Source organism: Tripterygium wilfordii, chromosome 11, assembly GCF_013401445.1.
Source record: "Tripterygium wilfordii isolate XIE 37 chromosome 11, ASM1340144v1, whole genome shotgun sequence".
Lineage (NCBI taxonomy): Eukaryota > Viridiplantae > Streptophyta > Magnoliopsida > Celastrales > Celastraceae > Tripterygium > Tripterygium wilfordii.
The window spans coordinates 2129001-2250896 of NC_052242.1; the positions used below are offsets into that span (position 1 = coordinate 2129001).

A 121896-nucleotide genomic window follows, 5' to 3' on the forward strand; every position below is an offset into this window, starting at 1 on the left:
TTATGTGCGTCAGATTACAATGTAACGAGATCTACAACTAAGTCGAAAAAATGAAAACTTGTCTTTGGTAAGACTTCAGAGGAACCGCTACTAAATATATATAACAGATCTTACATGTATTAATTCTTAATTTGTCTTCCATTGGGACTTACTAAGAATGAATTATGAGTGAATATTTCTGAAGATAAATGCATTCACATTTGGATAGGGGTCATCATTTGGCCCGCGGGTCAAAGTCCAACCCGACTAGAAATTAGATTGGGCCTGAGTTTCATTTTTGGGATCGGGCCCGGCCCAAAGCCCTATACCTCGCCTAGCCCGACCCAAACCCAACATTATTTATTTATATATATACATACATACATATACATATATATATACGAGGAATTCTCCTATGTGGACCAAAAAGTGTGGACCAAGTTTGTGGACCAAAATCCAATGGTTGTAATCAATCACAACATAAGTGGGGGTCACACATTTATTATGGGACCCACCACATCTATGGTTGAAAAACAAGTCCACAAACTTGGTCCACACTTTTGGTCCACATAGGAGAATTCCTCATATATATACATACATATACATATATATATGTGTGTATATATGTATTATTGCAATGTATGTATATATATACACATAATACGTATATATTATATATACATATATATAATACATTTTCCTCAAATAATACATATATAAATATTATATAGTCAAAAATTCAGGCCGGACTTTGGCTCCCGGGCTTGGACCTCATTTTGAGAGCCAAACCCGACTAGAAACCCGATTCTCAAAGTAGGGCCCAGGCTTGGGCGGGCCTGGATCTCATATTTTCGGGTCGGCATCACATTTGGATATTTGGCTTGGTAAAAAGGCGTAGGATCAACTCTATGGAATATTTACAAAGAGAGAGACGAGAGACCAATCAATTATTCTCAGCTCTCAATAATTTAGACAAGGAAAAGAGAAAGAGACTAATGAATTTCTATGCGTCTATGGAGCAGAGGTAACTTTTATGAATAGTAAGATGGTCTTTGGTGGCTAGGACTAGGGAGACTATCATGTACAAGTCTATGACATTTTGTTTGCTTAATTTTCAAATTAGAAGGGCAGCTAGTAGGTAGGTAAGGTCAGGAATCGGGGTGTACTTGCACTGATTAATAGTAATAAAAAAATAGATGTTAGAAAAGAGTCGATATTGCTTTCTAGGAAGGCTCTTGAAAAGTGAAAACGATGACAAACACAACATGTCATTTATTAGTTTGAAATAGAATACAAATAACAAGGGATACTAATCTCTTCATTTCCAATAGTCTTCAAAGTTTAAACATGTGACATCTTAGAAATACCAGAACTAATAACTAATTAAGTTGAACATTTGTAAAATAATTTAACAATCACTGCAGCAACATAAAAGCAACTCTTGGTTGGCTGATAAGAAAATTTATTTCGACACCCATTCAAATAACCAAGTAACCAAAGATTTAGTCTGAGCATATAATGAGCAAAACCACGGGCTACCAACAAAATTGCTTGGAATTACAAGAAATTTTAACATCAAGAAAAACGCACAACATAGCAAATTCAACTACAGAGTAAATTTGCTAATTGACAAGACAACCAATATGAGGCTCTGGGTGCAACTTTATTTAGTAATCACATTTAGAATTTTATAACTTAAAGCATAATATAGGTCTAGCATTGACAAAGCTGTCAAGTCTAAATCATAACTCGTGAAACTTGGAACAATGATTTCATGCTTGAGACCTCGGCCATGAGTACTGAGTTCATCCATGAGTTCAATCCTAAGTTCAGCCTTGAGTTCTGCACGCTCTTTTACACACAACAATTTCTTCATCTCCGCAAATTCCTTACGCAATGGTTCAAATAGGTCATGGATTGTTGCTTCTGGACCTTTCATGCCAAGGATTGTACCTATACGCCAGTTGATATACAAATCCACGTGCCAGTGGTGGAGTTGGGATGGATTGTCACTGGGGTCGTACTTTCTATAATGATAGACAATTATATACCAAAATAACCTATTAAGAGGATAAATGATATTAGTTAAAATAACTCAAATAATCATAGTCATAAAAACAAACATATTATAATTTGACAAATAACAAATAAAATATTACATATATTAATTTTTTTTTAAAAAAAAATGAGTGGGGTCACTTGACCCCACTCCACCCGCCTATCTCCGCCACTACCACGTGCATTAACTGGAACCACGTCACAGATATCAAAAGTTATTTTCTGTTCTCTACATGAGTTATATAGCGTCCAACTAAAAGAATGCACATGAGATATAAGTTCCGCCCACAAGATATACTCAAATAATCCACTACCTTTTGTAATGTTACACCAACATGGATATTAGTGAATAATATGTTCTAACAAGTAACATAGACATTGTGTTTTGAAATGACTATTCAAACGAAATTATTTATAATTTTAATTGTAAAAACTCATTACACTGATACAATAAAATATTAAAATAAACTACAATCGAACACAGAATAAACGAAATAGATGCCAAAATTTTAAAACTATCGAACACTAAATAATAGAAATAGATGCCAAATGACGTAAACAAAATAAAACTTGATTTGACATCAAGATAAAAAGGGAAAATAAAAATAACTAGGCAAAGCAAGGTGATGATATGAATCCCCTCCTGCTGACCCCAAACACAAACAATAACCCATACAATCGCCACTCAATTAGAATAAAAGCAGAACAAATTTATCAACAATTGTAGTATCAAAAGTTAAAACCTCAACAACGAATGGGACATCATTTCCTCCAAGGAAGACACCTTCTTTTTTTTTTTTCTTCCTATTTATGGTTTTTGTTGAAGGGAGAAGAAGTAATTATATTACCATCATCAGGAGGTCCACAAAGAGAGATGATATCTCCGTGATGAATTTGAACAGGTTTGTCTTTGGTCAACCTTTTCCAATTGACATATGTAGCAAATGCACTGCAAAAAGGCCCGAAAACAACCAGCATATAAGAATAACAAAGTATGTAGTATTTATATGGACAAAATTTATGCGTAATATATCCAAACCTATAAAGCATAACTACCTAGTGTCGCACAAGAAGACAGCTGGATAAAGGGACCCGATATGCTCTTTTTCTTCACCATCAACTCTGGTAAGATATATTCCATAGTCGTTGTTGACCACCTTGTTTGGAATAGTTAGCCACCTCGTCAGTACTAGGCCAATGCAATGCTTAGCCATCTTCAAGTAAATACAGTGTCCCTGATTTGCACCCATTTATCAGCATAAAAATTAAAAACTAATATACAAAACATTAATAAATGTCCCAACAATGTGAAGCAGTCCCTGAACAAAGGAGAGAAAACAAAGATAATGGCCAAGGGTATGGTGAAACTATTAAATCAAGCAGATAAAGTTTCAACATTTCCTTGTAATTCAAGTCAAGCCATCAGACCTTCATTTTGGAGAATTAAATTACTAAAAAAGACACAGGTAAAACATTAACTCATATCATCCTCGGCCATAATAGACAAATATGAAGATAAAATAATGATAATCACAGGAGAGCTGAAGCTTCAATGAAGACCTGGCATCCACGGTCTTTCATGCCTCGAATTGCATTTTCGTTGATAGCGGTTAGTACACCCCAGATGGTGGGGTCATCGTAGGTTTGGCTGTTTCTAGCAAATGGCTGAGCTTTCTGTAGAATGTAGTCTTTTGGTGATATAACTTGTTGTTCAGAGGGCGTATAATGCTCTTTTGAATCAGACTTATGTGGTTTCAAGTCACTGCTTGTGTTTACATCAGACTTACTCGGTTTTGAGTCAAGCTCTTTTGCAACAGACTTACATGGTTTTGAGTCGAGCTCTTTTGCATCAGACTTACTTGGTTTTGAGTCAAGCTCTTTTGCATCAGACTTACAGGGTTTTGAGTCACTGCTTGTGTTTGCATCAGACTTACTCGGTTTTGAGTCAAGCTCTTTTGCAACAGACTTACATGGTTTTGAGTCTAGCTCTTTCGCATCAGACTTACTTGGTTTTGAGTCGAGCTCTTTTGCATCAGACTTACTCGGTTTTGAGTCACTGCTTGTGTTTGCATCATACTTACTCGGTCTTGAGTCGAGCTCTTTTGCAACAGACGTACTTGGTTTTGAGTCAAGCTCCTTTGCATCAGACTTATATGGTTCTGAGTCACTGCATGTGTCACCCATATTTCCTTTACCTCTGCTATCAATCGAGAAACAACAAATTACAAATCTGATACATCATAAAAACCTATTTCTGTGACTCAGATTCTGAAAATGATTAATAATGGAGATCAATATGATAACTTAGCCTGCCTGTATACAGCAGGCCAAAATGCTTCTAACTTCATAAAAATCCATTGGGATTGAGCGGATATTCACAAAGGCATGTACAATTGCTTTGTGGATGAACATCGATGTTCAATGTCAAAACTTAAACAATCTAGAGATCGTATCGGTGGTTCCAACAATCCATTGCAGATGAAGCAGTATGTGCAATGTCAAAACTTAAACAGTCAGGTATGGAAGATATCAAGAATTGGGCCCCAACAAATAAACAAACTAAAAACCAGCAACAAAAGCATACATTGCAACAATCATTCTGACCAAATACAAAGTTTCACAAACCCTTACTCTAGAAAAACAGAGATCAGAGAAATGGAGAGACAACAAAACAAATCTCTTCAGAACACAGTTTCATAAGAAAGCAAACAAAAATGAGAGAATTACTTACATGAGTCGATTCCAAAGCAGAAACGGAAAACAAGAGAGCCACATTTGATCTGATCTGCCGAGACTCCCAATTTGATATGATCGGCCAAACTGTTTCCTCTCCACTTAAATCGCTAACAAGCCTTGTTTAAGAGTTAGACAACTACCAGGACTCTCTCTCTACGTGGAGGCTTCCCCGCAGTTGCTTCTTGTGTTGGACATAAAATATTAAGCCCAACCCACATTGTCTTAGCACCCGGCCCATTAAGGTAGGCTTTGTGGAAGCAGATGATGCGGCCTCCTCTTTTGGTCCCTGGACTGGAAGTAGTCATTTCATTCCCAAAAGAGGGTTCGTAGGAGTCCCATCCCCCGACTAGCTAAATTCATCACCACAACCGTATCGGCGTATGTCTTCGGGAGACTGAATTTTCTTGCAGGGAACTTGGAACTTGGAAGGAGGATCACATGTGTTAAAACAGATGTCAAGGGTGTTAGAGTAGATATTCAGGATGTCAAGGAGAATAATCGGGACACACAAAGTTGACTGAAGATATGTTTGTCATGACGTTGATTTGTTCACTTAAGTAGAGATTTAGACTAGGAAATGTCCACATGTGTAGGCCATCATGGCCATCATTTTAGGCATTGATTAAGGCTAGAAGACAGACCTTACTTGTATATGTACCAGCACATAGACGAAGAAAAGTTTAACTTTTACAACACCAAAATCGTGTGTTTGTCCCGTTTTTACATGGTATCGGAGCGAGTTCGAGAACACACCACATAAACAAAACCAGCAACAAATCATCTTCTTCCATCACTACCAACAGCACCGATGGCCAAGAACAACGACGGCACTCCAGAAAAATCTGAGATGACCAAAGTTCAATCACACAAGTATGACAACCCAAGCAATCCTCTCTATCTCCATCACTCGGACCAACCTGGTCTTGTCCTAGTGAATCAAACACTGAATCAAGACAACTACTCTCTTTGGAGTCATGCGATGCTCATGGCTCTCATTGCAAAGAACAAGGATGGTTTCATTGATGAGACTGTGACTAAACCACCTGCAGAGTCCGTAGTGGAGATGAAACAATGGATTCGATGCAACCTTCTTGTCAAAGGATGGATCCTCAACACAATATCACCTGATATTGGACAAAGCGTCATGTATAATGAAGACGCGCACGATCTTTGGAATGAGTTGAAGGATTGACTTGGCCTTTCCAACAGTGTATACTTATTTCAAATTGAACAACAAATTCATGATTGCCTACAAGGTAACATGAGCATTGGTGAGTACTATACTAAATTGAATAGTTTATGGGATAAGCGAGATGCTCTATGTCCTGTGCCATCTTGCAGTGGAGATATTGCCAAGACGCTGCTGCGGTACCAACAAACACAACGTTCCATCAAGTTCCTCATGGGACTCAACGAGGTCTACGCAGCCGCACGTGGACAGATTTTACTCATGGAACCTTTACCTCCAGTCAACATAGTGTTTTCCCTCATTAACCAGGATGAAAAACAGCGAATTGTATCATCCCAAGTCTTGGGAAAGACACCGGAAGCAGTAGTCTTTGCTGCCAGGAATAGTTTCAGTTCGACTGAAAAGAGATTCTCGAAGCACAACAACAACGTGCGTTGCCACCGTTGCAATCTCGTAGGGCACACTGCTGAAGACTGTCGTGCACACCTCAAGTGTGAATATTGTGGTCACAAAGGACACACTGTTGATATTTGTCGAAAGTTGAAGCGAGCCAATAATCACGGTGATAGGAACAACCAATCCAATGTCAATTCCAATTTCCGCTCAAAGGCACATCATGTTGATTCCAAATCAGAAAGAACTGACACAACATCCACTCCTTACAATCTCACGGCAGAACAATATCATGATCTCATTGCCCTCACAAATCAAAACAAAATTGGAAGCATGGCAAGTCAGGTGAGTGCAGCCACCACCATGAGCAACATGTCAGGTAACAAAGTTTGTGCAAACAATTTTATTCTAGATACTCAATGGGTTTTTGACACAGGGGCCACCGATCACATGGTATGTTCACCGACCTTTCTGACCACCAAGACACCAGTCCTTAACCAACATGTACATCTACCCAACCATGCACTTGCTCTTGTAACACACATTGGGACCATCCGCCTTTCAGATACATTCGTTCTCTATAATGTGCTCTGTGTTCCTTCATTCAAACTGAATTTAATTTCTGTAGCCAAACTTGCTAAGACCTCCTTATGTTGTGCAACGTTTTGTGATACATCTTGTTTTGTTCAGGACCAACGATCGGGGAAGATGATTGGGATGGGAACTGAGCGCAATGGGCTTTACCATTTGGACGTTTCAAAGATATCTGGGTGTCAGTCTGTCTCCATAGCAAATTCAACCTCGTCCAATCTCTGGCATCAACGTTTAGGTCATTTGTCCAATAAAAGCCTACAGGCTATTTCCTTGTCTACCAAGAATATTGATTTTTGCTCTATTGATGATTGTGTTATTTGTCCCCTTGCCAAACAAACTCGTAAACCTTTTCATTTAAGTTCTATTAATACAAAAATACCATTCGAGTTAATTCATGTTGATATTTGGGGGGGCTATCACATTCCAACATTCAATGGAGAAAAATATTTCCTTACCATTGTTGACGATTTTTCTCGCTGCACATGAGTTTACCTTTTGCATGTCAATTTCTATGTGTTTGGTTCGCTCGTGGAACACGGGGTTTGATGCAATGTGTAGGGCTGCTTGGTTGTCACAATGCAGCCTAGCTGGTTGCGAATGTTTAATACCAAGGTCATGTAAAATGTATCGTACCCAAGTTATCTCACAGCATGCTGATGCCATAGAGCGATATTCCGCTTCTGCGCTTGATCGTAAAACCGTGTGTTGTTTCTTGGTTTTCCAAGAGATTAGTGAATGTCCAAGGAAGACACAATATCCCGTATTTGAGCGCCTTGTGTCACGACACCTTGCCCAATCTGAATCACAACAAGCATTAATCTGCATGAGATTGGTCACCGAATAGGGTGGTAAGTCGGTGTTGGAGAGATTTCTGACCTCTTTTTATGTATGTTCATTCTAATAATCGTGTATATATAGATGTCGTTGGACGGTCCGCCACATTTATAGCAAGTACCTGTGGGGGAGGAGGTCGTGGTGATGATAGTCTTCGGATTCTACATATTCAGGCAGCGAAATTTGACGAAATTCGGTGATGACCAGCTTTCCTTTCATAGATAACAAAGACGAAAGGGAAATAGGAAAGCGTTAAAATGAAGACACTGCATATTAACTATTTAATATTTAATATCCTAAACCCCAACTAAACAACCCCATCCTCACTTCAGAAACAAGCGAACCTGATCTGGACGATCCTTCGCTTCCTAATCTCCCACCACAGAGCCCGACCCAGCGCCCTCGAACCACCGGTGCAAGCTTTCCAAAGGAGGGGAATAGAGTCACTGTTTTGCATTTTCTGTGGCAGAGAACAACGCAAGAACCTGCCTCTAGAAGCCATCAACTTCAGGAATACTTTTTGGGGTGTCGTTGGCTATTTCAATCCCACAGACTTAGATGGATCGAACTTGCTTTGTTTTCCGTGTTCCTTATATTTATATTAATTTTGTTATGGGCTTGACGCACAACAATTGAAAATATGGATAATCGAGTGTTGCTGGTGTTGGAGAGTGTGCACTAAAGTCAATTATATGATGATTCTTTAGCACATTATATTATCATGGATATTTTATTAATAAAGTTATTTTTAGTTATTGCAATTATTTATATCTGTGTAGTATGAATTATTGTAATAATGTCCCTAGAATATAATGTATATTCTTAAATGTCCATAGCCAAATATTATTGTAAACAGGGATGACAATAATATGTAGAGGCTAATATGTGCTTGATTAATATATGATATTAAGTCAACATGTAGGTACATAAATTGGAGAATTTATGTACTGGATCGACCCACCATGAAATCATTACATGGATCGTGTTATGGATGTCATAAATAATTTCATAGTGATGATTGTGTTTTGTAGTCCTTCGACCTGAGATCACCATTGTTCCCGACATAAGAAATTGTTCATTTTGACACTATCAAACGTTGCCCTTAACAAGGTGGCTATAAAGGTGGTGATCAGGTGTATAAAAAATTATATAGATGGATGTGAGTGATCAAGATGGAATTTGTCCTTCTCATAACTCGGGATTGATATCTAAGTCCTCTTGATTGAATAGAGCTGATAAATGCATGACCATGCTCAAATGAGTTGATATAATGATATCAATGTCATTTGTTTCGATTAGCTTATTCAGGAACCATGAAACATTGATTGAGCTATACGAGGGTGACATATCCATGTCTCGTGTTCAATCAAGATATAGAAGATAAAAGGAATTTACAACACGGTAATGTAGTATCTGATTTTCGTCCGGCCAAAACAAAAAAATACAAAAAAAAAATGAGAAAAAAAAAAACACATTTGTTGTACCTATAAGCCCATAAATATTCCCTTTCTTGGATCCTTAAGCCCACAAATACTCATATCTTAGCTCAATTCATACCAACCCATGTTCAACATTTGTTGGCCCATTTCATAAAGAGCCAATTTGCTTGTGTCCACTACCATCTTGACCAATTTCTTGATTATCATTTGAAAGCCCACCACATGATTTGTCAAAACCATTACCATTTCCACCTATACATATGTACACATATATGTACATCTCTCTTGACATCATTCCATGCATCATCATCATTTTAGTGCAAACTGATGTGCAACAATCCTTTATGCAATGGTGGTGCCTCCATTTACATTCAATGGTGGTGACTCCATTTACATTCAATTGTGGTGAATCCACTTACTTAGTGTAAATTGGTTATTCAATGGTGGTGACTCCACTTATTTTGCCATGGTTGGCCATTCAATGGATGGATAGCTCCTAATTTCCTATAAATAGAGAGCTAGGGGAAAGAGGAAAAGAAAGGAAGGGAAAGACAACATTGAGGGGAACACAAGACAACATGGAAAGAAAAAACACAAGAAAACATTGAAGGGGAGGAGAAAAAGAAAAGAGAGAAAGAAAAGGGGAGAAACCTCTTGCTATCAAGTTCATCAATCATCAAGCCTTCTTGCTATTTGCTACAACAATTTTCTCCAATACAAGCCTCTACAAACAAGCCTCTGTCCGAGATTAGCAGACTGCCTTAAACTTTGAATTTTGATCTGAAATTTTGATATAGTGTTTATTAAGGTGTTGTGACATTGCATATAAAATTTCGTTGCATTTCGACATCATTTGATAGGTGAAATCGGAGTTGAAAAATCTGTGTGCAGTGTGTTGTTTGAAAATCTGTTTTGTGCAAATCTTGATTCTTTGATATTTTGTCATTTCAATTAAGGAAATCATAAGTTGATTCCCTTCATTTGAATTATGGGCTAATATTTATTTTTATATATTTTTATGATTTGTATATATTTTTTATCTTATTATTATTTGGCATGTATATCTTTGTAAATGTAAGTCATGTAATAGGATAGTGGAAAAATAGTGAAAATAGTGTAGAATAGTGTAATTTATATTTATGCATGTTTAAATTGATTAGTATGCATGTGTAGGGGTTTAGTTTTGTCAATCCATCAATTCAATAATCACATTTTTACCAACTTTTCATAAAAATAAATTAATGGATACTACATTAAAGTCAAATAGGAGGAGGACTTGATAAAATTCAGCTTTTGCCTAGACTTTAATTGTGTTATCTTCATTTAAACAAATGATAAATTAATTTATTAGATACTTAAATTAAAGTTCATTAGTAGGAGGACTTGATAACATTCAGCTCCTGCCTAGGCTTTAATTATGTTATCTCTTTAAATTAAAGTATTATTTGTATTCGTAAACACAATGATAAGGACTTGATAAAAATCAGCTTTTGCCTAGACTTTAATTGTGTTATCTTCATTTAAACAAATGATAAATTAATTTATTAGATACTTAAATTAAAGTTCATTAGGAGGAGGACTTGATAACATTCAGCTCCTGCCTAGGCTTTAATTATGTTATCTCTTTAAATTAAAGTATTATTTGTATTCGTAAACACAATAATAAATTAATGGATACTACATTAAAGTCAAATAGGAGGAGGACTTGATAACATTCAGCTCCTACCTAGGCTTTAATTATGTTATTCAACGTATTATTGGTATTCGTAAACACAATGATAAATTAATTTACTAGATACCTGAATTAAGGTTCTTTAGGAGGAGGACTTGATAAAATTCAGCTCCTGCCTAGACTTTAATTATGTTATCTTTTCAAATTAAAATATCATTTATCATCGTAAAGATAATGGTAACTTAATTAAAGTTCATTAGGAGGAGGACTTGATGACATTCAGCTCTTGCCTAGACTTTAATTATGTTGTTTTTTTAAAATAAAAAATATCATCCATATTTGACAAACAAATTTTTAAGAAAAAGCACATATATCAATCCAGGTAACCTTTTAGGGAGTTGTGAGGTGCCTAACACCTTCCTCACACTCAATAGACCCCCTTACCCATTTTTCTGATTCGTAGACCGCATTTTTAGTGTCCAATTACACCCACATCAATTGGTGGCGACTCTAAACAATTTTTTAAAAAACAAAACATTTTTCATCCCTTCATCATCGGTCCACGTCGTGACCCCGGTTACGACAAGTAACATTAGTCACGGTAAAGGTTGAGTCGAAACATTGACTTTCTCGTAATTTGGGTAGCAGTTATATGTTGCTAGACATCACTCACTGCTTGTAATTATAAAATAGGATTTTATAATTACTACCAACATTAAGGGAACCTACAGGGTCGCACACTAAGAATCATAAGCAATACAAAACGTAAAATTCATGAGATGAATTTCATATTTAATGTGAGCATTTTTCAATCCTAGTTGGACTAGGATATTTTGACTTTGGTATTAATAAATTTCTAGAAACCAAGAGAAGTATTTGAGTAGGACTCAAACATTTTTGGAATTCTATTTTATCTCATTTTCTTTATATATATATATGTTAACAAAGAGATATAATTGAAGTGTGGATTCCGTTTTCAATTATTATTATATATAGTCGACGAAAAAAAAGAAGAAAGATTATATGTTTTGTGAAAACATGTAAGTTATACGTGAGTTCTTCCAAGAACAGGCTGAGAGTCTTTCGAAAGGTGTTCTCCTATTTTGCTCACTGTACTGATTCAAGGTGTTGAATCGGATTTGAAGACGGCGGGTTCGTTTCGGTCTAGCAACCGGAGGGCTCGTGAGTTTCGTTCTTGGACGTGAGACGTACACGAAGATTGCATCGTTCGTGTGGATACCGTAGAGGCACAATCAGAAAGTTCGTGTTCGTTGTATGTTTCGACAGTACGAAAGGCGCTACACGGGTAACTATTCTAAACCTATAATCGAATATTGTTTTTAAACAGATCCTCGGATTAGGAATCGAAAATTTTTATTCTTCCGCTGCTTGATCGTTGTTTGATTCCTTTCAGCTGATGCTGTACTTAAAAAGATATATGCTTTTGATCGTGTCAACAATTGTTTTCTTGTTCTGTTCTTGTTCGTAGGAGTGCCAGCCCAACCTGACTGGCTAAATTCATCACCACAACCGTATCGGCTTATGTCTTCGGGAGACTAAATTTTCTTGCAGGGAACTTGGAACTTGGAAGGAGGATCACAGGAGCAAGGATTTGAGCTAGCTTGCTGTTGGGAGTGGGCATCACCGAATAGGGTGGTAAATCGGTGTTGGAGAGATTTCTGACCTCTTTGTATGTATGTTCATTCTAATAATCGTGTATATATAGATGTCGTTGGACGGTCCACCACATTTGAAGCAAGTACCGGTGGGGGAGGAGGTCGTGGTGATGATGGTCTTCGGATTCTACATATTCAGGTAGTGAAATTTGACGAAATTCGGTGATGACCAGCTTTCCTTTCATAGATAACAAAGACGAAAGGGAAATAGGAAAGCGTTAAAATGAAGACACTGCATATTAACTATTTAATATTTAATATCCTAAACCCTAACTAAACAACCCCATCCTCACTTCAGAAACAAGCGAACCTGATCCGGATGATCCTTCGCTTCCTAATCTCCCACCACAGAGCCCGACCATCAACTTCAGGAATACTTTTTGGGGTGTCGTTGGCTATTTCAATCCCTCATACTTAGATGGATCGAACTTGCTTTGTTTTCCGTGTTCCTTATATTTATATTAATTTTGTTATGGGCTTGACGCACAACGATTGAAACTATGGATAATCGAGTGTTGCTGGTGCTGTACTTAAAAAGATATATGCTTTTGATCGTGTCAACAATTGTTTTCTTGTTCTGTTCTAGTAATTTATGATAAAATAAAAATAAAAATCGAATCCTGAAATGAAATACGCACTTTATATTGAGCAAATCTGTAAAACAGATAAAAAAACATGTTTTAGCTATTCAATCCAGACATTATTTTCCTTCGATCACTATAATAACTAAGAAAATGAGAATAAAGGCATATGGGAAACAGCTTGTCAAAAAAAAAAGGCATATGAGAAACAAAAAGATTCATGAATATACTCCTAACGGTTCTACAATGAAATCACCTTTTTAAATTGATGTTACCCCTCACGTATTCATGTAACCTCGGGTTTATCTAGATTCATGAATGTGTATCCTTGGAGAAAAAGTGGTGGTCAAAATGTCAAGGTTGAAATGCTGAACACGAACATAAAGCATTACAAATGCTGAACACGAACATAAAGCATTACAAGAGCATAATCTATATATGCATACAAAAAAAAAAAACTATAATGAAAGGTATTTTAAAATTTTCAGCTGAAAAGAGAAGAAATAAAAACATAAAATCAAATAGAAATAAAAAGTGATGAATTTGTTAAATAATCCTTGTATTTCATGACCGACCTAGTGATGCAGCTACCAATCTGTTTTATATGGAATGGGATCTGTTTTATATGGAATGAGATCGCAAACAAGGGTCTTTTGACTCATGCTCACTAAAAAGGCCATATCTTTCAGCGCAAGTATTTGTTTTGGGCTGACAGCCCTGGTGCTATCGCTATGTTGATAGGCGATTTTTTTGGCCTAAAAAAAGGCCATTTAATGGGTTTTGGGGCACTTTTCATTAATTTGACGTTTTTAGGCGTGTTTTTAGAATTTCCCTGAATGTTTGCTTAATTAATTATTTTCATTATTTCTTATGCCACAACTAGGGTTTTGTTTTACTATTTAAGGTCTTGTAACCTTCTTTGAGAGACATCTTTTATATTGAATTTAAACTAAGAGAGTTTTCTCTTTTCTTACTTTTGTTCAATTTTTGGTGGATAGAGTTAGTAGAAAATGTGTCAATGTGTTTGTATCCTTGTATTGCTTGTTGTTTTACTGCACTTCGTCACCTAGACTTAAACACGAGGAGATGAATTGTGTCCCAAAATTCCAACGAAAATCCCCTTTTACTCAAATTTCACAAAATAATCACAACAAACGCAAGTGATAACATAAACACACACACATATATAATATATATATAAATAAATATCCTAGCATTGCAAGTCGTCTATACTTTGAACGAATTCAATATATGATTAGCAAATGCACTTTGAGCAATATTTGACCAATCGGCTAAGTATAAATCTATACGGCTTTGAAAATCGTTTTTGACTAATACGGTAATACCAAAACAAGTGACCTAAATAACGACATAAATTGATTAATTCGATCGAACAAAGTACCAAAACAAGTAAGCTATAAATTGATTAATTCGAACAAATAGCAAAATATATGAATCACGTATTCAAGAAGGGTAAAATAATGACAATCTCATGCAAATCCAATAATTAATGTTTGAAAACAATTTTGCACACAAAAGATTATAATCGAACAAATTTAAGCAGGTTAGAATATCACTATTGTGTAATAACTGAAAATATAAAAGAGTAGGTATAGAAAAATGCAAACAGTGATGTAGACTTTAGAGTGTTTCGAATACTTCAGCGAGACCTCCTACATCCACTATCTAAGGATTTTCAAGACAAACCTAAAAAAAATCTCACAATAACTCAAGTTTACCCAAAAAGAGTTACAAATTTAAGCTCAAGTTCCACTCCAGTGTAAAGAAGTTTTGAGGAAACTCTCACTTGTTTTCAATAGCTCACGGGTAGAGATATGAATGGAGTATGGGAGCTTTTTAGGACAAAAGAATCAGATTGAAACTTGGCTTTAATCTCACTGGAAGAGTAGTGATAAACTCGATGATTTCTTGATAAGTTGAGAGAAAAGAATACTACTTTCACAAGACACCTTTTCCCTTTCAAGTATCTGTACTTTCCTGTGCTTTTTGTAATATCAGCAAGCTTAGTGTTATTAAGAGAGAAGTATGACAACGAAGTAAAACATGAATATACAATCCATACAACTCCATTACTATTGAAACATGTATATATATATATATCCATGGTCATAGAGCATATAGAAGTTCAAAAGTAAAAGCATCTTACTTGCTAGATACATGAAAAAGTCTGACAAACTTGGGAGGAAGAAAACAGAACCCATGGAGACTGAGGCCAAACATGCATACCCATATCTTCATGAGCTGCTTCATAGAACCTCAGCTCGAGCTCCTCCAGCCTGCATTCATCATCCCACATTCCATCAAAGCTTTCATCATCATCATCATCATAATCGTCCATTTCACCAGCTATAAAGTCCCAGGAAAAGTAGATGGACACTGCATCCGAGTACTCCGAGCAATCATCCCACTCGTTGATCTCATAATAATCCACCACAAGAGGTCCCAAAACTTTCAATTTGGGAAACTTTTCTTTAAGGAACTTACCATCAAGTTTCACTTCCCAGCACCCTCTCAAATCCAACAATTCAAGCTCCTTGCAGCTTGAGAGGATCCTTAGTACACTTTCTGTAGTAGTAAGATTGTACGCCATTTCAAGGTGCCTAATCTTTGGCATTCTGGTGGCAATGGCAAGAGCCTCATCCTCTTGCGAAAGCTTGCCTGCTGAATCCAATGGGTGCATGTTTCGGCACAGCCCCACAAGCAATTTACAATGCTTTCCAATGGCCTCCAGAGCACGAGCGCCAATTTTATTACAATAGCTTACATCCAAGAAAGTTACAGTAGAGAGCTTCCCCACAATCTGTTCAACTATACAATCACTTATCTCACTTCTAGGCAGTTGCAACATATGAAGATATCCAGCACTTGCAAAATAAAGAAGGGAAAAAAAAAACACATCACAAACCACTAAATGAAGAAACCGAATAAAGGTAGAGTAACTGCTCAAATTGAATTCTGTCATTTAATAACGATACAGTGAGCATCAACATTAGGCTAGTACCATTGATCTTCCTCTCAATTCTCAATTAACACATATTTAAACATTCAGTTTATCTGCAAACTGTTTGAAGTAGTGAACTACTAATTTCCTGTCACACAGATCCACAGCAATTTTATAGATTGATATTAGTGCAATTTAAGAATGCATTCTTAAACTTACTGCTCAGCAATGAAGGAGAAAGTTGTATCATTGCGAAGGCTAGAAACACAAATTTTCCGGAGGGATCCACAGCTTCTTGTGACCAGCCTACGAACCATGCGATCGAGGTGATCAGGCTCGCATTGACAAAACCATTCCTCAATGTCTATCTCCTGCCAGCAATAAGGGCCAGACACTGCTTTGTTCCAAGACTTGCACACCCTGGGAATCACTGTTAGTTTCTGCCGAAACAAGAAGAAAGATAACACATTTAGTTGCTCATACAGATAGAACGTCCAAAATTCAGGTTTAACATAAGGAAAAAATAAGCATTAGTAATTTGAGAGGGCAAAATAGAGAAGAGAGAGCCAAAGATTAAGCACAGAAAAGAGCGTTGTAGATCTGCAAGCATAGAGAATAGTAATTTAAAGATCTGGAATCAAGAAATCAAAACTGAACAGAAGAACCAGAGAGCACAAATCACATGCAAGCACTGATGCTCATTATGCATCAAGATTGCTGGACAAAGTTGGAAGCTAAGCTTGATTTGCAGAGCTAAAAATAGCAAAAGAAGGAAGAAAATGAGATCTTAGCTCAAATAGAACAAGCAGAAGCTCATTTTCACCTAATTCAAACAAAAAGAGCCAAACTACACAGCCAAAGCAAACATGCAAACAATAATCGTTTCCATTTTCTGCTTTTCTTGCTCCATTTTCTTCGCATCCAAACAGAAAGCTGAGTGAAACAGAGAAGCCGGAAGAGGAAAATAAGAAAGCAAAATTAACATACGCGCAACAAAAGTTCCGATTTCTTTCAACAGAGTTTCCTTGCCTTTCCGTTCTTGCTTTTGCTTTTGGGATCTGGATTGGGCAGAGAGAGACTCGGTGGTTTATCCGAAGGAGAGAGAGAGCTAAAAGGAGGGAAGCTACAAAACTAGAGGCATCTGATCTAACCAGAAGAATCAAATGCAGAACAAGAACAAGAGTAAAAACAGCGAGAGGGAATGAGGGATTTTAAGTATGCGTGAAAAATCTCAAAAAAGAAACGGTATACGTACATTTCTTTAACAAAAATGACACAAATATCATGGATTTTGAGACTTCGAAATTTTTTTTTTGTACATATAATAATGGAAGAAAAATTATATAAGTTATAAAAATAATATCAAAAAATAATATGTGTTTATAATTTTTGGTATTCATAATTGTCCATAATCTAGGTGACATGTTAACTATAAATGACCCTTACACTTTTTTTCATACCACCTAGTTATGGTCTCTACATTTTCCTCGTACCACCTAATTCTGGACACATTATAAATGTATAAATTATGGACATATAATGCTTCTGAAAATAATATTGTTTGACATATCTATTAGATTATTGAATTTAAATTTTAAACTCTATAATTTTAAATGAATAGCAGAATTCTTAATCCAAATATTATGACAAAATAGAAGGTTAATGATATTTTATGTGATACAGTTCTTTTTTGTGGAAAAACAGAAGGAAGAGTCGGTGTAAATGTAAATGGGTATTGTTTGGGTTTCAAAATGAGAGGTTGAAAAATGACTCGGACGGTGGTGTCTGAGTGAATTTAGACTTTAGAGCATTATGATGGGTCAAATTGACGCACATATGTCATGTGTGTCAGATTACAATGTAACGAGATCTACAACTAAGTTGAAAAAATGAAAACTTGTCTTTTGTAAGACTTTAGAGGAACCGCTACTAAATATATATAACAGATTTTACATGTATTAATTCTTGATTTCTCTTCCATTAGGACTTACTAAGAATGAATTATGAGTGAATATTTTTGAAGACATTTGGATATTTGGCTTGGTAAAAAGGCATAGGATTGAATATTTACCAACCGTTCTGGTCCATTTATGGTTATTGCTTCTGTGTAAACCAATCAATTATTCTCAAGAAAAGAGACTAATGAATTTCTGTGCGTCTATGGAGTAGAGGACTAGAGGTAACTTTTATGAATAGTAAGATCATCTTTGGTGGTTGATTATAGGCCTCGGCATCGGGCCAGGCCAGCCCGGCCCTGGTTTAGTTCTTCGGGCCTCGAGCCGGGCTCGGGCATAACCAAACTGAGAATATGAGGCCCGGGCCCATAAAGCTCGGGCTTCAGGCAAGGGCCAGGCTCCCACGGCTCGTTACTATTCATCCTCTTTGAAAATTATAAAATTAAATTGTTCATCATAGGATTCGAACTTGAGACTTTTAGATAGGAGAGTAATGAATTGATCAACAAGCCAAAGTTACTTTTATGATATATTTGTTAACTAATTAAATTATTATCTTTACATACCTCCTGTTATATTTTTAAGATGAATCTTATTTGCACCCCATTTTTTGCTAAGTACACCCCATTCACCCTTTGAAAATACACTAGATTGGGGTGTACTTAGCAAAAAATGGGGTGCAAATAAGAGTCATCATTTTTAACACAATTAAATAATTTTAGTTTTTCTTAATGAGTATTGATTTTAAATTTTATATTATACACATCTATAGTTTTAAATAGTTTAATTTTATACTTATTTTATAAAATCTTAGTGTCCTAAGATTTTATCAACATTTATGAGTAGATGGTCATATTATGGCTTTAGGGTTAGTGCTTAGGTTTAGGGTTTAGGATTTAAGATCTTTAGGGTTTAGGGCATTTAGAGTTTAGGGTCTTTAGGGTTAAGGGTTTAGGGTTTTGGGGTTTAGAGTTTAGGGCCTTTAGGGTTTTGGAGATTAAATCCACGCGGAGCAGGTCGAGGCGGGGACAAATTGTCATCCCTGCTTACAATTGATTAATGCCATAATTATACTTTAATTTTTATACAATTGAATAATATTTTATAGAGGGTGAAATATATACGTATTATGTGTATATATATATACACATACATTGCAATAATATATATATATATACACATATATATTATATATTATATATCCATATATATATGTATGTATGTATGTATATATTACATATATATATGTATGTATGTATATATATGCGGACAATGCATGTATACAAATACACAGATAGTGTGCACTGTCTGTGCATGTGGGTGTATGTGTATATATATATATGTGTGTGTATATATATATATTCATATACATATTATATACATATAAAAATAAATAATTTCGGGTTTGAGTCTGGGTCGGGCTCTGGTCAGGCCAAAATTGGCCCGAGGTGTAGGGCTTCTGGCCGGGCCCGGTCCTTAAAATGGAGTCCAGACCCTCCCAAGGGGTCGGGCCGGGCTGCCCAGGCTCGGTCTACTTTCGGGCCGGTCCACAGGCCAAATGGTGAGCCCTAGCTGACTAGGGACACTATCATGTACAAGTCTCCAAAGATGGCATTTTGTTTGCTTGATTTCAAATTAGAAGGGCAGCTAGTAGGTTGGTAAGGTCAGGAATGGGGGTGTACTTGCACTGATGGATAGTAACAAAAAATAGATGTTAGAAAACCTAATGAAGATGGGTGTACTTGCATTGATGGATAGTAATAAAAAAAATTTGATGTTAGAAAACCTAATGAAGAGTCGATATTGCTTTATGAGGAAAGCTCTTGAAAACCATGACAAACACAACATGTCATTTATTAGGATAGATCAAGAATAACTAGTTTGAAATAGAATACAAATGACAAGTTGACAAGGGAGTTTTTGTAATCGACACCAAACAAGAGTGGGATACTAATCCCTTCATTTCCAATAGTCTTCAAAGTTTAAACATGTGACATATTAGAAATACCATAACTAAGTTGAGCATTTGTAAAATAATTTAGCAATCACTGCAACAACATAAAAGCAACTCTTGGCTGGCTTGTCGATGCGAAAATTTGTTTTGACACCCATTCAAATAACCCAGTAACTAAAAATTTAGGTTGAGCATATAATGAGCAAAACCACGGGCTACCAGCAAAATTTCTTGGAATTGCAAGTAATTTTAACATAAAAAGGAACGCACAATATAACAAATTCAGCTACGGAGTCAATTTGCTAATTGACAAGACAACCGATAAGAGGCACTGGGTGAAACTTTATTTAGTAATCACATTCAAAATTTTATAACTTAAAAAAGCATAATATAGGTCTAGCATTGATGGCAACTAGCATTGACAAAGCCGTCAAGTCTAAATCATAACTCGTGAAACTTGGAACAATGATTTCATGCTTGAGACCTCAGCCATGAGTACTGAGTTCAATCCTAAGTCCAACCTTGGGCTCAGCCATGAGTTCAGCCTTGAGTTTTACACGCTCTTTTACACACAACAATTTTTTCACCTCCGAAAATTCCTTACACAATGGTTCAAATTGGTCATGAATTGTTGCTTATGGACCTTCATGCCAAGGAGTGTACCTATACACCAATTGATATACAAATCCACGTGCATTAATTGGAACCATGTCATAGATATCAAAAGTTATTTTTTGTTCTCTACATGAGTTATATAGCGTCACACTAAGAGAAGGCGTATGAGATATGAGTTCCATCCACAAGATATACTCAAATAATCCACTACCTTTTGTAATGGATAATAGTGAATAATATGTTCTAACAAGTATCATGATTTTTTGGAATGAATTAGAAAATACCTATTTCCATCGGAGGTTGGCCCGTCTGAGTTTGGCTTGTCGTAGCAACTACTGGATCTAACCAAATAAAACAAAAACAAGAAGGAAAGAGAAGAAGAAACGAACAATAAGTAAATAGAGTATTGGGACTAAAGAAACAAACCAAAAAATGTGAAGAAGAAGAATAAGAAACAAAGACTTAAAAACCACAAAAATAAGTACCGAGAATAATAAGAAGAAGATTTGCTCCATAGGAGTTTCACATTCTCTTTATTCATTTACTTTCCTCTTCACATTGTCATACCTCATGGTTAGCACACCAAAAATAATAATCTTGCATTCTCTTTTAACTTTACAAATGACCATTGCAGTATAATACAACATAACTAAAATCAAGATGTAAGTAAAACACAACATATTTTGTATGGGTATGACCAAAATATTGAGGTGACAATCCCAACACACAACAACTAAAAGACAATACTCACCACCATATAGTTCTCAATTCTTTCTCTTTTGCTATTTAACGAATTATGATCCTTTCACATATGTTGGTAATCCTTTTTAAACTTACATAGAGCATCCACATTGCCTATACGTACATAGATATATCATGGAGCGGGTTTTTTTTTAAAATGTTATTTGGTGGATGGTAACCTCAACATGTCACTTATTTCCATATAAGGTTGCATAGCAAAAAATCGTGTAACCTTGTATGAGCATGAATGAAATATTGAGGCCACCATACCAACACGTTATATGTAAAATAAACTCTTTATCTCTTTCAATGAAAAACCCACTACAATGCTATGTAATTATTCCTTCTCTTATTTTTCTCTCTCTTCGTTTCTTGTTATTGCCATTCACTTCATCTTATTCTTCTATTTTTCTTTAGCGCAAGTCTTTCACGGAGTTGATGGAGCTCTTCAGTTACTGGTTCAGGCACCATAACCTCCGACAGCCCAAGGAGGTACGTGTTTTCTTATTCATAGTAGTCAAGAGTTTGATTTGTAGGAATCCCAAGCGCTTGCAAGTGACCATATTCTAAGAATTACTCAAAGTGATTGGGCATGCTTACTTTAAACCTACTTATGTTTAAAGCCTAGATAATTTTGTTATTTGAATGGATGTTATTTGAATATAATATGTATAGGAATCACATTATGTCCCAATATAGTAGCTAAATTATTACGGTTGTTAGCTAAATGGCCTGTAATCTAATGGAAATCAATGAATAATAATTTTAATTTTTTTGCTAGCATAAAGAAAATTAAGAATAAATAATTACCACATGTGGTAATATTAACTCCAAATGGCATTTCGATTCCCAACAGCACTGCGATAACTAGCAAAAGCCACAATGATATCTTGGTGAATATGTCATCTTCAAACTTACCTAGAGCATCCACATACATATATACATACATTATGGAGCGGGTTGCTTTATAAATGTTATGGTAAATGAAGGCACTATTCTGTGAGGGGTTACAGTATGGACAAGCTAGGTGCTGCAAGAAATATGGTTGAGGTAAGATTTACATTGGTGAACTGACTTTGAATAGGTATTTTTCTACCATATCAAGATTCAATTTTTTTATGTAATAAGATTTGTTGTTATGTGTGTATATTGTCTATAGAATGTTAAGGCTGATATCTTCTTATTCGATTTTCCTCCTGTTATGTTGAAGCTTGGAGCCGAGATACGGATATCTGTGAGAAATACTCATATATATGCATTTGTAGAACATGAAAATGATCTAGGAACTTCTAAGGACGTTGAAGGGAATCCAACAGAGGTCTACGGGCAAATGGGTCATGGTTCATCATATGGTTTTGGTGCCAAGCTTGGCCCAGTGCTAGCAGAGTATGTCGTTACTCATAGCACTGGGACTCATGCACTATTCTTCTGTTTGGGAGAGAGATTTTAGTGTGAACTGGACAGACCCGAGATACAAGTAGACAATTCCTTCGCCAAATGGTTTCAAGATGGAGACGTTTATGTGACCATCAGCAAACCGCAGATGCCAAAACAGAGCCATCAAAGAGATTTCTGGCAAAAAGGACTTCTTTCAACTTCACCAATGTTGGATGGATCAACATGACACTGGAACCTCTTACAAACGCAGTTCCTTTTTCAACTGAGCAAGAGTAGTTTCTATCTCATCAAGGTTTTCCTCAATGCTGCTCCCCTTGCCAGCTTTATCTTGAGAGTCACTTCCTCTTTCCTTTGTCCAAGAATCAAGGTTGTGTCTATTAGATCCTTCGTTGTTTTTATTTAATTCAGTGTCTGAATCTACTATGTTGAGCTCTTTGTCCAAAAAAACCACAGATTCTCCCCCAATTTCCTATCAAAAGTGACTTTACAAATGAGGGTTTTTCCTTCCAGATGGTTTTGAAACGTTTAAATATTCTCAAACACTTGATCACTTCAACTATAAGCCAGAGAGTTATGAAAAATTTCAAAAGAGATTTATGATTAATCAAAAGTATTGAGATGGTGTAGATGGTACAACTAGTGCGCAGATTATTACACTTCTTGGCGACGAAGACCCATTAGATCTAAGTATTGGGTTATTGACGGATCATGCTATGAAAAATTTGTTACGGATCAGCAGCTATTGAAGAACCTGTTAGGGCAGCGGATAATCACACCTGAGCAACAAAAATTTGTGGCCAAATTGCTGGGATTTGAGTTTGATATTGCCTATCGTCCGGGTAAGGATAATCGCGTTGCCGATGCATTGTCACGAAGGGAGGATGGGTCTTTGCTCTGTACAATTTCAGGGCCCAATTAGGAGGTTTGGCAAGAGTTACGTGATCAAACAAAAGACTGTTCCATGTGTATTGAAATTCGACAGCAACTAGTTAGTCAATCTGATGGGTATTTGGACTATGAAGACAAGGGTGGGTTACTTTATTATAACGATAGAGTATTGGTTCCTACCATGGGTGATCTCAAAACTAAGATTATTAGCCATTTTCATGATTCCGTGATTGGGGGTCATTCGAGAGTTTATCGGACATGGGTTCGTATAGCTAATGTTTTTTTTTTTTTGCTCAGTCTTAAAGAAGGATGTTCACAAGTATGTGTCCAGTTGTGACGTATGTCAACGAATTAAATCTGATTCTCGGCATCCCAGCGGCCTTTTGTAGCCTTTGCCAGTACTCGAAAGGGTTTGGGAAGACATATCCATGGATTTTATATAAGGTCTGCGACAATAAGAGCAACTTCTTCTGGATCTAACCAAACAAATAAGAGCAAAAGGAAAATAAGAGAAGAAACGTAAATGAAATATTAGAACTAAACAAAACAAACAACTCACCCATTGTTTTAGCCTTCGGCGGCAGTAGTGGCGCCGGAGGGATCCGTGGTGCCGGAAGTGAACCTCTGGGATCTTGTGGAGTTTGGTCTGAGATAAAACAAACAAACAACTTACCCATTGTTTTCGTATCCTAAGGAGACTAAGAGAAGAAACGTAAATGAAATATTAGGACTAAACAAAACAAGCAAACAACTCACCCATTGGTTTAGCCTCCGGTGGCAGTAGTGGTGCCGGAAGTAGGGATGTCAAAAATACCTATCGGGTACCCACATAACCCACCCCAATTCAGACGGGTATGCCCCGTCAATTAACGGGTTGGGTACGAGTACGAGTATTTTTATGGGGAAAATAAGCGGGCGGGTACAGAACGGGTTTATCGAAATCCAACCCGCCCCATACTTGTATATTATTAATTACGTATACATTACATATAATATTTATAACTTAATTATATATATTAGTTATAATAAAATATCTAATTCACCTCACCTTATCTTAGAAGTTTAGCCTATTCTACAATGTCTCAATTGAGCTATATCATGTTAGCTTTAGGTCTGAGCTCTTCTCAAGCAGCTTTATTTCATTTGATTACTCTCGCCTATTCAAAAGCTTTCTTTTTGTATGATTGTTATTTTAAAACTTTATTTCTCTTATTCATAGGTTTAATTTTTTTTCAATTAGAAAATACCTATTTCCATCGGAGGTTGGTCCGTCTGAGCTTGGCCTGTCGTAGCAACTACTGGATCTAACCAAATAAAACATGAACAAGAAGGGAAGAGAAGAAGAAACGAACAATAAGTAAATAGAGTATTGGGACTAAAGAAACAAACCAAAAAATGTGAAGAAGAAGAAATAAAGACTTAAAAACCACAAAAATAAGTACTGAGAAGAATAAGAAGAAGATTTACGCCATATTTAGCCTTTAAACAAAGAATGAGAAGAAGCCTAAAATCCAAAGACTTGGAAACCACAAAAATAAGCAGCATGAAGATGGATAAAATGAAGATTTGCGCCAGATTTCCAAAGACTTAAAAACCTCAAAAATAAGTAGCAAGAAGAAGAATAAGGAAAAGATTTGCGCTAGATTTCCCAAGACTTAAAAACCACAAAAATAAGTAGCAAGAAGAAGAAAAATAAGAAGATTTGCGCCAGATTTCCCAGACTTAAAAACCACAAAAATAAGTAGCAAGAAGAAGAAAAATAAGAAGATTTACGCCAGATTTCCAAGACTTAAAAACCACAAAAATAAGTAGCAAGAAGAAGAAGATTTGCGTCATATTTGGGCTTGGAGAGGAAGAAAAAGAAGTAATACCTATCGCACCTTGTCGGACATTTTCCATTTTGCAGAGACTGATGAGTGAAAGACTGAGTGAGTATGAATTTGGAAATTAAAAGTCTTTTCCCTTTTATAAACATTCGTTAAAAATCGAATTTCAAATGTGGAAGAACGGGAACGAGTATGTCGGAGAATGGAAGAACGACGTGATTTTAGGTCGCAAAGTCTTGATTTGGTCAAATGGGAATCGCTATAATGGGTAGTGGGAGAATGAAGTTCCTAAAGGAGATGGAGTTTTCACTTGTCTCGATGGCAGCTGCTATGTTGGCATCTGGAACAAGGACGTGAAGGTGCCGCTTTTACCAATAGCAGCTTTCACCTTTAGCAACAATGTAAAAAACAAATAAATGTCGTTATTCTCAACAATGGCATGATGCTATTTTCTCAAAAAATTTAAATAAGGCGTTATATGCCTAATTAATTTATACATGGATGTTATTATAAAAAAAAAAAAAAACACTCCATCTAGGCCCCAAAAGTTGGTAAGTGGCAACACTGTAATTTGAAAACAAATACTAATGAGGGTAGTTTTGGAAAGTTAAAATGTGCATGCATTGCTCTCTTTAACTAGGACAATCATTTAAATATGACGGATTACTGTCTCTTCAAATTGACAGGAAAATCTGTAACTCTATTTGGATCAAAATTATTCACTAAAAATTAGTATATTTTTAATTCTAAAATTTCTAAATATAGAAAAATTATTACCCGGTCGTAATTAAGTGACTAAAAAGTTACATTTAACACATTAGTTGGTGTCCAATCCTAGATCAATAATTTGCGTTTGAAGGAGAAAAACACAAAACAAATAAAACAAACTACAAAAATAAAAAATCATTCTTTTGTTTGTAGTTTTAAAAAGTTTACCTTTTAATGGAAAGTCAAACATTGCAGTGAAAAAGCACGTGATGAAAGAGACCAAGAATAAAGTACAAAACAAATCAAGCATAGTCAAAAAATAAACCCTTATTTCGTTTATAGTTTCATAAGTTATGGTGTTAATTCCGATGTTTACTTTTTAATGGGAAATCAAACATTGCAGTATAAAAAGCACATGATGGAACAGACCAAGAATGTATAATCCATTGACCAGTTTATGCTAAATGACTTTATGGTAATTACGGTGAAAGCATGTTTTGTTGTCCACACTTGTGCTATACGGCTTTGTCTTGGGTACTCTTGAAACTATTTGTGTTAGGTCTTGCAGCTTCACTGTCCTTGATTTACAGGAACTTTAGGTGTCTAATCTTCTCATTTCACATAATCATTTCATTACAACACCACATGTCAACAGTTAGCACGACAAGAAAAATAGCCATATGAATCCCATTACCGGTATTGAGAATCCTTAATCCTTATAAGAACAAAGAATCCCAACACCAATTAAAAGCTGGTATTTGGATTACAAATGGTTTGTGAAACTGTTCGGTGGGTGGAAGGCTGACGTTTTTGGGTGAGACCCAGTCGAACTCGTATGCAGAATTGAGGAAGTAGCGACGCGAAGAAGGAGTTGGTTCATCCTTGCGCGAGGAAGAAGGGGATTGATTATCGGGTATCTGTGTTTCTTTAGGTTTAAGTGGTTGTTTTAATCACACCAACGGCTGAGATTTGCAGCCCGTAAATAATAACATCAACGGGCTTGCATACTGGAGCTTATCTATTATCTATTACTTTTCTATTCTAAACTTGGAAGGATTGGGCTGATATGGTGACGAGTTCCATCTTTTCTTAATACTCGCGCGACTTTTCCTTCACTTTCTCGAGCGCAACGTCGTCGTTGCTAGCTAATTTCGGGGCACCCAAAACGACGTCGTTCTTCGACTCTCGAATTTTGTTCTGTTTGGGGTGCTCCGTGTTTCGTCGTCTTTGGCGAGTCCATAGCCCATTTTGTACACGCGCAAGTCTAGAGCCAAATTTGTTTCGACCTGTTCTGCGGTTCATGTATCTACTTTTCCTGCCTTTTCAGCGATCGTCACTTGCAGGTTTTCCTTCGGTTTTGTTGTGGGTTCATGTATCTACTTTTCCTGGCTTTTCAGCACTATTCGTTCTGTTTCTTTTTTCGATTGTTCTCCAGTTCTTTCTTCAGCTTACCGCGGGTGGTTTGGGTGTTTATCGGTGAGTTGGTGGGTTTAGGGGCTTTGGTGCTGTCTTTGCTTCAATTTCTTGGCCGTAGGTCTTGCTTTTTTGTAGCTTTATGTATTTGCAGACGATCTTGAGTGAAGAAAGTGAGAATGAAGAACAGACGTGCTTCGACTGCCTCAGGCGTCGAATCAGAGCCGATTTCTTTGATCAGCTCATCTCTTCCTATGCTATCTCTGATTCCACCCTCTCTTTCTCCTCCACCGCCGTCGTTCACGTGTACAAATACAGCAATACGGGTGCGCATATCTATTTCCATTATTTTCTATTTCGATTCAATTGCATTCTGTCGACTGTGTGTATGTCTCTTTGTTTAAACTGTGCAAATGTTGAGTTCGGGTTCCCGATTCATTGTGGTACAGATAGCTCACGATGGCCATGAATGCTTGAACAATTATGTGTAGGATCGTGTCTCTCTTCGTGGTGTTTGGTGGTCATACTTAGCCCAACAAGTTTTTCCCATTCTTCTTGGTCCCAGACAGGACATGTGTTGGGCAAGCCTAGCCCAGCCCACCATTAGGAGCCTGATTTTTTTCCTTGCGTGAGTTGAGATGAGAGCTAGAAGTGGGCCGTACCATAGAATAGAGACGGGCAAGTTTCCCTCTAACAAAAGACCATTTTGGTACGTATATAGATGCTTTGAGTGCTTTCTAGATAGGTGACAAAAGTTAAATAACATGCATGTGCAATTATTTCCATGGTTTGCTTTTCCACTGAAAAAGGGAAAAAGTTTTGTTGTGTTTAGGGGTCACCAAATGGTCTACACAGCTAGGGTCGGCCCAAACCCGATCAGAGCCCGAAAGGATGGGACCTGGGTTTTTATTTTCGTCTCAAGCCCGACTCAGGCCCGAATGATAAATCCAGACTTTGGGTCCAAGTTGGGCCGGCCTGACGTTAAACCCTAGTTTTGTCAGCTTGCAGCTTTTGTGGGTTATATATATATTGTGTGTGTATATGCACCTTTTAGAAAGATTTACTCATTACAATTAATTATACTAATTTGTTTCTTATCCTTTTTGTATTAAGATATTTTTAATAAGTTGAGTGTACGTCTTGTCCTCGTATATAAACATTGGGATCAATGGTAAAGGAAAATTTTATCTATACACCATAAAAATATTATCTTCACACAAATTTTTAAAATTTTCCAATTTATATAAATATCCTTGTATAAAATAATATATTAACCCTTAAACTAAAAATTTAAAATAAATAATTTCTACATATTTAATTTAAGAGAAACTTAGATGATAAATCTTACAATGCAACAAAAATTTCAACCTACAAGAATTTTATAGTTAACCGATAATTGAACTCCTCTCTCTCCACAGGCAGTTGTATTGTACCCATCTGGGGAATTCTCTGGTTGTAGGATTCTAGAGCGCGATACAGGATGAAATCTGCTGCTTTGGCCGCCAATGACAGAGTCACCAGAGGAAGCTTCCGTAGCACCTCCCAAAGGCAATTCATGCATTGGTAATCCCCAAATCACGACAGATCATACTCGATTTCTAGGATCGAGATCGCTAACTCATCAATGTCCGCTATCGGGGATTCACACGAGAAATCGATATCTTCGAAGGACAGTGCGCACCGGAGGTTGGAGTATGTGAGGCACGGGAGAGTTGTGACGGAGGATAGCCGTGTTGGTGTTGATTGCAAAACTAACTACTATCAGGAAATTCAAACATTCTGCTTCATATTTGATTATGAAACTAACTACTACCTCTACTAGTACAAGTTCTGGTGTCAATGGCGATTACAAGCTCAAAAGGTTCTAAGAAGAAGACTTTTCCAGATGCAAGAAGATTGGGGAAGAAGATGAGACATAACGATTTTTCTTTCTTAATTAGGAAAGATTTTTGACTTTTTAAAGCTTTTGATTTTATTTTTTGACGTGGCACATTTTATAAATGTGAAAAATGACATGTATATGTCACGTACCCACTCCGGTTGCCATGTAAGCAAAAACCGACACTATCCCACCGAAATTTGAAAATCTGGACAGAATTAGATAGTTTTTTCAAATATCATGGATATATTAGATAAAATTTAAACTTTAAGGACTGAAACGATAATTCAGTGAAACTTCAGGAACATAAAATATGGTTGTCGTATTTCTAATATTTTACACATTAAGGATGAATTGATCTTTTCACTATACTTTTGTGTGTGGACTTATAATTTTGTTTGGAATATGAGCTGTTTTTAGCCCATTCAGCTTAGCAAGCCCAATCAATGACATGGTGGCCTTCAGACAACGGCACAACTCCTTGCACCTCTTTCACCAGAAGCCCAAGCCCGCGATTCAATTTGTTTCGGCAGCCCAAACTCGTCCACATTGCGTTGGGATATAAACTAACCAAGTTGGAGGCTGTTTAGCATAGCAGAAACATCTTGTTTTTGTTTTTGTAAGGAAATTAATGACAAATTTTAAGGAATTAAATATATATCGTACTTTTTAAAAATATATCTATATATAGATATAGTTACAGTTTATAGAATAATTTTCCTATGCAAACTTAAATTGTTAACCAAACATTTCACATAAGATAATTCCGCACAGTATACTGTAGTGTAGTTTAGACTTGTACTCAGGTCGGATTTGGCTAAAGATATCAACTGACCTGAACTACTACAGGTTATCTTTATGTAACCCTTAACTGATCCTGAACAGGTTTGCGTTAAGGTTAGGTTTGGTCGGTCAGATTAGATGAATAAGGTTAGGTCAAAATGGGTTACCTATATAAACATTGCAAAATACAAATTGAAACCTACCAAATTGAGACTTAACAAGTCTCAGACATGGAAAATCTAAGCCTCAGACATTACAAATTGCGACTTAAATCAAGTCTCAGACCTGCCAACAAATTTTGTTAATTTTCTTTATTAGTTACTCTTAACATTACACGTGTATGTATATAATATATCATGTGAAGACACGTTGGACATTCTGATCTTGTCATTTTGTGCGTGATAAGCAAGATATATATATTGGAGTGTAAAAAATCCCACTATGGCACAACCCAGAGCCAGCCTCCCCACCATCTCAGCCCATTGGGCCGTGGCAGTTCCCAGCCCACCTTCCTGGAAAATGCTGGACAATTGGTTGAAGACTTGGGCAAGCTTATAAACTAGATACCAAGCCCCTCAACAATCGATGTGGGATTTTTATCCCTTTAACACATTTTTAACACTCCCCCGCACTCGTGGACTGGGTATCAAAGCCCAAGGCCCAACGAGTGGACTTTTTCATCGGGGACGAGCACACCTGCTCCGATACCACGTAGAAAATCCCACGATGGCACAATCCAGAGCCAGCCTCCCCACCATCTCGGCCCATTGGGCCGTGGCAGTTCCCAGCCCACCTTCCTGGAAAAGGCTGGACAATTGGTTGAAGACTTGGGCAAGCTTATAAACTAGATACCAAGCCCCTCAACAATCGATGTGAGATTTTTATCCCTTTAACACCTTTTTAACATGGAGAAGTGGAAACAACAAACTTTGTTTAATTATTCTACTAATCAGGAACTGATCACCATGTATTACCCTATATTATTGTTTAGTTAAACTTTGTTAATTATTCCACTAGTTTTCATGATTGGTTATAAACAAAATTAATAGAATTAGTGTTGGAGAAAATAAACTAATGAAAATAGTCAAAAAAATAAAATTCGAGGGGCCAGAGCCTTGCGAAAATTTTTCAAACAGAGTAGAGTAGCCTACCCTCCCTAACATAATTTCATGGCTCCACCCTTGTACCAGGGCTGACGGTGAATGGGTATTGCTGAGTAATGACTAATGAGACACGTGAGAGGGCTGTAAGTGCAAGTGACTAAGTGTAAACTATGTATAGAACGATGTAGTTTTAACTAAATAGAGGTCGGGTTGGGTGTTAAACGGATCGGTTTATACATGATACCATATCCAATCTGTTTGTATGCCGTCTGGGTTGCAGGCAAGGGTTGGCTTTTGTCGGGTTTTCGGTTTGGATTGGGTATGTGTCGGGTTTTGTACAGGCATAGTGTAATTAATCTAGTTTATATGTGTGTGTGTGTATATATATATATATATATATACAAAATAGTGAAAATAGGGATATAGTCTGGCGTAGGCACTGTGAAAGTGTGAATGCAAAAGCTATACCTCTCTCTCTAGACTCAATATCACATGACCTGATCACCTCCATATCTCCCACCCAATCCGAAGCTTCTTTACTAGCATTATGTCCTTGCTCTTGTTCCAACTCAAATTCAAAATACGTGCAAGCAAAATATCCATAATTCTACGCCTAAACATTTTTTCTTGTAATGCGAAATTTCAAATACATCTTTAAATTTTGAAGGCAAAGTTTTCTTGGTCAAGAATCAAGAATCAAGAATGCAAGCTTTTCCAGTTCTAATGACAAGAACATATATGCAAGAGGGTTTGTCTTTTATTGGGATTGGGTTTTGGACACACAAGGATGTATGTTCGAGAATTTAAGTTCTTTGGGGTAAACATTAAATATTCATATATGTCAAAAGCCTAAAACTCCATTTTCTTCTTTTCCTTTCCTTACTGTAGTCTTATACATGCAAAAAAATCTTGAGAACAGACAGTTTGATACATTTGGTAAGAAAGCATGACTACTTAGAATGTCCAAAATCGAAACCCAATTGTACTATTAACTTGTTTGGTTTGTTATGGCACCTCAACATGTCAGAATAAGCATTGGGATTCTATTTCACCTAAAAACAGGTCACCAAGTGAAAACCCAATGGGTTTGGTTTAACACATAAGTGGCATAGTCAATCCTGCCAAAAATACGTTTAGCCTTATCTTGCATGATTATAGCATAAAAGCTATATATGAAAGGTGGAGTTCAGAGAAAGATGCACAGAAGATTATTTACAACAAGTGTCTCTGCTCTATTGACTTAGAAAGTTTTCATTTTAATGGATATGAAGGAAAACATGAACTATGAAAGAAAAAAGCACAACATTTGAAGGGGAGTTTAAAGGGATATTTGTGCTTGCTTTTTGACAATGACCTTGAAAACCTAGCATGTACAGAGGTTACCCATATTCATGAAAAAGTGCCTTCTATATATCATATATGTATCAATAGTAGGCATTTAGTGCTCTTGATTTCTCTTCCTCTCTAAAAAACAATCTTTTGGATATTAATCATGATTGCTTTGCTCAAGTTCCAAAACCAACATAAACAAAAAAAAAAATCACCGTTCGTATTTTTAACACAAGGAAGTGGTTGTTGCATGGAGGCTTTTTTTTTTATTATTTCCGAAACGAAAACTTTTAAAAAATTTTAATACCAAAATAACATTTTTTTTTTACTAGATATGACAGAATGCGCTACCGTTATTAGCGCATTTAACCTAAAAACAAGGAATGCACTACTGGCAGCAGCATTTAAATTGGAATTTGTAATTGCACTACATTGTTTGAAATTTCAATTGTGTGTTTTTAAATATGATCCATATCAATTTTGTTTTACCATAAAAAAGATAGATAATGAATCACTTTTGATATTATCAATATTATCATATTATTATTATTATCAAATTCTGTTATTACTATATTATTTATAAGGTTAAAAGAAAGGAAAGAGGGTAGTTAATAGTTATCCGCCCAATTAAAGAAAAAAAAAGGAAAAATTAATATTCAAAACAAATGTGTGAATTTATAAAAATATTCACGCACAAAAAGTTATCGTTAATAGTTATCCGCCCAATTAAAGAAAAAAAAAGGAAAAATTAATATTCAAAACAAATGTGTGAATTTATAAAAATATTCACGCACAAAAAGTTAATTATTGTCATCAACATTGCATTGTTCTTTTATAATCTCAATCATTATTAAAAGTGGTCCATTATCTGAAACTTTTAATGATAAAACAATGTTGATATGTATGATATCTAAAAATACAACACAATGAAATAAGTTACTGCCAATTAGGGTGGCAAAAAATCAAGTGGACGTGGATTCAGGGTCAGGCAACCGCGCGTGTTTACGAAATATTTACATGTCTGAACACTAATTTGAATTTGATTTCAGACGTATTTAATTGATCAAATCCTTCTTAATTTAAATCTGTATAAGTAAATTAGACAACAACCTAATATGGGTTAATATCCGAAAAGGTAAATTGAACAAGATTTTTATGTTTGAATTCGGACTCCATTTTAAACAGGAGAACATTTGTGTTTGAACCCAAATCTTGAATATATAATTTATGTCCAATGTCGGAATAAAAATTGTGTTTTGTTATCCCTGCCGCCAATACCTTATTCCATGTAGGTGAAATGCATATCCCTAAAAAATTTAAAAATTATGTTATTTTGGTATTAAAAATTTTCAATAGTGTTTGTACCGAAACACACTCTTGTGCTGCTTGTGTACAACTTTGTTTTTGCTTTGTTGTTTTGTAGTTCTAATGTTTCGTCTACCTGTGGATAGAGAAAATGTCCTCCTGATGAGGGTTTGTATTGGTTTTTCTAATCGGCGTGACTATTGGTACCCATCTTTTTTGTTATATAAACCCCCATTAACATTGACAAATGACAATTGATTTGATTGACATTGATTAACAAAAAATAAGGATATGATATAAAATCTGACAATTTTCTTGTCTAAATTGTTGCTGACTACGACTACTCCCCCTTCTTATTGTCGACTTGGACTACTACCACTTTTTTCTTGATTTTCATTTTAAGATTTTTTTTATTTTTTTTATTTTTTACTTCTGAGTTATCTAATTCTCAAAAATTTAATGAATTATAAATGGAATATGTCCAATCATAACCACCAAGTAATGGGACTGTTTGGAAGAGGTTTTTTACTAGTATTTATACTACTTGCTAGTATAAATGTTAGTTACCATCCAAACACTATTTTTGTGCACATATGCCGAGACATTTTCATCAACATTTTATACTACTTTTACAATGCTACTTATATGAAGCATTTCCCTAGCATTTGCATGAGAATTGTTTATTTTGTCCCCATTAAATCTACTTATTCCCATTATACCCCTGTGATTGTCAATTATTAATTAATTATGTTAGATAAATTAATTATATTTATTTTATTTTAATTAATTATCTTTATTTTATAAATTAATTTTTATTTTTAAGTACATTTATATGTCTATATTACAACTAAAATGCATGTTACCCCTGCATGTAATTTATTCAATATGCTACATATCACAAATGTTAACAGTAAAAGTTCAACCAAACACCTACCCAACATTCAAGCAACATATCTGTTATTAAAATTATCCAGCATTTCTGCTACTTTACAAATGCTCTAGCAAACTAGCCCAACATTTCGATACTCAAACAAATGAGGTACATTATAACACTGTGATTTCAAGAGGAAATATAAATCGTCTACACTTAAATAAATGCTTCTAGTAGTTTTGTGTACGACATAACCCATGCAGCTGCGCAATCTTATATGTACCTAAACCATTAATGGGAGACATTGGGTAACGGTTTGTCAAGATAACTTGGATAAAGTGATTATTGTTAACGAAACCGATAGTGATATAAAAAATTATATTAAATTTTTTTTATCATTACATTTTATTTCATATGAGATTATATTTAAGGTGTATTTTTAATTGGCACCCCAATATTTAGTAAATACACCCAAAATTTTGTTGATATCTGTGCCGATACTGTCTTGGTCTGTTGCCTTTGTTTTATTTTTATAACCACAAGCATAAAAATGTTTCAATATACACATAAATTTTCATTTTTTATTTGCATTTTATGTTAATATAAATTTATTTTATTTTTATTACTACGAACATTCTTACCTACCAGCATTATCATCATATCACTATACCAAAATATCTGGACCACTCATCAAACACACACTCTCTCTCTTCTTCTTCTTGACTTCCCAAGAATAATAACATCACACGGGTTGGTCAAAAATTCCACTCACCCCGTGTGCCCACATTGGCCTTGGGTAGGGACCCAGATTGAATATATTTGGATTGATCAGAGAGCTAGGAATTATAATAGATAAGAAATGGGGCCACGTCTAGTCATTGTTGGTGTGTGAGTAGTGAAATACTTAATAATGTGATGTGACAGTACTAGGATTTTAGGTTAACAGTGAGATCAGTGCATTTCTGTCTCATTTTACATAAATTCAAATCATGAAGCTCCAATCCCGATAAAAGGAGTGTAGGAAGTAAAAATAGGGGGTGCGTATAGCAGGACCCTTTTCTAATACATTTGGTCTCTGACCATTTTTCAAAAAAGAAACACACTCTTGTTGCATGATAGTGGGACCTGCAAATCATACAACCCTGCCACTGCCAGTGAGAGAGAGCAGTATTCTCTCCCTTCATCCCACTCTCTCTTTCTCTCTCTCTCACTCACGCCGCCGATCCTGAATATTTGTCTGCATATCATTTAATGCAAAAGCGATTATGAGTATTCTCCACTACCCCAAGGTATCATCATTACTTATCACACACAAGTTTTTATATACGTTAAAAAATAACGTCACTCTACACCCACGTACTAGTCTGTTCAATAACCACCACCACCACCACCACAGTCTGAGTTTATTTACCAGAATATTCTTCATTCTAATTTATTTTAAAGCATTGCATTGACTTATGGATTGAATTTTAAATCTCCATATGTTCAATCATCAATATCGAATAATTGTAAAACATATATTTATTTATGTCTATATATATGCGTGTGCGCCGCTAGCATTAATCAATAATGTGCAGTAATCATCCAACATCCAAATCAATTCATCACTTTTATAATTTAATTCTATATAGTATTTATTCAAACTGTTCATCATTTGCATCTCCCCTATTCTGGGAACTTTTTAATGAACATGGTGGTAATATCTTGTCATATATTAAATATATTTGTCGAGGCTAATAAATAAATTAATTTCAATTCAAACTGGTGAAGCAACTTTAGTGGAATGATATGCTTTTACCATGTCAAAACATGTTGATGTACTGCTAGGTAGGGCTATAAAAATTTACTGATAAAATTGAACTGTTTAGAAAATTGATCGATTGGTCGGTATTCGGTTAAAAATTACCTATTTCTTTAAAGGATTGACTGAAAAAAATTGGGAAAAAATCAACAATAACCCATCGATTACGTCAAAAAATTTAATAAAAAAAACTTTGACAGAAACCGATAGTTTTCACCCTTAGATACTTAGACATCTTAAATGCAATTTGGATCAGATCGAAGATTATTATTTGACAATGCTGGCTAAGCTCAACTTAATTTTCTCATTAATAAATGCAGTCTACTTTTATCGTATGTCTGACATGTTTGTTAGTTTTGCTTGTCTTACGACTCAAATATTCGTGCATCCTCTGTATTTGTTATTCATTATGTATTATATCTTGTGTACATAAAGCCACTAAAAATTTATTTCCAATTATACCCTCCTTAATATTTGTTCCAAGACTTCCAAATTACAATGTTATCACTGACCAGCTTTGGGGACCTAGATGTCTTTGAAGGGGATGGGTATATTTGTCAATAATAATTAATAATTGGGACTTCCACAATGTTACAATGATGGGAATAGCGCTACTACACTAAAGGGTTTGATTGAAAGTCCTTATATTGCAATGCTAATTATATTCACATTACATGAAAATATCTGATTTTATTTTATTTTTTTATTTTAAGTAATCACATTATTAATACTTAACATATATTATAAAATTTAAAATCACAATACTAGTTAAAATTTGGTATTTTGGTTACGCGTAAAAGGATTCTTGTTACAACATGCACTTAACTGAAACCAAACAGGGCTAAATGTTGAATAGAGTCAAAGATTTACCCAAGATTTACTTTATTGATTGAAGACTTTATTGACAAACTCAATATTGATTGAAGACTTTCCTTAATTGAAGATTCGGCAATCAATATTGATTTGTCTAAGTTCATAATTGATGCCTCAATTCTTGACTTTGATTTGTCTAAGTTCATAATTGATGCCTCAATTGTTGACTTTGATAGTGACTTTGATAGAGATTGTAATTACGTAGATCATTGATTGTAAACCAATGTAATAGCTATATAGGTGTTTCCCACTTCAATAAAAGATTAATTGATTGCAAAATTAAGTTGGTATCGAAGCAAGGTTCTCTTAACATACTACCTCTCCATCACCGTAGCTACTAGGGGCCGACTGCTCCAACCATCCGACAGAAGCCGATTGCTTCGTCCATAACAGGTGCCGATTGCACCATTGAACCAGAATCTCATCCAGAAATTACAAACAACTCATGGCTGAATCCGGTGCTTTTATAGTTCCACCTGTGGTGACGCCAACTCAAGAACCAACCTCTATTCCTTATGGGATCAAACTGAATGGCTCAAATTTCACTCTTTGGTCTCAGGTGGTTACTATGTTCGTTGCTGGACGAGGAAAGATGGAATATCTCAAAGGTACGACCTCGAAACCTACTGTTAGTGACTCTACATATAACAAGTGGATGATGGAGGATGCTACTGTAAAAGGCTGGCTTATTGGCTCTATGGAGGCCGATATAATGAATCTCTTTATTCGTTTACCCACTGCGAATGATGTTTGGGATGCTGTGTCTCAAACATATTTTGAGGGTGCTGATAAATCTATTTTGTATGATCTGTCTCGAAAAGCTATGGCAACTAAGCAGGCAGGGCGACCTGTGGGTGCATACTATTCCGATCTTAAGGTTATTTGGCAGGAGCTTGATCATCGTCGTCCAATTACCTTTACTCAGCCAGATGTGATTAAGACTCGAATGGTTGAAATTGATGAAGATCGAGTCTATTCTTTTTTGGCTGGGCTTGATGATATATATGATTCTGTTCGGGGAGATATTCTTCGTACTAATCCTCTACCTGGACCTGATAATGCTTTCTCAACTGTGAGACGTGAAGAACTTCGCCGGAATACAATGATGTCTTCAGAAGTTCCTCAGATGGCTATGGCAGTTCGAAAATATGGAACTCCAACAAGTTCTTTGTCACTTTCAGTACCTACTGGTGGTAAATGTACTCATTGCGGCAGCACCAAACATATTGTAGATACTTGCTTCAAAAAGCATGGATATCCCGAGTGGTGGCAGGCTCACAAAGAGCGATTACAAGCTCGAAAAGGTGGTAAAGTTGCGCTATGCACCTCACCTACAGTCCCAATGGCACCGACTCCTTCTTCAATGGATACCATGGCTTCCACTACTCCAGTTGATATCACTCACTCTGTGGTAGATCCTACTCTTCTCCAACAGTCAGGTAGTGTTGGTCTAGCCCTTCTTGCAACAAATTCTGAAAAAGATCCCGGTTGGATTCTTGACTCTGGTGCGACTAATCATATGACCTTTGATGCGTCCTTATTACATGATGCTTGTTTACCAAATTGCTCTACTGTCACCAATGCCAATGGTGTTTCATATCCGGTTACGGGCGCTGGAAGGGTTAACTTAACTCCTTCATTATCCTTGGAGCACACTTTATTGATTCCTGCTCTTTCCAATAATCTTTTATCTGTGCCACAAGTTACTACACAACTAAATTGTTTAGTATTAATATATCCTACCTTTTGTTTCCTTCAGGATCTCTGCAGCGGGGAGATAATTGGGCGTGGTACTAAGAGAGAGGGATTATATTATGTGGAAGATGTTAGTATGGGACGATCTCTATCAGCAAAAGGGTCATCTAGGGCATCAGAAGATCAGATTCGGTTATGGCATCATCGTTTGGGTCATGTCTCCTTTGGTTACTTGAAATATTTATTTCCTACTTTATTTTCTACATGTGAACCTTCCAATTTTCAGTGTGATACATGTGTTTTGGCCAAGAGTCATCGTGCTACTTATTCTGATAGTTCTAATAAAAGAGTTGTGCCTTTTGCGTTGGTTCATTCGGATGTTTGGGGACCTGCTCCTGTTACTACTTCTACTGGCTTTAGATGGTTTGTATTATTTATTGATGATTGCACTCGTATGACTTGGCTTTACCTTATGCGTCATAAGAGTGATGTGGCTGCTTGCTTCCGCACGTTTCATACCATGATCAAAACACAATTCTCTGGTAATTTACAAGTTCTTCGATCTGATAATGGTGGTGAATTTGTAAATCAGGAGTTACAAGCTTATTTTCAGACTCATGGAATTTTGCATGAAACCACTTGTCCTTATACACCACAACAGAATGGTGTTGCTGAGCGCCGAAACAGACAAATTTTGGAGATTACACGTGCTGCCCTTATTGGAGCCCACATGGCACCACGTTTTTGGGAAGAAGCTGTTACCACAGCTGTATATCTTTTGAATAGGGTACCCACTCGTGTTCTACAATTTCAGACACCACTTGATAAATTGGCATCCTATGTAACACTGCCATCGCACCTCACACTTCCTCCCCGGGTGTTTGGTTGTGTTGTGTTTGTACATTTACAGAAACATCTCCGCACGAAACTTGATCCTTGTGCCCTCAAGTGTGTATTTGTCGGTTATCATCCTTCACAAAAGGGTTACCGTTGTTTTCATCCTCCTACAAGTAAGTTCTATGTTACTATGGATGTCACCTTTTCTGAACATGAAATGTTTTTTTCTTCACCCAATTCCACGCTTCCGGGCCCGAGTGGTGGTACTGTTGTTGAAGCTCCAAATTGGATGGAGTTGTTTCCTGATCCACTGTGTGTTGCCGATACTGTTGCTGAAGCTCCCTCTCTCTCATCTTCGCTAGTACCCACTCCCGATACTCCTCGTACAGATCCTCCTGAGGTAAGCATTGAGTCTGATGTTAATACTAACAATATTTGTGATAATACTTGTGTCTCAATTGAAACTGACAGATACGTACTCCCACCAAGAAGTACTCGTGGTGTTCCACCAGATAGATTTTCACCAGAGGTTGTGCGAAAAGTGAAATATCCTATTGCTCAGTATGCATCCACTCACCGACTGTCAAAGGAATGCCGAAGCTTTGTCAGTAATATGACTGTCATAGATATTCCTACTAAAGTGCAAGAGGCGTTGTTGGATCCAAAATGGGCAACTGCAATGACTGAGGAGATGACAGCACTTGAGAAAAATCAAACTTGGGAATTGGTGGAGTTGCCGAAAGGAAAAAAAGCTGTTGGTTGTAGGTGGGTGTACACCGTCAAGTGCAAGCCTGATGGTTCGGTTGATAGGTATAAAGCTAGGCTTGTGGCTAAAGGATTCACCCAGACGTATGGGGTTGATTATCAGGAAACGTTTGCTCCTGTTGCAAAAATTAATACGGTTCGAGTCCTAATATCCCTAGCTGCAAATTTTGATTGGCCTCTACAACAATATGATGTAAAAAATGCTTTTTTACATGGTGAGCTACAAGAAGAAGTTTATATGTCTCTGCCCCCAGGATATGAAGCTCCAGGTGATCAAAGTGTCGTGTGTAAACTGAAGAAAGCCTTATACGGGTTGAAACAATCTCCTCGAGCTTGGTTTGGTCGATTCCGACTTGCTATGAGAAGATTCGGCTATAAGCAAAGTAATGCAGATCACACTTTATTTTTGAAAATAGTTGGTGATAAATTAACGGCTCTCATTATTTATGTTGACGACATGGTAGTAACAGGCAATGATTCTGAAGAAATGCGTAAACTGAGAGACTATTTGTCAACTGAATTTGATATGAAGGATTTGGGAGGATTAAAATATTTTTTGGGCATTGAAGTTGTTCGTTCTGAGCAAGGCATATTTTTGTCCCAACGAAAGTATGTGCTTGACTTATTAACAGAAACTGGTATGCTTGGATGTCAGCCAATTGGATCTCCTATGGAACAAAATCACGGATTGGAAGAGTCTTCGAATCAAACTTCAATAGACAAATTACGATATCAAAGGTTAGTTGGGCGTTTAATCTATTTGTCTCATACCAGGCCAGATATTGCATATGCGGTCAGTGTTGTGAGTAGATTTATGCACAATCCTGGTAAACAACATATGGATGCAGTTATTAGAATTCTGAGATATTTAAAATCTGCACCGGGAAAAGGGTTACTCTTTTCTAAGAATGGGCATGCAGACGTATGGGGCTATACCGACTCAGATTGGGCAGGTAAAGGAGACCGAAGAAGATCAACCACTGGGTATTTAACTTTTGTTGGAGGAAATCTGGTTACTTGGAGAAGTAAAAAGCAAAAAGTTGTCTCATTGTCTAGTGCAGAAGCCGAATACAGAGCAATGGTGAAAGGTATTTGTGAGTTGTTATGGCTCAAACGGCTTATGGGGGAGCTGAGTTTGTCCATTAAAAGACCAATGAAATTGTATTGTGATAATCAGTCAGCAATTAAAATTGCTGAGAACCCAGTGCAACATGATCGGACTAAACATGTGGAAATTGATAGGAATTTCGTGTATGAAAAGCTAGAAGAAAAAATAATTGAAGTTCCGTATATGAAGACCGAAGATCAGTTGGCTGATATGTTAACCAAGGGAGTGTCAAATTCAGTGTTTGCTGATTCACTTGTCAAGCTGGGCATGTACGATGTCTATGCACCACCTTGAGGGGGAGTGTTGAATAGAGTCAAAGATTTACCCAAGATTTACTTTATTGATTGAAGACTTTATTGACAAACTCAATATTGATTGAAGACTTTCCTTAATTGAAGATTCGGCAATCAATATTGATTTGTCTAAGTTCATAATTGATGCCTCAATTCTTGACTTTGATTTGTCTAAGTTCATAATTGATGCCTCAATTGTTGACTTTGATAGTGACTTTGATAGAGATTGTAATTACGTAGATCATTGATTGTAAACCAATGTAATAGCTATATAGGTGTTTCCCACTTCAATAAAAGATTAATTGATTGCAAAATTAAGTCTAAATAATTTGATTTACTCCAATCAATATAACAAAGAAACTGATGGGTTTATGAGAAACCTATTTGTTATATAGTATTATATTAATAGTACGTGGTTTCAGCAAAAAAAAAAATTTAATAGGATGTGGTATGTAGTAACCTATGCACACAGTGGCATTTGCATGGTAGTACTATCCATGCCAGATTATATAAACTAGTTGTCGCAGGTGCACAGATTTTTTAAAGCTGTTTTTCGTTCCTCTGTAGACTGTCAAAAATGTCGCCTTTCCCCCATTTGCCATTTATGACTAATCCCAATACTGTTGCTTTTCCCCGCATTTATGATTTATCCCATATTGGCTTACGGATCTGCGTACAAAATTAATTATTTGCTTGATCCATTAATTTTTTGTACGGTAGAGAATCACGTGAACAAAACAATATATTGAAAAAAAAAATTACAAGCTCAAATATGTTTGGAACAAACACGCATAGGAGTGTTCATTCGATTTGCTATTCGGTTTTTAATCGAAATTGAAATGTTTGAATTGATTCGGTTATGATATTTTAGAATCCAAAACCGAATCATATACGTTTTGATAAATAAATCGAAATAACCATATTTTTCGGATCGAATCGATTTTCAACTTGTCATGTTTGATACGTAAAACATTGAATTGTCACATGACCTATTTATCAGTGATCAAAAGTAATGTTTACTTGATAATCAAATCAATTTAATTAATTAGATCGCCACATACTTTTGCTGATGGGCACGATTAAAAATGTATGGACATGTTTCATTAACAAGTTCAAAAAATTTTCTATTAAACGATCTTTGAAATATCCCATGAACGAAGACCAAAACATGAGCTTTTTTTTTTTAATTAAAGGAAAAGAAAATACGAATATGAAAACCTAGCAGTCTGGCCCCTAAAGATAATAATTATATGTTCGGACCATAATTTGGATTCGATTTCGAACGTATTTAATTGATTAAATTTGGATTGACTTAAATTTGGACAAATGATTTAGATAATCTAATCCGGTTTAGGGTTCGGACAAATAAATCATTGTATCCGAACAAAAAATTACCATCCGTTGTAGCACCATGCCACCATTAATGCATAAAAAAACTAAAAACATAAAAAAAAAACCCACCCCAGCCCAAGAGATGTTATCTCATAAAAGCATTATCGTATCTCGTCGTATTCTTGTGTCGACAACAAGAACGCGGAACGTTGTGCACTGGAGAAAAGGATTGCAGTATCAGAGTGATCCGTTATTGGCTTATTCGACAAGAAACCAACTGTATAGACGAATAATTATATAATAATAATTAAATTACTTCACATTTAAAAATTTTTTTTTGCCTACTTTTTATCAATTAATCCATTAATTTCAAAGTTTTTTCTTTTGATCAGCATTAATTTCAAAGTTATAGCATATATAGTTGGACAATATAATTAACTCTCGTCGGTGCAAATATAGCGATACAGTGAAAGAAAGAAAGAGTTAATGAACGATCTCTTTTTTTAAAAAAAACTATTTAAATGATAAAATAATTAAGGTTTTCATGGTAAGCAAAAGCCGACGTACGGCGTTACATGAAATGATGTTCATGTAAGTTTTCTCTACAAAATTAATATATGTACTTATATATGTAGACTTAGGTATTGACAGGTATAAAATAGATCTATAGCACCATGTCTCTATTTCCTTCATCCAAAGACGATCCCGATTAAAGAGGGGATTGAACAATTTTGAGAGTGGGTCCCAAAGTGGCGAGGCCGGAGGCTGAGTCGGAAGCCGATCCCGATGAGGCACTCCCATAGAACAAGGTTGGCTCCCAAATTGGCCGGAGTCTGAGTTGCAGTCCACTGTTGTTTCGGACGCGTTGACGATGAAAAAGGCTGAGAGATTTAGGTCTTTGGATTTTGCTGACTGAGATAATAAATGCCACGTGTTGAGTATTCAATGGATCATGTACACCAGGTCATCACCGTGACGTGGTGTGTTGATACCACTAAATATTTTCTCCAATTTTTTGGGCTGTCATCTCTTGGAAACCCCAAACCTTGTCTCTACATGATTTGATCTTCATCCTATGTCAAACATGTCTGTTTTCGTAATTAAAATTTAACACTTCTTGAAATATGAACTTTTTTTTATTGAAAGAAAAACAAGTAACGTAAAATATAAATTTATTCCAATAAAAAGTAAAAAATAAATATTGAATAGTGCCAGTGTGCCACTTCGCAATTTAGTTGGTATTATGTTATATGGCATATATGATATATGCAAGAATGGCTAAAAAATTTGATAGTAGATGGCGTAATTTCAAGAAGAATATTATAAATACCGAACAGCGCCAGTGTGCCACCTCGCAGTGTTCCTCCCCCTAAACATGTTCCTTCCTCGCCTTTGTCAAAAGACATCAAAGCATGATGCAGTGACTGGTGCGTTCCTTTATCCCACATCAGAAGAGTGGGAGCAAGCCGAGTGTCATATATGCGCGAGGCTTGCCTTAAAACTAATACCCAAGGTTTTTCGGGCCAGTCTTGTGAAGAGGCTTGGTTCCGGGCCTTGGGTACAGCTGGCCCAAGTGTATATTGGGTGTCGGTTGGGCCTAGGGTAGAAGTTTGCATCAATTTGGTATCGGAGCTAAGGCTCGCTTCCGTGTGTGGGCGCATGTGCTCCTGCGGGTGTGCACGTGAGGTGCTCGGGGTGACCCCACACGCAGGACGCGTGTTCTCATGAAGAGGGAGGGAATGATGCAGTGACTGGTGCGTTCCTTTGTCCCCCATCAGAAGAGTGGGAGCAAGCTGAGTGCCATATATGCGCGAGGCTTGCCTTAAAACTAGTACCCAAGATTTTCGGGCCAGTCTTGTGAAGAGTCTTGGTTCTGGGTCTTGGGTACAGCCGGCCCAAGTGTATATTGGGTGTCGGTTGGGCCTGGGGTAGAAGTTTGCATCAATTTGGTATCGGAGCTAATGCTCGCTTCCGTGTGTGGGAGCATGTGCTCCCGTGGGTGTGCACATGAGATGCTCGGGGTGACCACACACGCGGGACGCTTGTTCTCGTGAAGAGGGAGGGAATTGATGCAGTGATTGGTGCGTTCCTTTGTCCCACATCGGAAGAGTGGGAGCAAGCCGAGTGCCATATATGCTCGAGGCTTGCCTTAAAACTAATACCCAAGGTTTTCGGGCCAGTCTTTTGAAGAGGCTTGGATCTGGGCCTTGGGTACAGCCGGCCCAAGTATATATTGGGTGTCGGTTGGGCCTGGGGTAGAAATTTGCATCAATTTGATATCGGAGCTAAGGCTCGCTTCCGTGTGTGGGCGCATGTGCTCCAGCGGGTGTGCACGTGAGGTGCTATTTGGTATCGGAGCTAAGGCTCGCTTCCGTGTGTGGGCGCATGTGCTCCAGCGGGTGTGCACGTGAGGTGCTCGGGGTGACTCCACACGTGGGACGCGTGTTCTCGTGAAGAGGGAGGGAATTGATGGAGTGACTGGTGCGTTCCTTTGTCCCACATCAGAAGAGTGGGAGCAAGCCGAGTGTCATATATGCGCGAGACTTGCCTTAAAACTAATACCCAAGGTTTTTGGGCCAGTCTTGTGAAGAGACTTGGTTCTAGGCCTTGGGTACAGCCGGCCCAAGTGTATATTGGGTGTCGGTTGGGCCTAGGGTAGAAATTTGCATCATAGCACAATGGCTACGTAATTCCTCTCTCTTTTATTTTTCTCTCTGCCATTTTTTGTTCTTGCCATTGATCACTTCATCTTCTTCTTTGTTTCTTTAGAGCAAGCCCTTGGCGAAGGTTTTGGGTTACCAATTCAGGCACCCCAACCTCCGGCAGCCCCAGAAGGTACTTTTTTTTTTTTTTTGCAAATTACAGTTGAAATAGATTTATAACATTAAATTGGGTTTTGGTTTTGGAAGTTAGGTTGTAATTTAGGCTCCTCAAAATTATCTACTGTCTTCTTTCTTGACTGTTGCATCTTTGTTTATCAGCTGGGTTCTGAGGTTATTGCTGCTATGTTCCTCTTCTTGATTTTATAGTTCCTCTTGTTTGCTGGGGTTATTGATAAATGTTCAAATATACACTTTAAATGATAAATTATCATGAACATTTGTCATATAATTTGGGCGTAAAGTGATTATTACACAATTAAAAGTACAAATGTCATTTTTTTAATCACTTTATATTTATTTCTATATTTTTAGGCCCAAAAACATATAACTCATATTTCAGTTCAGGCTTTATTCCATAAACAATCTTAGTTTTGTTTGACTTTGTATTCTGTTTATATATATAAGTCGTAAAGTGCATAGTAACATTACTATTCATGAATAGTAATACATAAAAGTCGCAGAATGTATAGTAATATTTACTATTCATGAACAGTAATATATGTAAAGGCGCATGATGAATAGTAATTATATTATTTGTTCGTCGTTTTTTTTTCTTCTATAAATAGAGACGGAAAACATTGATGAAAGACATCACAAAAACCAGAGAAGAAATTAGAGAGGAAAGAGGAGAAGAAATCAAGGAGGAAGAGGAGAAAGAAATCAAGGAGTGAGTTCTTGAGTTTTATTTTCTCTTTTACAGCAATTTGCTCACATATTCTTTCTAGAATTTTGTGAGATCAATTGTTGGTGATGTAAACCTAGTATGAGGAACTAATCCTCTTACTAGGGTGATGATGGATCCACTCTATTGTGTCTAAATAAATTTGGTTTGATTATTAGTTTATTTATATTATGTCAAGTGTTAATTAGCTATTCTTTATTGATAATTAAATCTTGATGCTTAGCTACCATCTAGGTTTGATTACCATGATGCAAATTGAGGCAAATGCCCATGTCCAATTTGAGACCAGCTTCTTGCAGTTAACACCGGAGTTACCTAGACATAAATGCCATATGCTAGGATCTTTGTGATCGCTACATAAGTTACCATAAATCCTAATGCATTCTTGATTGTCCTAGCCAATCCAAATGCCCATGGATGGTTGCAATTGAGAATAGACGTGGTAAGTCAGATGCCCATGACTATTACATAAATTATGGGACTTGATCTTTGACATGCATGAATGAAATGATAATTGTCGGCTAAATAATTTAAATACAATAGAGTTGGTGAAATCGGATCCCTAGTGTTTGTTTATTTGTGTTAATCCTTATTTATTTTGTTTCCATTGATAATTACAAGAGTTGGAATTGCAGATATTTAATATTCAGTCCCTGTGGGTACGACACTCGTATTTGCCACTTCTATACTACAATTGATTCGTGCACTTGCGAGTATAATTTGGGTTTATAATCAAGAGCTCATTGTTTTCATTAGTAATCACCGTGATTCCCGATTTCTTGGGAACCACTTGAACAGGACTGACCCATTGGCTGTCAGAAATAGGATAGATGACTCCTACATCCAACAACTTCAATATTTCAGATCGAACTACCTCCTTCATAGATGGATTGAGGCGTCGTTGTGCTTCACGTGAGGATTTTGAATCTTCATCCAATAAAATTCGGTGCATGCACATAGTGGGACTTATGCCTTTGATATCAGCAATGGACCACCCAATGACACCTTTGTACTGTCGTAGCACCCTCAAGAGACTTTCTTCCTCCAAGTCAGTGAGGTTAGCAGCGACAATGACTGGTAATGCCTCTTCAGCACCGAGATAAGCATATTTCAAATGTTCTGGAAGTTGTTTCAATTCTAACTTTGGTGGTGATTCAATAGAAGGAACCACTTTCGGAAGCGAAGGACCGAGAGCTTCAAATGTACGAATCCACCTATAATTCACTGGTTGTTGTGCCTGCAAATATGCACAAAATTCTGCAACTTCACCATCGTCTTCAACTTGCAGTTCAGGAAATGCAAGATAAGTTGCTAAATGGTCAATAGATTGATGCTCCAAAAATGAATCATAAATTGAGCAATCAAAAGCTTCGATGCTAAAACACTCCCCTGTATCAGAAGGGTGTCTAGTAGCTTCAAATAGATTAAATTCCACCGTTTGTCCTTGTACAGTCATGGACAAACAACCCTTTTGTACATCCACAATAGTTCCTGCAGTGGCTAAGAAAGGCCTCCCCAGAATAATTGGTATGTTTCTGTCTTCCTCCATATCAAGGATAATAAAATCTGCTGGAAGGAGAAATGTATCAACTTTGACAAGAACATCTTCTATGATACCGCGTGGAAATTTTATTGACCGATCTGCCAATTGCAAAGTGATTGAAGTTGGTTGTAATTCTTTTTCGAGACCAAGTTGAACAAAAACTGAATATGGCATCAGATTGATGCTAGCACCCAGGTCTAGAAAAGCTTTCTCGAAAGAGACTTGCCCAACAGTACAAGGGATAGTGAAACTCCCCGGATCCTTTAGCTTTGGTGGTAGCTTCTTGTTTAGGACGGCACTGCATTGTTCAGACAACATAATCTTCTCATATGGTGCCAGTTTCTTCTTTCTGGTGCAGACATCTTTGAGAAATTTTGCATAGGGAGGAATTTGTTGAATTGCGTCAAGAAGCGGAATGTTGATCTCAACTTTTCTGAATATATCCATCATTCGCCGCATCTGGTCAGTCTTCTTCTCATTCACCAACCGGCTAGGAAAAGGCACATGAGACTCATTCATTTTATGCTTTGATAAGTCAGTTGGCTTGGGCTGAATTTCATCATTAGGCTTTTTGGCCTTTTCACCATCGTTCTCTAAAAATCCCACAGTTGTTCCGCGTCTGGTGGTAATAGCATTGATTTGTTCCTTGCCTTTTGGATTGACTTCTGGTTGACTCGGCAATCTGCCCAACTCCCTTTCACTTAGTCGCTCAGCAATTTGACCAACTTGAACTTCAAGCTTCTGAATAGATCCATGTATGTTGCTGAATTGTTGGTCGTACCTGTTGTTTTGCTCCGTCGTTTTCTGAATAAAATTGTTGGTGTTGAGAGCTAGAAGAGCCATTTGCTCCTCCAAAGAAAGCTTCTTTGGTTCAATAGGGACTTGTTGTGTCATCTTCTGATTGTATTGCTTACTCTGGCCTTGTCCTCCCCAACTGAAATTTGGGTGATTTCTCCATCCTGGATTGTATGTATTTGAAAATGGATTGTTGTTGGGATGGAACCCACCTTGTCCCACATAATTGGTATGCTCTTGTTCAGAGTTGGAAGACATAGGACATGTTTCCGTGGTGTGGTTAGATTGAGAACAAATGGCACACATCTCAACTTGGGTTGCTTGTTGGGAAGATGAAATTGCTTTCATTAACATGTCAATCTTCTTCTCCATGGCTTGTAACTGAGGTTGGTTTTCTACTCTGGTGTGGACTTCATACACACCTTTTGGAAGCTTTACCCCTTGCTTTACTCTAGATGAAAATTGTTGAGAATTTTCACTTAAAGTTTCAAATAAGTCAAAAGCTTCTTCACTGCTTTTCTCCATTAATATGCCTCCACACGCTGAGTCTACGATGCTTGTGTTTGTTGCGTCGAGTCCTTCATAAAAAGCTTGAACTTGATCATCTTGTGATAAGTTGTGGTGTGGACATTTGAGCAGTAGTTGTTTAAAGTTATCCCAAGCTTCATAAAATAAGTCCCCATCTTTTTGCTGCCATGTTTGAATTTCCCTTCTTAATTGCTTCGTCTTCTGGGCTGGGAAAAATTTCTTCAAAAATTTTGTTGCCATTTGCTCCCATGTAGTGATCGATCCTGGGGTCAAAGAGTTGAACCACAGTTTCGCATTGTCTTTAAGAGAAAATGGAAACAACATGAGTCGTACTTCTTCTGATGTCAAACCCTGAACAGATTGTGTCTTACAGAGTTCAAAGAATTCTCTGATGTGTAGGTAAGGGTCATCAAATGTTGTGCCTCGGAAGTGTGGGACTGCATTGAGTAGAACTGGAGAGAATGTGGCATGGCCTTGGACATTGGGTTGAAATGCTATGCTGGATGGCTGCTCCATATTCTGAGGTACAAATGAATTCTTCATTGGCCTCCGAGTAGGTGCATTGACTGGTGGATTTGCAATTCTAGCAAGAGCATCCTCAGGATTCCCTTCTGCCATATTTCTTCTTACTTCTCTTCTCAGTTGTGCAAGAGTTCGTTCAATCTCTGGATTGAATTTAAGAAGATTTGAATTTTGAGATCGACGTCCTTGCATAAAAGAAAATGTCAGTGATAATAACCCCTTTTTTTTTATTATATTTTTTTTAACAAGTTAAATATACACAAAATAAGAAATTAATACCAAAAAAAAAAAAAAAATAGAATGGGGCATAAAGGCCAACCATAAGTATTAACAGAAATAAATAAAAAAAATTATATTAGGCGGCTCAGCCGACCACATAAGCATATATATATATATATATATATATATATATATATATATATATATAAAGGTGGGGCAGTGTAAAGCCAACCACAAATATAAATAATACTATATAAATAAATAAATGTTACTGTTAGTGGCAGAAATTTAAATGTTAGTAAGTTAGTAAGTGTTAGTGACAGTTATTATAAACAGATATAGGCGATAGCAGTAGAACCAGCCAATAATATATAGTTAGATGGGGCGGTTAAGCCATCCACAAATATAAAACTGAAAAACCTTCCATTAAGGAGGTGTAGTATACTAATATTAATATATACATATATACATATATACAAGAGTTAGATAACAATATATTAAATCAGTCCCCGGCAACGGCGCCAAAAACTTGATGTGAAGGAGGTAGTTCGATCTGAAATATTGAAGTTGTTGGATGTAGGAGTCATCTATCCTATTTCTGACAGCCAATGGGTCAGTCCTGTTCAAGTGGTTCCCAAGAAATCGGGAATCACGGTGATTACTAATGAAAACAATGAGCTCATTCCAACAAGAAAACAGACAGGGTGGCGTGTGTGTATTGATTATCGGAAGCTGAATTCTGCCACAAGAAAGGATCACTTTCCTTTACCATTTCTTGATCAGGTGCTGGAAAGACTGGCAGGCCATTCCCATTATTGCTTTCTTGATGGCTACTCCGGCTATAATCAAATTGTGATTGCACCAGAGGATCAAGAGAAAACTACTTTCACATGTCCTTTTGGGACATTTGCATACAGAAGAATGCCATTTGGGCTTTGCAATGCACCAGCTACTTTTCAACGGTGCATGACAAGTATATTCTCTGACATGGTGGGCCACATCATTGAAGTCTTTATGGATGATTTCTCCGTGTTTGGATCATCTTTTAATACCTGCCTGTGCAATCTTGCCTTGGTTCTGGAGAGATGCCAGAAGACTAATCTGGTGCTTAATTGGGAGAAATGTCATTTTATGGTTCGCGAAGGTATTGTTCTTGGTCACCTTATTTCCGAGAAGGGGATTGCCGTTGACAAAGCAAAAATTGAAGTTATTTCTAGATTGCCACCTCCCACTTCTGTAAAAGGTGTGCGATCTTTTCTCGGACATGCGGGGTTCTATCGCCGGTTCATCAAAGATTTTTCGAAGATTTCCAGGCCATTGTGCAATTTGCTTTCCAAGGATGCCACTTTCCATTTTGATGACGAGTGTTTGCAAGCATTCAACAAATTGAAGCAATTACTTACATCTGCACCTATCATGATGGCACCAGATTGGAGTTTACCATTTGAGCTCATGTGTGATGCCAGTGACTATGCAATTGGAGCCGTGTTGGGGCAAAGAGTTGACAAGCTACCACATGTCATTTACTATGCAAGTCGTACTCTCAATGATGCCCAACTTAATTACTCAACAACAGAAAAAGAACTGTTGGCTGTAGTTTTTGCATTGGAGAAATTCCGATCATACCTGATTGGATCTAAGGTGATTGTCTATAGCGATCATGCGGCCCTCAAATATTTGTTGTCTAAAAAAGATTCAAAGCCGAGATTGATTCGATGGGTGTTATTGCTCCAAGAATTTGATTTGGAGATAAGAGATAAAAAAGGAGCAGAAAATGTTGTGGCAGATCATCTTTCTCGTATTGTTCAAACAAACAATGGTGAGAAGACGGAGCTTCCATTGAATGAAACTTTTCCAGATGAACAACTTTTCTCCATACAAATTGAGATACCTTGGTATGCTGATATTGCCAATTACCTTGCAAGAGGTGTTATTCCAAAAAACTGGACTCACCAACAACGGAAGAAATTTTTCTCCACAGCCAAGCATTATTTTTGGGATGAGCCTTATTTATACAAGCATTGTGCTGATCAAATCATTCGAAGGTGTGTGCCACAACAAGAACAACAGAGTATTCTACAATTCTGTCATACATTCGCTTGTGGTGGTCACTTTGGTACCCAGAGAACTTCTGTAAAGATTTTACAATCAGGGTTCTATTGGCCAACTCTTCACAAGGATGTCCACATTTTCTGCTCCACTTGTGATAATTGTCAAAAACTTGGCAACATTTCTCGCAGGAATGAAATGCCACTTAACAATATTCTGGTGGTTGAAATCTTTGATGTTTGGGGAATAGATTTCATGGGGCCATTTCCTAAGTCTCATGGAAATGAATATATACTGGTGGTAGTAGACTACGTGTCCAAATGGGTTGAAGCTGTTGCAAGTCCAACCAACAAAAGTGAGGTGGTCATCCGGTTACTTCAGGGTGTAATATTTCCAAGATATGGCACTCCACGTGCTATAATCAGTGATGAAGGGAAGCATTTTCTGAACAAGAGTGTGTCTACACTTCTTGCCAAATACAATATCACGCATAAGATTGCCACTGCTTATCATCCTCAAACCAGTGGACAAGTTGAGATTTCTAACCGAGAAATTAAACGAATTTTGGAGAAGACTGTGAATATCAAAAGAACTGATTGGAGTATAAAATTGAATGATGCTCTTTGGGCATATCGCACGGCATATAAAACTCCAATTGGCATGTCTCCTTATCGTTTGATTTTTGGCAAGGCTTGTCATCTTCCTGTGGAGCTTGAGCATAAGGCATTCTGGGCAATAAAAAGATTGAATTTTGATTATGATGCAGCTGGTGAGAAGAGGAAACTGCAACTCAATGAACTTGACGAGCTCCGTGACGAGGCATATGAAAATGCGAGAATTTACAAGGAAAAGACAAAAAGATATCATGATCAGCACATTGCAATGAAAGAATTTTCTCCTGGTCAAAAGGTACTTTTGTTTAACTCTCGTCTCAAACTTTTTCCAGGGAAGTTACGTTCAAGATGGTATGGTCCATTTCAAGTTGTTCGAGTATATCCCCATGGAGCTGTTGACATTAAAAACTTGGAGACGGGAAATGAGTTCAAGGTTAATGGTCATCGCCTAAAACCTTATTTGGAAGCTAATTATGACAGAATTGTGTCAAACATTACTCTCCAAGATCCAGGTACTTGAGTGTTGGGAATATTCCGTCTTGCCCAGACGATAAATACAGCGCTTATGGGAGGCAACCCATATTTCTTTTTCATCTATTTTTTTTTCTTTCTTTATTTTATTTTATTTTATTTTATTTTTTATATATTATCTGATTTTAAAAAAAAAAAAAACAAAAGAGAAAAAAAAAAAAAAGTCATCCTCGAGTGTGATAATGAGCCGCAAAGCGTGACAGTAAAGTGAGTACTGATGTGACAAGCACCACGAATTTCTTTCTTTATTGTCTCGATCAGTTTTCATCTTCATCTCACTCATTTTCTGGCAAGAGTGTGTTTTCTCTTTAACAGAGATCAGAAGCCATGCCGAGGCGACCACGCACCATCGTATCACAATTGCAGTCCAGGCTTGCGTTGTTCAATACAGCTGAAATAATTCCGGAGTGTCAAATTGACAAAACGATACAACGAGAAGCCATCAACAGATGGGCGATGAACTACTTGAGGGAGCATTCTTTGTTGTTTCTCATAGATCCAGATCCAGAAAATAACTTACTGGTGTATCCTCAGATCATTCGCTCTTTCTATCACACTCTCATCGAGTTACCACGAAGCGAGCGGACTAGGGATCAACTGGTTTATCAGGTTATCATTGCTGGTGTGAAAGTTCAATTCACAACAGCAGATTTGTGTTGCTGCTTAGGGTATCCACCAACAGATGATGAGCCCACTGGATCTCGACAACCAATCTATGCATCAAAGCAAGAAATGATTGATGATATGTGCGGTGGAAAGATGAATAAACACAATAACGCTGCACGCCGCGCCTACTTGCCATCAAAGATGTGGTTGTTGGATGATGCTATTAGGAAAAATCTTTGTCCTATAGGCCATGAGCAAGAACGACGGGGAAAATTCCTGTCTGTTTTATACTATATGTATAAAGGGTGTTGGTTTGATATTGGAAAGATCTATCTGGCCATGATCTGCAAAGCCAAATATGTTGTTGAGAATAAGCCAAAAAAGGTGGGGAAGTTATTTTTCCCACGGCTTATCACAAGGTTGCTTTTGTTCAAAAGCATTCGACCTCCTCGGCCTCAAGCATCTTTGGGTTATCAGGTCACCATGCTGGAAAAATGGACATGGCGTCAGAGCATCAGCCATTTGAAAACAACTTCTGCTAGACAGAAGCAGACCCAAGAAGCTCCCTCAACATCACCACCTGGAGATTCCTCATCAGGAGTTGCAGTGTCTCCACAATCAGATCACATAAGTGCAGCAATAGCCCGGCTAGAGATGGGGCTACAAACACTAGAGGATGGACAACACAGACTGGAGCACATGATGGCCGCACTCATGGATATGATACGAAAGTGAAAACATAGCCATCCAACGGACAGAATTGTTTTTGTGTCAGGTTGTATTTTTCTGAACCATAGCTTTGCATATGTACTTTTCAAATTTTCCTTTTTTTTATTTTTTTATTTTTATTTTTATTCTCTATTTTATAGTTCCTCTTGTTTGCTGGGGTTATGTCCATTGTTTTTGGGTTTTAGAGCTCTGGATCTTTGTTCTGTGACCCATCATTGTTTAGGCTTTTTCCTCATGCATGTCCTTCAAAGTTTGTGGCCAGGAAAGACCTTTTTATTGCATGGTTAGGTGATGATGATCCTCCAAATGATTTTTAGGTCTTTTGTGGGATTGTCGTTGTTTTCCTATGGGTTCGTTGTTATTTTCCCTGTCCCATGTTTTTTGTTTGCTGTAAGGGTGTTGGTTGTGGTGTTTTTGGTTGCAGTAGGGTGGCTGGGTTTGTCTAGGTGACGTTTTCTCATTTGCTGTTCAGATCTAGTTCCTGCCCAGTTTTTTATTCCTTTGGGCTCATGCTTTGCTGTTTGGGGTTGGAAAAAAAAAAACTAAGCCAAAATTTTTCATTACCAGGAGAATTCACAGTAAAGTTAAGGTTTATCTTGGTCGTTAACCCTAGTAATTTGATTGATCTCCTATGGGCTCTTAGGAATCACTATATGCGGGGATTCAATAAATCTTTCAATTGATTGTTCATGTACTCCCTCCTTTTTGCATTATAAAAATTCACAATCATCCAGAATGATAGTAAATTTACTGTGAATTGTCTTGGTAATTCAAATTTTTTGCTTAGATTTTTTTTTCTTAAAAGAAAAAAGTTAAGGTTTATCTTAGTGTTTCAGCCTAGTAATTAGATTGAATCCCTATAAGCGGGCTCTCATGCGTGTGGGGCCTGGTTGATTGCCATTTCTTGCCTTTTATTTTTGGCTCCTCCCAATTGATCCAAGTCCTTTCATAATGATTATATTTTGTTTACTCAATTTTTAATCCAGTTTATTGTGATTTAAATTCCCTGCATATTGTCTATATATATATCTCTTAAATAATGTGTTGTCAATCATGTATCTGACTGCGTATTTTACCTAGGCCTTGAGGGTGCTGTTGTTGATCTTGAAAATGATTTTCAAGATCTCAGAAAAGATCATAGTATGGTAGGGAGTGATGGGGAGTCAATTATGACTAATTTGGTGGTTTTGATTGGGTTCCTCTTGATATGTGTGGGTATAGTGTCTTCCATTTTTCGATCCCTCCCATATATTATTACGATACCTATATTGAGTTGTACATGCGCATGACTTCTGTGCATGTTACAACATATTGCCTCAGTTATGTTTGTGAGATTGGGGAGGATGCACGTGAGTTTTGATGGGCTGATGGTGAGATATAGGGATCTGGAGAGGAGGGTGGATGAGTGGAGGGTGATGGTAGGAGATCCTGCGCTTATTGGACATTTAATTGAGAAGGTGGACTCGATCATTGTCCAAATCACTTATGCGAGGTTGCATATGATAGCATTGTACTTCCACACTAGGATGTCGGTCGTGTTCTTGTTGGTTGTGGCTGTACTACTGGGAGCTGCTATGCCTTTTGTGGTTAACATCGCCACATGCGGTAATTCTCCTTCTCAATTTCATTTACGCTCGTAAAAGAAGTTTAAAATTATTATTCTAATATTGTATTTTTATTTGTAGGAATTCCAAGTGCTTGCGAGTGACCATTCTCCGAGAATCACACAAAGTGATTGGACATGTTTAATTCTATGAATGTGTATCTAATGAGTTGAAGCTAGACTTCTTTTTGTATAACTCTTATCGGTGTAAGCGGATCAAGTTCAGTCTCTAACTTTACGGGAGAATATGGATGTTTGTGAACATTTGCGAACTAAATTAACTAACGTATACGTTTAATTCTATGAATGTGTATCTAATGAGTTGAAGCTAGACTTCTTTTTGTATAACTCTTATCGGTGTAAGCGGATCAAGTTCAGTCTCTAACTTTACGGGAGAATATGGATGTTTGTGAACATTTGCGAACTAAATTAACTAACGTATATACTACTGCCAAGTAGTCTCAAAAAAGAATGTTTTTGCAATCCTAGGAAACAGGCCTTATATACGTCTCTGGACTGGCCCTGCTCACAAGCCCAATAGTGTGGCCTAGCCCGTTTCCAGGAGTCGAGCTTTACTCAGGACCTATAGAATTGTTGTCCGTTCGGCATGGCATGTGTAGTTTCACTATTTTCTAAGTTGAAAAATAATAATTTTTATTTACATGGCACTTAAAACGTGAAGGAACATGAATTTTGTATGGTGACATTGGCTGTATATAAAAACAAAGGTTATTGATACAACTTCAAGAAATATAGATCTATAGATCTGCTCATAATTAAATATAATACTTTGCAAAATATTCCCACTATGATCACTTCAACTACAAACTAAAAAGCTACGAAAAATTTCAATAGAGATTTGTGATTAATCAAAAGCATTGGCACAGTAGAGATGGTACAAGTAGTGCACCAATTTTTGCACTTTGCGTGCACCTTGGCCCAGTACGAAGTATGGGTTACGGCCGAAAATGACATTGGCCCAATTGTTCGTTGATCCACAGAGTGCCATTCTTCTAGTCCTTGTATACATACTTCTCTGGACTGGCCGTGATTTCTTTCTGTTGGGCTTTACTAACAAGCCCAATAGTTGTGGGCCAAGCTCATTTAGGCATCAAGATTTGTTCAGGACTTGTAGGTGTGGGCCTGATGGGCTAGACCAAACTTCATCTTTTAGTTGACTTCAAATAATATATATATACTCTCCCTCTTAAACTTTGTTTTTCGAATTTTGAAATATTTATATCCTTTATAACAAATTACTCAATATGAAGTATGAGAATTATTATTGTTCAATTTAAATTATTTTTTTCCTCTAACTAGTGACAAAATATAGGTTATTCCTTTGTTTTATATTACATTGTATTAAGCGTAAGCGGAAAGTTCTAAAAAAACCTCTTGTCTACTGTGATTTTCTTGGATTTTCAGCTAGCATTTGCAGACTAGAGAATTATGATGTTGAGTAATTTGTTATAAAAGGATATACTTAGTCATAACTTCAATAACAAAGTTTAAGAGAGAATATTTAAATATTTGAAGACAACCAAAAGATGAAATCTGATCTAGTCCATGAGGCCCACAGCTACAGGTGCTGAGCAAAGTTTGATGCCTACAAAAGGGCTTGGCCCAAGACATTGGGCTTGTGAACAGAGCCCAACTAGAGTAATCCATTTTGGTGGATTCACGTGACGTTTTGCATCACCTGATATAGAAACAATAACTGCATTAATTTTGCATAATAACGATTTCATGATTTGTAGGCTGTAGCATGTCCTCCCTTCAGCTTTGTCATGACAAGGCAGGACCAAATATTTGTGTTATTTTTTTATGGATCACCAAACCCTTCGGCAAACATGCTCAACCCATTCTTCATACTGGGCTAAGTAGACCCGTAAGAATGGTACTAAGTCGCCCAACAAGCTTTTCACATTCTTCTGGGACAAACACAGTTCCATCTTCTGAACAGTAGCCCAGAATTAGGAGTGTAATGATGGGCCTGATTTTTTCAGGCGTAAGTTGAGACTCGAGAGCTAGAAGCAGAAGGAAGTTATTTTTTTTTTTTTTTTTTGATAAGCACAAGGGAGTTGATGAATACTGATGAAGATCAAGGCCGGAGACTCAAGAATGCTTATAATCGAGCCCGTCGTCGTAAGATTACAAAGGGCCAAGCACCTGCCGGCCTGGGTGATGTTCAGTCCAATAACGAAGAGGGCGTAGATTTGCTTGGAGAGTAAGAAAAGTCAAAGTCTTATAGGAATATAATTAGTAGGACGAATAGGAATAACTCGTGATGAAAGCAGTATATCTCTCCAAATGGTCAAAGAGTATTGCCAAGTGGTGGGATTAGTGCAGATAGACCTCCAACAACCCTCAGTGGTACTGGAATTGATCATATGACATTTTTACAAGCAAACATCACACATGACAATACTAAGTTTGTAAATGGAGCTGTAGTTGGCGAAAGGAATGTGTTCCAGGTTAGCCATGATACTTTTTATTTGAGTTTGTATTTGACGACATGATTTGGATGACACAGTTAACCGCGCTTCTGTTGATCATGCGAATAATGATGGAAAGGAGAAGAGAACTTCTTTGAAAAACCGTCTGGAAGTAATTACAAGTCTATTTCTTTTGTTACTCAAATAAGAAAAAAGGAAATCAGGACTTGATGTTGCCTAGATTAAAATGGTTTCATCATTAGACATGAAAAAATTAAAACGAATTAGTACATGGCAAGTATATTCACGATTGCTTATCAAATAAAAGAAAAAGGTATATTTATGGTTGTCTAGTCGACAACTGCCTTTGAAAGTGAAAAAAATGATATTTGTACGAGAATTCACTAAATGTAGGTGCTTCATTTATCAAAAATTCCCAGTTCACGTATTGTTGTAAAATGCTTACCTGATATTTTCTTTTCTTTTTGTCCCTTTAAGAAGAAGATACTAAAGTCTCCTTCCATTTTGTGCAATACTCTGGCTAATGTACATTGAATTGCAGGTTGACCAAGGTCTTGGCATTGGTACTAAGTTCCCGTTCTTTAACAGACACCAGTTAACACTGACCAGATTTTTCCAATTGATGCAAGTGGAGAAAGGTGCTGGTAAACCACAACCACCTGTGTTAGTTGTTCATGGCCGCTATGGAGGTTGTGTGGGAGACCTTTCAAGTTATGATGCTTCCACCCTTGGGGGACCTTATTCTGTGAGGGGTTACAGTATGGGCGAGCTAGGTGCCTCAAGAAATATCATTGAGGTAAGATTTACTTCGGTGAACTGACTTTGAATAGGTGTTTCTGTACCATATCAAGATTCAATTTTTTTATGAAATAAGATTTGTTGTTATGTGTGTATATTGTCTATGGAATGTTAAGGCTGATATCTTCTTATTCGATTTTCCTCCTGTTATGTTGAAGCTTGGAGCTGAGATACGGATACCTGTGAGGAATACTCATGTATATGCATTTGTAGAACATGGAAATGATCTAGGAACTTCTAAGGACGTTGAAGGGAATCCAACGGAGGTCTACGGGCGAATGGGTCATGGTTCATCATATGGTTTTGGTGCCAAGCTTGGCCTAGTGCGAGCAGAGTAGGTCGTTACTCATAACACTGGGGCTCATGCAATTTGCCTCTGTTTTAAAGAGAGATTTTAGTGTGAAATTTGGTAGATACGTTTGCTTAGCACATTTTTGGCACTAGGATTTCTCTTTATGAAGATCATTGTGTAAATGATCAGAACTAATACACTTGAGGGGCGGCATTCTCAGTCCTAGAAATTCCTTGATAGGGGAAAATGATGACAAAATGTCTTTGATACCATCTTCCGCTTGTACTCTTTATTCTGCTTGTACTCTTTTATTTTTTTGGCCAAGTTGTGTTATAATTTCTCCACATTCCACAGACTATCAAATTTAAATTCAGGAAAATATGATTTACAAGTTGCACCCATTTTTACTGACACAATTGGTTGTTTTCAGTGAAAAATTATAATTGTTTACATCACCATCATTGATTCATTGCACAAATTATGACTGCATTTTACCAAAATCTCTGAGTGTAAACTGGACATACTTGAGATACAAGTAGACAATTCCTTCGCCAAATGGTTTCAAGATGGAGATGTTTATGTGACCATCATCAAACCACAGATGTCAAAACAGAGCCATCAAGGAGATTTCTGGCAAAAAGGACTTCTTTCAACTTCACCAATGTTGGATGGATCAACATGACACTGGAACCTCTTACAAACCGAGTTCCTTTTTCAATTGAGCAAGAGTAGCTTCTATATCATCAAGGTTTTCCTCAATGCTGCTCCCCTTGCCAGCTTTATCTTGAGAGTCACTTCCTCTTTCCTTTGTCCAAGAATCGTTGATAGGGTTGCGTCTATTAGATCCTTCGTTGTTTTTATTTAATTCAGTGTCTGAATATACTATGTTGAGCTCTTTGTCCAAAATAACCACAAATTCTTCCCCAATTTCCTGTCAAAAGTGACTTTACAAATGAGGGTTTTTCTAGTCAATCAGTCAACAAACCATATGAGTTATCAAAAATAATCCATAAGCTTATTCATATTTAGTTCACATATTGGATCCGTCAACCAAAATATGTGTTTTTAACTTTTAATCCATAACGTCCACAAGAATCGAACTTCATAAACGAGCCCAACACAAGAATTGGCCTCATCATAACCTAATGCTTCTTCTATCCAAACAAAGCTTTGTCATCATTATTTGTGTATAAATATTCTGAAAATTATAAATAAAAGAGATTATGTAATTTCTAGGAGTATTTCGATAAAAAGATTCACAGACAAGTGCAGCAATTTGAGGGATAAACCTAGGTGTAATATGATTGCAATTTTAGTGACTAAATTTATGTGTATTAATTTTTTTTGTATTATCTGTTGTGGTGTTATTTTGGTTAATATGTATTAAAATTTAACTACAATAAATTTATCTGCATTAATTATTTGTTGTGATTTTTTTTTAGAAAATTATTTGTTGTGATTTTGTTATTTGTCGCATCTTCCTCCTACGGTTTTTTCCTATTTCATAGTTACGAGGTTTGGCATAGTGACCATTGAAGCAACATAAAAGTCTTTGCTTCTCGTGATAGGAGAAATCGTCTCAACACCCATTCAAATAATCAAAACATATATATATATATATATATATATGCTAATATACATGCGACTTCTTCTCTTTTGCACATTGGTAGAGATTAGAGACATTGTTAGCATGGCCTTTCTTGATACTCATAAAGTGATTGCCAAAATTACTTTTTATCACCTTCTAAATCCAAAACCAGCATTAACTTTTAAATGAAATTTGTCTAATATTAGGACGTCTACAATTGGACGCATATATCATCTAATAGTATTTGTGTAGCCTTATTCTATATTAGGAGTAAAATCGCTTTGTGGATGAATCTATATTAGAGATCATGTCATTTGGTTCCAACAAATCCATGTAAAAATTTCCATTGCAGATGAACCAATCATGTTCAATGTCAAAACTTTAAAACAGTCAGGTATGGAAGGCATCAAGAATTGGGCCTCCACAGATAAACAAACTAAAACCCAGCAACAAACATTTTGACCAAATACAAAGTTTCAAGAAATGAAAAATATGCTTCTAGGACCTAGATTGACAGTAGTTAACAATGAAGATAAATTTCATAACTCAACTTATACAGAGCAATTCATAACAACTTATTATAGCTGCAGATTTAGACAAGAATCAACAGACAAGGATAGGAATTCAAAAATGGAGAATCATCCGGTGTATAGACACAGAAATTAATGAAAAGGTTCGTCAGACATCAGAAAAATAAGCCACTGGAATTGATCGGTTGATCTCTGTAGTAACCGAATTTCGTCCGATCCGAAAAAGAAAAAATAGGAAAAGAACACAAAAAATGCAAAAGCTCATTTCTTTGACCTATAAGCACATAGATATTCATAATCCCTTTCTTGGATCCTTAAATACTCAAATCTTGACCCAATAAGATCAAATCTTAGAAAATATCTAAAAATAAGAGAATTGTTTTAATCTTTTTATTGTTTTTGCTAGAAGAATGGAAAAGTAAAAAATAAGAAAGAAAAAGCCAAGAATAAAAAGAAGGAGACAAAGAGAGAAATGTGGCACAAATTGGGGAAAGAATAAAAAGAAAGAGACAAAGAGGGAAATGTGGCACAAATTAGGGAAAGAAAAAGAATAAAAAGAAAGAGACAAAGAGAGAAATGTGGCACAAATTGGGGAAAGAAAAAGAATAAAAAGAAGGAGACAAAGAGAGAAATGTGGCACAAATTGGGGAAAGAAAAAGAATAAGAAGAGGGGAGAAGAGACTTTGTGGGGGAGGAAACAAAACAAAAAAAAGAAGAGAGGAAGAGAGGAGGCGTGAGAGAAAAGAAGAAAGAAGGAGGCTTTGGCTTTTGGTGAAGCAAAACAAAAAAAGAAGAGAGGAAGAGAAGGAGAGAGGGGGAAAACCGATTCTTTGGATTTTTTTGGTAGAAGCTTCATACCCCTCATATCTTTTACTCAAGTATTGCTCTATTGACACTTTGATTCCAATGTTTGATTCATTTTTAGCATCCTCGGATGTTGACTAAGAATAGACATGGTGTTTCTTGCATTCACCTTGGACATATGTGATGCTTGTGAGTGTTTTCGATACTAATATGTTGAGCCCTTTCTCTTTGCATTTTTTTTCTTCTATTTCTTGTTGGAAAAAGCGGGAGAGACCATATTTGGATTTGATTTTCTTGGTTTGGATACGTGTGAATCTCATAATGTGGTATTGACTCGATTTAAATCTTGATTTACATTTGAGTATTCTATTTTTCCCTCTCTTTATGTTTGTTTTGTTGGACGAGGCTCGGGCTTGGATATTATTTGGACGAGTTGATGGAGGCTTGAGCAATTTCAAGATTTTGTTTGGTTTATTGCAATTTGTGTATATTTGGCCCCCCATATTGTGTAATTTATCTTATTCATGTCGACTTGTATAATTTCGACATTTATTATTTGTACAAGTGTGGATTATGAATATATAGGCTTAAAATTGAATATAGGTCATTTCAATTGAAGAAATCATAAGTTGATTTCCTTTATATGAATTATGGACCTTATTTGATTTCATTTATGAATTTGCCATAAGTTGGCAATAATAGGTTAAATTGATAGATGACACTTTTTCAAATAATCATTTGTACCATAAGTTGGTATTTAAAATTAAACCTACCAAAAGTTGGTAGGTCATTTAATCATTTATATCATAAGTTGGTATTTAAAATTAAACCTACCAAAAGTTGGTAGGTCATTTAATCATTTATACCGGTAGGTCATTTTATCATTTATGCCATAAGTTGGTATTTAAAATTAAACCTACCAAAAGTTGGTAGGTCATTTTATCATTTATGCCATAAGTTGGTATTTAAAATTAAACCTACCAAAAGTTGGTAGGTCATTTTATCATTTATGCCATAAGTTGGTATTTAAAATTAAACCTACCAAAAGTTGGTAGGGCATTTTATTAAATAAACCATAAGTTGGTATCTAAAATTAAACCTACCAAAAGTTGGTAGGACATTTTATCATTAACACCATAAGTTGGTGTTTAAAATTAAACCTACCAAAAGTTGGTAGGACATTTTATCATTTAACACCATAAGTTGGTGTTTAAAATTAAACATACCAAAAGTTGGTAGGACATTTTATCATTAACACCATAAGTTGGTGTTTAAAATTAAATCTACCAAAAGTTGGTAGTATGTCTCCAAATAAACACTATCATAAGTTGATAAGTGTGTTGAAAGTAATAATTCAAACTTTAACAATTACACCTTGCAAAGAGCAAGTTTCCATAAGATAGCCATTAGATTAATCCGGGTAACCGTTTTCAAACGGGAGTTGTGGGGTGCCTAACACCTTCCCCACACTCAATCGATCCCCGTACCCTTTTCTCTGGTTCGCAGGTCTTTTCGGTGTCCAATTGCACCTTAAATCAATTGGTGGCGACTCTAAACATTTTTCATCCTCAAACGCCGGTCCGCGTCGTGACCCCGGTTGCGACAACTGGCGACTCTGCTGGGGAAACCAGGTTTTTAAACCTAAGAGGGTCAAGCCCATATGATTAAATTGATTGGCTACGGTTACTTCTTTTTGTATGATTAATTGTTTGTTTCCTTTATATGTTAGAGATGTTGATTTATTTTGTTGTGGTAAAGTATTTGTCATCTCATACATTTACACTCACTGTAGCCTACCACCCGGGCTCCACCTTTAGTATTAGAGAGGGTTGACCACTATTCTCGTGAGATTCCGTCTCCGCATGGATAGTGGAAGATATCCTCACCGGATCGACTTCCCTTAAAAGTTAAGGGAGGAGCTTTTGTCCCAATAGTTGGGATTTTAAAAGCAACATGATCTGGGACCTCGCGGAGTAGTTAGATAAACTTACCCATGCACTTTATAATGCCCTAGATCCATGGCCGAAACCTCCAGAAATTTAGGTTACCCCATGTAATGGCATGTTTTATTTTTGTGTGATTTATTCATTTGCGGCTGATGTTTTGTTGTATACATTCTTAATTGGGATTTTAGTGCATCATTAATCATAGCTTTCAAGAAGCAACATTGTCACCCCTATCAGACTCGCCTACAATCAAGAATTATTGAGAATATGGAGCAGGAAATGGGTGACATAGTCAGAATCAGGATATAGCTGAAATCAAAGAACAAATGGTCTTATTGATGAAGAATATGGCGTTGCTGATGAAAGGAAAGGGAGTAGCTGAAAATTCTGAAATGCTAGAGATTCCTGAGAATCATCTGCACCAGGAAATACCAACTTACCCACCCGGGTTTACTCCTATTCGTAATCAGCCTTTGCCTGGTTTGCATCAACATCAGTATGTTTCCCAACAGGCAACCACTCAGAACCCGACATATATTCATCCAGTTGAGACCTATGTGCATGATAATCCCTTCCCAGTCGATGCTAGAGCAGTGAATGAGGGAGTTCAGAATGAAGAAAATAACTCAATAGTTTCCATTAAGAAGTTGGAAAAGAGATTAAGAGCCATGGAGGGTTTTAATGTTTCAGGGATGCTGAATCCGACCAATTTGTGCCTTGTGAAGAATCTGAATATTCCGCATGATTTTGTACTACCAAAATTCAGTGTGTTTGATGGCACTGGAGTTCCATTGGATCATTTAACGATGTATTATCGACGTATGCAGCCATATGCAAGCAATGAGTGTTTATGCATTATTTCCAAGATAGTCTGATTGGGGCAGCTCAAAGGTGGTTCAATACCCTTAATCCCTCATCAGTAGCTTCGTGGGAGGATTTGGCTGAAGTGTTTATGAAGCAATATAAGCACAATGAAGAGAAGATCCCTACCATTTATGATCTGCAGAATACAACAATGAAGAGTGGGGAAAGCTTCAGGGAGTTTGCTCATCGATGGAGGGATTTGGCAGCCCAGATAATTCCACCACTGTCAGAGAAGGATTTGTTGAATGCTTTTATTGATGCTCTCCAGGAACCTTATACTTCCAATTTGGCAGGAGGTGGCCACAATAACCTAGCTGATATGATACAGGTTGAACGATGTATGAAGAGAGGTACTCTGCATTATCCCACCCTTGATAAACCGGACTCAGCTAAAGGAAGTAAAGGCAAAAAGACTGAAGTGCATTCTGTAAATTTTGATCCCGCTGTTTATGGTGCGCTTACTTCAGACTATCGCCCTAGAAGCAATGCCCCAAGGATGTCAAACCCAGAAGTCTACTATAACCAACACCACATCCGAAATCCTTACCCACCCCGATTCAATGCACCGCTACCCAATCAGTACTCGCAAAACCCAAACACTTACCCAAACTTTCAGAACCCAAATACCTACCAAAACCCTCGTCCAAATTTCCAAAATCCAAGACCCAGAAGGCCGGTGGAGCGTTTTGACCCTATACCTATGACATATACGGAGTGTTTCACTAAGCTACAAGCCCAAGGGGCGGTAGTACCAATACCTGGAAGAGTTCACCAGCCTCCATATCCTACCTGGTATGATCCAAATTCTACATGTCTTTACCATGGGGGCGCACCCGGACATTCAACTGGAGCATGTTTGACTTTCAAGAGGTTAATTCAGGGGATGATTGAAACAAAATGGCTCAACTTAGATGCTGTGGACAAACCAAATGTTAACAACAATCCGCTGCCAAATCATGGAAATGAGGGTGTGAATTGTGTTGGTGAGTCTCGTGTTATCAAGAGATGGGTGTCAGAGATTACGATGCCATTGAGCCAGTTATTTGACATCTTAAAGGAGCAAGGGATGATTGAAATGATGAGTTCTTTCCGCCAAAGTAATCAACTTGACACAATTAAGACTTGCAAATTTCACAGTGGAATGGAAGGTCATACTATTGAAGAATGCAATGATTTTCGAGAGAACGTACAAGAGTTGATGGATTTGAGGAGAATTATTTTTGAAGAAGGAGAAAGTCGAGAGGGCCATATCAATGTCTTAGGGGGTTACTACCAAGAACCAAGACCGAATTGTGTGAAACCTTTTGTTCTACAATACTCTACAGAGGACAAGCCAATGACTGTGACTCCAAAAATAGATCCTTTGTACAAGAATGACAAGGCTGTGCCATGGAATTATGAAGCAGGAGCTAGTGGAAAGCAAGGAGAAGTGGTAGATAATATTTCTGGCGTCGGTGGAGTTACCCGGAGTGGAAGATGTTACACGAGAAATGAGACAGAAGGGAATCTAATGGTGGACCTTGAAGCAGAGCGTAAAAGGAAAGGGAAAGCAATACCTGAAGTTGAAAAGTCAGGTTTTATTCCAGAAGAAGGTCTTTTTGTACGCCCAGAAGAGAAAAAGAAAGTGGTAACTGACGTGGAAGTTCAGGAGTTCCTGAAAATTATTCGGCAGAGTGAGTACATGGTGGTGGATCAATTGAAGAAAACCCCTGCAAAAATTTCGATCTTGGAGTTGATAATGAGTTCTGAACCACATCGACAAGTCTTGATGAGAATGTTAAATCAGGCATATGTATCAGACAAGATTCCTACAGACTCTTTCAATGGCATTGTAGGAAATGTGTTGGCCTCCCATTTGCTGTCCTTTACTGAAGATGATATTCCGCCTGAAGGGATGGGGCACAACAAAGCTTTGCATATTTCAGCCATGTGCCGTGGAAAGGAATTAGCAAGTATCCTGGTGGACAATGGGTCATCCCTCAATATTTTACCAAAGGAGACTTTTGAGAAGCTACCAATTGACAGATCTTATCTAAGACAAGTACCAATGGTAGTGAGAGCATTCGACGGAACACGTAGAGAGATTATGGGAGAAATTGAAATACCTTTACAGGTTGCAAGTGTAACGTTCAATGTGCCTTTGTGGTAATGGATATCTCACCAACCTATAGTTGCCTGTTGGGACGCCCTTGGATTCACACTGCGGGAGCTGTTCCATCATCGTTGCACCAAATGCTCAAATTTGTTTATGATGGAAGGGTTTACATAGTAAAGGGTCAGTCAGAATGGATGGTTGCCAGCTTGTCTAACAGTTCTCCTATTGATGCTCCGACAGAGGGGATTCAGAGTTCATTCCAATCTTTTGAAATTGCTAGTGCTAGCTACGGGAAGGAAGGACTTTCTCCCCTAAAGCCACAAATATCAAAGGTTACGAAGAATGTAACAAAATTTATGTTGAAAAAGGGGTTTCGCCCAGGAGAAGGACTCGGTAAGAATCGACAGGGAATTAAGAAGCCAGTAGAAATGGTGAAACATCCAGAACGTTGGGGTTTGGGTTATAAGCCAACTAGGGTTGACAGAAATCGTGTGCAAGCAGAAAAACAGGCGAAGAGGCTTGCCCGTCTGGAAGGAAAGGAATTGGAAGTTGAAAAGAAACCGATTCCCTGGCTTTATGACAGTTTTGTGTATGGAGGGAGGCAAAACAAGATAAGTTTGACTGACACTGGGGCAGTTTTTGGAAAACTGTCATTTCAAAACTCGACTGGTGTAACTAGGGCGATTTTGGCAAATATATGTGATCAGTTTGAAAAATTCCAAGTTGCTGTGGTGGAAGGGGAACAGAGTTCAGCTGCTAGACCTTGCTTTGTCATCTCGCGTCCTTCAAATTTCAAACTTAGCAACTGGACCAGTTTGGAGCTCCCAGTATCTCTCAAGAACCTGCAAGAGTAATCCCGAGTGCACTACCATCGTGGGCCTAGCTCACGGCTTTCGTTTGGGTCTTTTGTAATGAGCATGCTTTACTTTGCTTTCAATAGATTTTATAGTATGGCGATTGCATGTTCTATCTTTGTTCACATTTCCTTTTTCCATGAAATGAAAATCTCTTGATAGTCATCCATATTCATGTTTCTTCATTTCCATTCAAGTGTTATTCTCCATTCTCAAAACCACTTTCATTCATTTCTTTAACAGGATTGAAAATGATGATAATAAAGAGGACGAACTTAATGACCCAGATTTTGATGCACCCATTAGCAATGTTGAATCTGACTATGAAATAGACGAAGAAATTGAGATTTTTCCTGAGATATTAAGACAAGTCAATCAAGAAGAGAAAATAATACAGCCGCATCAAGAGTTAACTGAAGTCGTGAATTTGGGAACTGAAACGGAGAAAAAGGAAGTCAAGGTAGGAGCTGCCTTTGAAGGAGAAAGCAAAAAGAAGTTGATAGATTTATTGCATAGTTACCAGGATGTCTTTGCATGGTCTTATCAGGACATGCCGGGTCTTGATACAAACATTGTTGTTCATAAGTTGCCATTAATTCCAGAATGTACCCCTGTGAAACAAAAATTGAGGAGAATGAAAGTAGACATGTTGTTGAAGATAAGAGATGAAGTGAAGAAGCAGTTTGATGCTGGTTTCTTGGCAGTGGCTCGATATCCAAAATGGGTGGCGAATATTGTACCTGTCCCCAAAAAAGATGGCAAAGTTCGAATGTGTGTCGACTATAGAGACCTTAATCGCGCAAGCCCGAAGGATAACTTCCCTCTTCCTCACATTGATGTTTTAGTGGATAATACAGCCAGACATTCTACCTTCTCTTTCATGGATGGATTTTCGGGTTACAATCAGATCAAGATGGCACCAGAAGATCGCGAGAAAACAACTTTTATTACTCTATGGGGAACTTTCTGTTATAAAGTCATGCCTTTTGGTTTGAAGAATGCCGGTGCCACTTATCAAAGGGCCATGGTCACTTTGTTTCATGATATGATGCATAAAGAAGTTGAAGTATATGTCGATGATATGATAGCAAAATCCAAAGAAGGTGAAGATCATATTGTGAATCTCCAGAAGTTGTTTGATCGATTAAGGAAGCATCAATTAAAGTTGAATCCAGCTAAGTGCACATTTGGGGCAACCTCGGGGAAGTTGTTAGGTTTCATTGTAAGCAGGAAAGGAATCGAAGTAGATCCTGATAAAGTGAAGGCGATCTTGGAGATGTCACCCCCTCGGACAGAAAAGGAGGTTAGGGGTTTCTTGGGAAGATTGAATTACATTGCCAGATTCATTTCACAGTTGACGGCTACTTGTGAACATATCTTTAAATTGTTGCGTAAAAGTAACTCTACTGAGTGGAATAAAGATTGTCAGGTAGCCTTCGAAAAGATCAAGCAATACTTGAAAAGTCCTCCAGTGTTGATGCCTCCTGTGGCTGGCAGGCCGCTTATTCTCTATTTGACTGTCTCAGATAGTTCGATGGGATGTGTGCTCGGACAACATGACTCATCAGGAAGGATAGAGCATGCCATTTATTACTTAAGCAAAAAGTTTACCAGTTGTGAAGCAAATTATTCGATGTTAGAGAAGACTTGTTGCTCGTTGGTTTGGGCTGCGCATCGACTTAGACAATACATGCTTTATCACACTACATGGTTGATTTCCAGGATGGATCCTATCAAGTACATTTTTGAGAAACCTTCTCTTTCAGGGAGGATAGCTAAATGGCAAATGTTATTATCAGAATATGATATTTTATATGTCACACAGAAGGCAACCAAGGGGAGTGCAATAGCAGATTATTTGGCAGAGGGAGCGATTGATGATACTCAAACTATGGATTTGAAATTTCCAGATATTGATGTCATGACTGTGTCGATAGAAGAAGAGAATCAAAAGAATTTGGCAAAATGGACTATGTTGTTTGATGGCGCTTCTAATATTATAGGATGCGGAATTGGTGCAGTGTTAATATCACCTGAAGAGAAGGTTATACCGTTTACAGCTAAGTTGTATTTCGAATGTACCAACAATGTGGCTGAGTATGAAGCATGTACGATGGGAATTCAAGCTGCCATTGATATGGGGATTAGGAGGCTACAGGTTTATGGTGATTCACAGTTGGTGATTAGGCAATTGAATGACGAATGGGAAACCAAAGATGACAAGCTTATTCCATACTACCAGCATATCAAAAAATTAATCAAGTTTTTTGATTGGGTGGAGCTGGATTATATCCCAAGGGGAGAAAATCAAATAGCAGATGCTCTGGCAACTCTGGCAGCAATGTTTGATGTAGACCCAAAAGGGGAAGTGCAGGTGATTAAAATCGAGAAACGAGAAGTTCGAGGTTACTGTTTAAATTTGGAGGGAGAGCCTGATGGTAAACCGTGGTATCATGATATTCAACAGTACATTGAGAAGAAGGAATATCCATCAGGAGCATCAGAAAATGATAAGCGTACCATCAGGAGATTGGCGGGATCTTTCTTCTTGAGTGGAAATGTTCTTTATAAAAGGAATGATGGGATAGTTTTCTTACGATGTGTTGATATTGCTGAGGCTAAGCAAATCATGGAGGAAATTCATGAAGGGATATGTGGGACTCATTCTAGTGGATATGCAATGGCAAGGAAGATTATACGTGCAGGGTATTATTGGTTAACCATGGAGAGGGATTGTATAAGTTATGCAAATAGATGCCACAAGTGTCAGATTAATGCAGACAGGACACATGTTCCCGTTAATCCATTACATGTGTTGACGTCACCATGGCCTTTCTCTATGTGGGGATTAGATGTCATCGGTTCAATTGAGCCAAAGGCTTCTAATGGGCATCGTTTCATTTTGGTTGCCATTGATTATTTTACCAAATGGGTGGAGGCTGCTTCATATTCTAATGTGACGAGTAGCGTGGTTGTTCGGTTTTTGAGGAAAGAGATTGTTTGTCGATATGGAGTCCCGGAAAGAATTATTACTGATAATGGCACGAATTTCAATAGCAAAATGGTGAAAGGTTTTTGTGACCAGTTCAAAATTCGTCATCATAATTCGACGCCATACCGACCAAAGATGAATGGGGCTGTTGAGGCGGCGAATAAGAATATCAAGAAGATCATCAGGAAGATGACAGAGAATTACAAAGATTGGCATGAGAAGCTCCCTTTTGCTCTATATGGTTATCGGACATCAATACGCACATCTACCGGGGAGACTCCTTTCTCTTTGGTGTATGGTATGGAAGCAGTTTTGCCTATCGAAGTGGAGATTCCATCCCTTCGAGTAGTTCTGGAGGCAGGTTTGGAAGAATCAGAATGGACTCGAACGAGATATGAGCAGTTGAATTTGATAGAAGAACGAAGATTAAGAGCAATTTGCAAAGGGCAATTGTATCAAAGAAGATTGATGAAAGCACATAATAAGAAAGTTCGACCTCGCAGCTTCAGGGGGGGAGAGTTAGTGTTGAAGATGATTTTGCCACCTCAAAAGGATCACCGAGGGAAGTGGACACCGAATTATGAGGGACCATATGTGGTGAAAAAAGCTTTTGAAGGAGGAGCATTAATATTGACAAGAATGGATGGAGAAGAATTGCCTAATCCGGTGAATGCAGACGCCATCAAAAAGTATTACCCCTAGCAAAAAAAAAAAAAAAAAAACTCGCTAGATTGAAAACCCGAAAGGGCGATCTAGGCAAAAATTAGAGTAAAAAGCTCGCTAGATTGAAAACCCGAAAGGGCAGTCTAGGCAAAAATTAGAGCAATAAAAATCCCGCTGGAGTGAAAATCCCCCGTGGGCGCTTCAGGCAAAAATTAGGGAAAAAAGAAAAGTCTCTACTATAGTGAAAACCCTTCATGGGAGCTTCAAATAATATTGAGATCAGAAGGGTGTGGTGAAAGCAACTAAGGGGAATGAGGCAGAGGCCTTTCGAGGATTTGAGATGAATATAAGGAAATACAATGAATGACAGATGGCGAGGCTGTACACAGGTGAATTGGCTATGTTCAGGGGTATGCATGATGAGGCTGCGAAGGAGACGAGTGATATGGAAGTAGTCAGATTCAATAATTGCAAAATGGGGGCACACAAAACTGGGGCAGTTTTGTGCGGAATCGGAATTATTTCATTCATATCTTGCAAAGATTTCTGCTATTTCCTTTGTTTCTAACCTTCTGGAATCATATACGTACCTCGTCAGTTTCTCTTGTTATCTATCCATTTTAATAAAATGCTCTGAGGTCATTCATTTCTGAGTTCCTAATTCATTGATTGTTTTCATCAAAATTTTGATTGCTTGCGCAAAATTCTCATATAGTACAAGCATCGCCATGCTATTGAATTTATTTGAAATTGAGTAAAGTAATAAAAGAATTATGACAAGTGCATTAGGATATTGTTCTTCACAGGGACTTGAAAGATTTTGGTGTTCTTGGCTATGACGGAGCTAAAGGAAATTAAATGACGCTAAAAGGCATGGGGGAGTCGGAGAGATTGTGGTGTTCTTAACTCTAGGAGGGCTAAAAGAAATTAAATGGCGTTAAAAGGCATTAGTGGAGGCCAGGGAGATTTTGTTTAGCATTAAAGATACGTCGGATTTGATGGAAATCAGATGTAAACAGTAAATCGATGGGAAGATCAGACAAAAGAGAATGAAAGATACAAGAATAAGGGTAACATGGCAGATTGAAGATAGGATGGAATCAAAAGATGCAGTCTTCTCATGAGGGATAATGGCAGGATGATAGGGGTGATGGTGCTGACGACAATTAACCGAAGTCGAATTTTCAAAATGAAAAAATAAAATACAATTTCTCTTCATACATTCATACACTCATGGATATTTTCTTGCATAAAGTTCACACAAACATTTGGCCAAGCCGGGAATGGCCTCGTGATCCCGTGCCCTTTATTTTTCTGCACCAACATTTGGCCAAGCCGGGAATGGCCTCGTGATCCCGTGCCCTTTATTTTTCTACTACCAATATTTGGCCAAGCCGGGAATGGCCTCGTGATCCCGTGCCCTTTATTTTTCTGCACCAACATTTGGCCAAGCCGGGAATGGCCTCGTGATCCCGTGCCCCTTTATTTTCTTGCACAAACAGTTGGCCAAGCCGGGAATGGCCTTGTGATCCCGTGCCCCTTTATTTTCTTGCACAAACAGTTGGCCAAGCCGGGAATGGCCTTGTGATCCCGTGCCCCTTTATTTTCTTGAACAAACATTTGGCCAAACCAGGAATGGCCATAGTGATCCCGTGTATTTCAATTCTCGTACGAAACTCGGTTGACTACGCCTTTGTTTGCCTTTTATTTCATAAAGGACATACAAAGGGGGGCAGCTGTAGTAACCGAATTTCGTCCGATCCGAAAAAGAAAAAATAGGAAAAGAACACAAAAAATGCAAAAGCTCATTTCTTTGACCTATAAGCACATAGATATTCATAATCCCTTTCTTGGATCCTTAAATACTCAAATCTTGACCCAATAAGATCAAATCTTAGAAAATATCTAAAAATAAGAGAATTGTTTTAATCTTTTTATTGTTTTTGCTAGAAGAATGGAAAAGTAAAAAATAAGAAAGAAAAAGCCAAGAATAAAAAGAAGGAGACAAAGAGAGAAATGTGGCACAAATTGGGGAAAGAATAAAAAGAAAGAGACAAAGAGGGAAATGTGGCACAAATTAGGGAAAGAAAAAGAATAAAAAGAAAGAGACAAAGAGAGAAATGTGGCACAAATTGGGGAAAGAAAAAGAATAAAAAGAAGGAGACAAAGAGAGAAATGTGGCACAAATTGGGGAAAGAAAAAGAATAAGAAGAGGGGAGAAGAGACTTTGTGGGGGAGGAAACAAAACAAAAAAAAGAAGAGAGGAAGAGAGGAGGCGTGAGAGAAAAGAAGAAAGAAGGAGGCTTTGGCTTTTGGTGAAGCAAAACAAAAAAAGAAGAGAGGAAGAGAAGGAGAGAGGGGGAAAACCGATTCTTTGGATTTTTTTGGTAGAAGCTTCATACCCCTCATATCTTTTACTCAAGTATTGCTCTATTGACACTTTGATTCCAATGTTTGATTCATTTTTAGCATCCTCGGATGTTGACTAAGAATAGACATGGTGTTTCTTGCATTCACCTTGGACATATGTGATGCTTGTGAGTGTTTTCGATACTAATATGTTGAGCCCTTTCTCTTTGCATTTTTTTTCTTCTATTTCTTGTTGGAAAAAGCGGGAGAGACCATATTTGGATTTGATTTTCTTGGTTTGGATACGTGTGAATCTCATAATGTGGTATTGACTCGATTTAAATCTTGATTTACATTTGAGTATTCTATTTTTCCCTCTCTTTATGTTTGTTTTGTTGGACGAGGCTCGGGCTTGGATATTATTTGGACGAGTTGATGGAGGCTTGAGCAATTTCAAGATTTTGTTTGGTTTATTGCAATTTGTGTATATTTGGCCCCCCATATTGTGTAATTTATCTTATTCATGTCGACTTGTATAATTTCGACATTTATTATTTGTACAAGTGTGGATTATGAATATATAGGCTTAAAATTGAATATAGGTCATTTCAATTGAAGAAATCATAAGTTGATTTCCTTTATATGAATTATGGACCTTATTTGATTTCATTTATGAATTTGCCATAAGTTGGCAATAATAGGTTAAATTGATAGATGACACTTTTTCAAATAATCATTTGTACCATAAGTTGGTATTTAAAATTAAACCTACCAAAAGTTGGTAGGTCATTTAATCATTTATATCATAAGTTGGTATTTAAAATTAAACCTACCAAAAGTTGGTAGGTCATTTAATCATTTATACCGGTAGGTCATTTTATCATTTATGCCATAAGTTGGTATTTAAAATTAAACCTACCAAAAGTTGGTAGGTCATTTTATCATTTATGCCATAAGTTGGTATTTAAAATTAAACCTACCAAAAGTTGGTAGGTCATTTTATCATTTATGCCATAAGTTGGTATTTAAAATTAAACCTACCAAAAGTTGGTAGGGCATTTTATTAAATAAACCATAAGTTGGTATCTAAAATTAAACCTACCAAAAGTTGGTAGGACATTTTATCATTAACACCATAAGTTGGTGTTTAAAATTAAACCTACCAAAAGTTGGTAGGACATTTTATCATTTAACACCATAAGTTGGTGTTTAAAATTAAACATACCAAAAGTTGGTAGGACATTTTATCATTAACACCATAAGTTGGTGTTTAAAATTAAATCTACCAAAAGTTGGTAGTATGTCTCCAAATAAACACTATCATAAGTTGATAAGTGTGTTGAAAGTAATAATTCAAACTTTAACAATTACACCTTGCAAAGAGCAAGTTTCCATAAGATAGCCATTAGATTAATCCGGGTAACCGTTTTCAAACGGGAGTTGTGGGGTGCCTAACACCTTCCCCACACTCAATCGATCCCCGTACCCTTTTCTCTGGTTCGCAGGTCTTTTCGGTGTCCAATTGCACCTTAAATCAATTGGTGGCGACTCTAAACATTTTTCATCCTCAAACGCCGGTCCGCGTCGTGACCCCGGTTGCGACAACTGGCGACTCTGCTGGGGAAACCAGGTTTTTAAACCTAAGAGGGTCAAGCCCATATGATTAAATTGATTGGCTACGGTTACTTCTTTTTGTATGATTAATTGTTTGTTTCCTTTATATGTTAGAGATGTTGATTTATTTTGTTGTGGTAAAGTATTTGTCATCTCATACATTTACACTCACTGTAGCCTACCACCCGGGCTCCACCTTTAGTATTAGAGAGGGTTGACCACTATTCTCGTGAGATTCCGTCTCCGCATGGATAGTGGAAGATATCCTCACCGGATCGACTTCCCTTAAAAGTTAAGGGAGGAGCTTTTGTCCCAATAGTTGGGATTTTAAAAGCAACATGATCTGGGACCTCGCGGAGTAGTTAGATAAACTTACCCATGCACTTTATAATGCCCTAGATCCATGGCCGAAACCTCCAGAAATTTAGGTTACCCCATGTAATGGCATGTTTTATTTTTGTGTGATTTATTCATTTGCGGCTGATGTTTTGTTGTATACATTCTTAATTGGGATTTTAGTGCATCATTAATCATAGCTTTCAAGAAGCAACATTGTCACCCCTATCAGACTCGCCTACAATCAAGAATTATTGAGAATATGGAGCAGGAAATGGGTGACATAGTCAGAATCAGGATATAGCTGAAATCAAAGAACAAATGGTCTTATTGATGAAGAATATGGCGTTGCTGATGAAAGGAAAGGGAGTAGCTGAAAATTCTGAAATGCTAGAGATTCCTGAGAATCATCTGCACCAGGAAATACCAACTTACCCACCCGGGTTTACTCCTATTCGTAATCAGCCTTTGCCTGGTTTGCATCAACATCAGTATGTTTCCCAACAGGCAACCACTCAGAACCCGACATATATTCATCCAGTTGAGACCTATGTGCATGATAATCCCTTCCCAGTCGATGCTAGAGCAGTGAATGAGGGAGTTCAGAATGAAGAAAATAACTCAATAGTTTCCATTAAGAAGTTGGAAAAGAGATTAAGAGCCATGGAGGGTTTTAATGTTTCAGGGATGCTGAATCCGACCAATTTGTGCCTTGTGAAGAATCTGAATATTCCGCATGATTTTGTACTACCAAAATTCAGTGTGTTTGATGGCACTGGAGTTCCATTGGATCATTTAACGATGTATTATCGACGTATGCAGCCATATGCAAGCAATGAGTGTTTATGCATTATTTCCAAGATAGTCTGATTGGGGCAGCTCAAAGGTGGTTCAATACCCTTAATCCCTCATCAGTAGCTTCGTGGGAGGATTTGGCTGAAGTGTTTATGAAGCAATATAAGCACAATGAAGAGAAGATCCCTACCATTTATGATCTGCAGAATACAACAATGAAGAGTGGGGAAAGCTTCAGGGAGTTTGCTCATCGATGGAGGGATTTGGCAGCCCAGATAATTCCACCACTGTCAGAGAAGGATTTGTTGAATGCTTTTATTGATGCTCTCCAGGAACCTTATACTTCCAATTTGGCAGGAGGTGGCCACAATAACCTAGCTGATATGATACAGGTTGAACGATGTATGAAGAGAGGTACTCTGCATTATCCCACCCTTGATAAACCGGACTCAGCTAAAGGAAGTAAAGGCAAAAAGACTGAAGTGCATTCTGTAAATTTTGATCCCGCTGTTTATGGTGCGCTTACTTCAGACTATCGCCCTAGAAGCAATGCCCCAAGGATGTCAAACCCAGAAGTCTACTATAACCAACACCACATCCGAAATCCTTACCCACCCCGATTCAATGCACCGCTACCCAATCAGTACTCGCAAAACCCAAACACTTACCCAAACTTTCAGAACCCAAATACCTACCAAAACCCTCGTCCAAATTTCCAAAATCCAAGACCCAGAAGGCCGGTGGAGCGTTTTGACCCTATACCTATGACATATACGGAGTGTTTCACTAAGCTACAAGCCCAAGGGGCGGTAGTACCAATACCTGGAAGAGTTCACCAGCCTCCATATCCTACCTGGTATGATCCAAATTCTACATGTCTTTACCATGGGGGCGCACCCGGACATTCAACTGGAGCATGTTTGACTTTCAAGAGGTTAATTCAGGGGATGATTGAAACAAAATGGCTCAACTTAGATGCTGTGGACAAACCAAATGTTAACAACAATCCGCTGCCAAATCATGGAAATGAGGGTGTGAATTGTGTTGGTGAGTCTCGTGTTATCAAGAGATGGGTGTCAGAGATTACGATGCCATTGAGCCAGTTATTTGACATCTTAAAGGAGCAAGGGATGATTGAAATGATGAGTTCTTTCCGCCAAAGTAATCAACTTGACACAATTAAGACTTGCAAATTTCACAGTGGAATGGAAGGTCATACTATTGAAGAATGCAATGATTTTCGAGAGAACGTACAAGAGTTGATGGATTTGAGGAGAATTATTTTTGAAGAAGGAGAAAGTCGAGAGGGCCATATCAATGTCTTAGGGGGTTACTACCAAGAACCAAGACCGAATTGTGTGAAACCTTTTGTTCTACAATACTCTACAGAGGACAAGCCAATGACTGTGACTCCAAAAATAGATCCTTTGTACAAGAATGACAAGGCTGTGCCATGGAATTATGAAGCAGGAGCTAGTGGAAAGCAAGGAGAAGTGGTAGATAATATTTCTGGCGTCGGTGGAGTTACCCGGAGTGGAAGATGTTACACGAGAAATGAGACAGAAGGGAATCTAATGGTGGACCTTGAAGCAGAGCGTAAAAGGAAAGGGAAAGCAATACCTGAAGTTGAAAAGTCAGGTTTTATTCCAGAAGAAGGTCTTTTTGTACGCCCAGAAGAGAAAAAGAAAGTGGTAACTGACGTGGAAGTTCAGGAGTTCCTGAAAATTATTCGGCAGAGTGAGTACATGGTGGTGGATCAATTGAAGAAAACCCCTGCAAAAATTTCGATCTTGGAGTTGATAATGAGTTCTGAACCACATCGACAAGTCTTGATGAGAATGTTAAATCAGGCATATGTATCAGACAAGATTCCTACAGACTCTTTCAATGGCATTGTAGGAAATGTGTTGGCCTCCCATTTGCTGTCCTTTACTGAAGATGATATTCCGCCTGAAGGGATGGGGCACAACAAAGCTTTGCATATTTCAGCCATGTGCCGTGGAAAGGAATTAGCAAGTATCCTGGTGGACAATGGGTCATCCCTCAATATTTTACCAAAGGAGACTTTTGAGAAGCTACCAATTGACAGATCTTATCTAAGACAAGTACCAATGGTAGTGAGAGCATTCGACGGAACACGTAGAGAGATTATGGGAGAAATTGAAATACCTTTACAGGTTGCAAGTGTAACGTTCAATGTGCCTTTGTGGTAATGGATATCTCACCAACCTATAGTTGCCTGTTGGGACGCCCTTGGATTCACACTGCGGGAGCTGTTCCATCATCGTTGCACCAAATGCTCAAATTTGTTTATGATGGAAGGGTTTACATAGTAAAGGGTCAGTCAGAATGGATGGTTGCCAGCTTGTCTAACAGTTCTCCTATTGATGCTCCGACAGAGGGGATTCAGAGTTCATTCCAATCTTTTGAAATTGCTAGTGCTAGCTACGGGAAGGAAGGACTTTCTCCCCTAAAGCCACAAATATCAAAGGTTACGAAGAATGTAACAAAATTTATGTTGAAAAAGGGGTTTCGCCCAGGAGAAGGACTCGGTAAGAATCGACAGGGAATTAAGAAGCCAGTAGAAATGGTGAAACATCCAGAACGTTGGGGTTTGGGTTATAAGCCAACTAGGGTTGACAGAAATCGTGTGCAAGCAGAAAAACAGGCGAAGAGGCTTGCCCGTCTGGAAGGAAAGGAATTGGAAGTTGAAAAGAAACCGATTCCCTGGCTTTATGACAGTTTTGTGTATGGAGGGAGGCAAAACAAGATAAGTTTGACTGACACTGGGGCAGTTTTTGGAAAACTGTCATTTCAAAACTCGACTGGTGTAACTAGGGCGATTTTGGCAAATATATGTGATCAGTTTGAAAAATTCCAAGTTGCTGTGGTGGAAGGGGAACAGAGTTCAGCTGCTAGACCTTGCTTTGTCATCTCGCGTCCTTCAAATTTCAAACTTAGCAACTGGACCAGTTTGGAGCTCCCAGTATCTCTCAAGAACCTGCAAGAGTAATCCCGAGTGCACTACCATCGTGGGCCTAGCTCACGGCTTTCGTTTGGGTCTTTTGTAATGAGCATGCTTTACTTTGCTTTCAATAGATTTTATAGTATGGCGATTGCATGTTCTATCTTTGTTCACATTTCCTTTTTCCATGAAATGAAAATCTCTTGATAGTCATCCATATTCATGTTTCTTCATTTCCATTCAAGTGTTATTCTCCATTCTCAAAACCACTTTCATTCATTTCTTTAACAGGATTGAAAATGATGATAATAAAGAGGACGAACTTAATGACCCAGATTTTGATGCACCCATTAGCAATGTTGAATCTGACTATGAAATAGACGAAGAAATTGAGATTTTTCCTGAGATATTAAGACAAGTCAATCAAGAAGAGAAAATAATACAGCCGCATCAAGAGTTAACTGAAGTCGTGAATTTGGGAACTGAAACGGAGAAAAAGGAAGTCAAGGTAGGAGCTGCCTTTGAAGGAGAAAGCAAAAAGAAGTTGATAGATTTATTGCATAGTTACCAGGATGTCTTTGCATGGTCTTATCAGGACATGCCGGGTCTTGATACAAACATTGTTGTTCATAAGTTGCCATTAATTCCAGAATGTACCCCTGTGAAACAAAAATTGAGGAGAATGAAAGTAGACATGTTGTTGAAGATAAGAGATGAAGTGAAGAAGCAGTTTGATGCTGGTTTCTTGGCAGTGGCTCGATATCCAAAATGGGTGGCGAATATTGTACCTGTCCCCAAAAAAGATGGCAAAGTTCGAATGTGTGTCGACTATAGAGACCTTAATCGCGCAAGCCCGAAGGATAACTTCCCTCTTCCTCACATTGATGTTTTAGTGGATAATACAGCCAGACATTCTACCTTCTCTTTCATGGATGGATTTTCGGGTTACAATCAGATCAAGATGGCACCAGAAGATCGCGAGAAAACAACTTTTATTACTCTATGGGGAACTTTCTGTTATAAAGTCATGCCTTTTGGTTTGAAGAATGCCGGTGCCACTTATCAAAGGGCCATGGTCACTTTGTTTCATGATATGATGCATAAAGAAGTTGAAGTATATGTCGATGATATGATAGCAAAATCCAAAGAAGGTGAAGATCATATTGTGAATCTCCAGAAGTTGTTTGATCGATTAAGGAAGCATCAATTAAAGTTGAATCCAGCTAAGTGCACATTTGGGGCAACCTCGGGGAAGTTGTTAGGTTTCATTGTAAGCAGGAAAGGAATCGAAGTAGATCCTGATAAAGTGAAGGCGATCTTGGAGATGTCACCCCCTCGGACAGAAAAGGAGGTTAGGGGTTTCTTGGGAAGATTGAATTACATTGCCAGATTCATTTCACAGTTGACGGCTACTTGTGAACATATCTTTAAATTGTTGCGTAAAAGTAACTCTACTGAGTGGAATAAAGATTGTCAGGTAGCCTTCGAAAAGATCAAGCAATACTTGAAAAGTCCTCCAGTGTTGATGCCTCCTGTGGCTGGCAGGCCGCTTATTCTCTATTTGACTGTCTCAGATAGTTCGATGGGATGTGTGCTCGGACAACATGACTCATCAGGAAGGATAGAGCATGCCATTTATTACTTAAGCAAAAAGTTTACCAGTTGTGAAGCAAATTATTCGATGTTAGAGAAGACTTGTTGCTCGTTGGTTTGGGCTGCGCATCGACTTAGACTTGTTGCTATGCCTTTTGTGGTTAACATCGCCACATGCGGTAATTCTCCTTCTCAATTTCATTTACGCTCGTAAAAGAAGTTTAAAATTATTATTCTAATATTGTATTTTTATTTGTAGGAATTCCAAGTGCTTGCGAGTGACCATTCTCCGAGAATCACACAAAGTGATTGGACATGTTTAATTCTATGAATGTGTATCTAATGAGTTGAAGCTAGACTTCTTTTTGTATAACTCTTATCGGTGTAAGCGGATCAAGTTCAGTCTCTAACTTTACGGGAGAATATGGATGTTTGTGAACATTTGCGAACTAAATTAACTAACGTATACGTTTAATTCTATGAATGTGTATCTAATGAGTTGAAGCTAGACTTCTTTTTGTATAACTCTTATCGGTGTAAGCGGATCAAGTTCAGTCTCTAACTTTACGGGAGAATATGGATGTTTGTGAACATTTGCGAACTAAATTAACTAACGTATATACTACTGCCAAGTAGTCTCAAAAAAGAATGTTTTTGCAATCCTAGGAAACAGGCCTTATATACGTCTCTGGACTGGCCCTGCTCACAAGCCCAATAGTGTGGCCTAGCCCGTTTCCAGGAGTCGAGCTTTACTCAGGACCTATAGAATTGTTGTCCGTTCGGCATGGCATGTGTAGTTTCACTATTTTCTAAGTTGAAAAATAATAATTTTTATTTACATGGCACTTAAAACGTGAAGGAACATGAATTTTGTATGGTGACATTGGCTGTATATAAAAACAAAGGTTATTGATACAACTTCAAGAAATATAGATCTATAGATCTGCTCATAATTAAATATAATACTTTGCAAAATATTCCCACTATGATCACTTCAACTACAAACTAAAAAGCTACGAAAAATTTCAATAGAGATTTGTGATTAATCAAAAGCATTGGCACAGTAGAGATGGTACAAGTAGTGCACCAATTTTTGCACTTTGCGTGCACCTTGGCCCAGTACGAAGTATGGGTTACGGCCGAAAATGACATTGGCCCAATTGTTCGTTGATCCACAGAGTGCCATTCTTCTAGTCCTTGTATACATACTTCTCTGGACTGGCCGTGATTTCTTTCTGTTGGGCTTTACTAACAAGCCCAATAGTTGTGGGCCAAGCTCATTTAGGCATCAAGATTTGTTCAGGACTTGTAGGTGTGGGCCTGATGGGCTAGACCAAACTTCATCTTTTAGTTGACTTCAAATAATATATATATACTCTCCCTCTTAAACTTTGTTTTTCGAATTTTGAAATATTTATATCCTTTATAACAAATTACTCAATATGAAGTATGAGAATTATTATTGTTCAATTTAAATTATTTTTTTCCTCTAACTAGTGACAAAATATAGGTTATTCCTTTGTTTTATATTACATTGTATTAAGCGTAAGCGGAAAGTTCTAAAAAAACCTCTTGTCTACTGTGATTTTCTTGGATTTTCAGCTAGCATTTGCAGACTAGAGAATTATGATGTTGAGTAATTTGTTATAAAAGGATATACTTAGTCATAACTTCAATAACAAAGTTTAAGAGAGAATATTTAAATATTTGAAGACAACCAAAAGATGAAATCTGATCTAGTCCATGAGGCCCACAGCTACAGGTGCTGAGCAAAGTTTGATGCCTACAAAAGGGCTTGGCCCAAGACATTGGGCTTGTGAACAGAGCCCAACTAGAGTAATCCATTTTGGTGGATTCACGTGACGTTTTGCATCACCTGATATAGAAACAATAACTGCATTAATTTTGCATAATAACGATTTCATGATTTGTAGGCTGTAGCATGTCCTCCCTTCAGCTTTGTCATGACAAGGCAGGACCAAATATTTGTGTTATTTTTTTATGGATCACCAAACCCTTCGGCAAACATGCTCAACCCATTCTTCATACTGGGCTAAGTAGACCCGTAAGAATGGTACTAAGTCGCCCAACAAGCTTTTCACATTCTTCTGGGACAAACACAGTTCCATCTTCTGAACAGTAGCCCAGAATTAGGAGTGTAATGATGGGCCTGATTTTTTCAGGCGTAAGTTGAGACTCGAGAGCTAGAAGCAGAAGGAAGTTATTTTTTTTTTTTTTTTTTGATAAGCACAAGGGAGTTGATGAATACTGATGAAGATCAAGGCCGGAGACTCAAGAATGCTTATAATCGAGCCCGTCGTCGTAAGATTACAAAGGGCCAAGCACCTGCCGGCCTGGGTGATGTTCAGTCCAATAACGAAGAGGGCGTAGATTTGCTTGGAGAGTAAGAAAAGTCAAAGTCTTATAGGAATATAATTAGTAGGACGAATAGGAATAACTCGTGATGAAAGCAGTATATCTCTCCAAATGGTCAAAGAGTATTGCCAAGTGGTGGGATTAGTGCAGATAGACCTCCAACAACCCTCAGTGGTACTGGAATTGATCATATGACATTTTTACAAGCAAACATCACACATGACAATACTAAGTTTGTAAATGGAGCTGTAGTTGGCGAAAGGAATGTGTTCCAGGTTAGCCATGATACTTTTTATTTGAGTTTGTATTTGACGACATGATTTGGATGACACAGTTAACCGCGCTTCTGTTGATCATGCGAATAATGATGGAAAGGAGAAGAGAACTTCTTTGAAAAACCGTCTGGAAGTAATTACAAGTCTATTTCTTTTGTTACTCAAATAAGAAAAAAGGAAATCAGGACTTGATGTTGCCTAGATTAAAATGGTTTCATCATTAGACATGAAAAAATTAAAACGAATTAGTACATGGCAAGTATATTCACGATTGCTTATCAAATAAAAGAAAAAGGTATATTTATGGTTGTCTAGTCGACAACTGCCTTTGAAAGTGAAAAAAATGATATTTGTACGAGAATTCACTAAATGTAGGTGCTTCATTTATCAAAAATTCCCAGTTCACGTATTGTTGTAAAATGCTTACCTGATATTTTCTTTTCTTTTTGTCCCTTTAAGAAGAAGATACTAAAGTCTCCTTCCATTTTGTGCAATACTCTGGCTAATGTACATTGAATTGCAGGTTGACCAAGGTCTTGGCATTGGTACTAAGTTCCCGTTCTTTAACAGACACCAGTTAACACTGACCAGATTTTTCCAATTGATGCAAGTGGAGAAAGGTGCTGGTAAACCACAACCACCTGTGTTAGTTGTTCATGGCCGCTATGGAGGTTGTGTGGGAGACCTTTCAAGTTATGATGCTTCCACCCTTGGGGGACCTTATTCTGTGAGGGGTTACAGTATGGGCGAGCTAGGTGCCTCAAGAAATATCATTGAGGTAAGATTTACTTCGGTGAACTGACTTTGAATAGGTGTTTCTGTACCATATCAAGATTCAATTTTTTTATGAAATAAGATTTGTTGTTATGTGTGTATATTGTCTATGGAATGTTAAGGCTGATATCTTCTTATTCGATTTTCCTCCTGTTATGTTGAAGCTTGGAGCTGAGATACGGATACCTGTGAGGAATACTCATGTATATGCATTTGTAGAACATGGAAATGATCTAGGAACTTCTAAGGACGTTGAAGGGAATCCAACGGAGGTCTACGGGCGAATGGGTCATGGTTCATCATATGGTTTTGGTGCCAAGCTTGGCCTAGTGCGAGCAGAGTAGGTCGTTACTCATAACACTGGGGCTCATGCAATTTGCCTCTGTTTTAAAGAGAGATTTTAGTGTGAAATTTGGTAGATACGTTTGCTTAGCACATTTTTGGCACTAGGATTTCTCTTTATGAAGATCATTGTGTAAATGATCAGAACTAATACACTTGAGGGGCGGCATTCTCAGTCCTAGAAATTCCTTGATAGGGGAAAATGATGACAAAATGTCTTTGATACCATCTTCCGCTTGTACTCTTTATTCTGCTTGTACTCTTTTATTTTTTTGGCCAAGTTGTGTTATAATTTCTCCACATTCCACAGACTATCAAATTTAAATTCAGGAAAATATGATTTACAAGTTGCACCCATTTTTACTGACACAATTGGTTGTTTTCAGTGAAAAATTATAATTGTTTACATCACCATCATTGATTCATTGCACAAATTATGACTGCATTTTACCAAAATCTCTGAGTGTAAACTGGACATACTTGAGATACAAGTAGACAATTCCTTCGCCAAATGGTTTCAAGATGGAGATGTTTATGTGACCATCATCAAACCACAGATGTCAAAACAGAGCCATCAAGGAGATTTCTGGCAAAAAGGACTTCTTTCAACTTCACCAATGTTGGATGGATCAACATGACACTGGAACCTCTTACAAACCGAGTTCCTTTTTCAATTGAGCAAGAGTAGCTTCTATATCATCAAGGTTTTCCTCAATGCTGCTCCCCTTGCCAGCTTTATCTTGAGAGTCACTTCCTCTTTCCTTTGTCCAAGAATCGTTGATAGGGTTGCGTCTATTAGATCCTTCGTTGTTTTTATTTAATTCAGTGTCTGAATATACTATGTTGAGCTCTTTGTCCAAAATAACCACAAATTCTTCCCCAATTTCCTGTCAAAAGTGACTTTACAAATGAGGGTTTTTCTAGTCAATCAGTCAACAAACCATATGAGTTATCAAAAATAATCCATAAGCTTATTCATATTTAGTTCACATATTGGATCCGTCAACCAAAATATGTGTTTTTAACTTTTAATCCATAACGTCCACAAGAATCGAACTTCATAAACGAGCCCAACACAAGAATTGGCCTCATCATAACCTAATGCTTCTTCTATCCAAACAAAGCTTTGTCATCATTATTTGTGTATAAATATTCTGAAAATTATAAATAAAAGAGATTATGTAATTTCTAGGAGTATTTCGATAAAAAGATTCACAGACAAGTGCAGCAATTTGAGGGATAAACCTAGGTGTAATATGATTGCAATTTTAGTGACTAAATTTATGTGTATTAATTTTTTTTGTATTATCTGTTGTGGTGTTATTTTGGTTAATATGTATTAAAATTTAACTACAATAAATTTATCTGCATTAATTATTTGTTGTGATTTTTTTTTAGAAAATTATTTGTTGTGATTTTGTTATTTGTCGCATCTTCCTCCTACGGTTTTTTCCTATTTCATAGTTACGAGGTTTGGCATAGTGACCATTGAAGCAACATAAAAGTCTTTGCTTCTCGTGATAGGAGAAATCGTCTCAACACCCATTCAAATAATCAAAACATATATATATATATATATATATATGCTAATATACATGCGACTTCTTCTCTTTTGCACATTGGTAGAGATTAGAGACATTGTTAGCATGGCCTTTCTTGATACTCATAAAGTGATTGCCAAAATTACTTTTTATCACCTTCTAAATCCAAAACCAGCATTAACTTTTAAATGAAATTTGTCTAATATTAGGACGTCTACAATTGGACGCATATATCATCTAATAGTATTTGTGTAGCCTTATTCTATATTAGGAGTAAAATCGCTTTGTGGATGAATCTATATTAGAGATCATGTCATTTGGTTCCAACAAATCCATGTAAAAATTTCCATTGCAGATGAACCAATCATGTTCAATGTCAAAACTTTAAAACAGTCAGGTATGGAAGGCATCAAGAATTGGGCCTCCACAGATAAACAAACTAAAACCCAGCAACAAACATTTTGACCAAATACAAAGTTTCAAGAAATGAAAAATATGCTTCTAGGACCTAGATTGACAGTAGTTAACAATGAAGATAAATTTCATAACTCAACTTATACAGAGCAATTCATAACAACTTATTATAGCTGCAGATTTAGACAAGAATCAACAGACAAGGATAGGAATTCAAAAATGGAGAATCATCCGGTGTATAGACACAGAAATTAATGAAAAGGTTCGTCAGACATCAGAAAAATAAGCCACTGGAATTGATCGGTTGATCTCCAGAAGTGAATTCCATGGTAGATAAATCCATTTTCAACATGGAAAAAAAATAAATAATAATTGTAACAAAGAATTCGTAAACCCTTACCCTACAAAACTAAAACAAATACCAAAAACATAGAGATTAAAGAGAGAAGTGGAGACAACAAAACAAATCTATTCAAAACACAAATCATAAAAAAAAATAAAAAGCAAACCAAGATGAGAGAATTACAGGAGTCGATTCCAAGATTTGATTGCCGAGAGTCCCAATTTGATATGATCACCGAATTAGGAAATAACATCCTAACAGGCACCAACTCTCTCCTAAAACTCAAACTGTTTCCTATCGGCCCAGAAATCCGTTGTTGTAGACTTCTTTGATCCTTCTACTCCTCGCTCTCAACTTACACAAGAAGCAATAAGGCCCACCATTATTCTTCTAATGGAAGGCTACTGTTCAGAAATTGGAAATTGTGGTAGGCTTGCCCAATACTTCTCCTGTCTCAGTCTGGGACCTAGAAGAATGGGAAAAGCTTGTTGGGCTACTTACCTTTCACTTGGTGGCCCAGTATGAAGTATGGGTTACGGACCAAAACCAGTGGGCCCAAATGTCCGGTGATCCACAAAGTACCATTCTTCTGGCCTGGGTCTACTTGGCTTGCACATTGTGGCCCAGTATGGAGTATGGTTTGAGCTCGAGAAGCAAGTGGGCCCAAATGTCAGGTGATCCACATAGTACCATTCTTATGGGCCTACTTAGAGCACAAGGTGGCCCAATATGAAGTATGGGTTGAGGTCAAAAAGCATGTTGCAAATATGGTGGTTGAAATGTTAGTAGTGTTTGATTGTACTTTTATTGATAGTATTTATGATGTTAAAATTATTGTGACAAATTATGTGCAGGGGTATTATGCTTTTAACTTGTAACATATTGAAATAAATAATAAAATAATTTAATAAATTGAAAATAAAACTTAGATATATTTTGAGGTTAAAATATCACCATTAATTTATATGGTTCACCATAAGCATTTTTAAATTTTTATAGAGAGAGAAAATATTGTAGTCTTTTGAACAATTACAAAAATGTAAGGGTATTAAGGGAATTCCACTTTTAAAGCAAGGTTAAAAATGAAAATATGATACAAAATTATAGTCTTTTGGACAATTGCACAAAGTGCCATAAAATAGTTCAGCAATTGCCTAGGAATTAGGGCCAGCAAATTATTGTTCGGAGCAGAACACACCCGAAGTATGGGTTACGGCCCAAAATGACATAAAATTCCATCTGGCCCTTATATACTTCTCTGGACTGGCCGTGATTACTTTAGGTTGGGGTGTGGGCCTGATGGGCTAGATCAGACTTCATCTTTTCGTTGTCTCACATGCAGGAAAACTCAAGCTAATATTCTCTCACTTAAAACTTTGTTATATGAATTTTGAAATAAGTAAATCCTATATAATAAATTACTCAATAATTCTCTATACGACAACAATTGCTACCGAAAACTCCAAGCAAAGCATAGTAGACAAAGAGTTTGATTTACAACTTCCCGTTTACGTTTAATACAATGCAATATAAAACAAAGGAACGGCCTAAATTTTGTCCCTATATATTAAGACAAAAAAAATTCAAGTTAAAATATTAATAATTCTCATTTGCATTGGACCCTAATAAAAGGTCAAAAACATGTGAAGTTTCTGTAGCGACATCTCCCAAGGAAGTCACCCTATATATAAATATGATAAGTAATATTTGTCACATGTCTTCTTATTTCAACCACGAACATTAATTTTTACAACAAAGAATGTTTAATTTGAAAATTTAGGGCTGTCTTCTATGTAAATTACTATATAATTAAGGGTATCAAAAATGCTCGTTCAAGATAAAAGGAGCACTCGGAAATCTATTAAATTTGAGAAACACGCATAACATGCTAATTAAGTTAATAAATCAAATATTTAATTACATTAACAAGGCACTTAAAATGCGCCGTTCGGCAAGGCACTCTCCAAAGTTGAAAAACAATAATTTTTATTTACATGGGCACTTAAAACATGAGGAAACATGAATTATTTATAGTGACATTCCCTAAGAAAACCACCGTTTATATAGACAAATATTATTGATACAGCTTCAACCAGTCCATCAAACACGTTCATAATTATTAAATATAATTTACAAAATACCTCGACTATGAAATGCTCATCGCATTCATATGAATGGATTCCATTTCTGTTTTCACTTTTTTTCTTCACATTTGCTTCTGCGAGACCGTTCATCCTAACAAAACCGAAAGGAAGACACTGTACAACTCGTGGAATTTCGTCAAAGACCCTTCCCGATGGTTTCAAAACGTTTAAATATTTCCAAACACTTGATCACTTCAACTACAAGCCAGAAAGTTATCAAAAATTTCAACAGAGATTTGTGATTAATCAAAAGTATTGGGATGGTGCAGATGGTACAACTAGGGCGCGATTATTGCACTTCTCGGTCATGAAGACTCGTTAGATGCAAGAATTGGACCTTGTTCTTGGAATTTCTGTCTTAATTTCTCTTGGACCTTGTTCTTAGAATTTTGTTGCTTTGGTACTCCATAATCACTAGTTGTTGTTTTACAGCTCCGGAATCAATTTTCTTCTTGTCATGTTTAATTCAATGTATTATTTGTCTTAATTCTCTTGGACCTTGTTCTTGGAATTTTGTTCATGTACGTGGTACTCCATATATAATCACTAGTTGTCGTTTTTTCACATCTCCGGAATCAATTTTTCCATGGAATTTTTTTGATGTTGTACTCATTAATCACTAGTAATTAGTTGTTGTTTTTTACATCTCCAGAATCAATTGTTTTCAAGTTTACAACAATTTATTTTTTATTATTGTCTTTCTCTTGGACATTTTTCTTGGAATTTTGAAATATTCATATCAATTATTATCGTATATACAATGCAAATAAATCTTCCCCGTCTATTCATTCTCTTGTTCCTACGGGGTTGGATCCAAATCCAAACCCATCACAACAAACCTAAGGAAGTGTCCGTCCTTATAATTATTAAGTACTTATGTGTATAATCTTCCACATCTCCCATTGAATTTGAGAAATACACTTAATAGGCTAATTAAGATAACAGATTAAATACTTAATTACGTTAGCAAGTATACATTATTTGAAAAAAATCCAAGGAAATAATTCCAAAGAGAATCATTGTTTGTTCGGCATTACTGTCCAAGGTGACAAATAATAATTTTATTTACATGAGCATTTAAAACATGAATTTTGTATAGTGGCATTCCCTAAGAAAACCACCTTTTATAAAGACAAACATTATTGATACAGCTTCAACCGGCATCCATCAAACCTTCTCATAATTATTAAATATATATTGTAAAATACCTCGACTATGAAATACTCATCGCATTCATATCAATGGATTCCATTGCTGTTTTCATTGTTTTTCTTCACATTTGTTTCTGCGACCCCGTTCATCCTAACAAAACTGAAAGGAAGACACTATACAAATCGTGGAATTTCATCAAAGAGCCTTCCAGATGATTTTAAAACGTTTAAATATTCCCAAACACTTGATCACTTCAACTACAAGCCAGAAAGTTATCAAAAATTTCAACAGAGATTTGTGATTAATCAAAAGTATTGGGACGGTGCAGATGGTACAACCAGTGCACCCATTTTTGCACTTCTCGGTCATGAAGACTCGTTAGATGCAAGTATTGGGTTATTGACTGATCAAGCTATCAAGTTTAAAGCTCTTCTAGTCTACATAGAGGTAAGGCACCACTGCAATTTCAACATCGATCTGTTAATAATTGAGTTGTTTCAAATTTTAACTATTAGTCTAAAAATATTTTCTTTTGAAATCGACGATTAGCATCGATATTATGGGGAATCAATCCCATTTGGGTCAGCTGAAAAAGCTTTCAAAGACGCAACCACGCTTGGATACTTAAACTCTGCACAGGCTTTAGCAGACTATGCAGAAATTCTCATCCACGTAAAAGAAGAGTTTGAAGCTCAGAAATCTCCTATAATTGTCATTGGATTATCATATGGTGGAAGTAAGTTAATAGTACTTGGTTTTTGTTCTCTATGGATCTTTTCATTTTAACAAAAGTTTAAGCTTAGTTTGTGTTGAGCTTGCAGTGCTTGCTTCATGGTTTCGATTGAAATATCCACATATTGCAGTTGGAGCTCTAGCCTCCTCAGCTCCAATTCTTTTCTTTGAGGATATAACGCCACAAAACGCATTCGCTTTGGTGGTATCCAATGACTTCAAAGTAATTAGATACATATATATATTCAACAACTTTGATATAATGTTTCGAATTTCTTAATTTTACTGGAATTAAATAAAACTAATTTTCATGGTATGTGCAGGGAGTTAGCGAAAATTGTTATGATACTATAAAACGATCTTGGTCTATAATTGATGAAATTGCTTCTGCCCAACATGGGCTACGACTTCTTAGTACGAGATTCAAGACTTGCAAGTAATTACATGAATTACTTAGCTACTAATTACTTATTTCGCATGACTTACATAAATACAATTAGATATAATTTAGTTGAGATTTCCTTTTTAATCATTGTTAAATAGGGACCTGAAAGATTCTTCTGAACTCAAGAAATACTTGGAAGCAATATACACAATTGCCGCTCAATCTAGCCGCTCACTTGTACAAAAAATATGTCAAATAATTGATCAAGCTCCTACAGATGATTCTATTCTTGACAAAATAATGGCAGTTGTCGTCGCTATAGCAGGTGATATATGCAGAAATTTTTTAATATTCGGACGGGAAAATCTAATTTTTGGTTATTGAATTTTGGGTCAAATTCCAACTCAATCACCCAATTTACAAATGTTTCAATATGAAAATCGAAAGATTAAATTTATTTCAAATAGATCATATATAACTGTGGTTACAACCGATATACATTTTCAGGTGATGCACCATGTTACGTTATTCCACCCGAAAGTGCTCCTGATCAGTCAGATAAGGCTTGGGAATGGCAGGTAATTAAATTAGTAATGATAGGGATCCCAGCAACTGGTATCCTATTTATCTCAACTGTTGAGTTATACGCATAACTGAGATTCCAACTATTGTCGAGATCTTTATCATTTTCGTAAGTTTAGCTATTTATAGACATATATATATATATATATAGAGAGAGAGAGAGAGAGAGAGAGAGAGAGAGAGAGGGGGGGGTTGTATTGAGTTCAATTAATCTTAATTATCAATAACTAATCTTGGTTAACTTGTGTAATAAGAAATGCACAGAGATAGTGATGCCTGGAGGACGTGGAGATGAAACCATGTTTCAACGTGCTCCTTTTAATCAGAACGATTACAACAGCCTTTGCATGCTCTTGTTTGCCATTAGACCTCGAACTCATTGGATAACTACTTACTATGGGGGTCGTGTAGGTTTTTCTTTTTCTTTTTCTTTTTCTTTTTCACTCATTTATTAAATCTAGTTGATATATATATAAGAATTCTCCTATGAGTTCGTAAAATGAATTCATAAAATGAGGTCTTAATTTGTAGGATTTACTTTTAAGGTTCAAAATATTTTTTTAAAATTTGAAAAAAAAAATATTTCTATTTGGATCCATCTTACGAACTCAACGATATATTTTTTGTTCGAAACAAAAATCAAAATGCAACCAGAAATGTAAATGAAATGTCTTTTGTTTTATATCTAACGATCTAAAATTATCATACACTTTTCATGTTGATTTTTTTTTTCAAACAAAAAAATATCGTTGGGTTCGTAAAACTAATCAAAATACAAATATATATTTTTCTAAATTTTTAAAAAATGTTTTGTACTATAAAAGTTAGGACCTCATTTCAAGAGTTCATATGAAAATTCCTATATATATATATATATTGAAACGGAAGTGGGGAGATTTGAATCTTGATTATTAAGGTGATACACACCATTCTTACCATTCCAACTAGTAGCTCGGGTGTTGGTATATACTTATTATGACTCTTCACAATTAAGTGGAACCATACATATATTAATGTAATTTATGTTTTCTTCTTTCTTTTTGACTTAGGATATAAAATTAACTCTTAAAAGATTTGCTAGCAACATTATTTTCTCTAATGGGTTAAGAGATCCTTATAGTAGCGGCGGGTAAGCACTTAATTTCATATAAAGTTTTGTTTATCAAAAATCGACAATGAAGGATGATTGATAATTTGATATAACAGTTTATTTTCAGTTGAAATTAATATAAATATTTTTTGTTTTGTAATTTTTCCACTTCATATATAAATCCACCCCATATGTTCAGTAGGCTGGGTCCTTCCCTAATCAAAACCCAAGGGTTTTTTATGTCAACTTTATCTATATATGTATGTATGTGTGCATTGTAGGGTATTGGAGGATATTTCAGAGACAATTCTTGCTGTGACGGCAGAACAGGGTAAATTAATTAAGAAAATATTGACATTTGCAAACTGAGTTGTGCATATTTTAGTTTCAAGAATACTCAAATACTCTCAAGTAGGGGGGAAAAAAAAGATGAGAAAAGATATCTTAAAGTACATTATTTACTTTGTAGGTACACATTGTGAAGATATATATCCTACTAAGAATACTGATCCAAACTGGTTGGTCACCATGAGAGAAACCGAATTCGAAATAATTCAAAAATGGATCACACAATATTATACAGATCTTCAATCTTGAGCTTTTAATATTTCTTGAGGGTATACACCATGCCAAACGCACTTTGGCAAAAATTAACCTCAAAACTAATGTTTTATTATTTCTCTACATATAGTGGAACTTTTAATTGAGCTAGTATTACTGTACGCTTGAAACATTTATTTTATATTTTATTATTCTCCTAAAGCCAGAAGAAAAACCCCTGGTTCAAGAAAACTGTTGGATACTGGTTTGTAATGTATCTACTTTGGGCACAAACAATTAAATGTGGACCCACACGTCTTTTGGGACGGCTCTGTGGTTGAATACACACAACTCCAATGTAGATGAATATAGTATATTTGCATTACAAAAACCAATATCAAGTGACTAAGAAATTGATCCCAAAAAATGTGTACATGAAATGGTGTAAGTTGGTGTTTGTGAACCAAATCCCATAGTGGAAAATCATGAACACAAAAGTGAGTTTATAATACTGAGAGTATATATATGAAATTGGACCTCAAGCACCCAAGTTCCGGGGTGTGAAATTCTTACGTGAGCTAAGGTATGGGTTGGGCCAAAACCTTACGTAGGCTTGGGTTTGGCCCGTTGATCTTTTTGGGTCAAAATTTGACCAATTTAATATCATAGTCCAATTAAACTTAAGATCATGGCCCATTTTATCAAGTCAAGTCTTCATCCATGATATTTGGGAAATCATGGAGGGCGTGGGAAGTTTAATTGGACTTGGATCCAAGGCACCCAAGTTTTGGGGTGGGAAACCCTTATATGGATTAAGGTATGGGTTGGGCCAAACTTCACGTAGGCTTGGGTTTGGCCCGTTGATTTTTTTGGGTCAACATTAGACCAACTTAAGATCATGACCCATTTTACCAAGTCAAATCTTCATCCATGATTTTTGGGAAATCATGGAGAGCATGAGGAATTTTAATTGGACTTGGGCCCAAAGCACCCAAGTTTTGGGGTGGAAAATTCTTGCATGGGCTAAAATATTGGTTGTGCCAAAACCTTACATGGGGTCGGGGTTTTGTTTGGCCCGTTATTTTTTGGGTCAACATTTGACCAAACCCCAATTCAACTTAAGATCATGGTCCAATTTACCAAGTCAAATCTTCATCCATGATTTTTGAAAAAAAATCTCAGAGAGCATGGAGAAGTTGCAATATATGCTGACAACCCTGATTTTTGGCTACTAATTTTAATTCTGGGAGGTCCATTTTTAATGGGTGATTTCGGTTGGGCAGAGGGCTAAGGGTGTGTTTGGAAATGATTTTGGTTTTTTGTTTTTAAAAACTGATTTTAAGATTAGATTTTGAAAACAATTTTAAGAAATGATGATGAAAACAAAATTTATTTGGTAGAGGATTCTGCACGGAGAAAGAGGAAAGATGAAAGAGAAAACAAGAAAGAATTTTACAAAACTTCAAATAACAGTTTTGGTTTTTTGGTTTTTGAAAATCAAAAACAATTTTCAGTTTTACAAAATAATTTTTGAAAACTCCCACCCAAACAAATTTTCAAAGCTAAAACAATTTTTGAAAACAGAAAACTGTTTTGAAAATCCTAACCAAACACACTCTAAGGTTTTCTTAGTTTTTCTTTTACTTGCTTCGAAAACCAAGCTTCTCTTTTGCAAGTGATCCTCTTACAACGACCAAGCTTCATCTCCTTCTTTTTTTGATCTTCAATTTTCGTGTGTCTCATTGAGAGAGAGTTCCTTTCATTTCTTGGTTTGATGTACGCTTTCCGTGGTACTACCATAAGTGTGGAATCGAGTAGATCTAGGAGGCGAAATTGTGTGAGCTGCTAGGACATGGAAGATAGGCAATTAATCGCTTTAAGACCAAAGGTTTAAATCTCGTCCGATTCGTGTTTTGTATGAGTTTCTTATGACTATTCGTTCATCTAAACATGTATATGTGTGAACTTTGTTAACCTGTTTATTTTCTTGGTATTAGATCAATATAGGTTATATATCTGAGCTAAAATCTCCAACAAAAACTAATGTTTCATTCACTTTACCTTTACAATATCAATATATCGAGAGAGAAAAAAAGGAGCTTGTGGCTTATAGCAGTTAATTTCCATCTAAGACCTAAAAAGTATAGGGTATTATTTAGGTCAATATTCTTTGTTAAATTGACAAATATATTGTGTTGGGGAGTTATAATTGGAGAGCGTCCGTGAGCATACTCGCATACTTAAGTTATTAGGTTTCAGGTCGATCCAGATATGTACATTTTAACTTTTTTTTATATTTGTCCGATGTATGACTTCAATCACTTGTGAATTCCCAACACGTTGAACATCTGGTTGAGGGATTGCCAATGAATTAAATTCGAAGAACAACTGGAATGGAGAGTGCATATAAAAAATCCCCAAACACAAAGTGACAGAGAAGTGCTATCCTTTTTTTCCCCACTTTACCATTTCTCTGGAATGGAGAGTGCATATAAGAAATTCATTCGCATATGCTTTTCATGAACTCAAAAAAAAATATTATTTTCAATTTTTTCCATCCTTTTCCTCTGACTTCAATACCTTCGAGTAGATGGCTCTAATGTTACTTTTTTCCTCTTAAAATTGATGTGTCATTGGATCTCATCTCTAACTTTTCTCAGTGCATTAAGAAGTAATGATATATTAATTAAGCATACATCGAAAATAATTTTAGTTTGTTGCAAAAAGGGATAGATTCATGACTTCTTTCTGAGATATCAATTGTAGATGTCAAAGATATCAATCAAATACATTGTCAATATCAATAAGATATTTCAATGAAAGATATCAACAATTGTCAAAAATATCAATAAATATGTATGATGCTGCTATAATTAAGTTCAACGTTTTAGAGAGGGGAAAAAAAAGGAACACCTTGATAAATTAATTTTTATTAATAATGTAGAAATTAATAATTTATTGATTAAATAATATCTCGAAATAATTTATAGAGGTTTAACTGTATATGAAATTTACTTTTACCCAATTACCATCATTGTTTGATTGAAACAAGATTTTTAAACGATTATTGGCCACACTCAAATTGTCTACTCCATTTTCCAGCATAGCAGTAAAGGACAAGTGTACTCCAAGAGCAATATCTTTATAGCCATGCGTTAAATTTTATCCCGTCGTTAGGTGGAAACTTTTGTGCTCGAGGCACTTGACGACAATTATGTCCTTTATAACAAATTACTCAATAATGGGCATCATAATTAATTATACGACAATTGCTACCGAAAAATCCAAGAAAATCATAGTTAGCAAATGTAAAGCAAACCTAAATTTTGGATTATCATATGGTGGAAGTAAGTAAGAATACACCATTCTCTAAAACTATCACATATTTTGTCTCTCCTTGTTTGTCTGTTTAGTATGGCAAGCTTATTTTCCAAGTTGAAAATTAATAATTATTATTTACATGGGCATTTAAAACAATAAGAAACATGAATTGACTTCATACTTAGTGGCATTTGCTAAGAAAATCATTGTATATAAAGACAAAACATTATTGATACAGCTTCAAGCAGCATCCATCAAACCTGCTCCTAAGGGCAAATGCAATGGTGAACTGGTATTGGGCCAACAAAGATGTTGTCTTTTGCTGATGTGGCTGTATTGTAAAATGTGTTTTGCTTATGTGGCTGTATTGGGATAAGTGTTTTGCTGATGTGGATGTATTGATATTTGATGTTTTGGTGTAGTTTTGTTGTGGATAATATGGAGGAATGGAATGTTGTTGGGTTGGGTGGAAAGAGAAAGTGTGTGGGAAGAAAAAGTGTATAAAAATTTGTGTTTTGCTGATGTGGCTGTATTAGAATACGTGTTTGACTTGACTTTTTGTGTAATAGAGGTGGGACCGGGCCAACAAAAATGTTGGCCCAGTAAGTTGTTTCTCATTGCATTTGCCCTAATACTTTGCAAGATACCTCAACTATATGAAATCTCTTCATCGTATTCAAATCACTGGATTCCAACATTGTTGTTTGTCCTTTTTTTTCTTTACAATTGCTTCTGCGACACCGTTCATCCTAACAAAACTGAGAGGAGAAAGACGTTGTGCAAATCGTGTAGCTTCTTCAAAGACCCTTTCAGATGGTTATTTACCAAGATATCATACCCAAACACTTGATCACTTCAACTACAAGCCAGAAAGCTATCAAACATTTCAACAGAGAGTTGTGATTAGTCAAAAGTATTGGGCCGACGATGCAAATAGCACAACTACCGCACCAATTTTTGCACTTCTCGGTGACGAAATTCGATAGATGCAAGTATTGGGTCATTGACAGATTTTGCTATGAAATTTAAAGCTCTTCAAGTTTACACAGAGGTAAGGTACCTCTACATTAATTTCAGTGTCCGTTTGAGTTATTTCTAATTAACTTTAACCATTATTTTAAAACATATTTTGTTTCCGATGATTAGGATCGATACTATGGGGAATCAGTCCCATTTAGGCCAACTGAAAAATCCTTCAAAGATGCAACCACACTTGGATATCTAAACTCCGCGTAGGCTTTAGCAGACTGCAGAAATTCTCATGCATGTAAAAAAAAGGTACCAAGCTCAGAAATCTCCTGTAATTGTCTTTGGATTATCATATGGTGGAAGTAAGTGAGTAGTAATCGTTTTGATTCTCTAGGGATTAGTTTTGTTTTCAACAAAAGTTGATCCTCAGTTTGTCTTCTTAAGCTTGCAGTGCTTACTTCATGGTTTCGGTTAAAATATCCACATATTGCACTTGGAGCTCTAGCCCCCTCAGCTCCAGTTCTATACTTTGAGGATATAACGCCACAAAACGCATTCGATTTGGTGGTATTCAATGACTTCAAAGTAATTAGATACATATATATATTCAACAACTTTGATATAATGTTTCGAATTTCTTAATTTTACTGGAATTAAATAAAACTAATTTTCATGGTATGCATGTGCATGGAGTTAGCAAAAAATGTTTCGATACTATATAACAATCTTGGTCTATAATAGATAAAATTGCTTCTGCCCCACATGGGCTACAACTTCTTAGTAAGAGATTCAAGACTTGCAAGTAATTACATGTAGTACTTAGCTACTAGTTACTTATTTCGCATGACTTACATATACAATTAGATACAATTTAGTTGAGATTTCCTTTTTAATCATTGTTATAGAGACCTGAGAGATTCTTCCGAACTCAAGAAGTACTTGGATGCAATGTACACAAATGCCGCTCAATATAGCCGCTCACTTGTACAACAAATATGTCAAATAATTGATGAAGCTCCCACAGATGATTCCATTCTTGACAAAATAATGTTAGTTGTCGTTTCTATAGAAGGTGATGATGCAACCATGCTACGTTAATCCACCAGAAAGTGCTCCTGATCAGTCAGATAATGCTTGGGAATGGCAGGTAAATCACTTAAATTATATATGGAAACTTTGAACATGCATATATATATAGTGTTATATATAGAGAGAGGGGTTGTATTGGCTTCAGTTAATCTTATCAATAATTGATGTTGGTTAATTTGTGTAAAAAGAGTACTTGCACTGAGATAGTGATACCTCGAGGAAGTGAAGATGATGAAACCATGCTTCTAGGTACTCCTTTTAATCAAAACGAATTCACCAGCTATTGCCAGAAATTGTATGCTATTAAACCTCGATTTAATTGGGTCACTACTTGATACAGCTTCAGCCAGTATCCATCAAACCTGTTCATAATTATTAAATATATTTTGCAAAATACTTCCAACTATGAAATGTTCATCGTATTCTTATCAATGGATTCCATTGATGTTTTCACTTTTTTTCTTCACAATTGTTTCTGCGACACCGTTCATCATAACAAAAATGAAAGGAAGACATCGTACAAATCGTCAAGCTTCGTGAAAGACCCTTTCAGATGATTTCGAAACGTTTTATCATTCCCAAACACTTGATCACTTCGACTACAAAGCCGTAAAGTTATCAAAAATTTGAACAGAGAGTTGTGATTAATCAAAATTATTGGGACGCCGATGCAGATGGCACAACCTGCAATGCACCAATTTTTGCACTTCTGGGCGACGAAGACTCGTTAGGTGCAAGTATTGGTTGGTTTATTGACTGATCATGCTATCAAGTTTAAAGCTCTTCTAGTGTACATATATAGAGGTAAGGCACCTTTACAATTCCAACATACGTTTTGAGTTATTTCTTATTTTAAAGAATAATTTGTTATCGATGATTAGCATCGATACTATGGGGAATCAATCCCATTTGAGTCGACTGAAGAAGCCTTCAAAGACGCAACCACACTTGGATATTTATACGTTTAGGGTTTATAATTATACGGGGAGATAGCCAATTATAATATTTTATTAAAAATAAAATTTATTTGATTTATAATATGATAATTGATTATAATTGAACTTAATGCTAACTTGATTATAATTATGTTACTAAAAGAATGAATTATATGCATATACAATTTGTTAGCACTTACAAATTTGTATTTTTATTGGTATTTTCTGGATATTTGTTTTAAAAATATATACTTTTTTTTAAAAAAGGAATTGTTCACCTGCCGGCTGCATATAGGGGACGCTTGGCAGCATTGGTGATGGTTCCACATAAATGACCGAGTCCTCACTCCTCAGTCTCTCTACACACCACCAAGGCTGTCGGCAAGGGGTAAAAAAAATCTTGTCAAACTGAATTGATCATTAAATTGATTGATTGATCGATTATTGTTAAATATATTAATGAAGACCAATCAAATAATCAAAAAAACTGATCACATTATCAATGATAGACCGATTAATTGATTAAATTTATATTAAAAAACCGACAGTGAATACCACTGGACACCAATTTCTAACACCAAAACTCTTGTGCTCAATTTAATGATTTTATTTGTTCTCCAAAAAAATCAATGATTTTATTTTGTTCTCTTACACAGGTACATGGGGCTTAATTTTCTTCCACACAATTTCCAAGACCAGCCGTTTCGATGAGCCCAGAATAAGGTTCAAACTTCGAAGTCAATACTGCCAGCTGAGCTGGGCACCACGCCTGAGTCCTGACTAGATGTAAAATCCATATTTGTTCATTCGTTTCTCTCTCAATGTTCAAATGCATCGGGTCTATAACATTATATTATACACAAAGAAAACAACTTTCAGTAAATATTCTGAAAAATTATATTCCAATAACATGTCACGATGAGATTCTTAGTTATATCTATATATCTTATTTATACAATAAGGTATCGATTATGCATGTTGAAATGATATTAGCGCATGTAGCCTCAGGCCCTCAAATTAATAATTAATAATCAATAATCAGTAGGAGCATGGTTTTGTATATTATTAAAGCAGTTGCGCTCGGATGCGGGTTCCTTCGGACAGGGCCCCTGATTCTCCTCGTGACTGAACTCCTTCTGGTCAACTAACTTAACGAACGGTTCATTGACTCCAATTTTCCATGTAAAGATACTCTGGCTCTGACGCGCAACAATGGAGCGTTCTTGATACATGCGCCCACCACGTGCCACGATTGAGAACTGTTGGTGGGATTACACAGAGTCGTCAGGTGAGCGTGGGTCAATAGTACCATCTCCGTAAAAACCAAGAGCTCTCTCTGCACTCTGCAGCTGCTGGCGCCGCAATTGAAGGTCGTTTACCACTTGCACTTGACAACCAACTCCTCACATGTTTCCCACGCTTTTCGCGCATCTTCTACGCCGAATTCTGAGTCTTAAGTTGACCACGGTCAATTTAACCCAACCACGGTTCAGTTAAGTTTTATAATATACCATTCTCCTTCACGTTATCCTTGTGCCACGTCCCTAATTCTCTATTCCGGCCTTCTACTGACATCACTGCTTTGAGATGTGGCAACCACAGCCGATGGATAATATATTAATGACGTCACAAATTCTTCCCTTTCACTTCTTCCAAATTCACTCGCAACAGCCGCACAAGTGTACTATATATATTGCAATGGAGGCTCTATTATTATACTAGAATTTTAGATGTCAACTGATTACAAATTTAAGGATAACCATGTTATCAAAGAGCAGTGTTTTATATACAGTATTATTACAACTTTAAACAAACATCGAAATTCTAAATTAAGAACCACGAATAGTTCAAATGATAATCATATATGTGGTATCTCATAGAGGTATCGAGTTCGAGTTTCGTCATCTCCTTCCCTTATAATCGCAAAAAAAAAACTGAAATTTAACTCCACTTGAACGCATTAGTTGGCTTTTAACGTGGTTTCTGTTTGAATTATTGACTTTAAAATGTGTGTGTATATATATATAAGCGTTTTGACCGATCGAAACTGAAAAAATTCTACCGGAATTATTAAAATTGAACAAATTTCAATTTTAAAATTATTGATTTGAACTGATGAAATTGAAACACGACATATTTTTTTGGTGACAACAAGTAATATTAACCCTACATTTGGGTAAAACATGACTAACGATACCTTTAGTGGCCATCAAAGTCAATCCATAACCAAACCATAAATCACAATAATTAGTGTAATCTAATAACGTGATATCTCCGTAATCACCACGCTATCCATCCTTTTTTGAATTTAAATATAATTTTCATGTAGTCAAACAATCAAAGCACAAGTTGGGTGACCCATTTAATACATCACAACTGTTATCAACTTCTCTCACAAACCTTATCACTCTCTCTTGTGAAATGTAATAATCTAATAATAATAATTTAGAATTATTTTGATGGGAGCGTGCCGTGCATTTGTCAAAAAAGAAAAGCAAAAGGCAGGCCAGTTGGCCAAAAGCGATATCATCACAATTAACTTCCAGAAAATATTAAAAAAAAGAAAAAGAAAAAGAAAAATGTGAACGCGTTAATATAAAGTCAACAAAGAACAAGCTGGGTTTCTCTACAATGACGTTCTGGTCAAACGTCACAGAACGTCCAATAATATATGAACTTTTATTTTTTACCTTTTCTCTTTTTAAATTCTTTTTGTAAATTACTTGAAATATCGAGATAACAACCTATGAAATTATAAATCGAAACCAAGTAAAATAGACATCCCAACTCAAAAACAAGAAAAAACAAACAAAGTGTTCGAATATTCTTGAAAAGAGTGATATACCTATGCCTCATTTCAATACGGTCGAATTTAATTTTGTATTTTTCCATTATTTTTCGTATTTAACTAAAGTATTTAAAAAATTATTAAAAAATCTGTAAATTTTAGTAGAAAACCAGTAATTTTAATTAAAAGTCATCAAATGATTTTGACTTCAACGTCAAAACCACAGGCGCACTGGACACGTGACGGTATTTAAATGGACAGATGTCGGTAAGCCAATAGAGTGGGATGCACTTGTCGTGGCATTATTGGGTGAGTACTTACGTCATCACTGTAGGTGGCTTGTTGATGTTTAGTGGGGCCCAAAGAGTAAAAATGGGGAATTCAAAGCATGGTTAAGAGTTTGATAATGATGATTAAAAAGTTATTAGGAGAGATAATGAGGGGAGCTTGGGGATTATATAATGGCAAGGAACACAAGGAGCTAAATCAGAGAGTGTGAGTGAGTCTGTTAGTGGCTGAGAGACAAATTCACTGAAAATTGAGAGAAAAAAAGTCAAGTTTCCTGTGTGAGAGCTTTGCGTTGCTGTTGATTCTCTTCTTCGTCTCAATTTTCTACTTCCCCCCTCTGAAACATCCCGCTTCTCTGAATCCCTTTCTGTTAATCATCTGTCTTTCAAGCAACAATTTTTTGGGTTTGTTTTGAAAACAAGAAAATTGAATCAAAACCAAACTTAGGAAGCTATTTTTTGAAAGCCGGGTGTTTTCAGAATCGAGATCCAGGAATTTATTTTTCTTTTCTTTCTGTTTCTCTTCAATTTTCTTGCAGCTTGGAGGGTGATTTTTAGTCCCTCAAAGTTGGGTTTCTAAGTAGAAGGGGTTGGCTATTTTAAAACCTCTTTTGCATTAATTTTCTTTGAAACTGAGACCTGTTCTTTACTTTTGAATAGAAACAGGTTAATTTTTCTTTATTTTGATTTTCTTGCTGTGAAATATTTTGTGTTTATAGTGTTTGAGGCATGGCATGTGCAATGGATTTTTACAGTAGCAGACCTCCTCTTCAAGCAGATCCATTTGGGGGTGAGTTAATGGAAGCACTTGAACCTTTTATGCATAAAACTGCTTCTTCAACAACCGACTCAACCACCCAATATCTTTCTCCTTCTGTTCCTTCTTCTTCTTCTTCCTTCAATTATCTTTCTTCATCTCCTTCGCCTTCTTCACAATCATCTTCTTTGTATCCTGATGGTTGCTCAACTTCGATGACCCACCAGTTTTCAAATGGGTTCTCGATCTTTGACCAATCCGGTCTGGAGCAACCCGTCTCTATTGGTCTGAACCACCTAACTCCCTCCCAGATCCACCAGATCCAGACACAAATCGACCTCCAGAACCAGCCCTTGACTTTCCAGAACCACCAGACTGGTCATAGCAGTCTCAATTTTCTCCATCCGAAACCGATCCCCATGAAGCAAGTGGGTACACCACCGAAACCCACCAAGCTCTACCGAGGAGTCAGGCAGCGGCATTGGGGCAAATGGGTGGCCGAGATCCGGCTACCCAAGAACCGAACCCGGCTCTGGCTCGGCACCTTTGACACCGCTGAGGAGGCAGCTTTAGCGTACGACAAGGCAGCCTACATGCTCCGCGGCGACTTTGCCAGACTCAACTTCCCCAATCTCCGCCACAACGGATCCCACATAGGCGGCGAGTTCGGCGAGTACAAGCCTCTCCATTCCTCAGTTGATGCGAAACTACAAGCCATTTGTGAATCTCTGGCTGAGACGCAAAAACAGGGGAAGGGAGAAAAGCAAGGTACTTCCGCCAGGAAACGAGGCCAGGTGGGCCCCAAAGTGGCGCGGCAGGAGGCTGAGTTGCAGGCTGCGGTTGTTCCAGACGCGGCGGTCTTGAACAAGGTTGAAAGCACCGGGTCTCTGGTGGTTACAGAAAGTGATGGTTCAGGAGGATCGTCTCCTCTGTCGGATCTGACCTTTCCAGAGGTGGACGAGGCTCCTTGGGGCATTGCTCCGGAGAATTTCAATCTGGAGAAGTACCCTTCATATGAGATCGATTGGTCCTCTATTTTGAATTGAATTTGTTGTAATCATCCACTTTGTTAGTGTCGATTATGCATGGTAGGGATTTTAGGGGTTACTGTAACAGAGTTTTTGGCAGTTGCAGGGCTCGAATTTTGGTCAGCTAAGGCCTTTTTCTCTTGCTGGCCATGAAGAGATGGTTTATGTTCATTATCCTTCATATTAATGTAATCATTTAGTATTCCATCATGTAATCATCTATTAAGCATATTGTTTATAAATCAAATCTAGTTTCCAATATTTATGTAGAGATTAGTTGTGTGGCTGAAATTTGTTTGTTTTTTTTTTGTTGAAAAGTAAAAAAAAAAAAAAAACCTGATTGTATTAGTTAAAATTCAATATAGTCCCACATCATCATATGCTAATTTTCTCGATTCAATGGCTAGGTGTGATAATTTTCTCCGCTCATTAGGTAGATGAAGACGAAACTCATCAAAGATAAACCACAAAAAAAAACTACTCTTATTGATACGGTATCAAACATAAACAAAGAACTCGTCTCCACATTGAGGTATGATTGAACAATAAACTTGGATCTATCAATTTAAATTACATCCAAGATAAATCTAACAATTTCATGCAACATCAAAGCATATACGAAAATGGAAACAGATTCGAGTGTGAATCGAAAGAGATCGATCATTATCATCATTTTCTTCACTATCGCAAAGAATATTATCAATCGATATCAATTTAAATTACATCCAAGATAAATCTAACAATTTCATGCAACATCAAAGCATATACGAAAATGGAAACAGATTCGAGTGTGAATCGAAAGAGATCGATCATTATCATCATTTTCTTCACTATCACAAAGAATATTATCAATCGATAAATCCATAAGGTAGAATACTCAGAGAAATCAAATTATTCGAGAAACATACACGAAAGACAACATAGGGGAGACGTTGAAAAGTTGATTTTGTTTGTTCTTTGAGATATGGAATTGAGTGAATTTGTTTCTTTGTGGTATTGATTAGATTTTCACTGCTAAAGTCGAGTTCTTTTTGTTGTTTTGGCTAGTTCTTCGTAATCTATAAAAAGAGGGGAGACTAGAGATGGACAATTGGGTAAAGTAATCATTAGACGGATCTCCCACAAAGCTTTTGGTTCAATGAATATTGTCCAACTTGTTTGACAATTTGTATTGTTCACCACATCGCTTTCTCGAAAAATTTCATATTCAACCATATATATGACTAACCTTCATTAATAAGCTACTACTGTAGGCACGCGGAATCCGGTTCAGATCTCTAAAGCGACAAACTTTTCAGATTTCTTTCACACCTATCGGCTTTTTTTTTAACTATTTGTAAACACAGAGAAAGTGGGATAGGAGGCTGCAATTCCTAAAGCTCGAATTCAATATAATTATTACCCAAAATTATATTAAATTATTATTAAAAACATGTTATTGAGTATTTTGAGTGTTCATAATATTATAATATAATATTCATCCATAGAATAGTCTGCACTACGCTGTCAACAAATAAAACTGAACCAAAGCTCATACGGGAGAAATGAAGCTCCTAACCCCTCCCCGAAAGTGTACAGGCCCATGAAACTAGAAAAACCTCATGAAAATACCCCAATTGATTCAAACTCCCGACATTAACGCCATTTGCCTGAACTCCAGATATATAACCAACTCCACTACTGGTCCAGATATACAACCAACTCCGCTACCGCTCATGTGGTTTTCATTATATTTGATGCAAACACATTATTTGTCTTTCATACAATACCACTTCCTATGAAGGTGATTTCTGAATCAATGAACACAAAATCTGAAGACTACTTATTTCACCAGACATTGAGAGTTGCAACATGGTTATTTACTCACCGTTACACTTCAAACCACGCTTCTGCGCTTCTTCCAGATGAAACTCACATTCATCCTAAAATATTCCACAACAATATATGAACATTATTTCATTGTGTCAACAAATAAATTATCAATTCTTACGAGTTGGCAGTATTTTTAGTCTTAAACTGTCCCCGAAGTCCCGATGTAGAAATCAGTCTTTCAGATTGGCATTGGTGTAACCTCATTAACATAAACCTCACTGAGAACAGCCAAAAAGGGTTGTCATTGAATACAATAGAACGTGAACAGATAAATTCAATGATCCAGGCAAAACTTTGGCTTTTGACCACCAGAGAAACTAACCCTCCTAAATCCTAATTGGACGCGCCCATCTGATGATTCCCTTCCCGATAGTCTCTTCCGGAAGCCATAAACTGGCAACAACCCGAAAAGCAAGTTCGACCAAGCCAACTGAACAGAAAGATCAACTGAATTTACCGAGTTCCATCTTCTTCTTGATTGCCCTTTGACCATGATATATGAAAGAATCTAGTATCCCCGAAACAGTGAAAACACCTGAACACAAAAACCATACAGAGGTCATTAGGGAAACCAATCAAAACATCTAAGAAGAAAATCATGGAGCAAGACAATGACGCAAGGAACAGTTTCTTTTTACATGCTTGTACAGCACAGGGGCATACACATTTCATACTAGCCTACAATATGCAATATAAGATGATCCTAAATGAAAGTTTTAAATCACTGAAAACAACAAAGAAGAGATTAATTAAGGAGAAAATTATGATAACAATTGATGAAAAGAGCGCCAATCATTAATCATCTACCAACAACGAGAAATGACCGAATTGCGGTAAGTCGGTAACTAAAGTAGTTCTAAAGGATATAAAAGAAACAGAAAATAGAAGAATTAATGTGGCCGTCACTAATATATCAAAGTAACTAATATGAGAAGAAAGGGAGGTAACATAATCCAGTTTTTTTTTCAGGGATTTGAACCCTTGACGTTATGCTATGGCCTATGGGTTTGGTGGCTACCACTCAACTAGGGTGCCAACCCCCAAATGATCCGTAGTTTAGTTATGAGTTATGATGGCTAAAATGTTAGTGGTTTACCTCCAACAATAGCACACACACTAGTCAGGAAGTGCAGGAATGACACATGCTCCTCTGCGAAAGTCACCTGCAACACGTAAATGAGATGCAATAAAATCAGCCAAATAAAGGAAAACGACGCCTTATATTTTAGGTTACAAAATTTAAACTACCACTAAACGTAACAATCACTCTTTTTCTGAGGGGAAAACAATTACTCAAAATTGAAACCACATTGTCTAGCGGATAACTCACCTTGATTGGAGAAAGGTCATAAAAGAAGAAAACACCTGGTAGGGACTGAAGGCGACCCAATTCTGCGCTCCTAAAATGTTCAGTCACTGATAACTGCAATAATAAAACACCAATATAATTTCTCTCGTCTAGACAAATAAGTAGACCTGAAACTTTTTGAATTTATTTCCACCTGATTTGACTGGATGGTGTGGCCACTGACGTCAGTGTATACAGTAGGTACGACCTGCAAAGTAAGAAGAAACTTTTTGAGTAAAAGGATCATGACTGACTTGACAGTTCTATCCGTTGGTTATCAAGATCCTTTAAGAGATCAAACCAACATAAATTTATAAAAGCAAATCTAAGGATATTATAATGCCATTGATAATTGTTAATTAAAAACACAGCGAGAGAAGCTTAAATGAGGAATCAAGACATATGAACCTTGATAAAATATTGATACATCCCGTTTGGTGTTTCATGTGTCCAGTGCACCCTGACATTTCAAGGAAAAATGAGATATATATATATATATATATAGCCAATAAAAAGACATTTAAATAATGACTCAACTTTTCCACTAGGCAAACCTGTGGCCTAGTGGTAATGTTGTTTCGCCCCAAATTGGGGTCATGAGTTCAAATAATAGAAACAGCCCCTTTGCAATGCTGGGATAAGGCTGCATACATCTTGTCCTTTCCCAACTGGCCCCCGTTGTGGGAGCCTTTTGCAACATGTCGTTTAATGTTTTTAAATTTTTTGCAAAATCAAGCAGGGCAAGAAAGACAAAGAAGTTACCCATCAAGAGGATTCACAACACCAGGGAAATATTCTCCAAAAGCTAATCTATTGATCTTGTGACTTATCTGCATCATACATTTGTAATTATTCAGGATATTAGTTTGATAAATCATAACAAATAAATGATTAGAAATAGTAAGTTAATTTAAAATAACAATATTCTATGGACTTAATGATAATAAACAGTAGATTCATGCCTTACATTAAAACTATCCTTCTGAAATGCCAGCAGATCATGCACATGAACACCTGCTTGATGGAAACTTTTCCCAGGTGCAAAATGGAAATTTCCAGCCACCTTATTAACTTCCAGGAATCCGTAAATGTTACATCCCTCTCCTTCTTCATCCTTGATGCTCTGTAGAAAACCTTCTCTTTTGCACTGAATGCCAAAAACAAGACAACATAAAAAACGAGGTTTGAAGGATGAAAAAATTGGAAGTTGCACTTGTGTTTAAATTAGACCATAAACCCAAAAGAAAAAGTAATGTTGAATCCTTTTACACCCATAAGGAGAAAAAGTCCGTCTGTACATGTGTAACACAAATTCTCCAAGAACAAAAAATAACAAGGTATCAAATTTGAAGCACAGCTGGATCAAGATCGGTCCTGATTTCCAAGTTGAAATCTATAACCACCCACAGGAAAAGTGACAAAAAAGCAGTTGTCAATGTACGTAGATTTTTTTATAGTAGTATGCCACATTGATAGTTTGATACCATGAGCACTTTAGAACGCCCACAACATATGTTTTCAGATACTGCCATCACAACAAACACAAAGTGATTGAGAAGTGCATCCTTTTTCTCACTTGCACTATTTCTCAGCCCATTGAGTGTCCAAACCAGGCCCCTCTAACTTACACACGCATCGAACACGTCTGCCACAAAAAGGAATGTGCAAATGGACAAGCAACCTCAAAGCTGTGAGTGTGCAGCTTGCAGCTAATTCTCCAACAAAATAGAAGTTCCAACTCATAGCGAACTTTATTCTATAAGCCGTCTGAAAGACATACTAAAAGAATTTTCCATTCTAACATATGTAGAAGGAGAAACAACAAACCAATAATAATAATAATAGTTTCTCAAAAAGAAAACAATAATAATAAATGCCCTGTAGGCAATAAGCCAGTAGGTCAGTGCAAGACTAATATAAGCAACTAAATTTCACCCACTTGTCATCATTCTTTGATGGAAACAAGAATTTTTAAACGATTATTGGCCACACTTGAATTGTATGTTTTCATCCCTTTAATTTCCAGAATAGTAGTAAAGGAAAATGTACCAACTCTCACCTTTTTCAGAATAAAGAGAAAGGCGGTCAAGATTACTATTCTTAAATGCAAATTACATGTGACTTTGATATCTAGTGGAAAATTAGGAAAGAGCAATAGAAATTTATCCATGTCAGACTTACAATGGTGAACTTGCCATTCTGAACATACCCATCTGTTAGACATCTAAACCAATTAATCTATTAGTTATATATATGCTTTTCTAACACTCAGCACAAAAAGAAAAACAAATGTACGAGTGTTTATGATGGATTCAACACTAAAGATATAGGACAAAAGAAATTCGCACCCAACATAATGACCATCCAAATTAACAAAAAATGATGATATAAGAAAAACAGAAGTTCTGAATATTCATCTTCAAATCTTCTTCACAAAATTAAAATCCAATGATGCAGCTCAAAGAAAGCTCTTGTGCATACATACCTGATCAATCAAATCTGGATTTGACATTGCCCAACCTTTTTTCCTATATGCTTCACGAACGTCTTCACAGGAATTACAACAATCATCATCTGCCTGCCAGTAAAAATGAATAAAAATAAAAAGAGTAAGAAGGTAGCTCAAATGAGAAATCATCTTTGCTGTATAAATATTACCAATTTACCATTTATGAATAAAAAAATTCAGGGCTATTGTAAACTAGTCTAATAACATAAAGAAACATCAATTCAATTTGGTGGAAAGTTCATACACAAGTAGGACAAGTAGTTTACTCATAATAAAAAAAGAAATGCACTCATCCCTAAATATTGACCACATATTCGATATACCGTTACAAATCTGCCGTTCTGAAGCAGTATTGATAATAAAAGTAAAGAAGTCTTCTCCCTAACAAAAAAGGACGAACACACTAAAACCATGAATGAATTTGCAGACATATCTTGTGCAATACTTGACATGGTTTGAAACCTTATACACATTCCTTTTCTCCTGTTCTTTTCCTTAATATTTTACAGTTGAGCATGCAATAGGTCTTCAGTGTGGTGAGGATACCAGAGCTACAAGCTTACCGATTCTGCGCCATAGCAAGAACCACAGTATGTTTCATTGTGCTCAAGCCGGCCGCCATGTCTCTGTAAAGGCTTTTCAATCTGTATCACAAGAGTAATGCAGATGAGTGGAAAAAAATATTGTAAGGTAAAGGCAATTAAAGAATACAAGTTTACTTGAATGCAAGTTTAAACAAAACATCAACATTTGACCAAGAGCAGAAAAAAAGAAGGCAAAGAGATGTCCAAGCACATGAGCATGTAAAGGTAAACAACACCCATGCACAACGTTCTCGCAGTTGGAGGGAATGGAGACATGCAAGATGTACGTAGACCTAACCCCCACATAATATTTAGAGAGGCTGTTTCCAGGTTTCTCTAGGTTGCTTTCCAGGTTTCTCTAGGTTGCATCCTTGCAACTCTATCATACGGTCACATGTTTGCTTATAAGCAAATTAGTATGATAAGGAAGGCATAATGTATGCAATGAAAGCACACAAATCAACTCTCAATGAAAGCACCAAATTGTTGAGGATGTGGTTAAGAATCCTACAACAAACAAATTCAATTGAAAGCACCTATGAACAAAATAAAAGATAGATTTGATCGATATAGAATTCACATAATTGAACTCTAATACGGTCTCTAGTGTAGAAAATACATAATGAATTTACACTAGCTGAAGCCAATTGGAGCAATAATACCCTAAAGAGCCGAATAAATATAGTATAGAACACACATAATAGTTCTATCCTAACCCGAGGAAGTCAAAGCAAAGCGTGTCTTAGAACAACAACAAGAAGAAGTTAGGCAAACCCTCCAAATATTCTTCAATTCTCCAATGCTTAATCAATCAGCTATATAAACTTAGTATTTAAAGACATCAACCCTAAATTAAATTAGGAAACAAACTCTAATTAGTTGAATTAAATAAGGATTCTAAACTAACCTAAACTTCTCTTAACTTTCTAGGATTCCTATGATTCTCATCAAAATGCCAAGATCCTAGCTTCAAGAAATATTAGCTTACTATGATAAAAGGTAAAACTTCAAGAGAAAGTAGAGCTTGCTAATACAGCGTCAGTGTTTAAAAACCTTCGATGTAAGATGGAAGAAAGAACACGATTAAATACACAAGTATTCAAAACAATGTTCATAATCATCTCGAGAAGCTTCAATCAACATAATGTTCCTAACCTTGGGAGCGCCAATTCCATCTTGCCTTGATTCTATTACGTTGCCATGAACATCTAACCTTTTCTTAATTATGTCATGTTTCTGCATGTGATAAAAGAGCAATAATGTAGATGTTAAACCAATGATTTGATAGTTGACGAGCATATAAAATTGTTTATACACTTAAATGCAGCGTCACTGCAGATAAAAACCTGAAGTAGTAAAAGCTAAAGAATACCGAAGTACATAGTTTACAATTTAAGGTGAAACTTGTAAGTACTTTTGCTACATACCACATCAAGATGTTGCTCTCCACTTACATCCATGGCGTCAAGACTAAGGATAGAACATGCAAGGGCTGGAAAAGTGACATCAAACTGCATTTTCAAACATCTTAAATGGTCAATTGAAGTTCATGACGCAGTTGTTGAGGCTTCATGAAAACAAAGCTATGCTTAACAGCAGATATATCATATAAAAAGAGGCTTCTAAATGATGCATGCTCAATAATTATTTTTTGAAAAGAGACAGAAGTCAATATATATATAAGAAAATCAGGCACTTCAAAGGAAAATCGTAAGTCCGTATCATTTTCAGGACAGCTATAGTAGATTATTCACAATTTTAAAAACAACAACTAAGGTTCCAGACTCCAGGGAGAAAAGGGAATCATGAAACAGTGAAGCAATGTCCAACAATTGAGAAACTATATCGATTCTTTCTCAATAAAGACAATACATTGATGTGTAGAGTTTCCCCTCTTGAAGTATCAACCACAAGCTTCGTTTCAGTAACAGCATGAAGATATAATCCTGAGATAAGTGTTAAAAGGAAAAAAGTTAATAAAATCAAAAAGAGAGAGAATGAAAATCATTTAACATGCAAAATCACTAAATAACATAAGTTATTAACAATGTCCCGAATCACAATCACTAAATATATTACATCAATATGCACATGAGACTGGGCTTGTAAAAGTTAGTTGACTTTTCAAACAACAGAAAGAATCCAATCAATATAGTAATAGAAATGGGCCAAAAGGTGTCATTTCACATATATGCACAAATCTATTCCAGCTATTTTGACAAATCTGTTCATATGTGTTAAAGCCTTGCTTTAGTTGCTTATGACCTTATGTAAATCCTATAGTAACAAATATCAAAATTCAAAACCTTCATCAACTTACTAACTATAGAAAACAGTATACCTACAACCTACCTACAAAGTATACAAATGCGACGAAAGCAAATATATCTCTGCCCATAAATATATCAAAAATTCCTACCCCAATCAAACATCCACAACCTAAAGTGGATTTAAAAACCCTAGTTTCAAACTCTACCACGAATTATTAAACTTTCATTTTCTGAGTGGTGTTAAACAACTTATAATCATACAACACAAGCAACGTTAAATAGATATAGGAGTGGGCACACTAATCATCCAAAGGCTTTATCCTAAATAAAGGATGCTTGCTAAGGCAGAAAATTATGAATTTTGATTAGAAACTTGACAGCATATTTGCCAATCCAGCAAATAAAACAACTATGTCTGCCATAAATTCTAACTGTCTTACTAAACCATTTACAAGCCAGCAAACTCATATATACCCCACAGAATTCCAATCCACAAATTGTGATTTACAAGGCCTTTACAAAACCAAAAAAACCACTCCCTCGTTCTCAGCTGGATGCCTCCTAACCAGAAAATCTGTGAAACAATATGCATTACCGTATGGGGACTTTTTTTTAATGTCACAGTTATTTTTTTCCTTGAGGGAAGGGGGATTTGAACCAGGATTGGAGTAAAAAAAAAATCAACCCAACATAGGATTATAAGTCTAAACATGGCCCAGACTAGAACAGGGTACCAACCGCATTTGCCAACCATCCCTCAAACATTCATTCTTGAACTTGTCGTGCTCATTCTCATCAGAATCATCTCCAGTACATTAATCATACAATTGTTTTGGGCATAATATTAAGAAGATTTCAAGGCATGTCAATTCCCTCATTCAATATGACAAACACAGTCATGATAACAATTAAACCCCTAATACCCTAATTCTAACTCAATTTTCAACAGAAAATAACACAGGAATTTAAATCTGTAATGCCATCTCTTCTTTTTTCTTGTTTTGTTCCTTCCTTCTTTTTTTCTTTAAATTCTAGCCGGCCACGTTCACTTTAGCTGCAGATTTTGATAGATTACTCACCAAGACTAGATCAAAGTTACGCGAACACCGAATTTTGAAATTCTAGAAAGATCTCAAACAAAGAAAATAAAAAAAAATAAAAAAAGAAGAGCTAAGGAAAGGCTAACACGTACTTAGCTCGGAGACGAAGAGCAAGAGCATAACAATGGAGGAGGCGAGGGTGATAACGCCACCGGATAGAGTACGGCTGTAGAAATCCTCGTTGATTTTAGGGTAGGCGTCCAAGCTTCGTAGCCTGTTCACAAGTCCTTCCATGGCCGCGTCTGAAAAACGAAAATTCTCGGATCTGACGGATGGATCAACGATTAACGCTTATAAATAATACACACTAATCTAATCAAAATATATCTAATTCTTATTTGATTTGATGAACATACATAACGGGGATTGCTTTAAACACCCCGTCGTGATTCAATCAGGCGTTCAAGTTTGGGATAATTTTTGGTAAAAGCGTAAAAAGGCTTTTGTTTTGTTTTTCTTTTTTCCCCTTTCTGTTTCTGTTTTGTGTTCACTTTGTTTGTGTGGTTTTTTTTTCTTAATTATATTTTCCAAATGAACAATCACGCAATGCTACATACCCAAAAGATTTCAAATCTATGTGACTATTCATTGATTGAAAACATATATATAAGAGTCACCCTACATTAGTTTCTTTTCGAAGTCGAAACACACGTGTCCAAGTTACGAGGGAAATGCCGCCGCACGCAATGCTGCCCCATTTAGAGTTGTCAAACGGATCAAACTCGGTCCATAACCTTTTCGTGGGCTGGGCCAGGGATTCCGGTCCGCTTAACAGTGTAAAAAACATTAACGTTTTTAAAAAAATTAAAGAGGGGAATATAAGTCATAAATATTGTAATGGTTTGCACTTTGATTTTCCATACAATACTCCCAAATTTAAAATTCGTCATACGCGTTTCTTCCATTTTTTGTTCAAGGCCAGGTCCGGCCCGCAAAACCTGACCCTAGGGCTCTAAGCGAGTCGGACACCCCATAATTTCTAGTTCACGGGTCGGGCCGGACTGTGATGGGCTGGCTCGGCCCATGAAAGCCTCGAACCACTTGTGGACTGTTCCGGGCTGGTTGGACCAGCCCACTTTACACCGTAGCCCCATTAATGAAAAAAGAGCCTAGTGTAGGCCCAAGACCATTGTAGGTACATGTTCTGAGCTCATTTTGACAATGCCAGCAGTCCAATTTCAGACCTTATATGGACAGCCCATTATAGTCAAAACAACAGGATCAATTGGACTACATGAGCATGGTGTTTTGGTGTAAAGACGTGCAGCAATAATACATGTCTGCACCATTTTTGTTTCTTTTCAAAAATGATGAAGAAAAGAAAAACCGAGTCCCTGGTCATAGTGGAGAGACTACACAAAGTTAAAAGCCAGAAATAATTTTACACACGACTACCACACTTAATCGTCCTCGTCATGTACGATTAAGCATGTGAGAGAATAGATTCTTAATTATCTCCTTCAGTACTGGAAATTAATTATATCGATTTCACATCGATCCCTTTCATGTCATCAACCACATTTTCGGTGCTCATAAATCAAATCAAATAGCAATTTCGCAGTCAAATCGAAATCATTATTGGCTTTTGGTTTTCCTTCCATTAGTTGGAGAGCATGTTGTCACACATCCCTAAGATGTGTGGATGTAGTCCTGTAATTCGCCCTTAACAATTATTAAAGCCTTTTTCTTTGGGCTCAAATACTATTAAGTGAAAAGGTCTCAAGGAGAATTAAAGTCATGTGGGTTCGATGTATTCATGAAAATCGGATAATCCATTGCGGGTCAGATGTATTCACGGGAATTAGATAATCTAAAGCGGACAATATTGTTGATGTGTATGAGGATGCGGATTTATAGCATAGCACTAAAAACAAAAGTGTTCAATTGACAAATGATTGCCCGATTGTCAATTTTGTATCCGATTGCACATTTAATCACTAGATTTGACAATTGTCAATGGACTTCCCAAGCAATTTGCGTGCACGTTTTTGGGCTTTGGATCGATCTTTTGCAAATAAATGTCCCAAAATAATCATTCATGTTCCACGAAATTTAGTGGAGAAAAAACAGAGCCGAAAAGACCAAAACTTTCTTAGTTAAAATCATGATAGTTGTTGGAATTTGGAAATATGTACTACTTGCTTTATTAAAGAATCTTTCCTTCGAGCACTATAGGCTAGAGCAGCATATATTTCTTTTGCAAATGATATTATTATGATGCTATCAACCATGGTTGAATGCATGAATGTGGTCCCAAATCCCAAAATAAAAATGCTTGTGAATCCAAACAAGATATTGCTCTTCTAGGGTTAAGGAATTATTTCCTTCCTATTCCGGCCTTTGTCCTATATAAGAATGTACTTTAATGAATGTTTGATTATTTAGATTAATCCACCAACCTGTTGGAATTCTCAACCAAAACACATAGAAAATATATCCGCTCCGATCTACGGGCCTGCATGAATTTGTCGTCGAAGTTGGTACTTAGGCAAGCACATCTACAATGTGATCAGAAGAGTTTGGGGTTTGCTTATAAAACACTCGGTTGAGTTATAAAAATATACCCTTATTAAGCTTCGAGAATAAATTAAAAGAATTGATAGAGTATAAATTTAGTGATCTCGTGATCTCTCCATGATCTCGTATTCTCCATATACACAAGTCAACTGAATCTCCTTGATTGTATTGTAATCAACGGAGACTGTATCACTATATATTGTAACATATAGCATCAATGTAAGTAACACCCATTTTATACAAATTCTTTAAGAATGACAAATATATCTATGATGACAAGTTGAACACGAATTTCTTACTAGGGAGTAGGGAAACTAGGGTTATCATGGAAGCTCACACGTCCACCATCCAAAACACCATATGCCATATCTTACTTTGCGTCAAATCTTACTCTTTAATTGGTACGATCAAAAGTGGTATATAAATATACTCATTTGTGTGCCCTAATCGTTCTTAGGCTCCTTATCTATGGCTCTCGGAAGTAGATAATTATTAGAGAATATTTGAATTTGGAATCATAAAGATTAATGTGAATCTTCTTCCTTTGTAAACCATGTTCAAACTAATTATACTTCTATTCAATTGAAATGAAGAAAAAGATGAGCAGTAATTGCATCTCACATTTTCCCAAGCACACCCCATTTAGGAGCAAAAACACACACTCTTTTAACACGCCTCTCATCCCTACCCATTCTCGAAACCCTAGCCACCTTACCTCCTCCGTCACCATAGACGCCAGCATGAATAGCATTCTTGCTTAACCCCGTTCGTACAATCCTCTACCATTCCAACCCCCAAAACCCTTCCTATCTCGTCCTCTTCAAGCCATCTCCACAATTGAGCCTCTTCTCTTCATTGTCTAGTTCCATAACCTCTGCTCGGAGCTCTATGATTCATAGTCTCAGTAGGACCTAGCATAACTTGAAACCAAATGTTGGTATGTTCATGGCGAGGTGCATCTCCCCATTGTCTTCGTTGGCAACGAAGCAACAACGACTGAACACGCTGGACCGAGGTGGTGGTGGTGGTGGTGGTGGTTCAGACCCTAATGGTGGAGATGAAGTGGCTAGAAACAATATAATGGTTGGTTTTATCTTTTATCTTCAACCAATTCATTTCTTCTGCCTTTGCTAAAGAAAGAAACAGAGAGAAGGAGATTGATTAAGTGTTGTGTGTGAATGGAAGGGAAGCTTATTTTGCCTGCAAGATCTGGAAGGAAGGCTGGTTTGGGTTTGGAAAAATCGGACTATCCGCGGCAGCGATGGTGGAGGAGGTGGTTGATGTTGTAAATCCACACCCCCATACACACCAACAATATTGTCCGCTTTGGGTTGTCCGGTTCTCGTGGATACATCGGGCCCGCACGGCTTTGTTTCTCCTTAGGCCCAAGCAGGTGGACTAGGCCCAACCCACTCAAGCCTAGGAAAAGGCCTTGATAGTGGTAAGAGGTGGGCTTAGCCTTATAAACAAGGCATGAGTGCCCACATCTTTAGATGTGTGACTTTTACACTCCCCCGCACTTGTGGGTTGGGTTATGCCAGACCCAACAAGTGGAGTGGAGGTCATGTCCAACAGGAACGAATTGCTCCGATACCATGTTGTAAATCCACACCCCCATACACACCAACAATATTGTCCGCTTTGGGTTGTCCGGTTCCCGTGGATACATCGGGTCCGCACGGCTTTGTTTCTCCTTAGGCCCAAGCAGGTGGGCTAGGCCCAACCCACTCAAGCCTAGGAAAAGGCCTTGATAGTGGTAAGAGGTGGGCTTAGCCTTATAAACAAGGCATGAGTGCCCACATCTTTAGATGTGGGACTTTTACAGTTGAGACCCTAGTTGTGGAGCAGAAGTGGTTAGGGTGTACTCGAAAAAAAAAACACAAATTGTGGGTATACTCATAATTGTTATATTTTTGACTGAATTTGTTTAGAATGAGATTTACTTAGTTAAAAATGAGGTGCAAATAATGCTTATGGAAAAATTAGGTGCAAATAGTACTCATGGAAGAAAAAAAAAATCAAGACAAGTTGGTCTCAAATCACCCGAATGTGCCACCTGTGACCTGGCCCCATTGAGTTAATTTAAAGGGTCAATGTACACTAGGCTAGATGCTCCAATAACAATAATTCAAGAAATACCCACTTGAAAGTGAATATTAAATTCCATAAAAATCTTGTAAAAGAAGAAGAAGATATATAGGATATCCAGATTACAAACAAAAATTAAAAATTTTGGCTTGGTGGGTGGGTTTGGCATTAAGTGGGTTCACCACTATGTGGGCATGATTTGTGGACCCATGGTGAATCATTGCCAAGCCAACACTGACTTATCACATCACCCAAAAGAAGACAAAAATTGGGCCCTCTGTTTTGCTGCGTCTGGTTTTCCCTTCCTTTGGTAGGAGGACTAGAATAGGGCCCCATTATTGTGGCAGTTTTTTCAGTTGGGTGTATTTTCACCTGCTCAGTTAGTACTCTATCAATGTTGCACAACTGTCTTTTCCATTTCGGGCCTAATGATCTTCGTAGTTAGTGGAATCTTTTAAAGCCTACACTTCACACGTTGAGACTTTAGAGGCCATAACACCAATATATAGATGTATTGGTCGAGAACGAGACTTGTCCTTTCTATGATTTAACCATAAAGTGGCCGAGTGGAATTAATCCACGTACACCCTGTCTTTAGTGAAATTCAATCATATAATTATATCAGGTGTTCTTTCAGACTTCATTTCATGATCATTTAACTGCCACGTATTGGACGGAAAGCAATTAGAATTTCAAACCCAATACACATCAACAATATTGAGTTGTCCGATTCCCATAGATATATAGAGCAAGCACGACTTTGCCTTCCCAGAAGATTACGCACCCCGATAGTATTGTCACAGAAGTACGCTTAACTGCAGAGTTACTAAGAGATGTTATCTTTAAAAAAAAAGCTTTGTTGACGGCAAAAAACTGAATTTATCTATATATGTTAACAAAAACTATCAACATGAATGACGATTTTGTGATGTAGGACACTTTTCGTATTATTCACTTAATTACTAGGAATTATTATTATTATATTATTAGGAGTTTTACTTTTAGTTGTTAATAGGATTTCTACTCAAATTAGTATTTTTAAATTTTTTTTTGATAAGCAAGATAATATATTAAGAACCAGAAGCAGTATGTTAGTATTAGTAATTTTTGGTAATTTTATGTCTATTAAGGTTTTGGAGTTTTAGTATTTATAGAGTTGTAGCCGTCCCGTCATCGGCAAAAGAAGATGATTGATGAATTAACAATATTTTTGAAGTATCTCTCAAGCTTTCTTGGTGGATTTCAAGCTTCTTTGGTGGATTCTAAATTATGTTGGCTTAGTCATGAACTAATCAATCGATTCACACTTCCGCACTGCGTCA

General features: G+C 36.8%; 7 protein-coding genes, 1 long non-coding RNA gene and 1 pseudogene across 13 annotated transcripts; 6 read left to right on the forward strand and 3 right to left on the reverse strand.

The window, feature by feature from the left end:
- Window positions 1-1611: 1611 nt before the first annotated feature.
- On the reverse strand, window positions 1612-5115 carry LOC120009401. 4 transcript variants are annotated; one of them, XM_038859987.1, is made up of 5 exons: window positions 4769-5115; window positions 3598-4234; window positions 3094-3272; window positions 2881-2986; window positions 1612-1964 (listed from the first exon to the last, which is right to left on the reverse strand). In XM_038859987.1, exons 1-5 carry the CDS (start codon window positions 4810-4812, stop codon window positions 1890-1892), a joined length of 1041 nt encoding a protein of 346 aa, XP_038715915.1. In that variant the 5' UTR covers window positions 4813-5115; the 3' UTR covers window positions 1612-1889. The 4 variants fall into 4 exon arrangements, 3 of the variants coding, with proteins under 3 accessions (XP_038715915.1, XP_038715914.1, XP_038715916.1); XM_038859986.1 differs by having other exon boundaries at window positions 3598-4237; XM_038859988.1 differs by having other exon boundaries at window positions 1907-2039; window positions 2886-2986; window positions 3598-4237.
- Window positions 5116-15241: 10126 nt separating this feature from the next.
- On the reverse strand, window positions 15242-17239 carry LOC120009404 (F-box protein FBW2-like). 2 transcript variants are annotated; one of them, XM_038859994.1, is made up of 3 exons: window positions 17101-17239; window positions 16333-16553; window positions 15242-16036 (listed from the first exon to the last, which is right to left on the reverse strand). In XM_038859994.1, exons 2-3 carry the CDS (start codon window positions 16428-16430, stop codon window positions 15322-15324), a joined length of 813 nt encoding a protein of 270 aa, XP_038715922.1. In that variant the 5' UTR covers window positions 16431-16553; window positions 17101-17239; the 3' UTR covers window positions 15242-15321. The 2 variants fall into 2 exon arrangements, with proteins under 2 accessions (XP_038715922.1, XP_038715923.1); XM_038859995.1 differs by having other exon boundaries at window positions 16333-16533; window positions 17101-17232.
- A 10222-nt stretch (window positions 17240-27461) lies between these two features.
- LOC120009930 lies at window positions 27462-29726 on the forward strand. The gene is made up of 2 exons (XR_005470770.1): window positions 27462-27937; window positions 29030-29726. It is a non-coding gene; the product is annotated as an uncharacterized LOC120009930 (long non-coding RNA).
- Window positions 29727-59170: 29444 nt separating this feature from the next.
- On the forward strand, window positions 59171-60706 carry LOC120009791 (protein TOC75-4, chloroplastic-like). Its single transcript, XM_038860494.1, has 3 exons — window positions 59171-59362; window positions 59886-60140; window positions 60301-60706. Exons 1-3 carry the CDS (start codon window positions 59279-59281, stop codon window positions 60478-60480), a joined length of 519 nt encoding a protein of 172 aa, XP_038716422.1. The 5' UTR covers window positions 59171-59278; the 3' UTR covers window positions 60481-60706.
- Window positions 60707-84881: 24175 nt separating this feature from the next.
- Window positions 84882-86417, forward strand: LOC120009790 (protein TOC75-4, chloroplastic-like). Its single transcript, XM_038860493.1, has 3 exons — window positions 84882-85073; window positions 85597-85851; window positions 86012-86417. Exons 1-3 carry the CDS (start codon window positions 84990-84992, stop codon window positions 86189-86191), a joined length of 519 nt encoding a protein of 172 aa, XP_038716421.1. The 5' UTR covers window positions 84882-84989; the 3' UTR covers window positions 86192-86417.
- Window positions 86418-91846: 5429 nt separating this feature from the next.
- On the forward strand, window positions 91847-95169 carry LOC120009518 (lysosomal Pro-X carboxypeptidase-like). Its single transcript, XM_038860139.1, has 10 exons — window positions 91847-92230; window positions 92333-92519; window positions 92605-92738; window positions 92839-92951; window positions 93059-93225; window positions 93408-93478; window positions 93737-93889; window positions 94532-94611; window positions 94854-94903; window positions 95042-95169. Exons 1-10 carry the CDS (start codon window positions 91847-91849, stop codon window positions 95167-95169), a joined length of 1467 nt encoding a protein of 488 aa, XP_038716067.1.
- Window positions 95170-99063: 3894 nt separating this feature from the next.
- Window positions 99064-101414, forward strand: LOC120009804 (annotated as a pseudogene).
- A 3261-nt stretch (window positions 101415-104675) lies between these two features.
- LOC120009478 (ethylene-responsive transcription factor RAP2-4-like) lies at window positions 104676-106557 on the forward strand. The gene has a single exon (XM_038860091.1). The coding sequence runs from the start codon at window positions 105231-105233 to the stop codon at window positions 106302-106304; it is 1074 nt and encodes a 357-aa protein (XP_038716019.1). The 5' UTR covers window positions 104676-105230; the 3' UTR covers window positions 106305-106557.
- A 1644-nt stretch (window positions 106558-108201) lies between these two features.
- On the reverse strand, window positions 108202-116498 carry LOC120009956 (endoplasmic reticulum-Golgi intermediate compartment protein 3-like). 2 transcript variants are annotated; one of them, XM_038860693.1, is made up of 14 exons: window positions 116326-116498; window positions 116062-116211; window positions 114472-114545; window positions 114027-114110; window positions 113755-113835; window positions 112579-112659; window positions 111992-112084; window positions 110474-110653; window positions 110269-110336; window positions 109915-109966; window positions 109661-109714; window positions 109489-109581; window positions 109255-109321; window positions 108202-108693 (listed from the first exon to the last, which is right to left on the reverse strand). In XM_038860693.1, the coding sequence occupies exons 2-14, from the start codon at window positions 116201-116203 to the stop codon at window positions 108602-108604; spliced, it is 1161 nt and encodes a 386-aa protein (XP_038716621.1). In that variant the 5' UTR covers window positions 116204-116211; window positions 116326-116498; the 3' UTR covers window positions 108202-108601. The 2 variants fall into 2 exon arrangements, with proteins under 2 accessions (XP_038716621.1, XP_038716622.1); XM_038860694.1 differs by having other exon boundaries at window positions 116062-116234.
- Window positions 116499-121896: the final 5398 nt, after the last annotated feature.

Coding starts and splice junctions, on each gene's coding strand:
- LOC120009478 (XM_038860091.1), top strand. CDS start 105,231: ATGGCATGTGCAATGGATTTTTACAGTAGCAGACCTCCTCTTCAAGCA.
- LOC120009790 (XM_038860493.1), top strand. CDS start 84,990: ATGACATTTTTACAAGCAAACATCACACATGACAATACTAAGTTTGTA. Junction 85,074..85,596: donor GCGAAAGGAATGTGTTCCAG/GTTAGCCATGAT, acceptor ATTGAATTGCAG/GTTGACCAAGGTCTTGGCAT. Junction 85,852..86,011: donor CCTCAAGAAATATCATTGAG/GTAAGATTTACT, acceptor GTTATGTTGAAG/CTTGGAGCTGAGATACGGAT.
- LOC120009518 (XM_038860139.1), top strand. CDS start 91,847: ATGAAATACTCATCGCATTCATATCAATGGATTCCATTGCTGTTTTCA. Junction 92,231..92,332: donor CTCTTCTAGTCTACATAGAG/GTAAGGCACCAC, acceptor ATCGACGATTAG/CATCGATATTATGGGGAATC. Junction 92,952..93,058: donor ACGAGATTCAAGACTTGCAA/GTAATTACATGA, acceptor ATTGTTAAATAG/GGACCTGAAAGATTCTTCTG.
- LOC120009401 (XM_038859986.1), bottom strand. CDS start 4,812: ATGTGGCTCTCTTGTTTTCCGTTTCTGCTTTGGAATCGACTCAT. Junction 4,238..4,768: donor CTGCTTTGGAATCGACTCAT/GTAAGTAATTCT, acceptor CTCGATTGATAG/CAGAGGTAAAGGAAATATGG. Junction 2,987..3,093: donor GTCTTCTTGTGCGACACTAG/GTAGTTATGCTT, acceptor GCCTTTTTGCAG/TGCATTTGCTACATATGTCA.
- LOC120009791 (XM_038860494.1), top strand. CDS start 59,279: ATGACATTTTTACAAGCAAACATCACACATGACAATACTAAGTTTGTA. Junction 59,363..59,885: donor GCGAAAGGAATGTGTTCCAG/GTTAGCCATGAT, acceptor ATTGAATTGCAG/GTTGACCAAGGTCTTGGCAT. Junction 60,141..60,300: donor CCTCAAGAAATATCATTGAG/GTAAGATTTACT, acceptor GTTATGTTGAAG/CTTGGAGCTGAGATACGGAT.
- LOC120009956 (XM_038860693.1), bottom strand. CDS start 116,203: ATGGAAGGACTTGTGAACAGGCTACGAAGCTTGGACGCCTACCCTAAA. Junction 112,085..112,578: donor CTTGCTATGGCGCAGAATCG/GTAAGCTTGTAG, acceptor TTTTACTGGCAG/GCAGATGATGATTGTTGTAA. Junction 109,715..109,914: donor TGTATCAATATTTTATCAAG/GTTCATATGTCT, acceptor CTTACTTTGCAG/GTCGTACCTACTGTATACAC.
- LOC120009404 (XM_038859994.1), bottom strand. CDS start 16,430: ATGGTTCGTAGGCTGGTCACAAGAAGCTGTGGATCCCTCCGGAAAATT. Junction 16,037..16,332: donor TTCTCCTTCATTGCTGAGCA/GTAAGTTTAAGA, acceptor TTATTTTGCAAG/TGCTGGATATCTTCATATGT.